This window comes from Oncorhynchus masou, chromosome 33 (assembly GCF_036934945.1).
Source record: "Oncorhynchus masou masou isolate Uvic2021 chromosome 33, UVic_Omas_1.1, whole genome shotgun sequence".
NCBI lineage: Eukaryota > Metazoa > Chordata > Actinopteri > Salmoniformes > Salmonidae > Oncorhynchus > Oncorhynchus masou.
Window position 1 is genome coordinate 8,109,854 of NC_088244.1, and position 144,179 is coordinate 8,254,032.

Here is a 144,179-nt window from a genome sequence, read left to right on the forward strand (position 1 = left end):
TCATTATGGGGTGTTTTGATGTCATTATGGAGTATTGTGATGTCATTATGGGGTATTGTGATGTCATTATGGAGTATTGTGTTTATTGTGTGTAGATTGATGAGCGGGGGGGACGGGACGATTTAATCCATTTTAGAATAAGGCTGTAACGTTTCAAATTGTGGAAAAAGTCCACCAGAGCTGTTTCCAGAGAATTGAATGTTCATTTGTCAACCATAAGCCGAGAATTTGTCAGTATGGCCAACCGGCCTCACAACCACAGACCGACCACAGGTAACCACGCCAGCCCAGGACCTCCACATCCGTCTTCTTCACCTGAGGGATCATCTGAGACCAGCGACCCTGACAGTTGATGAAACAAATTGTCAGAAACCATCTCAGGGAATCTCATCTGCGTGCTCATCGTCCTCACAAGGGTTTTAACCGGACTGCTGTTCCTCGTCGTAACCAACTGCGGAACCAACTTCAGTGGACAAATGCTCACCTTTGATGGCCACCGGCAAGCTGGAGAAGTGTGTTCATCACAGCCGAATCCTGGTTTAACTGTACCGGGCAGATGGTAGACGGTGTGTATGATGTCGTGTGTGCGAGCGGTTTGCTGATGTCAACGTTGTGAACAGAGTGCCTCATGGTGGCGGTGGGGTTGTGGTATGGGCAACAAACACAACTGCATTTTATCAATGGCAATTTGAATGCACAGAGATACCGTGATGAGATCCTGTGGCACAGTATCGTGCCATTCATGTAACGGCTTTCTTCTGTGGACGAAGGAGAGGACCAAAGCGCAGCGTGGTTAGACAATAAAGACCATAAACGTGAACACTACGAAATACCAAAATAACAAATGTGAAAAACCCAAAACAGTCCTATCTGGTGCATAGACACAAAGACAGAATCACCCACAAAATACCCAAAGAACATGGCTGCCTAAATATGGTTCCCAATCAGAGACAACGATTAAGCACCTTCCTCTAATTGAGAACCAATCTAGGCAACCATAGACTTACATAAACACCTAGAAAGGATACAGCCCCATAAACATACAAAACCCCTAGACAAGACAAGACACATACATCACCCATGTCACACCCTGACCTAACCAAAATAACAAGGAAAACAAAGAACACTAAGGTCAGGGTCTGACAATTGATCCGTTGCCAACACCTCATGTTTCAGCATGATAATGCACAGACCCATGTCGCACGGATCTGTACACAATTCCTGGAAGCTGAAAAAGTCCCAGTTCTTCCATGGACTTCATACTCACCAGACATGTCACCCGTTGAGAATGTTTAGGGTGCTCTGGATTGACATGTACAACAGCGTGTTCCAGTTCCTGCCAATATCCAGCAACTTCACACAGCCATTGCAGAGGATTGGGAGAACATTCCACAGGCCACAATCAGCAGCCTGATCAACACTATGTGAAGAAGATGTGTCGCACTGTATGAGGCAAATAGTAGTCACACCAAATACTGACGGATTTTCTGATCCAGGTCCCTACTTGTTTTTTTTTTAAACGTATCTGTGACCAACAGAAACATATCTATATTCCCAGTCATGTGAAATCCATAGATTAGTGCCTAATGAATACTTAAATTGACTGATTTCCTATGATCTGTAAACTCAGTAAACTCGCATGTTGCATTTATATTTTTGTTCAGTGTATGTTACAGAGTGATTTAACTTGGTTGGAGATATGAATTTGGGCTGTCCTCAACTCGTTACACAGTGAACTGTGGGTAACATTACACTTGTTGTGGTTACAATGTATAATTACAAAAGTATATTCATTCATTTTCATGAATCGTAGGATGTTCTTCAAGGTTTTCTTTTTTTAAATGATTCAGTAATATTATATAACACCCTAATTCCAATGCAATAGGTCACAACTGATTTCCCCTCTAGTTTGGTCACATTTATCACCAGTCAGGTGTTTGTCACAAGTTAATGTGTAAGAGAATGTGAAACTCCCATTACTGAGTCCACAGCTATGCCCGTGGCTCCCCTGCTCCAGGTTTACAGACCATTACTGAGTCCACAGCTATGCCCGTGGCTCCCCTGCTCCAGGATTACAGAGCATCCACCCTGGAGGTCATCGTCACGTTCCCCTGGGTCCTTATCCCACACCTGGAGCTCCAGAGAGGACTGGGTGTTTACATAGTTAAAGTTGAAATGTGTATGCCAAAGTGGATCATAGGTAGTGATCCAGCGGGTCTGCCTGTGCTGACCTGAACACCACAGTTTGACGTAACCCTCTGGTTCGGCCATCCCATCACCCCTCAGACTAAACCCACGGTCCACAAAGACTGTTAGTTTGCCTCTCCCTGCCAACAGGGGGCAGCAATCAGCAGAGAGGTCAGGTGAATCCCTGCATGCTTGATTCTCTGTCTTTATTCTCTTAATCCCGTTGTCGATCACATACTGACTAATAGCTGTTTGTAGATCAGCGCTCGTCTGTTTGTCATCAACCAGTTGATATAGAGGCTGCAGGGAGAAGGATACCATTTCCGGAAACTCATTTAGGCTTTTTATCCATTTTAAGAAACTATCTATATTAGCTTTTCTCATAGAAGCAACTCCATTTAAGGTTCTCCCACCGTTCACTTCCGTGTGGTGACTTAAGAAGCCCATGCTGTACCCTGTTGCACTGTCAGAGTTGGTAGCGACCTTCGAACATTGTCCACCCAAAAGGTTTAGCCCTAAGTCTACGGGCAGTCCGACAGGTATGTCCAAGTCCAACCCCATACTCAGACATGTTTCTACGTCGGACACAAAAACCTTGTTTAGAGCTGCCAAACAGGTGCGAATGCTAGTCACCCTCTTCATCATCCCGCCGAGGTCTCCATCACTGATGTAGTGGGTTCCGTAGGTATCAATGATGTCCTTGTACGCCTCACTGTTGGATGTGTAGTGGTGTGGCAGAGAAGCTATGCGTCGCTGGAAATCCAGGCTAAGTGGGGGTTTACTGGGTACACTGAAACTAAAAGAGGGTTAGAGTGGGGGTTAACTGGGCACACTGAAACTAAAAGAGGGTTAGAGTGGGGGTTAACTGGGCACACTGAAACTAAAAGAGGGTTAGAGTGGGGGTTAACTGGGCACACTGAAACTAAAAGAGGGTTAGAGTGGGGGTTTACTGGGCAGTTATAAGAAATGTACAAATCTCCTATATATCAGGGGGCACAATTCAGGCCCTACAGTTTCACAGTCCTGCTGGTTTTCATTTCGCCCTGGTATGTAATTGATCAATTAATATTACTGATTGGCTGGAGAGCAAGTCTGGTCCCTCCCTGGAAATGATGTCTCTGCTTAGTAAAAGGTTGTGCTGAAAATCTGCATGACTGTGACCCTCAGAGCTGAAAACGCTTAGAAGTTGCCAAGTGAATACTAAAAAAGGACTTTCAAAAGAATATTGAACTTGTTGATGGGATCAATTAATCCAAGGAGGAACTATATATACATTATTTCTCTCTATGAAACAGCAAACTAGATGGTTACATTTTTTTAAAAGTGTTTCAAAAGCCATTATATATTATTATTATTATATTATTATATTTATTTTATAAGTTTGCTGAAAGCGCTGAGACAATTGCTTCAAGCACTTAGAATTTAAATATACATGACCTCACAAACATCATGATACATGGCCTGACCTGTAGACAGAGCAGGTAAATTGTTGAAATGAGAAGGAAGACTTGTCTGCATTTGAGTGTGCGGATGCAAAGCCGTACACCTTGGACTTGCTGCCTGCTAACTGCAGGTCTACATTCTCCAGCTTTAGCCCGGCCTTCCAGTCATTCTCTATAAAGAAGGCTATATCATCCACCAGAGAGCTGACAGAGTAGTAATAGGAACTCAGAGTCTTCCTCTTGCAGTCACTTTCGGCCCGCCAGTCCTTCATATGCAAGGGGAGTTTCTGAAGCTCACCTCCCATTAGTGGGTTCACACATACCATGCAGGAGTTAGCCACGTAACTGTTGACATCAAACACAGAGGCCCGTTTTTGTCTCAGTGTTACAACATCATAGCCCATCCCAGCCAGTTTGTAGCCAGGCACAAAGGAACAATTGGCGCATTCTTCTGGGGTCCCTAGACGACAGGTGAACACTCCCTCCAAGCTCGACAGAGCCAGGAAACCCATGAACACCGGGTGAAACACGGGAGAGCGGACGACTGACGCTGTCATCGTTGTCACTCCTGATTGGTCAATCTAGAAGAGGGGATTTAAATAACGAAGGTTGTCACTCTCCTTTTTTATATTTTATTCTACAAGTGAGAAAAAAGGTTCCGCTGAGGAAGGTGATCATTTTGATTCCACTGTCTTCTACTATACTTCCCACAACACAACTATTACTTTAGTCTTTTAAACCCAAACACCTAGTTTAAAAAAAGAAAGTAGATCATTTTAGACAGTACATTTTTCATCAAATACTCAAACGTTTAGATCTATTATTAATCAGATTTGATAAATGTTCCTTCTCTCCCCGGTTGTCTTATGGCTGTCAATACTTACAATGTAAAATCCACTGCAGGTCTCTCTGTCCTCTCATGTCCACATGAAATGATCTCTGTACCCACCAGCTCTCAGAGTAAACAAAGACTGGCTCCTTATCGTGTTAAAAACTGCATGGTGGGAAACGGGGTTTATGCATTGATTCTACATATCTGGCAAACCAGCAGGAAAAAATACAGTTAATAATTATTAACCGTAGTGTAGAGCAATTACAGACATCATAAAGCAAAAACTGCTACATTTTCACCAACAAAACTATCAGCAGTCACATACAGAGCTGAATACTTTTTTGTTGTTGTGTGTAAATCTCCTGTTGAAAATGTATTTTATTTTATCTTTATTTAACTAGGCAAGTCAGTTAAGAACAAATTCTTATTTTCAATGATGGCCTAGGAACAGTGGGTTAACTGCCTGTTCAGGGGCAAAATGACAGATTTGTACCTTGTCAGCTCAGGGGTTTGAACTTGCAATCTTCTGGTTACTAGTCCAATGCTCTAACCCTGCCATCCCATGCTTTCTGTACATGACCCAATCTCTATCCACTTGTATCCAGTTTGAATTATTCCCACAGTGGTAAGATCTCATCAAATCTCTTCTTATTGATTCAACAGAGGATACAATATTATCTGTTTTCATATTGTTTGTAATCTAACTAGGGTCAATGATACACATCTGGGGCTTCAAAATAAATATCCAGACGCCTGCTGTAAACAGTGGAATTTTTGTTCAAAATAAATAAATAATCACAAAAGTGGGACATAGACATTGATGTCTAATTTGCAATTATTTTTTTTATTTTTTTTTTTATTCCCAAAGATGTTGTTATAACTTACAGAGACTTTACTGACCATTTTCCGGACCATCCTCATGTGCATTGTGTTTTTCATGGGCATAGCAAATGTGGTTTTTCAAGATAACATGTTTTTCATGGGCATAGCAAATCAAACTCTCCGAGGGCATTGGCCTGCAGGGAATCTCCATGTCAAAAGCAACCCTGAGTAGGTCAGTTGGAGAATTCATTCTACCTTATTCGCATATTACCCAGAGTGCCTTTCGAGTGAATGGTAGTTAACACCCGTGACTGTATTTGTTAGTGGCAGAGATATGATTGTTGTATTCAATGATTTTCAGTACTGTAGCCTTCACCAAGTGAGTGTTTAAGTGAGCATGTCATCTTTCAAATGAACCTCTTTATGGTAATACATTACACGTGTCATAAGGCCATTATTTGAGGGGCTAGTTATCATAAGGCCATTATTTGAGGGTGTATCATAAGGCCATTATTTGAGGGGCTAGTTATCAAAAGGCCATTATTTGAGGGGCTAGTTACACCCTAACGCAGTCACATTATGCTGGCTTGCAAGGTGATGTGTTATTTCTATCGGAATCCAGCACAAAGTGAGGATATCCAACCATTTGAACTTCTAATTCACCTGCAACCGGTATTCAGAATGACTGCCAGGGAAGATTGTTTACTGACCACAGGAGGCTACTGAGGGGAGGATGGCTCATAATAAATGGCTGGAATGGAGTGAATGGAATGGTATTGAAAACATGGACACGTGTCCGATGCCATTCCATGTATGCCGCTCCAGCCATTACCATGAGCCCTTCCTCCCCAATTAAGGTGCCACCAGCCTCCTGTGTTATTGAGACTAGGTAATTGGTTTAGACTGGAACAGCCATCCCAGTAACGGGTGCAATAAGTCCATCTACTAACAGACTGGATTTGCTTTGATAAAGGTATGCTATTTATTGTGTAGCATGATTAATCAACCAATCAAAGTAAATGTAAAAACACAGGTATTGAAACAAACAATTCTGCTGGTTAAGTAGGACAATGAAAATGCTGTTTTGAATAAACAGGAATATTTTTTTCTGAACAAACTTGTTGAAATTCAACTGACTTTGAGCAGAGTTTGTTGAGTAAACACACATTAGCTCAGCGTCTGTCCTTTTGAAGCCCCCTCAACTCAGAATAACGCTGATTAAGCAATGTGTGTGTGTGTGTGTGTGTGTGTGGGGGGGGGTGAGTGGGGGGTGCGTGCGTGCGTGGGTGGGTTGGGTACGTGCGTGGGTGCGTGCGTGGGTGGGTGGGTTGGGTACGTGCGTGGGTGCGTGCGTGCGTGGGTGCGTGGGTGGGTTGGGTACGTGCGTGGGTGCGTGCGTGGGTGCGTGGGTGGGTTGGGTACGTGCGTGGGTGCGTGCGTGGGTGCGTGGGTGGGTTGGGTACGTGCGTGGGTGCGTGCCTTTGACAAACAAGGTGGAAACTACAGACATGATGAGATATTCATCTTATGTTATATCTGACACGAAGATGTTACAGGACAGGAGAAAGATGTATAGATTTTAACATAAAGCAGGGAAATCCTGAACAGGTTAGCCTAGTGGATAGAGTGGTTAGAGTGTTGGACTAGTAACCGAAAGGTTGCAAGTTCAAATCCCCGAGCTGACAAGGTACAAATCTGTCGTTCTGCCCCTGAACAGGCAGTTAACCCACTGTTCCTAGGCCGTCATTGAAAATAAGAATTTGTTCTTAACTGACTTGCCTGGTAAAATAAAGGTAACACGCACATATATAATGTAAGTTTATAAAATAGTTAAACAAAAAGTTAAAAGGCATGGACTACATACCAGCGGTTAAAATTGACAATTGTGTCAAGTTCATTCATAAAAACGTTAAACAGAATGCAGACACCTGTACGTTGTAAAGAATCTAATGGAACCATTGAGAAGGACAAAAAAATATATATATAAAAATATACTTTTGGAAATATGACTCATAACTGAGATTAGGTTCCTCCTCAAAGGATAAAATAACACTGGTTGTCAGTTCACCGTAATCCGCCTGTCGATTGATTCCCCTCTAGTTTGGGAAGGGGACACAACGGTCACACTTAGGAGCAGTCAGGTGAGGGAGAAGGAGAAAGTACCATGGTTCAGTCCACAGTGATGATAATGGTTCCCGTGCTGTGTGTTTATATATCAATGACCTGGGGGGTTGTGTTTATATAGGGACTTATACCACACCTGGAGTGTTAGATGGTGATGATAATGGTTCCCGTGCTGTGTGTTTATATATCAATGACCTGGGGGGTTGTGTTTATATAGGGACTTATACCACACCTGGAGCATTAGACGGTGATGATAATGGTTCCCGTGCTGTGTGTTTATATAACGGCTTACTACACACCTGGAGCGCTGGAGTGGACTGGGTGTTTACATTGCCAAAGTCAAAATGTCAATGTCAAAATGGATCACAGGTGTTTTTAACAATGTGGGTTTCCCTGTACTGACCTGCACCCATCACCCTCAGACCATACCCATGGTGCTCTCATCACCCCTCAGACCATACCCATGGTGCTCTCATCACCCCTCAGACCATACCCATGGTGCTCTCATCACCCCTCAGACCATACCCATGGTGCTCTCATCACCCCTCAGACCATACCCATGGTGCACTCATCACCCCTCAGACCATACCCATGGTGCACTCATCACCCCTCAGACCATACCCATGGTGCTCTCATCACCCCTCAGACCATACCCATGGTGCTCTCATCACCCCTCAGACCATACCCATGGTGCTCTCATCACCCCTCAGACCATACCCATGGTGCTCTCATCACCCCTCAGACCATACCCATGGTACACTCATCACCCCTGAGACATTACCCATGGTGCTCTCATCACCCCTCAGACCATACCCATGGTGCTCTCATCACCCCTCAGACCATACCCATGGTGCACTCATCACCCCTGAGACATTACCCATGGTGCTCTCATCACCCCTCAGACCATACCCATGGTGCACTCATCACCCCTCAGACCATACCCATGGTGCACCCATCACCCCTTATACTGAACCCACGGTCCAAAAGGACAGTCAGTCTGCCTCTCCCTACCAACAGAGGGCAGCGATCAGGAGACAGGTTGGGAGAACTCACCCCACAAGGACAGTCAGTCTGCCTCTCCCTACCAACAGAGGGCAGCGATCAGGAGACAGGTTGGGAGAACTCACCCCACAAGGACAGTCAGTCTGCCTCTCCCTACCAGCAGAGGGCAGCGATCAGGAGACAGGTTGGGAGAACTCACCCCACAAGGACAGTCAGTCTGCCTCTCCCTACCAGCAGAGGGCAGCGATCAGGAGACAGGTTGGGAGAACTCACCCCACAAGGACAGTCAGTCTGCCTCTCCCTACCAACAGAGGGGAGCGATCAGGAGACAGGTTGGGAGAACTCACCCCACAAGGACAGTCAGTCTGCCTCTCCCTACCAACAGAGGGCAGCGATCAGGAGACAGGTTGGGAGAACTCACCCCACAAGGACAGTCAGTCTGCCTCTCCCTACCAACAGAGGGCAGCGATCAGGAGACAGGTTGGGAGAACTCACCCCACAAGGTGTCTGTTCTGTCTTGTTTCTCTCAATCTCATTGTCTGTCACATTCTGACCAATAGCCGCTTGTAGATTATCCCTCACCTTGGTGTCATGAACCAAGTCACACAGAGGGAGACCAGTGAAGGACAGGATGTCTGGGATCCTTTCTAGACTATTCAGACATTTTTTTGAAGCCTTCAGAGTCTGGTTTGGTCAAATCAAATTAAATTAAATCACTTGAATCAAATATATGTTTAGCAGATGTTATTGTGGGTGAAGCAAAACATCCAGCTCCAACAGTGCAATAAATATCTGACAATACACAACAATACACACAAATCTAAAAGTAAAATAATGGCATTTTGAAATATAGAAATATATGGACGAGCACGGAAAACTATAGTTTGTTATTAACAAGAAATGTGTGGAGTGGTTGAAAAACTAGTTTTAATAACTCCAACCTAAAAGTAAACTTCCCAACTTCAACTATATATTTTATGTCCCCCCCCCCACTTCTAAAACCAAAGTGACGCCCCTGGCTGTAGATGTCCTAAAGTGTGCCCAAGGTGATGCGCTGGGCTGACCGCACCTCCTCTGAAGAGCCCTGCGGTAACAGACGGCGACGTTGCCGTACCAGGTGGGGATACAGCCTTATGCTCTCAGTGGTGCATCTGTAAAAGTTAGTGTGGGTCTTAGGGACCAAGCCGAATTTATTCTGCCTTCTGTGGTTAAAGAGGTGCTGTTGTGCACTCTTCACCGTGCTGTCTGTGTGTGGGTGGATTTTCAGCTTCTCCACCGCGGTCCCGTTGATGTGGATAGGGGCGTGCTCCCTCTGATGTCTCCTGAAGTCGATGATCAGCTCCTTTGTTTTGTTGATGTTGATGGAGAGGTTATTGCCTGGCACTACTCCGCCAGGGCCCTCACCTCCTCCCTGTAGGCTGTCTCGTCGTCGTTGCTAATCAGGCCTACCACTGTTGTGTCGACTGCAAACTTCATGATTGAGTTGGAGGCGTGCGTGACCACACATTCACGGTTGAACAGGGAGTACAGGAGGGGGCTGAGCACGCACCCTTGTGAGGCCCCAGGAGGGGGCTGAGCACGCACCCTTGTGAGGCCCCAGGAGGGGGCTGAGCACGCACCCTTGTGAGGCCCCAGTGTTGAGGATCATTGTCGTGGAGGTGTTGTTGCCTACCTTCACCAGCTGGGGGCAGTCCGTCAGGAAGTCCAGGGTTCAGACCCAGGGCCCCGAGCTTAATGAAGAGCTTGGAGGGTACTATGGTGTTGAAAGCTGAACTATAGTCAATGAACAGAGATCTTACATAGGTATTCCTCTTGTCCAGATGGGATAGGGCAGTGTGCAGTGTGATGGCTGATTGCATCATCCATGGATCTATTGGCACAGTATGCAAATTGCAGTGGGTCAGTCATCCCCACCTCAGTGCTGTGACTCAGGAAACCCTTGTCATAACCTGTAATACTGTCTTCATTATTAAAGACCTTTGAACCCTGCCCACTCAACACATTTAACAACCCCATGCCATCAGACAACCCCATACTAAGACATGTCTGCACCTGGGACACAGACACCTGGTTCAGGGTGGCCAAGCAGGTGCGGATTCCAGTCACCCTCTTCATCCTCCCCCCAAGGTCCACCGGGTGAATGTAGTGGGTTCCATAAGTGTCAATGAACTGCTGGTACGGGTCACTGCTGTTGGACTTGTACTCCTTTGGGAGAGAAGCTATGTTGAACTCCTTTGGGAGAGAAGCTATGTTGAACTCCTTTGGGAGAGAAGCTATGTTGAACTCCTTTGGGAGAGAAGCTATGTTGAACTCCTTTGGGAGAGAAGCTATGTTGAACTGCTTTGGGAGAGAAGCTATGTTGAACTCCTTTGGGAGAGAAGCTATGTTGAACTCCTTTGGGAGAGAAGCTATGTTGAACTCCTTTGGGAGAGAAGCTATGTTGAACTCCTTTGGGAGAGAAGCTATGTTGAACTCCTTTGGGAGAGAAGCTATGTTGAACTCCTTTGGGAGAGAAGCTATGTTGAACTCCTTTGGGAGAGAAGCTATGTTGAACTCCTTTGGGAGAGAAGCTATGTTGAACTCCTTTGGGAGAGAAGCTATGTTGAACTCCTTTGGGAGAGAAGCTATGTTGAACTCCTTTGGGAGAGAAGCTATGTTGAACTCCTTTGGGAGAGAAGCTATGTTGAACTCCTTTGGGAGAGAAGCTATGTTGAACTCCTTTGGGAGAGAAGCTATGTTGAACTCCTTTGGGAGAGAAGCTATGTTGAACTTCTTTGGGAGAGAAGCTATGTTGAACTCCTTTGGGAGAGAAGCTATGTTGAACTGCTGGTACGGGTCACTGATGTTGGACGTATACTCCTTTGGGAGAGAAGCTATGTCCCACTGGGCCTCTACTGGAGGCCCTGAATCTAGGAGATGGAAAGAGCAAGGTTACTGTGAGGGTGGGTGGTGTTGACAGGGTACTGTGAGGGTGGGTGTTGTTGACATGGTACTGTGAGGGTGGGTGGTGTTGACATGGTACTGTGAGGGTGGGTGGTGTTGACAGGGTACTGTGAGGGTGGGTGGTGTTGACAGGGTACTGTGAGGGTGGGTAGTGTTGACAGGGTACTGTGAGGGTGGGTGGTGTTGACATGGTACTGTGAGGGTGGGTGGTGTTGACAGGGTACTGTGAGGGTGGGTGGTGTTGACAGGGTACTGTGAGGGTGGGTAGTGTTGACATGGTACTGTGAGGGTGAGTGGTGTTGACATGGTACTGTGAGGGTGGGTGGTGTTGACATGGTACTGTGAGGGTGAGTGGTGTTGACATGGTACTGTGAGGGTGGGTAGTGTTGACATGGTACTGTGAGGGTGAGTGGTGTTGACATGGTACTGTGAGGGTGGGTGGTGTTGACATGGTACTGTGAGGGTGAGTGGTGTTGACATGGTACTGTGAGGGTGGGTGGTGTTGACATGGTACTGTGAGGGTGGGTGGTGTTGACATGGTACTGTGAGGGTGGGTGGTGTTGACATGGTACTGTGAGGGTGGGTGGTGTTGACATGGTACTGTGAGGGTGGGTGGTGTTGACAGGTTACTGTGAGGGTGGGTGGTGTTGACAGGGTACTGTGAGGGTGGGTGGTGTTGACATGGTACTGTCAGGGTGGGTGTTGTTGACAGGGTACTGTGAGGGTGGGTGTTGTTGACAGGGTACTGTGAGGGTGGGTAGTGTTGACATGGTACTGTGAGGGTGGGTGGTGTTGACAGGGTACTGTGAGGGTGGGTGGTGTTGACAGGGTACTGTGAGGGTGGGTAGTGTTGACATGGTACTGTGAGGGTGGGTGGTGTTGACATGGTACTGTGAGGGTGGGTGGTGTTGACAGGGTACTGTGAGGGTGGGTGGTGTTGACAGGGTACTGTGAGGGTGGGTAGTGTTGACAGGGTACTGTGAGGGTGGGTGGTGTTGACATGGTACTGTGAGGGTGGGTGGTGTTGACAGGGTACTGTGAGGGTGGGTGGTGTTGACAGGGTACTGTGAGGGTGGGTAGTGTTGACATGGTACTGTGAGGGTGAGTGGTGTTGACATGGTACTGTGAGGGTGGGTGGTGTTGACATGGTATTGTGAGGGTGAGTGGTGTTGACATGGTACTGTGAGGGTGGGTAGTGTTGACATGGTACTGTGAGGGTGAGTGGTGTTGACATGGTACTGTGAGGGTGGGTGGTGTTGACATGGTACTGTGAGGGTGAGTGGTGTTGACATGGTACTGTGAGGGTGGGTGGTGTTGACATGGTACTGTGAGGGTGGGTGGTGTTGACATGGTACTGTGAGGGTGGGTGGTGTTGACATGGTACTGTGAGGGTGGGTGGTGTTGACATGGTACTGTGAGGGTGGGTGGTGTTGACAGGTTACTGTGAGGGTGGGTGGTGTTGACAGGGTACTGTGAGGGTGGGTGGTGTTGACATGGTACTGTCAGGGTGGGTGTTGTTGACAGGGTACTGTGAGGGTGGGTGGTGTTGACAGGGTACTGTGAGGGTGGGTAGTGTTGACATGGTACTGTGAGGGTGGGTGGTGTTGACAGGGTACTGTGAGGGTGGGTGGTGTTGACAGGGTACTGTGAGGGTGGGTAGTGTTGACATGGTACTGTGAGGGTGAGTGGTGTTGACATGGTACTGTGAGGGTGGGTGGTGTTGACATGGTACTGTGAGGGTGAGTGGTGTTGACATGGTACTGTGAGGGTGGGTAGTGTTGACATGGTACTGTGAGGGTGAGTGGTGTTGACATGGTACTGTGAGGGTGGGTGGTGTTGACATGGTACTGTGAGGGTGAGTGGTGTTGACATGGTACTGTGAGGGTGGGTGGTGTTGACATGGTACTGTGAGGGTGGGTGGTGTTGACATGGTACTGTGAGGGTGGGTGGTGTTGACATGGTACTGTGAGGGTGGGTGGTGTTGACATGGTACTGTGAGGGTGGGTGGTGTTGACAGGTTACTGTGAGGGTGGGTGGTGTTGACAGGGTACTGTGAGGGTGGGTGGTGTTGACATGGTACTGTCAGGGTGGGTGTTGTTGACATGGTACTGTGAGGGTGGGTGGTGTTGACAGGGTACTGTCAGGATAGGTGGTGTTGACAGGGTACTGTGAGTGTGGGTGTTGTTGACATGGTACTGTGAGGGTGGGTGGTGTTGACATGGTACTGTGAGGGTGGGTGGTGTTGACATGGTACTGTGATGGTGGGTGAGGTTGACATGGTATTGTGAGGGTGGGTGGTGTTGACAGGGTACTGTCAGGGTGGGTGTTGTTGACATGGTACTGTGAGGGTGGGTGGTGTTGACAGGGTACTGTGAGTGTGGGTGTTGTTGACAGGGTACTGTGAGTGTGGGTGTTGTTGACATGGTACTGTGAGGGTGGGTGGTGTTGACATGGTACTGTGATGGTGGGTGTTGTTGACATGGTATTGTGAGGGTGGGTGTTGTTGACAGGGTACTGTCAGGGTGGGTGTTGTTGACATGGTACTGTGAGGGTGGGTGTTGTTGACAGGTACTGTGAAGGTGGGTGGTGTTGGCAGTGTTTGTTGTTATTGTTTGCTATGAAGAAATGTCTCAATGTAATAAATTGCATCAGTTACCAAATTAGTCTGCATATAATATCTCTGTTCTCTCTGCTATCCATACACAGAGATCTGTGTCCTCCTCAAAGTAGTCACCATAGAATATCTCTGTTCTCTCAGTGATCTCTGTGTCTTCCTCAAAGTAGTCACCATATAATATCTCTGTCTTCTCTTCTATCCATACACAGAGATCTCTGTGTCCTCCTCCCCTCTTTTTTTTAAGAAAGGAACAAAAGCACTAAACTTAGTGTTATCCTCCTTCTCAAGATAGCAAATGTTTGACTTATAATTTGATCTCAATACAATGTGCAGATGAGAATGACAGCGTTGTTTTTACTCCTTTCAGATTATTAATAGGATAGTGTGTAAAGACCGACGCCAGACAGGAGAAGCAGGTACGGGGAGTCAAACATTTAATAGGGAACAGACATAGAACACGACAGGAACAGTATCAGCACACGGGTGAACAAGGACATATGACAAACATCAGTCCCGAAGCAGGGAACAGAACTTAGAGAACAGACAGATACAAGGAAGGCAATAACACAAGTAATAGAGTTCAGCTGAGTCCAATGAGCGCAGATGCGCGTGACGGGGAGAGGCAGGTGTGCGTACTGATGGTGTTCATTTGTCAAACATAAGCCGAGAATTTGTCAGTATGTCCAACCGGCCTCACAACCACAGACCACAGGTAACCACGCCAGCCCAGGACCTCCAAATCCGTCTTCTTCACCTAAGGGATCATCTGAGACCAGCGACCCAGACAGTTGATGAAACAAATTGTCAGAAACCATCTCAGGGAATCTCATCTGCGTGCTCGTCGTCCTCACAAGGGTTTTAACCAGACTGCTGTTCCTCGTCGTAACCAACTGCGGAACCAACTTCAGTGGACAAATGCTCACCTTTGATGGCCACCGGCAAGCTGGAGAAGTGTGCTCATCACAGCCGAATCCTGGTTTAACTGTACCGGGCAGATGGTAGACGGTGTGTATGATGTCGTGTGTGCGAGCGGTTTGCTGATGTCAACGTTGTGAACAGAGTGCCTCATGGTGGCGGTGGGGTTGTGGTATGGGCAGGCATAAGCTACGGACAACAAACACAACTGCATTTTATCAATGGCAATTTGAATGCACAGAGATACCGTGATGAGATCCTGTGGCACAGTATCGTGCCATTCATGTAACGGCTTTCTTCTGTGGACGAAGGAGAGGACCAAAGCGCAGCGTGGTTAGACAATAAAGACCATAAACGTGAACACTACGAAATACCAAAATAACAAATGTGAAAAACCCAAAACAGTCCTATCTGGTGCATAGACACAAAGACAGAATCACCCACAAAATACCCAAAGAACATGGCTGCCTAAATATGGTTCCCAATCAGAGACAACGATTAAGCACCTTCCTCTAATTGAGAACCAATCTAGGCAACCATAGACTTACATAAACACCTAGAAAAAATACAGCCCCATAAACATACAAAACCCCTAGACAAGAGAAGACACATACATCACCCATGTCACACCCTGACCTAACCAAAATAACAAGGAAAACAAAGAACACTAAGGTCAGGGTCTGACAATTGATCCGTTGCCAACACCTCATGTTTCAGCATGATAATGCACAGTCCCATGTCGCACGGATCTGTACACAATTCCTGGAAGCTGAAAAAGTCCCAGTTCTTCCATGGACTTCATACTCACCAGACATGTCACCCGTTGAGAATGTTTAGGGTGCTCTGGATTGACATGTGCAACAGTGTGTTCCAGTTCCCGCCAATATCCAGCAACTTCACACAGCCATTGAAGAGGATTGGGACAACATTCCACAGGCCACAATCAGCAGCCTAATCAAAACTATGTGAAGAAGATGTGTCGCACTGTATGAGGCAAATAGTAGTCACACCAAATACTGACTGATTTTCTGATCCAGGTCCTTACTTGTTTTTTTTAAAACATATCTGTGACCAACAGAAACATATCTATATTCCCAGTCATGTGAAATCCATAGATTAGGGCCTAATGAATACTTAAATTGACTGATTTCCTATGATCTGTAAACTCAGTAAACTCGCATGTTGCATTTATATTTTTGTTCAGTGTATGTTACAGAGTGATTTAACTTGGTTGGAGATATGAATTTGGGCTGTCCTCAACTCGTTACACAGTGAACTGTGGGTAACATTACACTTGTTGTGGTTACAATGTATAATTACAAAAGTATATTCATTCATTTTCATGAATCGTAGGATGTTCTTCAAGGTTTTCTTTTTTTAAATGATTCAGTAATATTATATAACACCCTAATTCCAATGCAATAGGTCACAACTGATTTCCCCTCTAGTTTGGTCACATTTATCACCAGTCAGGTGTTTGTCACAAGTTAATGTGTAAGAGAATGTGAAACTCCCATTACTGAGTCCACAGCTATGCCCGTGGCTCCCCTGCTCCAGGTTTACAGAACATTACTGAGTCCACAGCTATGCCCGTGGCTCCCCTGCTCCAGGTTTACAGACCATTACTGAGTCCACAGCTATGCCCGTGGCTCCCCTGCTCCAGGTTTACAGACCATTACTGAGTCCACAGCTATGCCCGTGGCTCTCCTGCTCCAGGTTTACAGACCATTACTGAGTCCACAGCTATGCCCGTGGCTCCCCTGCTCCAGGATTACAGAGCATCCACCCTGGAGGTCATCGTCACGTTCCCCTGGGTCCTTATCCCACACCTGGAGCTCCAGAGAGGACTGGGTGTTTACATAGTTAAAGTTGAAATGTGTATGCCAAAGTGGATCATAGGTAGTGATCCAGCGGGTCTGCCTGTGCTGACCTGAACACCACAGTCTGACGTAACCCTCTGGTTCGGCCATCCCATCACCCCTCAGACTAAACCCACGGTCCACATTCAGTCGACTGTTAGTTGCCTCTTCCTGTCTGCAGGGGGCAGCAATCAGCAGAGAGGTTGGGTGAACTCACGACACAGGTTGGGTGAACTCACTACACAGGTTGGGTGAACTCACTACACAGGTTGGGTGAACTCACGACACAGGTTGGGTGAACTCACTACACAGGTTGGGTGAACTCACTACACAGGTTGGGTGAACTCACTACACAGGTTGGGTGAGCTCACGACACAGAGTGTCTGTACTATTTCGTTTTTCTCAATCCCGCTGTCTATCACATAACTAAATAACGTCTCTGTGATTATCACTCCGCTTATTGTCATTAACTGACCCATACAGAGGATACAGAGAGAAGGACATGATGTCTGGAAACCTTTTAAAGACTGTTCCGACTTTTAATTTGCAAAACAATTATAAATATTAGGCTGTTTAAAAATGTGGTATGCTTTATTATGTAGTCTATTACCGTTTGTGAAAAATAACATTTACAGTAAAAAATGTATATATATATATATATATATATATATTATTACATTTGTTCTCCCTCTCCCCATCGTTAAATTACTTTTAATACTCACAGATCTTCAATATCTCGGTGCTCTCTGTCTCTCTCTGTCTCTCTCTGTCTCTCTCTCTCTCTCTGTCTCTCTCTCTCTCTCTCTCTCTCTGTCTCTCTCTCTCTCTGTCTCTCTCTCTCTCTCTCTCTGTCTCTCTCTCTCTCTGTCTCTCTCTCTGTCTCTCTCTGTCTCTCTCTGTCTGTCTCTCTCTCTCTCTCTCTCTCTCTCTGTCTCTCTCTCTCTCTCTCTCTGTCTCTCTCTCTCTCTGTCTCTCTCTCTGTCTCTCTCTGTCTCTCTCTGTCTCTCTCTCTCTCTCTCTCTGTCTCTCTCTGTCTCTCTCTCTCTCTCTCTGTCTCTCTCTCTCTCTCTCTGTCTCTCTCTGTCTCTCTCTCTCTCTCTCTGTCTCTCTCTCTCTCTCTCTCTCTCTCTCTCTCTCTCTCTCTCTGTCTCTCTCTGTCTGTCTCTCTCTCTCTCTCTCTCTCTCTCATTTCTCGCCACAAAATGATCTGTGCTCTTTGTCTATCTCATAAAGAGTGCAGAGACTCTAAACAACTGTAGGTAGTTATCCATCTTATCAGGATATAAGCTACATGAGACCAAAGGTCACATAATCACATTTCTAACTACAGAATACCTCAACATCAAAAGCACAAATGTACACCATGAAAAGATACAATGTTTAACCCAATGCATGAAGCCTAATGGGGGTGGGACTGTTGATGGTATAGATCTACAGAATGCCACTTCAGGGAGGAGAAAAGGATGTACTGAGCAGTCTGCATGGTGAGAGGTTAGAAGCTGGTATCAGTAATAGCAGTCTGCATGGTGACAGGTTAGAAGCTGGTATCAGTAATAGCAGTCTGCATGGTGACAGGTTAGAAGCTGGTATCAGTAATAGTAGTCTGCATGGGGAGAGGATAGAAGCTGGTATCAGTAATAGCAGTCTGCATGGTGAGAGGATAGACGCTGGTATCAGTAATAGCAGTCTGCATGGTGAGAGGATAGAAGCTGGTATCATTAATAGCAGTCTGCATGGTGAGAGGATAGACGCTGGTATCAGTAATAGCAGTCTGCATGGTGACAGGTTAGAAGCTGGTATCAGTAATAGTAGTCTGCATGGGGAGAGGATAGAAGCTGGTATCAGTAATAGCAGTCTGCATGGTGAGAGGATAGACGCTGGTATCAGTAATAGCAGTCTGCATGGTGAGAGGATAGAAGCTGGTATCATTAATAGCAGTCTGCATGGTGAGAGGATAGACGCTGGTATCAGTAATAGCAGTCTGCATGGTGAGAGGATAGACGCTGGTATCAGTAATAGTAGTCTGCATGGTGAGAGGATAGACGCTGGTATCAGTAATAGTAGTCTGCATGGTGAGAGGATAGACGCTGGTATCAGTAATAGCAGTCTGCATGGTGAGAGGATAGACGCTGGTATCAGTAATAGCAGTCTGCATGGTGAGAGGATAGACGCTGGTATCAGTAATAGTAGTCTGCATGGTGAGAGGATAGACGCTGGTATCAGTAATAGTAGTCTGCATGGTGAGAGGATAGACGCTGGTATCAGTAATAGTAGTCTGCATGGTGAGAGGATAGAAGCTGGTATCAGTAATAGTAGTCTGCATGGTGAGAGGATAGAAGCTGGTATCAGTAATAGTAGTCTGCATGGTGACAGGATAGAAGCTGGTATCAGTAATAGTAGTCTGCATGGTGAGAGGATAGAAGCTGGTATCAGTAATAGTAGTCTGCATGGTGAGAGGATAGAAGCTGGTATCAGTAATAGTAGTCTGCATGGTGAGAGGATAGAAGCTGGTATCAGTAATAGTAGTCTGCCTACTAGATTACAAATTATGAGTTACACCCCCTAGCTTGGATAGTGGCTGGTTATTATATTATATTATGAGTTACACCCCCTAGCTAGGATAGTGGCTGGTTATTATATTATATTATGAGTTACACCCCCTAGCTAGGATAGTGGCTGGTTATTATATTATATTATGAGTTACACCCCTTAGCTAGGATAGTGGCTGGTTATTATATTATATTATTAGTTACACCCCTTAGCTTGGATAGTGGCTGGTTATTATATTATATTATGAGTTACACCCCCTAGCTAGGACAGTGGCTGGTTATTATATTATATTAAGAGTTACACCCCCTAGCTAGGATAGTGGCTGGTTATTATATTATATTATGAGTTACACCCCCTAGCTAGGATAGGTGCTGGTCATTATATTATATGTTACACCCCCTAGCTAGGACAGTGGCTGGTTATTATATTATATTATGAGTTACACCCCCTAGCTAGGATAGTGGCTGGTTATTATATTATATTATGAGTTACACCCCCTAGCTAGGATAGTGGCTGGTTATTATATTATATTATGAGTTACACCCCCTAGCTAGGATAGGGGCTGGTTATTATATTATATTATGAGTTACACCCCCTAGCTAGGATAGTGGCTGGTTTCTAACATACAATTCCATGTAGGTGTCCAGTCCTAAGTTATTATTATAGGGGAATATCAGAACAATCTTTTGGTATGTCAGTGATGATGTGGCTGGAGACATGTTGCTTCTTGAAAGTCCAAAATCTTGACAGCTTGACTGCTGACATGCAGTACATTTAGACACTGTGTTATTAACAGTGTCCAACCTGGCTACTGCAACTAGTTCACGGTAAATCAAATTGGCTTAAAGGCACATACACCAATTATGCAAAATCAGGGTAAAACAATAGACCATTTTATTTGTCAAGTTCTCTGCACACAAGCTATAATAAATATGTGAAGGTGAGGAAGATGATCAACCTTATGAAAAGCCTCACCCTAATCTAAAATAGACATTGTTCATTATAAAAACACAAGTCAACAAGTATGAAATAATTTGATATTTGTACAAAAATGCATATTTACAAGATAGTAAAGAGTTAAACCCAAAACACACACACTGTTTATATCACAGGGTTGTGTTGATGTAAAATCTCCTTAACTCAATGTAAAATCAGAATCCTCATCAAAACGTCTGCCCCCTAGTGTCATTCAGTAATTCCCTTAATGGATTTTTGAAAAGTTAAAGGTTTAAAAGTAAATGTACAGGTGGCATAAATAAAATGTGAGACACTATGATGTGTGTTTAACTAAAGCATTTAGAGAGGCATGTCAAAACTCCCTTTGATTCTGATCAATCCATGACCAATATCACATTTCTGCCACTTTGTGTATCAAAATTACTTGTAGATTGTTTTACTTTGATGTGACTGGATCTATGATAAGCAGATCAATACCAGACTGTCAGGGGGTCTATGATAAGCAGATCAATACCAGACTGTCAGGGGGTCTATGATAAGCAGATCAATACCAGACTGTCAGGGGGTCTATGATAAGCAGATCAATACCAGACTGTCAGGGGGTCTATGATAAGCAGATCAATACCAGCAGTCTGTCAGGGGGTCTATGATAAGCAGATCAATACCAGATAGTCAGGGGGTCTATGATAAGCAGATCAATACCAGTCTGTCAGGGGGTCTATGATAAGCAGATCAATACCAGACTGTCAGGGGGTCTATGATAAGCAGATCAATACCAGTCTGTCAGGGGGTCTATGATAAGCAGATCAATACCAGCAGTCTGTCAGGGGGTCTATGATAAGCAGATCAATACCAGTCTGTCAGGGGGTCTATGATAAGCAGATCAATACCAGTCTGTCAGGGGGTCTATGATAAGCAGATCAATACCAGATAGTCAGGGGGTCTATGATAAGCAGATCAATACCAGATAGTCAGGGGGTCTATGATAAGCAGATCAATACCAGCAGTCTGTCAGGGGGTCTATGATAAGCAGATCAATACCAGCAGACTGTCAGGGGGTCTATGATAAGCAGATCAATACCAGCAGTCTGTCAGGGGGTCTATGATAAGCAGATCAATACCAGCAGTCTGTCAGGGGGTCTATGATAAGCAGATCAATACCAGACTGTCAGGGGGTCTATGATAAGCAGATCAATACCAGACTGTCAGGGGGTCTATGATAAGCAGATCAATACCAGTCTGTCAGGGGGTCTATGATAAGCAGATCAATACCAGTCTGTCAGGGAGTCTATGTTAAGCAGATCAATACCAGCAGACTGTCAGGGGGTCAGAATCTACTCCATCACATTCACCAATGTTGAAATAGGCTGACACGTCTTCCCAATAACAGACTAGAGTACAGATAAGCGACATGTCATCTGCATTGTAGAAAGAGAGTTCCTTGGTTGCACAACTTAGGTATAGAGCTATCTTTCGAGGTGTATCTCTTAAAAGGATTTGTTTTTCGTTACCCATACCGTGAACAGTATATTTTTGATTTCTATACCTGAGACACATTGTTTTTGAACCAAAAAGTTTCAACCAAAAAACCCCTGAAGTTTTTTTAACTCCCAGTTCCCAGAAAGCCCCACTTCCCACTTCTATTTCCCAGCAGTGTTGTCCAGTGCTGAACTTACTGTTACTCAGTAATTTTGATTGTTGTGATTGATGTCGAGCTGAATGAGCTGATTCCGCATTTCTGGGAGTACAAAACACACTGCGTCTGTCATTGGAGATAGTCAGTTTCTGACTCACTGTTTGTAGTTTTAGTCTCTCTGGTAGAGGATTGATTACCTGCAGCATCTCCTTCCACACAAAGAACTGCAGGTGAGACTCATAGGGCCCCAGAGAGAGGGAGACAGGTGTCACCTTTAGGTCATCCACCCTGGACTTGTATGGACGCTCCTTGGTGGCTCCTTGCGTCTCAGTCGTGTTCTCCCCATGAAGTTCTGGTGGTGTCATGTCCCTGTTCTTTAGTGCCTCCACCTCAGACAAGCCCCGTTCATTCCACCACTGCAGGAAACCCTCACTGTCTGGGATGTCCTGAGCAGATTTCATCATCGCCTCCTTCTCTTTCCTCTCTGACAGAATCAACTCCATACTCTCTAAATTCCCTCTCATCTTCGTCAAGGTCTTCTCTTCTTTCTCCTGCAACTCATTCTTTATCTGATCTTCCCTCTTCTTCAGAAACTGGTGCATCTCTTCAAACTGGCTGCTGATTTGAGTCCTCAGCTGACAGGACTTAGTCTTGGTTTTTTTCATCTCTTTTTCCTGTTGTTTGGCCAGGTGCTCCACGGAGCTGTTGTCACTAGTGAGGAACTGAAGGGCCTCATCTAGTTCCCTCCTCCTAGCTAAGGCTGCCTCTTTGATAGGTTTAAACTTATGCCCGTCATGCTTCTCCCCGTCCCGGCATATGACGCAAATCAACTGTTGGTCTGTCTCACAGAATAGTTTCAGTTTCTCGTCATGGTCTCGACACGACCATTCAGTCCCCTTAGAAAAAATAAGCGGAATGAATTATTATTATTGTTTCCTCCATAACATCCCGGATAAAGCACACAAAACACAGGTAGTGAATGAAATGTGCAAAAATGCTGACTTGTAATATATTTTCCGTAAAGGTTGCTGGTTCGAATCCTCGGGCCGACTAGGTAAAAAGTATGTCCATGTGCCCTTAAGCAAGGCTTTTAACCCTAATTGCTCCTGTAAGTTTCTTTGGATAAAAGCATCTGCTAAAATGTGAAATTGTAAAAAACTCACCCTTGTCTTCTTGTTGCGTAGTGCTTCCTCTTTAGCTTTGTCAGCCAAGCTCTTCAGAATATGGTTGGTTGAGAGATTTCCCTCAGCTGTTGAGATTCTAGCCCGGCAATGAGGACACAGATTTTGTGTTCTCCGAAAGTTTGTAAAACATTGTCGACAAAATGAGTGACCACAGGAGAGGCTGACTGGATCAGTGAAGAGAGAGAGACACACAGAACAGGTCAGTTCCTCTACGTACGCTGCAGACGCCATCTCTCACACCGGATCCTTACCTAATCCTGTGTAAAAATGAGGAAACAGCTTTTAGTTTCACATCTATTCATCGTGGTTGTGAAACACTTTAACCACACCCTCTCTACGTGTACATTCAGCTCTACAGACACAGAGACTGACTAATCTACAAATCACCTTGCATCATAAATAACTACTCAATATTATTTGTAGATCAGTCAGTCGGTCACAATTTACCCATGGTACATCACGGCTTTGATGCACAGCCAGAAATTCTACAGGTACCTGAAAGTAGCAACAAAGTAAAGAAGTCCAACATCACACCCTACTGGTTAATCAGTGCAGAGATATGAGATTGTCTTCAGACCTTGGGGTTACTGTCCAGGCTTCAGACCCTACTGGTTAATCAGTGCAGAGATATGAGATTATCTTCAGACCCTGGGGTTACTGTCCAGGCTTCAGACCCTACTGGTTAATCAGTGCAGAGATATGAGATTGTCCTCAGACCCTGGGGTTACTGTCCAGGCTTCAGACCCTACTGGTTAATCAGTGCAGAGATATGAGATTGTCTTCAGACCCTGGGGTTACTGTCCAGGCTTCAGACCCTACTGGTTAATCAGTGCAGAGATATGAGATTATCTTCAGACCCTGGGGTTACTGTCCAGGCTTCAGACCCTACTGGTTAATCAGTGCAGAGATATGAGATTGTCTTCAGACCCTGGGGTTACTGTCCAGGCTTCAGACCCTGGGGTTACTGTCCAGGCTTCAGACCCTACTGGTTAATCAGTGCAGAGATATGAGATTGTCTTCACACCCTACTGGTTAATCAGTGCAGAGATATGAGATTGTCTTCACACCCTACTGGTTAATCAGTGCAGAGATATGAGATTGTCTTCACACCCTACTGGTTAATCAGTGCAGAGATATGAGATTGTCTTCAGACCTTGTTGTTACTGTCCAGGCTTCAGACCTTGGTGTTAATGTCCAGGCTTCAGACCTAGGTGTTACTGTCCAGGCTTCAGACCTAGGTGTTACTGTCCAGGCTTCAGACCTTGGGGTTACTGTCCAGGCTTCAGACCTTGGGGTTACTGTCCAGGCTTCAGACCTTGGGGTTACTGTCCAGGCTTCAGACCTTGGGGTTACTGTCCAGGCTTCAGACCTTGGGGTTAATGTCCAGGCTTCAGACCTTGGGGTTAATGTCCAGGCTTCAGACCTTGGGGTTAATGTCCAGGCTTCAGACCTTGGTGTTAATGTCCAGGCTTCAGACCTTGGGGTTAATGTCCAGGCTTCAGACCTTGGGGTTAATGTCCAGGCTTCAGACCTTGGGGTTAATGTCCAGGCTTCAGACCTTGGGGTTAATGTCCAGGCTTCAGACCTTGGGGTTACTGTCCAGGCTTCAGACCTTGGTGTTAATGTCCAGGCTTCAGACCTTGGGGTTAATGTCCAGGCTTCAGACCTTGGGGTTAATGTCCAGGCTTCAGACCTTGGGGATAATGTCCAGGCTTCAGACCTTGGTGTTAATGTCCAGGCTTCAGACCTTGGGGTTAATGTCTACACTTCAAACAGAGGCTGTGTTACACAGCACACATACAAGAGGACAAGCTAAGATGTTGTTTTGGCCCCAATATCCTTTATACCACTGTGTTCCTTTCATGTGTTAACATACTTAACTAACATGACAGTGATATGGGAGAGATAACTAACATGACAGTGATAAGGGAGAGGTAATTAACATGACAGTGATAAGGGAGAGATAACTAACATGACAGTGATAAGGGAGAGATAATTTACATGATGTCAAACCCTGACCTTAGTTATCTTTGTTTTCTTTATTATTTTGGTTAGGTGAGGGTGTGACGGGGGTGGTTTGTTTAGTTTTTGTATTGTCTAGGGGTTCTTCTATGTCTAGGTGTTTATATATCTATGGGTGATTAGATTGGTTCCCAATTCGATGCAGCTGTTTATCGTTGTCTCTGATTGGGGACCATATTTCCGTAGCCATACTCCTTGGATATTTCGTGGGTTATTGTCTATGTGTAGTTGCCTGTCAGTACTCGTGTCGCATAGCGTCACGGTCGTTTTGTTTAGTTTGTTCAGTGTTAATTCTTCATTAAAAGAAGTATGTATTCTTATCACACTGCGCCTTGATCTCCTCGTTATGACGAATGTGACAGAATAACCCACCAATCTAGAAGAAAAAGAAACGCACACCTATTAAGACGAGGTGCTGGCTATTAGAAACTTGAAAATAAAAGAGAGCCGCACAGATGCAAAAATGTAATACCAACGTTTCGACAGCCAAGCTGTCTTCATCAGGGTATAATCACAAACACTGCGGGATGACTCGTTTATATTGTGTCAAAAGATACAGGGGTCTGTAATCATGGCCAAGAGTGGCCTAACATCATTGGTTAATAATCAAATATTAAAATGTCATACAAAGAACAGCATACAAACAACAAATGGATAGCATATGATCATAGATTAATTTGACTACACAAGTTTACAAACAATTACAATGGGAAAGTCACAAGAATCACAAGAATGGCTTCAGATCAAAGTCTACATTGAGACCGAAGGGTGCAAGGGTCTTTACATTAAAGATCCAGGCAGCCTCTCGTTTTAACAATAAATTATCAAGGTCACCCCCTCTCCTAGGGAGGGTGACATGTTCAATGCCAATATAACACAGAGACGAGATCGAGTGGCCTGCCTCCAAGAAGTGGGCCGCAACTGGATAAGTCAAGTTTTTACACCTAATGGTGCTATGATGCTCTGAGATACGTACTTTTAATTCGCGCTTTGTTTTACCTACATAATTTTTACCACAAGGACAAGTTATAAGGTAAATAACTGCCTGAGTGGAGCACGTAATAACACCTTTTATTGGGATCGATTTCCCTGTTTGTGGTTGTTTGAAGGATCTATATTTATAAGTGCCATTGCATTGAGCATAGCCATTACATTTGTAATTTCCATCCAGTAGGGGCGCAAATAGACTTGGGGTGGTAAATATCTTGGGGTGGTAAATCAGAGTTTACCAATTGGTCTATGAGATTTCTGCCCCGCGGGAATACGACCGAGGGAAGGTCCGAAAACACATTACCGAGACTATCATTGGATTTTAGGATGTGCCAATATTTGTGAACAATTCCCTTAATTTGTTCAGAGCACTTTGAATAGCGGGTAGTTAGAACGCAAGAATGTGTCTTTTTGCGAGACTGACTTTGAAAAAGGTCATGTCTCGTTTTGTTTTGAATTTTCTCAATGGCAATATGAATCTGATCATTCTTGTCTCCTTGAACTTTCTTTGCGTCTCAGCCATATTTCTGTCGAAATCGGATTGTTTTTTGCAAATTCTTTTGATTCGACAGAATTGGCTGTAGGGCAAACTATTTTTCAAGGGAAGTGGGTGACAACTATCAGCCCTCAACAAACTGTTACGATCAGTAGGTTTCCTGTAAAGATCAGTGTATAAAACATTATCTTCACACAAGATCAGAAGATCAAGAAAACTGATTTGACGTGTATCAGATTGCATAGTAAATCTGAGATGCTCAGAACAGGAGTTAAGAAAAGCATGGAACGCCTGGAGCTGTTTAGCATCACCCCTCCACAGAACAAAAATATCATCAATATACCGTTTCCAAGCAATGATGTGAGGCAAGAAAACGTTTTTGAGAGGCTTGAAAATAGACTGTTTCTCCATGTAACCCACATACACATAAGCATAGTTAGGAGCCATGGGGGATCCCATAGTTAGGAGCCATGGGGGATCCCATAGCAGTACCCATAGTTAGGAGCCATGGGGGATCCCATAGCAGTACCCATAGTTAGGAGCCATGGGGGATCCCATAGTAGTACCCATAGTTAGGAGCCATGGGGGATCCCATAGCAGTACCCATAGTTAGGAGCCATGGGGGATCCCATAGCAGTACCCATAGTTAGGAGCCATGGGGGATCCCATAGCAGTACCCATAGTTAGGAGCCATGGGGGATCCCATAGCAGTACCCATAGTTAGGAGCCATGGGGGATCCCATAGCAGTACCCATAGTTAGGAGCCATGGGGGATCCCATAGCAGTACCCTTCATCTGAATAAAGAAGTCATTTAGAAACATGAAGTAGTTGTGTGTGAGTACTATTTCAGCCAATGTTATAATGCAGGCACTGGAAGGTAGTTCATTAGGGTCACATTGCAGAAGAAAATGTTCCATAGCTTCAATACTGCCCTCGTGTGGAATATTTGTGTATAGCAACTCAACATCAAAAGTAACTAACAAAGTGTTATCAGCGAGAGGATCAAGAGATTCAATGATAGAGATCATACTGCTGGTGTCCTTCACAAAGGAGGGGAGCTGTTCTGCGATCATACTGCTGGTGTTCTTTACAAAGGAGGGGAGCTGTTCTGCGATCATACTGCTGGTGTTCTTTACAAAGGAGGGGAGCTGTTCTGAGATCATACTGCTGGTGTCCTTCACAAAGGAGGGGAGCTGTTCTGAGATCATACTGCTGGTGTTCTTTACAAAGGAGGGGAGCTGTTCTGAGATCATACTGCTGGTGTTCTTTACAAAGGAGGGGAGCTGTTCTGAGATCATACTGCTGGTGTCCTTCACAAAGGAGGGGAGCTGTTCTGAGATCATACTGCTGGTGTTCTTTACAAAGGAGGGGAGCTGTTCTGCGAGTGGTCTAATAAAAAAGTCAACAAAAGTAGATAGAGGGGCCGTTACTGCATCAATGCCCGCTACAATAGGGTGCCCTGGAGGTTGTGTAACATTCTTGCGTAATTTCGGCAAAGTACAGAAAGTGGCAATTTTAGGGTGTTGAATAGCCAAAAAAAGCATGTTATTTTTTGGTTATCTGACCAGAACTTAAATACCCATCTAGGACAGTCAAGATAGCATTCTGAAATTGGGAAGTGGGGTCACTTCTGAGTTTCTTGTAAAGGTGTTGTCAAGCAGCTGTCTATGACCCTCATGTACATAAGCTGTCCTGTCCATGAGTACAACCGACCCACCCTTATCAGCGGGACCAATAAGGACTGGCGTATCAGATTCTAAATCAAGCAAAGCTTGTTTTTCATTCTTGGGTAAATTATGGAAAGATTTGGATCCCTGTTTATTTTTAAGGAGAAGTCCAACATCATTTTCCACAAGTCTGCAATATGTCTCGATAGAGTGATTGCGATTGGCTGGAGGTATAAAATAACTCTTGCTTCTAAAAGGAGTCGGAGTATGTGCAGGAGAGCAACCTACTGGTTCAATAGAAGTGTCAGAATTAGGGGAGCTAAAGTATTCCCTTAAACGGATGTTTCTAAAAAACTTAAACATGTCTACCTTAACATCAAAATCGTTGCACTGGTGTAACGGCTTTCGTCTGGTGACGGAGAAGCGGACCAAAATGCAGCGTGGTATCTTTGAGACATGTTTAATGAAGATGAAAAACGAACAATACAAAAACAACAAACGGAACGTGAAAACCTATACAGCCTATCTGGTGACAACAAACACAGAGACAGGAACAATCACCCACGAAATACTCAAAGAATATGGCTGCCTAAATATGGTTCCCAATCAGAGACAACGATAATCACCTGACTCTGATTGATAACCGCCTCAGGCAGCCATAGACTATGCTATACACCCCCAAGACAAAACACACCACAATAAACCCATGTCACACCCTGGCCTGACCAAATAAATGCAGACAAACACAATATACTTCGACCAGGGCGTGACAGAACCCCCCCCCCCCCCCTAAGGTGCGGACTCCCGGATGAACATCAAAACAATAGGGAAGGGTCCGAGTGGGCGTCTGTCCATGGTGGCGGCTCCGGCGCGGGACGTGGACCCAACTCTATCAATGTCTTAGTCCCTCCTCCTCGCGTCCTAAGATAGTCCACCCTCGACACCGACCATGGCATGGTAGTCCTCACCCAGAAACCCACTGGACCGAGGGGCAGCTCGGGACTGAGGCAGCTCGGGACTGAGGGGTAGCTCGGGACTGAGGGGTAGCTCGGGACTGAGGGGTAGCTCGGGACGGAGGGGAAGCTCGGGACGGAGGGGAAGCTCGGGACTGAGGGGAAGCTCAGCACTGAGAGGAAGCTCAGCACTGAGAGGAAGCCCAGCACTGAGAGGAAGCTCAGCACTGAGAGGAAGCTCAGGCAGGTAGTTGGATCCGGCAGATCCTGGCTGACTGGCGGTTCAGGCAGATCCTGGCTGACTGGCGGATCTGGAAGAGTCTGGCTGACTGGCATATCTGGAAGAGTCTGGCTGACTGGCGGATCTGGAAGAGTCTGGCTGACTGGCGGATCTGGAAGAGTCTGGCTGACTGGCAGATCTGGAAGAGTCTGGCTGACTGGCAGATCTGGAAGAGTCTGGCTGACTGGCAGATCTGGAAGAGTCGGGCTGACTGGCAGATATGGAAGAGTCTGGCTGAATGGCAGATCTGGAAGGGTCTGGCTGACTGGCGGATCTTGGCAGACTGACGGATCTGGCTGCTCCATGCTGACTGGCGGCTCTGGCTGCTCCATGCAGACTGGCAGCTCTGGCTGCTCCATGCAGACTGACAGCCCTGGCTGCTCCATGCAGACTGGCAGCTCTGGCTGCTCCATGCAGACTGACAGCTCAGGCTGTTCCATGCAGGCTGACAGCTCTGGCTGCTCCATGCAGGCTGGCAGCTCTGGCTGCACTGAACAGGCAGGAGACTCCAGCAGCGCGGGAGAGGAGGAAGGCTCCGGCAGTGCTGGAGAGGCGAGGCGCACTGTTGGTCTGATGCGTGGTGCTGGCACTGGTGGTACTGGGCCGAGGACATGCACAGGAAGCCTGGTGCGGGGGGCTGCCACCGGAGGGCTGGTGTGTGAAGGTGGCACAGGATGGGCTAGACGTGAAGGCGTACTGGAGATCTTGAGAGCAGTGCTGGTACAGGACGTGTAAGGCTAGGAAGGTGCACAGGAGGCCTGGTGTGTGAGGCTGGCACCATCTTAACCAGCCGACTAACACGCACCTCAGGACGAGTATGGAGTGCTGACCCAGGTGCCATCAAATCCCCGACACGCTCCGTCGGGCGAATTCCATGCTCCAACACCGACTCTGGTTCTGGTCTCCTCCTTGGCTCCTCACGATAAACAGGGAGAGTTGGCTCAGGTCTGACTCCTGACTCTGCCACACTCTCCCTGAGCTCCCACAAGAAATTCTCGGGCTTCCTTCCGAGCCGCCGTGCTTGCTTCGCCAACCTCATTCTCTCGTACCCTCTGCACACTGCTCCATCGAATCCCAGGCGGGCTCCGGCACTCTCCCTGGGTCGACTGCGCACCTGTCTATCTCCTCCCAAGTTGTGTAGTCCAGATATTGTTGCTCCTGCTGCCTCTGTTGCTTCTCCTCATACCAGCGCCTCTCAGCTCTCCCCGCCTCCAGTTCTTCTTTGGGGCGGCAATATTCTCCAGACTGAGCCCAGGGTCCTTCTCTGTTTAGGATTTCCTCCCAAGTCCAGAAATCCTTAGTATGTTTCTCCTGCTGTTGCTGTTGCCTGTTACCACGCCGCTTGGTCCCGTTGTGGTGGGTGATTCTGTAACGGCTTTCGTCTGGTGAAAGAGAAGCGGACCAAAATGCAGCGTGGTATCTTTGAGACATGTTTAATGAAGATGAAAAACGAACAATACAAAAACAACAAACGGAACGTGAAAACCTATACAGCCTATCTGGTGACAACAAACACAGAGACAGGAACAATCACCCACGAAATACTCAAAGAATATGGCTGCCTAAATATGGTTCCCAGTCAGAGACAACGATAATCACCTGACTCTGATTGATAACAGCCTCAGGCAGCCATGGACTATGCTATACACCCCCAAGACAAAACACACCACAAAAAACCCATGTCACACCCTGGCCTGACCAAATAAATGCAGACAAACACAATATACTTCGACCAGGGTGTGACAACTGGGTTGTAGGCACAAATGATAACCCTTTATTAAGCAAAGAGACATGGCTCAATATCTTGCTTGATAAATTAAAGACACTCAGTCCCGTGTGTTCTGGGACCGTGTGAACGGTCTCCTCTGCCTCTGATAGTCGTTTCTTCTTACCCAGTCGGGTGCGACATCTCGTAGACACGCGTGCCTGCGACCACCTCCGCCCAGAATAACCCACCAAACCAGGACCAAGCAGCGTGAAAAGGAGGAACAGCGCTTAATGGGGAAATGGACCTGGGAGGAGGTATTAGATGGAGCAGGACCCTGGACACAACCGGGAGAGTATCGCCATCCTGAGGGGATAGAGGCAGTGAAAGTGGAACGGCGATACTACCGGAGACTAGAGGAACGGCGACGATATGAAGGTACACGGCTAGCACTGAAGCCTGAGAGGCAGCCCCAAGATTTTTTTTGGGGGGGCACACGAGGAGATTGGCTGAGTCAGGTAGGTGACCTGAGCCAACTCCTCGTGCTTACTGTGGGGAGCGTGTTACTGGTCAGGCACCGTGATATACGGTAGAGCGCACGGTGTCTCCTGTTAGGTCAGGGTGTGACGAGGGTGGTTTGTGTAGTTGTTGTATTGTCTAGGGGTTTTTCTATGTCTAGGTGTTTATACGTCTATGGTTGCCTAGATTGGTTCCCAATCAGAGGCAGCTGTTTATCGTTGTCTCTGATTGGGGACCATATTTAGATAGCCGTATTTCGTGGGTTATTGTCTATGTGTAGCCTGTCAGTACTCGTGTCTCATAGCTTCACGTTCGTTTTGTTTTGTACAGTTTGTTCAGTGTTTATTCTTCATTAAAATAAGTATGTATTCTTATCACGCTGCGCCTTGGTCTCCTCGTTATGACGAACGTGACCGTGATAAGGGAAGAGATAATTTACATGACAGTGATAAAAGTAGAGAAGTGTCACGCCCTGGCCATAGAGTTTTTTATTCTCTATTTTGGTTAGGCCTGTCAGGAGTTGGCCAGGGTTGTTCCGGTTTTTGGTCACTAGATGCCCCCATTGTGCTTTTTGACCTTTTGCTTTCCCTTGATCCCCATTATTATTTGCACCTGTGCCTCGTTTCCCCTGATTGTATTTAAACCCTTAGTTTCCCTCAGTTCTTTGCTCTATGTTTGTATGTTAGCACCCAGCCCTAGTATTCTGTGAACTCTTGTTGATCCCGGTGGACGCTCTTGTGGAATTCTGTTTTTTGTTCTTGTTTATTTATTTTTGAGTATCTTTTGAGGCTTTTTATGCTATACCTACCACCTTGTGGATTTACCTTTTTTGTCTTGGAGGATTACCTTGTGGATTACCTTGTTCTTGTGGAATTCCTTTTGAGGTTGTGGAGTTACATGTTTTCCTGAAGGACTTCACTTTTTACTTTATTAAATACACCATCTCAAGTACTGCTGTGTCTGCCTCATCTTCTGGGTTCTGCTGACTATTCGTGGCTCAGTTGGTTAAGTGACTGTTTCTCACTCCGGAGACCCGGGTTTGTAACCGGGTCCTGACAAGGCCAGGGAGTGACTTTGGTGGGCATTCTAGTTTCTTTATTTCTAGGTTTTGTATTTCTTTGTTTTGGCCAGGTATGGTTCTCAATCAGGGACAGCTGTCTATCGTTGTCTCTGATTGGGAGCCATACTTAGGTTTGCCTTTTCCCACCTACGTTTTGTGGGTAGTTTTCTGTTTAGTTTGTTTACCTTACAGAACTGTTGGTTTGTCTCTTTGTTATTTTTGTTCAAAGTGTTCTGAGCTAATAAAAAATCATGAACGCATACCACGCTGCGCTTTGGTCCACTCCTCACTCTTCATCAGACGAGCGTTACAATAAGTAACATGACTGATAAGGGAGAGATAATTAACATGACAGTGATAAGGGAGAGATAATTAACATGACAGTGAGAGAGAGACTCTGCACACTAACTGCACACATATTTTAATTGCATCAACAGCAGAAACTTTAAATGCATTGCTTGTGAACTCAACTAAAGCAGAAAACAAAACTTCTCATCTGACCACAAAAACAGACAAACCTCTGACACGGAACCCAAACCGGCTGTGCGGGTGCGACATCATGCATAGATGTATTTTGTCCCCCTACACTAAACGCGATCATGACACGCAGGTTAAAATATCAAAACAAACTCTGAACCAATGACATTAATTTGGGGACAATTTAGCTAGTTAGCTTACACTTGCTAGCTAATTTGCCCCATTTAGCTAGCTTGCTGTTGCTAGCTAATTTGTCCTGAGATATAAACATTAGGATGTTATTTTACCTGAAATGCACAAGGTCCTCTACTCCGACAATAAATCCACACATAAAAACGGTCAACCGACTCGTTTGTAGTCATCTATCCTTCCAGGCTTTTTCATCTTTTAGCTTATATGGTGATTGGCATCTAAACTTTCATAGTATTACCATGACAACCGGCATTCGTCTTTCAATCAACAATGTGGGTATAACCAGTGAGGAGATGGCACGTGGGCACCTGCTTCTATAAACCAATGAGGAGATGGGGAGATGTCAGAAATAGGAATGACTTCTATTTTTTAGCCCTTGGCAATGCAGACGCTCGTTGGCGTGCGCGAGCAGTGTTGGTGCAATAATTGAATAACATGGATTTCTAAATTTATTTTGCAATGCTCGTGCACGTGACTCGAGCGGTATGAGACTGGGATGCACTTGCTCTGCCTCTGACACACACCCTACAGCCACTAAGGAGAGCCTAACATCCGGGGGAACATCACTTCCTGAAGAAGAAGGTGCTACTGCAAACTGTAACCCTCAGATGGCCTCAACATGACAACCCAAACGTGACATGGATTTAATTACACCCAGACAGGGTTGCAGACTAGCCTACAACACAACAGCAGTGAAAGAAAAATGTCAACTTGTAAATATGGAAAACCATAAACATATTGGTAGGCTACAGTAGAAGCTTCTCCAAAATCATTCTCATTATTCTAGTCTACACGTTCTCCCATTTAACATTGCATCATGTACACTGTTGAAATGAACGACATCTCCATGTAGCCTTGACTCATAATTCGACATAATATTGTAAAAAAAAAAAAAAAAAAAAGTCACCGTGAAGCCACAACTCACTCATATCGACACCTCTCATTCGCGAGATCCTGCATCACGCCAATTGGTCCAGACGCGATAGCGCCATAGGGGGGCGAATATCATTGGGCGACATCAGCCTCTTTGAATGTGCGGATCAAGCAGCGTTTAGCGGCCACACGACGCTGCCGCCATAGACCTAGAATAACTGCGAGGACCAACAAATTACGAACGACGTTCCATATCATTGTACATTTCCGTAGAAATTTGAATCATGACTTCATCCACCCGAAGGCATCAAGGTCGAGAGACAACGGTTGGGTACCTAAAAGAACATTAACATGTAAGTATCTTACATTTTGTATCTGACACATCAGTGTTTCAATTTCCGTATATGGATGCTCGGTATTTATGGTTTATGGATGCTCTCAGGGAGTTCTGTATCCCGATGACCAGCATCATCAGCATGCTCGCGGTCTATGGCTGTCACTACTGTAGCCTAATGGCAACGTGGATGCCGTGGCGTTACCCAGCCGAGCACATGTTTTACACCCAGACATGAATGAAATATTCACTCTCAGCTCTACACAGTTTACATCTTTATCACGAATGATAAACTCCTTAAATCACTGTTGTTAATCAGTCATATCTGGCTCAATGACGGTTGATAGATAGACAAAAGCGTCGTTGTGCTGCATCAACATCTGTCTGTAGTCTATTTAATCCCGTACAAACCTGCTCTCTTTAATCCATCGGCTGCAATACAAAGGCATTATGTGTATAGTTAGTTATTACAGCAGGGTCCCCCAATTACATTACAACCTTTGGACTATGTTTCCTTGAAAGGATGGTCGGGGGACTGGAACATAGTTAAACCAGAGAATAATTTCGAACCTTGATTACATGCGGATAAAATCACATACTATACGTCTCTCTATGCGTGGGAATACTTGGGAACAGATTTCCTAAATTAAAATCACTTTGAGTTGATTTCCTGGGTTTTTTATGTCAATAGTCCTAATAAAAAAAACATTTAAAAAACGGTTTGATCATTATTATTATTATTATTATTAATGCTATTGACCGTTATACCATTAGATGGATCTGGCCAGCTGGGTGTTCAACCGGTCTTTGCTGGGAACACTGACATGCAACACTGTTACTATGTACGAGAGGATTTACTCTCATGATGTCTTGGTTATCAGCGCATGGATTTGCCCATCGTGAGGGTGTGTTGAGGCGTCACACCGAGGAATACAATGGAGGAAAACGAAACGGAAATGTATATAGGACAATACTTAACAACCTGATGGCTTAATTTATCTACCTCGTTTTACAAACGAACGTGTAGGTTATTATTAGTCCGTTCTAATAGTGCCACTGCCGCGGGGATTATTTGGTCTCACTGTCAGTTTATAGTAGGCTACATATCTGCTATTTGAGCGCACAATATGTAGGCTATTTATATATATATAAGGCTAAACGTTTTTGATACATAGGCTACTATATTTTCGTTTCTGTTCGCCTCATTTGTCTACGCATTCGCGCAAAGAACCTATTTCCCGCGCGCAACATAGTTTCACGCATGTTATTGCATTAACTCCGATTAAACACGGTCAAACAGTGACTGACACCTGCGTCTCTTGTGTGGCTTCATTTGATGTAGATCAACATGAAAGTATTATAACATTACATGCATGCAGTCGCTAAACGTCACTGTGTGTGGAGGCACTGTGCACCTGTTCTAAGCTATTCCAAAAACATGTGATATAGGCCTAGATAGACTATGAGTCATAATACCTATAAGTACTCATAAGGCAATTGTTTTCCAATCGTTTTTCCACCATTCATTTTTCCCATAGGGGATTTTAGAAACACTTAAAATAAGGGCTGTGTTTCATGTAGGTTTACCCTGGCATGACTTTTTGATAATCATGTAAATCTCTCTCGGACAAGGTGACTTTTATCAACATATTCCCTCATAATTACATAGTGGGAAAATGATTGCAACCATTTCTCAGTTTGACCACTAGGTTTTATGGGTGTTATGGCACCTTCACTGTGGGGCTCTATAAGGCGGGCCCGATGAATAATAGCCTGTATACCAACCCTCTTAAAATATCAACCTCATACTTACTCGTGGAAGGTGAGTCATACACCATGCACCACTATCTAACTCAACACATATCTGTGATACAAAGTTGTAGCCTAGGTTCTGTAGCCTAGGTTCTGTAGCCTAAGGTCTATATCCTATGGTCTGTAGCCTAGGGTCTGTATCCTATGGTCTGTAGCCTAGGGTCTGTAGCCTAGGGTCTGTATCCTATGGTCTGTAGCCTAGGGTCTGTATCCTATGGTCTGTAGCCTAGGGTCTGTATCCTACGGTCTGTAGCCTAGGGTCTGTAGCCTAGGGTCTGTATCCTATGGTCTGTATCCTATGGTCTGTAGCCTAGGGTCTGTATCCTATGGTCTGTATCCTATGGTCTGTAGCCTAGGGTCTGTATCCTATGGTCTGTATCCTATGGTCTGTAGCCTAGGGTCTGTATCCTATAGTCTGTAGCCTAGGGTCTGTATCCTATGGTCTGTAGCCTAGGGTCTGTAGCCTAGGTTCTGTAGCCTAGGTTCTGTAGCCTAGGTTCAGTATCCTAGGGTCTGTATCCTATGGTCTGTAGCCTAGGTTCTGTATCCTATGGTTGGAAACCTATGGTCTGTATCCTATCGTCTGTAGTCTAGGGTCTGTATTAGAGGTCAAGTGATTATGATTTTTCAGTACCGATACCGATTATTGGAGGACCAAAAAAGCTGATACCGATTAATCGGCCAATTTTTATTTTATTTTATTTGTAATAATGACAATTACAACAATACTGAATTAACACTTATGTTAACTTAATATAAAACATCAATAAAATCAATTTAGCCTCAAATAAATAATGAAACATGTTCCATTTGGTTTAAATAATGCAAAAACAAAGTGTTGGAGAAGAAAGTAATATGTGCCATGTAAAAAAGCTAACGTTGAAGTTCCTTGCTCAGAACATGAGAACATATGAAAGTTGGTGGTTCCTTTTAACATGAGACTTCAATATTCCAAGGTAAGAAGTTTTTGGTTGTAGTTAATATAGTATTTATAGGACTATTTCTCTCTATACCATTTGTATTTCATATACCTTTGACTATTGGATGTTCTTATAGGCACTATAGTATTGCCAGTGTAACAGTATAGCTTCCGTCCCCCTCCTTGCCCCTAACCAGGAACACATTGACAACAGCCACACTTGAAGCATCGTTACCCATCGCTCCACAAAAGCCGCGGCCCTTGCAGCGCAAGCGGAATAACTACTCCAAATCTAAAAGCGAGTGACGTTTGAAACAGTATTAGCGCACACCCAGCTAACTAGCTAGACATTTCACATTGGTTACACCAGCCATTAGACTGATAGGCTTGAAGTCATAAACAGTGCTGTGCTTGTGAAGAGCTGCTGGCAAAACGCACAAAAGTGCTGTTTGAATGAATGATTACGGGCCTGCTGCTGCTCAGTCAGACTGTTCTATCAAATCAGACTTAATTATAACATAATAACACACAGAAATACGAGCCTTTGGTCATTAATATGATCGAATCCGGAAACTATCATTTCGAAAACAAAACGTTTATTATTTCAGTGAAATACGGAACCGTTCGGTATTTTATCTAACGGGTGGCATCCCTAAGTCTAAATATTCTTGTTACATTGCACAACCTTCAATGTGTGTCATAATTACATAAAATTCTGGCAAATTAGTTCACAATGAGCCAGGCAGCCCAAACTGTTGCATATACCCTGACTCTGCGTGCAATGAACGCAAGAGAAATGACACAATTTCACCTGGTTAATATTGCCTGCTAAACTGGATCAGTAGTTATAACTAGTGATTATGATTGATTGTTTTTTATAAGATAAGTTTAATGCTAGCTAGCAATTTACCTTGGCTTCTACTACATTCGCGTAACAGGCAGGCTACTCGTGGAGTGCAATGGTTAGAGCGTTGGACTAGTTAACTGTGCGGTTGCAAGATTGGAACCCCTGAGCTGACAAGGTGAAAATCTGTCGTTCTGCCGCTGAACAAGGCAGTTAACCCACAGTTCCTAGACAATCATTGAAAATAAGAATGTGTTCTTAACTGACTTGCCTAGTTAAATAAAAGGTATAAAAAAAGTTTGTTTAAATAAAAAAATAATCGGAAATCGGCACCCAAAAACACCGATTTCCGATTGTTATGAAAACTTGAAATCGGACCTAATTAATCGAGTCTGTATCATATTGTCTGTAGCCTATGGTTCCCATCATTTGTATATTTAAGTAATAAGGCCATGGTATATTACCCATAGGTCTTAGCCGTGGTATATTACCCGTAGCCCTTAGCCGTGGTATATTACCCATATCCCTTAGCCATGGTATATTACCCATATCCCTTAGCCATGGTATATTACCCGTAGCTCTAGCCGTGGTATATTACCCATAGCCCTTAGCCATGGTATATTACCCGTAGCCCTTAGCCGTGGTATATTACCCGTAGCCCTTAGCCATGGTATATTACCCGTAGCCCTTAGCCATGGTATATTACCCGTAGCCCTTAGCCATGGTATATTACCCGTAGCCCTTAGCCGTGGTATATTACCCATAGCCCTTAGCCGTGGTATATTACCCGTAGCCCTTAGCCGTGGTATATTACCCGTAGCCCTTAGCCGTGGTATATTACCCGTAGCCCTTAGCCATGGTATATTACCCGTAGCCCTTAGCCATGGTATATTACCCGTAGCCCTTAGCCGTGGTATATTACCCGTAGCCCTTAGCCGTGGTATATTACCCGTAGCCCTTAGCGTGGTATATTACCCGTAGCCCTTAGCGTGGTATATTACCCGTAGCCCTTAGCCGTGGTATATTACCCGTAGCCCTTAGCCGTGGTATATTACCCGTAGCCCTTAGCCATGGTATATTACCCGTAGCCCTTAGCCGTGGTATATTACCCGTAGCTCTTAGCCGTGGCAATATACCACAAACCCCCAAGGGGCTTTATTGCTATTATGAACTGGTTACCAATGTAATTAGAACTGTAAAAATACATGTTTTGCCATACCCGTGGTATACGGTCTGATATACCGGCTGCCAGCCAATCAGCATTCAGGCCTCGAACCACCCAGTGTATAATTGCCTATACAGCATATTGAAATAAACTAAAATGTCCCTATACCTTGAAAGTATACCTGGGGATATATTGTCACATATTACGCTCTACCTGCCAGGCCTGGTTTGGCACACAGCTGTTATCCTAGCAACACATAGTCCTAATTGACAGGGGTCTCCCATGTGAGCTTGTCCACTGTTAAGTTCCCACTGACCGTGGTCTAAACCCCCCATCCCACAGGAGACCACTACTCACTGTAAAAACCACATGAATCAGTCATCCTGTTGACCGAGTGACTGCATGGGTTGTAAGCAAAGTGTGTTGAAGCAGTCAAACCAATCACATCCCCGGACCCCCCCAGGACCCCCCATGTCACTCATACTAGGTTTGGTTTTCTCCCAGCAGAACTCCGATTGGCCGAAGTGAGCGTCTGTGCCTGGCATACTAATTTTAGAATTTTGTTATCATGTTCATAAACTTCAATTAATCTATTCAGTCTGCAACCCAGCGTTTGTAAGATTCTGGTTTAAAAGAAACAGACAGATTTCTCAGTTTACAATAGTCAAAATGTTTATTCACGAGGACGTCCTAGTCCGTTGTACAAAAACATCAATTTTATACTGGCTCCTTACGCACATACCTTCACACACAAACAGTAGGTATCCTACGCACATACATACAAGTTCAAATCTTAAGCTACGCCTTGCTCAGACAGTCTGTGTTTTTTTCCACTATACAGATACATTGTTTAATCTGCAATATGTTTCATAATTTTCTGCATGCCTAACAGTTTCTCCCCTCCACGGGGGGAGACAGAATGTCCTGTAAGGAACACAGTAGTACAACTTGTCTGTTGATAGCTCCTCTTATCATTTGTTTCACACTTGCACCCTGCTTACATGCTAAAAAGGAACAAAAGGTCCTTGTTCTAATTCGGACAAAAACTACACACACCATCAGATTATAGTTTTATGATTCATACATTTCATAGAATTATATGGTTTCAGAGTGGAATTATTTAATCATTATCTTTAGACATATAAATTATTTTTATCACATACTCACTTAATAAATATTTGCTTGAAAAACAAACAAAAAAAGCATCAAATTTGACTGTTTGTCCCTCTCGAGACGCCGTGGGAAAAAATACACTTCCTCAAAATAGTCTGAATTAATCTTAGATAAATCAAGAAATCTACAATTAATTTAAGACATTTTTGCAGAGGAGGTCTTTGTCCCACAATTTAACGCCTAACTAAGATATTTGGTGCAGTATTTCTCAAGTGAAAAAATGTGCACGCAAACTAGTCGTCTGTCATCTAATTAAAGAAGCCCTACTGTTGACCAATCACTGACAAAGGGGCGTAGACTTCGGCTACCAAACATCGACAAGCCTCAAGAAAAAAAACACTGCTGAACACCAAAACAAACTAAAATGTCACAAAATTTTGGCATAATGTACTGGGAAGCACAAGGTAAGGTTTACTGTATGCCACTGTGTGGATGGAGAGGTTATCCTCTGTGTGTCAGGGTGTAATGGAGAGGGTATCCTCTGTGTGTCAGGGTGTAATGGAGAGGGTATCCTCTGTGTGTCAGGGTGTAATGGAGAGGGTATCCTCTGTGTGTCAGGGTGCAATGGAGAGGGTATCCTCTGTGTGTCAGGGTGTAATGGAGAGGGTATCCTCTGTGTGTCAGGGTGTAATGGAGAGGTTATCCTCTGTGTGTCAGGGTGTAATGGAGAGGGTATCCTCTGTGTCAGGGTGTAATGGAGAGGCTATCCTCTGTGTGTCAGGGTGTAATGGAGAGGGTATCCTCTGTGTGTCAGGGTGTAATGGAGAGGGTATCCTCTGTGTGTCAGGGTGCAATGGAGAGGGTATCCTCTGTGTGTCAGGGTGCAATGGAGAGGGTATCCTCTGTGTGTCAGGGTGTAATGGAGAGGGTATCCTCTGTGTCAGGGTGTAATGGAGAGGCTATCCTCTGTGTGTCAGGGTGTAATGGAGAGGGTATCCTCTGTGTGTCAGGGTGTAATGGAGAGGGTATCCTCTGTGTGTCAGGGTGTAATGGAGAGGCTATCCTCTGTGTGTCAGGGTGTAATGGAGAGGGTATCCTCTGTGTCAGGGTGTAATGGAGAGGGTATCCTCTGTGTGTCAGGGTGTAATGGAGAGGGTATCCTCTGTGTGTCAGGGTGTAATGGAGAGGGAATCATCTCTGTGTCAGGGTGTTATGTCAGGGTGTTATGGACACACATCCTCTGTGTGTCAGGGTGTTGTCAGGCTGTAATGTCAGGGTGTAATGTCAGGTGGTTATGTCAGGGGGTTATGTCAGGGTGTAATGTCAGGGTGTTATGTCAGGGTGTTATGTCAGGGGGTTATGTCAGGGGGTAATGTCAGGGGGTTATGTCAGGGTGTTATGTCAGGGAGTTATGTCAGGGTGTAATGTCAGGGTGTTATGTCAGGGGGTTATGTCAGGGTGTTATCAGTGTGTTATGTCAGGGTGTTATGGGTGTTATGGACACACATCCTCTGTGTGTCAGGGTGTTGTCAGGGTGTAATGTCAGGGTGTAATGTCAGGTGGTTATGTCAGGGGGTTATGTCAGGGTGTAATGTCAGGGTGTTATGTCAGGGTGTTATGTCAGGGGGTTATGTCAGGGGGTAATGTCAGGTGGTTATGTCAGGTGGTTATGTCAGGGGGTTATGTCAGGGGGTTATGTCAGGGTGTAATGTCAGGGTGTTATGTCAGGGTGTTATGTCAGGTGGTCATGTCAGGTGGTTATGTCAGGGTGTAATGTCAGGGGGTTATGTCAGGGTGTTATGTCAGGGTGTTATGTCAGGTGGTCATGTCAGGTGGTTTTGTCAGGGTGTAATGTCAGGGGGTTATGTCAGGGTGTAATGTCAGCGTGTAATGTCAGGGGGTTATGTCAGGGTGTTATGTCAGGTGGTTATGTCAGGGGGTTATGTCAGGTGGTTATGTCAGGTGGTTATGTCAGGGGGTTATGTCAGGGTGTTATGTCAGGGGGTTATGTCAGGTGGTTATGTCAGGGGGTTATGTCAGGGTGTAACGTCTGGGTGTAACATCAGGGTGTAATGTCAGGGGGTTATGTCAGGGTGTTATGTCAGGGTGTTATGTCAGGTGGTTATGTCAGGGGGTAATGTCAGGGGGTTATGACAGGTGGTTATGTCAGGGTGTTATGTCAGGGTGTAATGTCAGGGTGTTAAGTCTGGGTGTAATGTCAGGGTGTAATGTCAGGGGGTTATATCAGGGTGTAATGTGAGGGTGTAACGTCAGGGGGTTTTGTCAGGGTGTAATGTCAGGGGGTTATGTCAGGTGGTTATGTCAGGGTGTAATGTCAGGGTGTAATGTCAGGGTGTTATGTCAGGGGTTTTTGTCAGGGGGTTATGTCAAGGTGTTATGTCAGGGGGTTATGTCAGGTGGTTATGTCAGGGGTTTTTGTCAGGGGGTTATGTCAAGGTGTTATGTCAGGGTGTTATGTCAGGTGGTTATGTCAGGGTGTTATGTCAGGGGGTTATGTCAGGTGGTTATGTCAGGGGTTATGTCAGGGTGTTATGTCAGGGAGTTATGTCAGGGTGTTATGTCAGGGTGTTATGTCAGGGAGTTATGTCAGGGTGTTATGTCAGGGTGTTATGTCAGGGTGTTAAGTCAGGGTGTTATGTCAGGGAGTTATGTCAGGGTGTTATGTCAGGGTGTTATGTCAGGTGGTTATGTCAGGGGGTTATGTCAGGGTGTTATGTCAGGGAGTTATGTCAGGGTGTTATGTCAGGGTGTTATGTCAGGGTGTTATGTCAAGGTGTTATGTCAGGGTGTTATGTCAGGTGGTTATGTCAGGGGGTTATGTCAGGGGGTTATGTCAGGTGGTTATGTCAGGGGTTATGTCAGGGTGTTATGTCAGGGAGTTATGTCAGGGTGTTATGTCAGGGTGTTATGTCAGGGTGTAATGTCAGGGTGTAATGTCAGGGTGTTATGTCAGGGTGTAATGTCAGAATGTCATTGCAATAAATGAGATGGTCCAAAGATCATCTATTTTAGAGAAATTGTGGGTATCAACAGTCATACAGCGTAATGCTTATCTAATATGTGTGTGTTTGTGTGTGTGTGTTTTTGTGTGTGTGCATATGCTACGATTGCATGATTGTGTGTGTGTGTATTTTATCCCTTCTGCACAATGTCTCCAGAAGGCCTGGTTGAGGAATTGACAGGACAGGATAATGCCTACGGTCTGCAGGTCCCTGCTATAAGCCCATGCAATAGAAACCGCAGCCGCTGACACTCTGTTTCTGGTTAGGGACGTTCCGCCTCCTTCCTCTTCCTGCCACATGCTCCCTATTTGGGCCTGGCAAGCGGATATTGCCTGAGTGAGCAGAATTCTTTCACAATAAGGAGAAGTAGCCATCAAAACTGACCACTTATCAGTCATATCAGTCATATGCTGTGTGTTTGTGGATCGCAGGTCAGCTGTTTGTTAACCCGTTGGTGATCGTTAATAACTCACCAGCACCTGCCTGACTATATGTGATAAAGTGAAAACTTCAATTGCGCTGCTTTCGTGTGTCCCGTTAACAGTTTGCAGCAGATAGAAAGTGTACAGACACAGGTGCCAAAGGTCCTAGATATGCTACTAAAATGTTGCAGTCTGGCTTCATTTTTTTTTTTAAAGCTTGACATTTAAATACCCCCCAAAAAAAAAACCTGCAACAAAATAGAAACATGTGGACCAATTACAATGCACCATTTGAGCTGTAGCCTAAGATGGCGACTCAACTACAATAGCTACATTTTGAGTGCACCATACAGCAATGCACCATTCAACCGTGAAAACATGGTTTAATTGGGGCGGCATGGTATCCTAGTGGTTAGAGTGTTGGGCAACCAACTGGTAGGTCACAAGTTCAAATCCCCAAGCTGACAAGGTACAAATCTGTTGTTCTGCCCCTGAACAGGCAGTTAACCCACTGTTCCTAGGTCATCATTGTAAATAAGAATTTGTTCTTAACTGACTTGCCTAGTTAAATAAAAATAAAATTTCACATGCTAATGAAAAGAGAACCATCACGTTCTCCCAGAAGCTTGGCTGGTGTGTAAAACCTGCCAATTCAGACAAACTAAAAAGCTCCAACTTTACAACAACCTATAGCTCTGTTTTTGTTGTTGTTATTCGTAGTTATTAAATACTCTTTGATTAGGGTGTTTGCAACATATTATGCACATCTGCAAGCATAGCAGCAAATGACAAGTATTATATATCTATTTTGTCAAAATATGTTAAAAAGCTAATATGTTAAAATGCAAATTCGTTGTTTTTTTCCCGATATGGTTCGTGCTCTGATTGAGTTTGACACCCCTGCCTGGGCTAGCGTATCTATTTATGTAGCTAGCTAATTATTATAAGGTAAAAACATGGAGCCTGACATTAGCGAGGCTAGCTACTGGGAGAATGTCATGTCATTGGAGGAGTAGGTGAATGAATGACCAACTTTTTCCCCTCATTTCGTTTTTCAGTTTTGTGGCTTTTGGTGAATGTGTTCAAATTATCTAAAGTCACGCTGTTGCTACTGCTAATGATGGCAGGCCCTACTGCCTGTAAACACACAGTCCAGTTCATAGTGAATGATAACAGGCCCTACTGCCTGTAAACACACAGTCCAGTTCATAGTGAATGATAACAGGCCCTACTGCCTGTAAACACACAGTCCAGTTCATAGTGAATGATAACAGGCCCTACTGCCTGTAAACACACAGTCCAGTTCATAGTGAATGATAACAGGCCCTACTGCCTGTAAACACACAGTCCAGTTCATAGTGAATGATAACAGGCCCTACTGCCTGTAAACACACAGTCCAGTTCATAGTGAATGATAACAGGCCCTACTGCCTGTAAACACACAGTCCAGTTCATAGTGAATGATAACAGGCCCTACTGCCTGTAAACACACAGTCCAGTTCATAGTGAATGATAACAGGCCCTAGTGCCTGTAAACACACAGTCCAGTTCATAGTGATTGATGACAGGCCCTACTGCCTGTAAACACACAGTCCAGATCATAGTGAATGATAACAGGCCCTACTGCCTGTAAACACACAGTCCAGTTCATAGTGAATGATAACAGGCCCTACTGCCTGTAAACACACAGTCCAGTTCATAGTGAATGATAACAGGCCCTACTGCCTGTAAACACACAGTCCAGTTCATAGTGAATGATAACAGGCCCTACTGCCTGTAAACACACAGTCCAGTTCATAGTGAATGATAACAGGCCCTACTGCCTGTAAACACACAGTCCAGTTCATAGTGAATGATGGCAGGCCCTACTGCCTGTAAACACACAGTCCAGTTCATAGTGAATGATGGCAGGCCCTACTGCCTGTAAACACACAGTTCAGTTCATAGTGAATGATAACAGGCCCTACTGCCTGTAAACACACAGTCCAGTTCATAGTGAATGATAACAGGCCCTACTGCCTGTAAACACACAGTCCAGTTCATAGTGAATGATAACAGGCCCTACTGCCTGTAAACACACAGTCCAGTTCATAGTGAATGATAACAGGCCCTACTGCCTGTAAACACACAGTCCAGTTCATAGTGAATGATAACAGGCCCTACTGCCTGTAAACACACAGTCCAGTTCAAAGTGATTGATGACAGGCCCTACTGCCTGTAAACACACAGTCCAGTTCAAAGTGATTGATGACAGGCCCTACTGACCTGTAAACACACAGTCCAGTTCATAGTGAATGATGGCAGGCCCTACTGCCTGTAAACACACAGTCCAGTTCATAGTGAATGATGGCAGGCCCTACTGCCTGTAAACACACAGTCCAGTTCAAAGTGATTGATGACAGGCCCTACTGCCTGTAAACACACAGTCCAGTTCATAGTGAATGATAACAGGCCCTACTGACCTGTAAACACACAGTCCAGTTCATAGTGAATGATAACAGGCCCTACTGCCTGTAAACACACAGTCCAGTTCATAGTGAATGTTGGCAGGCCCTACTGCCTGTAAACACACAGTCCAGTTCATAGTGAATGTTGGCAGGCCCTACTGCCTGTAAACACACAGTCCAGTTCATAGTGAATGATGACAGGCCCTACTGCCTGTAAACACACAGTCCAGTTCATAGTGAATGATAACAGGCCCTACTGCCTGTAAACACACAGTCCAGTTCATAGTGAATGTTGGCAGGCCCTACTGCCTGTAAACACACAGTCCAGTTCATAGTGAATGATAACAGGCCCTACTGCCTGTAAACACACAGTCCAGTTCATAGTGAATGATAACAGGCCCTACTGCCTGTAAACACACAGTCCAGTTCATAGTGAATGATGACAGGCCCTACTGCCTGTAAACACACAGTCCAGTTCATAGTGAATGATAACAGGCCCTACTGCCTGTAAACACACAGTCCAGTTCATAGTGAATGTTGGCAGGCCCTACTGCCTGTAAACACACAGTCCAGTTCATAGTGAATGATAACAGGCCCTACTGCCTGTAAACACACAGTCCAGTTCATAGTGAATGATAACAGGCCCTACTGCCTGTAAACACACAGTCCAGTTCATAGTGAATGTTGGCAGGCCCTACTGCCTGTAAACACATAGTCCAGTTCATAGTGAATGATAACAGGCCCTACTGCCTGTAAACACACAGTCCAGTTCATAGTGAATGATAACAGGCCCTACTGCCTGTAAACACACAGTCCAGTTCATAGTGAATGATAACAGGCCCTACTGCCTGTAAACACACAGTCCAGTTCATAGTGAATGATAACAGGCCCTACTGCCTGTAAACACACAGTCCAGTTCATAGTGAATGATAACAGGCCCTACTGCCTGTAAACACACAGTCCAGTTCATAGTGAATGATGACAGGCCCTACTGCCTGTAAACACACAGTCCAGTTCATAGTGAATGATAACAGGCCCTACTGCCTGTAAACACACAGTCCAGTTCATAGTGAATGATAACAGGCCCTACTGCCTGTAAACACACAGTCCAGTTCATAGTGAATGATGACAGGCCCTACTGCCTGTAAACACACAGTCCAGTTCATAGTGAATGATAACAGGCCCTACTGCCTGTAAACACACAGTCCAGTTCATAGTGAATGTTGGCAGGCCCTACTGCCTGTAAACACACAGTCCAGTTCATAGTGAATGATAACAGGCCCTACTGCCTGTAAACACACAGTCCAGTTCATAGTGAATGATAACAGGCCCTACTGCCTGTAAACACACAGTCCAGTTCATAGTGAATGATGACAGGCCCTACTGCCTGTAAACACACAGTCCAGTTCATAGTGAATGATAACAGGCCCTACTGCCTGTAAACACACAGTCCAGTTCATAGTGAATGTTGGCAGGCCCTACTGCCTGTAAACACACAGTCCAGTTCATAGTGATTGATGACAGGCCCTACTGACCTGTAAACACACAGTCCAGTTCATAGTGAATGATGGCAGGCCCTACTGCCTGTAAACACACAGTCCAGTTCATAGTGAATGATAACAGGCCCTACTGCCTGTAAACACACAGTCCAGTTCATAGTGAATGATAACAGGCCCTACTGCCTGTAAACACACAGTCCAGTTCATAGTGAATGATAACAGGCCCTACTGCCTGTAAACACACAGTCCAGTTCATAGTGAATGATGACAGGCCCTACTGCCTGTAAACACACAGTCCAGTTCATAGTGAATGATGACAGGCCCTACTGCCTGTAAACACACAGTCCAGTTCATAGTGAATGATAACAGGCCCTACTGCCTGTAAACACACAGTCCAGTTCATAGTGAATGTTGGCAGGCCCTACTGCCTGTAAACACACAGTCCAGTTCATAGTGAATGATAACAGGCCCTACTGCCTGTAAACACACAGTCCAGTTCATAGTGAATGATAACAGGCCCTACTGCCTGTAAACACACAGTCCAGTTCATAGTGAATGATGACAGGCCCTACTGCCTGTAAACACACAGTCCAGTTCATAGTGAATGATAACAGGCCCTACTGCCTGTAAACACACAGTCCAGTTCATAGTGAATGTTGGCAGGCCCTACTGCCTGTAAACACACAGTCCAGTTCATAGTGAATGATAACAGGCCCTACTGCCTGTAAACACACAGTCCAGTTCATAGTGAATGATAACAGGCCCTACTGCCTGTAAACACACAGTCCAGTTCATAGTGAATGATGACAGGCCCTACTGCCTGTAAACACACAGTCCAGTTCATAGTGAATGATAACAGGCCCTACTGCCTGTAAACACACAGTCCAGTTCATAGTGAATGATGACAGGCCCTACTGCCTGTAAACACACAGTCCAGTTCATAGTGAATGATAACAGGCCCTACTGCCTGTAAACACACAGTCCAGTTCATAGTGATTGATGACAGGCCCTACTGACCTGTAAACACACAGTCCAGTTCATAGTGAATGATGGCAGGCCCTACTGCCTGTAAACACACAGTCCAGTTCATAGTGAATGATAACAGGCCCTACTGCCTGTAAACACACAGTCCAGTTCATAGTGAATGATAACAGGCCCTACTGCCTGTAAACACACAGTCCAGTTCAAAGTGATTGATGACAGGCCCTACTGACCTGTAAACACACAGTACAGTTTTTTTTACATATAGGCCTACTGTGACTCTGATTGGCTATGGCGCACCGTTTTGTGTAGACTCCAGTCCTGGACAGGACAGATGTTTTTATTCAGTTTTACTTCCTGCAGTATTAATTGACCCACTCTATATTGCTATAGAATTTTCACAAATGCCTTACTATATGTCATTCTCAAACATTCATGAAAATTAAAAAAAACGCGAAGTAAAAGAAAATCGACATCCATATTATATCGGTGTCCAGGGAGCAGTGGGTTAACTGCCTTGCTCAGGGAAACAGTGGGTTAACTGCCTTGCTCAGGGGAACAGTGGGTTAACTGCCTTGCTCAGGGGAACAGTGGGTTAACTGCCTTGCTCAGGGGAACAGTGGGTTAACTGCCTTGCTCAGGGGAACAGTGGGTTAACTGCCTTGTTTGGGGGAATAGTGGGTTAACTGCCTTGCTCAGGGGAACAGTGGGTTAACTTCCTTGCTCAGGGGAACAGTGGGTTAACTGCCTTGTTTGGAGGAACAGTGGGTTAACTGCCTTGTTCAGGGGAACAGTGGGTTGACTGCCTTGCTCAGGGGAACAGTGGGTTAACTGCCTTGTTCAGGAGAACAGTGGGTTAACTGGCTTGTTCAGGGGAACAGTGGGTTAACTGCCTTGTTCAGGGGAACAGTGGGTTAACTTCCTTGCTCGGGGGAACAGTGGGTTAACTGCCTTGTTTGGGGGAACAGTGGGTTAACTGCCTTGTTCAGGGGAACAGTGGGTTGACTGCCTTGCTCAGGGGAACAGTGGGTTAACTGCCTTGTTCAGGAGAACAGTGGGTTAACTGCCTTGTTCAGGGGAACAGTGGGTTAACTGCCTTGTTCAGGGGAACAGTGGGTTAACTGGCTTGTTCAGGGGAACAGTGGGTTAACTGCCTTGTTCAGGGGAACAGTGGGTTAACTGCCTTGTTCAGGGGATCAACATAACACTGCTATCATCCTCTTTAAACCACTTCACCACATCTTTCCCAAACATGACCTTTCTGTCCCTTCCTTCTCTTTATTCTTAACTCTCCATTTCACAGCTTTCCTCTTGTTCAATTAAACTCATATTTTTTTTGCCTCTGTGGTTCAACCTCAACTTTCTCTGCCCGTTTCCCCAAAAGTATTTGGCGATTGGTGTGTTTGTTGTTTGGCGTGCCTACAGTTAGGCCCTGAAGCTTAGGCTTACTGGCTAATACCAGAGAGCCTCAAATAATGAAAGAAAACCTCAGTGTAGCTCACAGATAGAAATTGCACTAGAAAGATACATTGCTAGACTGTTTAAGGCAGTGTTTTCGCTTTATTCAATCCACCCGCCAAGAACACGCCCTTCATACACACAATATTTCATTACCTTAAAGACGCCGCGGGCAATAACCACGAGGACTGTAGTTATGAGTCGACCCGGACATCATAAATGTGTGCGTGTGTGCGAGAGAGAAAGAGAGAGTTATGTGTGTAATATGTACTTCAAATCTAAATTAAAATATAAGTAAATGACTGGGTGAACTCTACCTGACTGGGTGAACTACATGACTGGGTGAACTCTACCTGACTGGGTGAACTACATGACTGGGTGAACTCTACCTGACTGGGTGAACTACATGACTGGGTGAACTCTACATGACTGGGTGAACTCTACCTGACTGGGTGAACTCTACCTGACTGGGTGAACTACATGACTGGGTGAACTACATGACTGGGTGAACTACATGACTGGGTGAACTACATGACTGGGTGAACTCTACATGACTGGGTGAACTACCTGACTGGGTGAACTCTACCTGACTGGGTGAACTCTACCTGACTGGGTGAACTACATGACTGGGTGAACTACATGACTGGGTGAACTACATGACTGGGTGAACTCTACATGACTGGGTGAACTACATGACTGGGTGAACTCTACCTGACTGGTTGAACTCTACCTGACTGGGTGAACTACATGACTGGGTGAACTACCTGACTGGGTGAACTACATGACTGGGTGAACTACCTGACTGGGTGAACTACCTGACTGGGTGAACTCTACCTGACTGGGTGAACTACATGACTGGGTGAACTACATGACTGGGTGAACTCTACCTGACTGGGTGAACTACATGACTGGGTGAACTCTACCTGACTGGGTGAACTACATGACTGGGTGAACTCTACCTGACTGGGTGAACTCTACCTGACTGGGTGAACTACATGACTGGGTGAACTACATGACTGGGTGAACTACATGACTGGGTGAGCTACATGACTGGGTGAACTACCTGACTGGGTGAACTCTACCTGACTGGGTGAACTCTACCTGACTGAGTGAACTACATGACTGGGTGAACTACATGACTGGGTGAACTACATGACTGGGTGAACTACATGACTGTTTGAACTCTACCTGACTGGGTGAACTACATGACTGGGTGAACTACATGACTGGTTGAACTCTACCTGACTGGGTGAACTACATGACTGGGTGAACTCTACCTGACTGGGTGAACTCTACCTGACTGGGTGAACTACCTGACTGGGTGAACTACATGACTGTTTGAACTCTACCTGACTGGGTGAACTACATGACTGTTTGAACTCTACCTGACTGGGTGAACTACATGACTGGGTGAACTACCTGACTGGGTGAACTACCTGACTGGGTGAACTCTACCTGACTGGGTGAACTACATGACTGGGTGAACTCTACCTGACTGGGTGAACTACCTGACTGGGTGAACTACATGACTGGGTGAACTCTACCTGACTGGGTGAACTCTACCTGACTGAGTGAACTACATGACTGGGTGAACTACATGACTGGGTGAACTACATGACTGGGTGAACTACCTGACTGGGTGAACTACATGACTGGGTGAACTACCTGACTGGGTGAACTACCTGACTGGGTGAACTACATGACTGGGTGAACTACATGACTGGGTGAACTCTACCTGACTGGGTGAACTCTACCTGACTGGGTGAACTCTACCTGACTGGGTGAACTCTACCTGACTGGGTGAACTACCTGACTGGGTGAACTACATGACTGTTTGAACTCTACCTGACTGGGTGAACTACATGACTGTTTGAACTCTACCTGACTGGGTGAACTACATGACTGTTTGAACTCTACCTGACTGGGTGAACTACATGACTGTTTGAACTCTACCTGACTGGGTGAACTACCTGACTGGGTGAACTACATGACTGTTTGAACTCTACCTGACTGGGTGAACTACCTGACTGGGTGAACTACATGACTGTTTGAACTCTACCTGACTGGGTGAACTACCTGACTGGGTGAACTACATGACTGTTTGAACTCTACCTGACTGGGTGAACTCTACCTGACTGGGTGAACTACATGACTGGGTGAACTCTACATGACTGGGTGAACTACATGACTGGGTGAACTCTACATGACTGGGTGAACTACATGACTGGGTGAACTCTACATGACTGGGTGAACTACATGACTGGGTGAACTACATGACTGGGTGAACTACATGACTGGGTGAACTCTACATGACTGGGTGAACTACATGACTGGGTGAACTACATGACTGGTTGAACCCTACCTGACTGGGTGAACTACATGACTGGGTGAACTACATGACTGGGTGAACTCTACATGACTGGGTGAACTACATGACTGGGTGAACTACATGACTGGTTGAACCCTACCTGACTGGGTGAACTACATGACTGGGTGAACTACATGACTGGGTGAACTCTACCTGACTGGGTGAACTACATGACTGGGTGAACTCTACCTGACTGGGTGAACTACATGACTGGGTGAACTACATGACTGGGTGAACTACATGACTGGGTGAACTACATGACTGTTTGAACTCTACCTGACTGGGTGAACTACATGACTGGGTGAACTACATGACTGGGTGAACTACATGACTGGGTGAACTACATGACTGTTTGAACTCTACCTGACTGGGTGAACTACATGACTGGGTGAACTACATGACTGGGTGAACTACCTGACTGGGTGAACTACATGACTGGGTGAACTACATGACTGGGTGAACTACATGACTGGGTGAACTACATGACTGTTTGAACTCTACCTGACTGGGTGAACTCTACCTGACTGGGTGAACTACATGACTGGGTGAACTACATGACTGGGTGAACTCTACATGACTGGGTGAACTACATGACTGGGTGAACTACATGACTGGGTGAACTACCTGACTGGGTGAACTACCTGACTGGGTGAACTCTACCTGACTGGGTGAACTACATGACTGGGTGAACTACATGACTGGGTGTACTACATGACTGTTTGAACTCTACCTGACTGGGTGAACTCTACCTGACTGGGTGAACTCTACATGACTGTTTGAACTCTACCTGACTGGGTGAACTACATGACTGGGTGAACTACCTGACTGGGTGAACTACATGACTGGGTGAACTACATGACTGGGTGAACTCTACCTGTCTGTTTGAACTCTAGCTGACTGGGTGAACTCTACCTGACTGGGTGAACTCTACATGACTGTTTGAACTCTACCTGACTGGGTGAACTCTAGCTGACTGGGTGAACTACATGACTGGGTGAACTCTACAAGAATAGAGATAGTGTCTAGTTTGGTTATCAGACAAGAAGTTGTGCATACATTCTTTATTAACATGTCAACGCTTTGTCAAATACTCTACTGCCGACACCACCCGAGTTCCATATCTTCATCTGCCTGAAATAAAATGGAAATAACTGACTTTAAATAGCTTGACAAAAAAAAGGCCACTGTCAATGTGCAAACAGTATGACATATTGTTACATTCGATCAGGATGCACATTACCTGTCGCCAATGGTGACAGCTAGTCTTACTGGGGTCCCGACACACGACGAGCAACACATTACAGACAAAATACGTAGATACATGTAAAAACATTAACATGCAGTATGTGTGTCTGTGTATCTATCAGTAACACTTACATGTCAGTAGATGCTCACATGTGCTATGTTAGATACTGTACTAGTTTTTGTGTGTTTGCATGTTCACTTGTTTTGTCTGTGTTTATTCCCTTGAAGGTCGTACCATACAACCTCTCTCACTGTGTGATGTATGGTAAGCCGCTGGTAATGGCAACTGTGTGTGTGTGTGTGTGCGTGCGTGTGTGTGTGTGTGTGTGTGTGTGTGTGTGTGTGTGTGTGTGTGTGTGTGTGTGTGTGTGGGTGTCTGTGTGTGTTTGTGTGTGTGTGTGTCTGTGTGTGTTTGTGTGTGAGTGTGAGTGTGTATGAGCGTGTGTGTGTATGAGTGTGTGTGTGTGTATGAGTGTGCGTATGAGTGTGTGTATGAGTGTGTGTATGAGTGTGTGTGTGTGTGGGAGTGTGCTGTAGTGACCCAGCATCTCTTCTATCTGTTTTTAATCATTGACATTAACAACCTTTTATTTCAAATCAACTTCCTGTCGACCTCGTTCATTTCCTCATGTAGGCTACTGTAGCTATTTTAATGACATCTGCAATAGTACCGTGATATTCACTGAGGCCTATGGTCATGTTGTTGTCTAAAGTACACTGCACTAGAGGTCGACCGATTATGATTTTTCAACGCCGATACCGATTATTGGAGGACCAAAAAAAAGCCGATACCAATTAATCAGACGATTTTTATGTGTATATTTGTAAAATTGACAATTTCTACAATACTGAATGAACAATTAACACTTTTATTTTAACTTAATATAATACATCAATAAAATCAATTTAGCCTCAAATAAATAATGAAACATGTTCAGTTTGGTTTAAATAATGCAAACACAAAGTGTTGGAGAAGAAAGTAAAAGTGCAATATGTGCCATGTAAGAAAGCTAACGTTTAAGTTCCTTGCTCAGTACATGAGAACATATGAAAGCTGGTGGTTCCTTTTAACATGAGTCTTCAAAATTCCCAGGTAGGAAGTTTTAAGTTGTAGTTATTATAGGACTATTTCTCTCTATACCATTTGTATTTCATATACCTTTGACTATTGGATGTTCTAATAGGTACTTTAGTATTGCCATTCTAATCCTGGGAGTTAATAGGCTTGAAGTCATAAACAGCGCAATGCTTGAAGCATTGCGAAGAGCTGCTGGCAAACGCAGTAAAGTGCTGTTTGAATGAATGCTTACAAGCCTGCTGCTGCTGCCTACCACCGCTCAGTCAGACTGCTCTATCAAATCATAGACTTCATTATAATATAATAACACACAGAAATACGAGCCTTAGGTCATTAATATGGTCAAATCCGGAAACTATAATTTCAAAAACAAAACGATTATTCTTTTAGTGAAATACAGAACCATTACGTATTTTATCTAACAGGTGGCATCCATAAGTCTAAATATTACTGTTACATTGCACAACCTTCAATGTTATGCCATAATTACATAAAATTCTGGCAAATTAGTTCGCAACGAGCCAGGCGGCCCAAACTGTTGCATATACCCTGAATCTGCGTGCAATGAACGCAAGAGAAGTGACACAATTTCCCTAGTTTAATATTGCCTGCTAGCATGAATTTCTTTTAGCTAAATATGCAGGTTTAATTTTTTTTACTTCTGTGTATTGATTTTAAGAAAGGCATTGATGTTTATGGTTAGGTACATTCGTGCAACGATTGTGCTTTTTTTTCCGCAAATGCGCTTTTGTTAAATCATCCCCCGTATGGCGAAGTTGGCTGTCTTTGTTAGCAAGAAATAGTCTTCACACAGTTCGCAACGAGCCAGGCGGCCCAAACTGCTGCATATAACCTGACTCTGTTGCACAGAACGCAAGAGAACTGACACAATTTCTACACTGCACAATTAATTTTAGTCCCAAGATGGCGTAGCAGTAAGACGTCCTGTCGTATCGTGTCCTGTGTATATATCGTTTATATCGTTTTATTTTTCGTTTTGACATATTTTTCTTCTAGTTTTCTTTTGCATATCTTTTAAAACATTTTGCTAAACCTCAGCTTCCAAATACTCTCCTGCAACCCGCCTCACCCAATGTAGCTGTTTTTCCTAAAGTATTTATATTTACTTCGGAACCGGAACCCCTCAACTGAAGCTAGCCAACTAACTACCAGCTATGCTAGCGGTCTTCAGCTAACCGGTCATCAGCTAACCCTTAGCTCGGAAAGCTCTCGCCAGTTCGAACAACGCGACTCTAACCTCTAACCAGAGCATAACGGACCTATTTTTTTTATCCCCGGATTCCCACCGCAAACTGAACATTTCTCAGCTGGATCTTCACAACTAGCTATCTAGCTAAACCACAACCCCGGACGATTACCCCTGGCTAGCGTTTCCACCCACTTAGCTTGAAGCTAGCCCGGCCAGAACCCCTGTGCTACCACCGTAGTATACTCCTGGGCTACAATACCCGGACCCACGACCGGTCTATCGATGTCACCGCATGAAGAGGAATAAACAGACTCACCCCATCGCGACGTCCCCAAAGGTTAACTCTCTAGCCCTTGCTATCTCCTTGCCTGCTAATTCGGCCTGCAAACTGCTAGCTTGTTTAGCCCCGGTCCGCTAACTGCTACCTTGTTTAGCCCCGGCCTACTAATCTGTTAGCTTGTTAGCACAGGCCTGCTAACCGTCTGAATCGCCGCGTCCCAAACACTCACTGGACCCATATTTACTTTCTATCTCTTTTTGATTTTTAATTTGTTTATACCTTCCGGTAACCTGCCTCACCCAATGTGATACGGAATCACTATTATTTTTTATTTTTAGAACACACTCAAGAACCTCCAGAAGCTAACCAGCTAACTAGCTACAAGCTATTTAGTCATTGTTAGTTTTTTTTTTTTTAGTTTTTTAACCTGGATAACACTCGCCAGTCCAGCTTCCCTGCCCCATCCACCGCTGCCCCCTGGACACTGATCACTTGGCTACATAGCTGATGCACACTGGACTATCCATTAATCATGGTACTCCATTCTGCTTGTTTATGTTTTATCTGTCGGCCCCGTTGCCTAGTCAACGCCATTTTACCTGCTGCTGTTGTGCTAGCTGATTAGCTGTTGTTGTCTCACCTACTGTTTTAGCTAGCTTTCCCAATTCAACACCTGTGATCACTGTATGCCTCGCTGTATGTCTCTCTCAAATGTCAATATGCCTTGTATACTGTTGTTCAGGTTAGCTATCATTGTTTTAGTTCACAATGGAGCCCCTAGTTCCACTCTTCATACCCCTGATACCTCCTTTGTCCCATCTCCCACACATGCGGTGACCTCACCCATTACAACCAGCATGTCCAGAGATACAACCTCTCTCATCATCACCCAGTGCCTGGGCTTACCTCCGCTGTACCCGCACCCCACCATACCCCTGTCTGCGCATTATGCCCTGAATATATTCTACCATGCCCAGAAACCTGCTCCTCTCATTCTCTGTCCCCAATGCTCTAGGCGACCAGTTTTGATAGCCTTTAGCCACACCCTCATACTACTCCTTCTCTGTGCCGCGGGTGATGTGGAGGTAAACCCAGGCCCTGCATGTCCCCAGGCACCCTCATTTGTTGACTTCTGTGATCAAAAAAGCCTTGGTTTCATACATGTCAACATCAGAAGCCTCCTCCCTAAGTTTGTTTTACTCACTGCTTTAGCACACTCTGCTAACCCTGATGTCCTTGCCGTGTCTGAATCCTGGCTCAGGAAGGCCACCAAAAATTCTGAGATTTCCATACCCAACTATAACATCTTCCGTCAAGATAGAACTGCCAAAGGGGGAGGAGTTGCAGTCTACTGCAGAGATAGCCTGCAAAGTAATGTCATACTTCCCAGGTCCATACCCAAACAGTTCGAACTACTAATTTTGAAAATTACTCTCTCCAGAAATAAGTCTCTCACTGTTGCTGCCTGCTACCGACCCCCCTCAGCTCCCAGCTGTGCCCTGGATACCATTTGTGAATTGATCGCCCCCCATCTAGCTTCAGAGTTTGTTCTGTTAGTGACCTAAACTGGGATATGCTTAACACCCCGGCAGTCCTACAATCTAATCTAGATGCCCTCAATCTCACAAAAATCATCAATGAACCCACCAGGTACAACCCTAACTCTGTAAACAAGGGCACCCTCATAGACGTCATCCTGACCAACTGGCCCTCCAAATACACCTCCGCTGTCTTCAACCAGGATCTCAGTGATCACTGCCTCATTGCCTGTATCCGCTACGGAGCCGCAGTCAAACGACCACCCCTCATCACTGTCAAACGCTCCCTAAAACACTTCTGTGAGCAGGCCTTTCTAATCGACCTGGCCCGGGTATCCTGGAAGGACATTGACCTCATCCCGTCAGTTGAGGATGCCTGGTCATTCTTTAAAAGTAACTTCCTCACCATTTTAGATAAGCATGCTCCGTTCAAAAAATGCAGAACTAAGAACAGATACAGCCCTTGGTTCACTCCAGACCTGACTGCCCTCGACCAGCACAAAAACATCCTGTGGCGGACTGCAATAGCATCAAAGTCCCCGCGATATGCAACTGTTCAGGGAAGTCAGGAACCAATACACGCAGTCAGTCAGGAAAGCTAAGGCCAGCTTCTTCAGGCAGAAGTTTGCATCCTGTAGCTCTAACTCCAAAAAGTTCTGGGACACTGTGAAGTCCATGGAGAACAAGAGCACCTCCGCCAGCTGCCCACTGCACTGAGGCTAGGTAACACGGTCACCACCGATAAATCCATGATTATCGAAAACTTCAACAAGCATTTCTCAACGGCTGGCCATGCCTTCCGCCTGGCTACTCCAACCTCGGCCAACAGCCCCGCCCCCCCCCGCAGCTCCTCGCCCAAGCCTCTCCAGGTTCTCCTTTACCCAAATCCAGATAGCAGATGTTCTGAAAGAGCTGCAAAACCTGGACCCGTACAAATCAGCTGGGCTTGACAATCTGGACCCTCTATTTCTGAAACTATCCGCCGCCATTGTCGCAACCCCTATTACCAGCCTGTTCAACCTCTCTTTCATATCGTCTGAGATCCCCAAGGATTGGAAAGCTGCCGCAGTCATCCCCCTCTTCAAAGGGGGAGACATCCTGGACCCAAACTGTTACAGACCTATATCCATCCTGCCCTGCCTATCTAAGGTCTTCGAAAGCCAAGTCAACAAACAGGTCACTGACCATCTCGAATCCCACCGTACCTTCTCCGCTGTGCAATCTGGTTTCCGAGCCGGTCACGGGTGCACCTCAGCCACACTCAAGGTACTAAACGATATCATAACCGCCATCGATAAAAGACAGTACTGTGCAGCCGTCTTCATCGACCTGGCCAAGGCTTTCGACTCTGTCAATCACCATATTCATATCAGCAGACTCAGTAGCCTTGGTTTTTCGGATGACTGCCTTGCCTGGTTCACCAATTACTTTGCAGACAGAGTTTAGTGTGTCAAATCGGAAGGCATGCTGTCCGGTCTTCTGGCAGTCTCTATGGGGGTGCCACAGGGTTCAATTCTCTGGCCGACTCTTTTCTCTGTATATATCAATGATGTTTTTGCTGCGGGCGATTCCCTGGTCCACCTCTACGCAGACGACACCAATATATATATACCTCCGGCCCGTCCTTGGACACTGTGCTATCTAACCTCCAATTGAGCTTCAATGCCATACAACACTCCTTCCGTGTCCTCCAACTGCTCTTAAACGCTAGTAAAACCAAATGCATGCTTTTCAACCGATCGCTGCCTGCACCCACATGCCCGACTAGCATCACCACCCTGGATGGTTCCGACCTTGAATATGTGGACATCTATAAGTACCTAGGTGTCTGGCTAGACTGTAAACTCTCCTTCCAGACTCATATCAAACATCTCCAATTGAAAATCAAATCAAGAGTCGGCTTTCTATTCCGCAACAAAGCCTCCTTCACTCACGTCGCCAAACTTATCCTAGTAAAACTGACTATCCTACCGATCCTCGACTTCGGCGATGTCATCTACAAAATTGCCTCCAACACTCTACTCAGCAAACTGGATGCAGTTTATCACAGTGCCATCCGTTTTGTCACTAAAGCACCTTATACCACCCACCACTGCGACTTGTATGCTCTAGTCGGCTGGCCCTTGCTACATATTCACCGCCAGACCCACTGGCTCCAGGTCATCTACAAGTCCATGCTAGGTAAAGCTCCGCCTTATCTCAGTTCACTGGTCACGATGGCAACACCCATCCGTAGCACGCACTCCAGCAGGTGTATCTCACTGATCATCCCTAAAGCCAACACCTCATTTGGCCGCCTTTCGTTCCAATACTCTGCTGACTGTGACTGGACGAATTGCAAAAATCCCTGAAGTTGGAGACTTTTAACTCCCTCACCAATTTCACACATCTGCTATCTGAGCAGCTAACCGATCGCTGCAGCTGTACATAGTCTATTGGTAAATAGCCCACCCATTTTCACCTACCTCATCCCCATACTGTTTTTATTTATTTACTTTTTTGCTCTTTTGCACACCAATATCTCTACCTGTACATGACCATCTGATCATTTATCACCCCAGTGTTAATCTGCAAAATTGTAATTATTCGCCTACCTCCTCATGCCTTTTGCACACAATGTATATAGACTCCCCTTTTTTTTCTACTGTTATTGACTTGTTAATTGTTTACTCCATGTGTAACTCTGTGTTGTCTGTTCACACTGCTATGCTTTATCTTGGCCAGGTCGCAGTTGCAAATGAGAACTTGTTCTCAACTAGCCTACCTGGTTAAATAAAGGTGAAATAAAAATAAAAATAAATAAATAATTCAGAAGAATTTTCTGAAGAAAGGCCTGTCCCACATAACTTGACCAAGTGGGTGTATGTGAGGCCTAGTGGAATATCTTGGCAATGTCCTTCGTTTGAGAACTCACAATGTCCCACTGTCTGCTATTTGACTTTTTTCAAATCCATTTTCACTGGACAGTTCTTGTCCTTTCACATAACTACAGCAGGAAAATCAAAGTCTGGTTATTGAGTGGCCCCATACAAGTGCAACTAAAAGTTTTTTTCATTACCTTAGATTAATTTTACAGTACTTAACTGAGGTGAGACTTGTTAGCGCGTTAATATGTGTATTTGTTTGATAGGAACAACAAGAGGAAAACATTAGGACAGGTGACAACAAGATGAACACATTAGGACATGTTACAACAAGATGAACACATTAGGACATGTGCCAACAAAATGAACGCATTAGGACATGTGACAACAAGATGAACACATTAGGACATGTTACAACAAGATGAACACATTAGGACAGGTGACAACAAGATGAACACATTAGGACATGTGACAACAAGATGAACACATTAGGACATGTTACAACAAGATGAACACATTAGGACAGGTGACAACAAGATGAACACATTAGGACATGTTACAACAAGATGAACACATTAGGACATGTGCCAACAAAATGAACACATTAGGACATGTGACAACAAGATGAACACATTAGGACATGTTACAACAAGATGAACACATTAGGACATGTGACAACAAGATGAACACATTAGGACATGTTACAACACGATGAACACATTAGGACATGTTACAACAAGATGAACACATTAGGACATGTAAAAACATGATGAACACATTAGGACATGTTGCAACAAGATGAACACATTAGGACATGTCACAACAAGATGAACACATTAGGACATGTTACAACAAGATGAACACATTAGGACATGTTACAACAAGATGAACACATTAGGACATGTGACAACAAGATGAACACATTAGGACATGTTACAACAAGATGAACACAGACAACAGATGAACACATTAGGACATGTTACAACAAGATGAACACATTAGGACATGTTACAACAAGATGAACACATTAGGACATGTTACAACAAGATGAACACATCAGGACGTGGATGTGATAACAAGGTGAATGACATAAAGATAATGCTTCCCGTTCTCACATGCTTCCCGTTCTTACATTTGCAGATTTTCCCAGAAGTGTTGTCGGAGAGATGACTAATTCACAGAACCGTTTAGAAAAAGTGAAGTGTCGTTTCAGATAATGGAACAAATGTCTTCTTCTGATATGGAGTTCTTGGAAAAGGCCCTCGAGTGACAGGTTCATTGTCTCCGACCTCCCTCCATGATCGTTGAGATGGTTGACCTACATCCTGCTGTCTCTGACGGTACTTCACTGAGCGGTCTTGTTTGTTTTCTCTTACTTTCTTTTCATGCTGTCTGTGGTTGAGGCACGCTCGTCGACGTCAGCAGGCAAGGGCTCTTAATTAGCATCATCGTCATGGTGACCTCTCCTACCTCCTCACAAAGCTCATATAAGGGCAAGCCTGGCTTGGAGACGTCTGATTGGCTGACTCTCTAGGTCTTCTTCCAGTCGGTTTCACCTGCGATCCGACAGACCAACAGGAGGCAACGAGCTCTGGCAAGCCTGTCTGTCTGGAGAAGTAGGGCAGGAGAGTTTGATTTGTGTGTGTGTTTGTGTGTATGTGTATGTATGTGCGTGCGTGCGTGCATCATATTAGTAGCCTTTGTCTTCATGGGGACATAGGAAATGTCCCCACGAAAAAGAAGTCTCCTTGTTTTACTGTACTTGTGGGGACTTTATGGAATTTTAGGTCTCTACAATGATAGAAGAACCAACTAATACACACATACACACACGCACGCGCACACACACACACACACACACACACACACACACACACACACACACACACACACACACACACACATATACGCACGCGCACATAAGCACACACACACACACACATACATACACACGCACACACACACAGTAGAGGAGTCACACGTGTACACGATGAACTCTATAACAGTCTCTATATCTGAGGAAGGATTAATTGGTGTGTCCCCATTTCTGACTCTCAGCCTCCAAAAGACAAATAGCACAGGGGTGCAGACAGGGGAGGTGAGGGTTGACAGAGTGTGCCTGCGGGGTGATGTTTGCCCTGTGAGCAGCAGTGAAGCAGAAAGCCAGTATTGGGTTAGTTCCTGCCTTGCCGAGTTCCATTAGCTCCCATAGAGTGAGATGACCCCTGTGGGGTGTACTGTTACTGCGCTGAGCTGGAAGGCTGCAAGGCTGGGATGCTGGGACAGGGCGTATCCCACTGACACCTGTTTGTACAGGACGACATCCTACACTGGCTGGCATATATGGGTGTCAAAAGGATTCAATGAAATCCCGTCTATTAAGGATAGTATAGAATAACTTTAACCCCACTGGGACTGTATGTACCTGGAGCCTCCTGACACAGCCCAGCCACACCTGTCTGACTCATCTGCACTTCTGAGGAAGTACCAGGAAGTTCAAAGGTCAACTTTTTTTCAAAAGGATAGAAAGGTGTCATCGAAAAATACTGAACGTTTCAACCCTACGGCTTCTGAAACTACTGATGCTGCTGTTTTGGGGAGCAATTTGGTCGCTCTACTTTGAGGATTCCCCCACGAAGGGATTGTATTTTACCTGAATGTGGAGGCACCCAACGACTCACCTGAAACCTAATCTCGTCTGCTGTGTGGAGAACATAAAAACACAAAGAGGAAATGAAAAGCAGGAAAATAATCTAGAGGAGAAGGAAAGTACAACTGGAGGTCACTTACTCTGACTCGGTGTGTCATTTTTTTTTAAATAGCTCTTTTACTCACATACAACATCTCTGAATACAGTGTCACTTGACTGAATCAACTGTGGTAGTTTTACCCGAGCACAAATATGTAGGGGCATCTGGTTTTATGGCACACAGTTGTATTGCGTGTATATTTCATAATGAAGCAGTGAAGTGTTTTAACATCAATTTACTGGAAGTAGGATTCCAAAGGGCTCCCTGAACACAGTGTCACTACTGCTACTGTCACTGTTAAGCCACACGGCTTTCACGTGTTTACAATGTAACGTGTATGACCAGAGGACACTTGTGTAAATTGTAGCTAAGGAGATGCACGACAAGTTTGGAAATGGGGGCTGGGGACTATTTCCTAATTCGTGAAAAACTCAATCTGAATTTTTCTGGCCATGTTGATATTTCATTAAATCCAACCTGTAATCATGGGTAGACGTAACATAGTAATCCTATATCCGGGGCACTCCAATTAGTATCAGATGTTACGTTTTGTATGGTATGTATTCATCTGTGGATGTCCATTATCCATTTTATGTTGATATGTTATGAATTACAATTTGTTGTGGCTAACGTTAGCTAGGTTGGTAGGTGACTAACGGTAACATTAGCTAGGATAGGGGTTAAGGTTTGGGTTGGGGTTAAGGGAAGGGTTAGCTAACATGCTAAGTAGTTGCAAAATAGCCTAAATGCTAAAGTTGTCCGTGAAGAGATTCGAACATGCAATCTTTGGGTTGCTAGACGTTCCCGTTATGCCTTCACCCATCCATCCCGACCCAACCACTCTACTTTAGATTTTGTCTTAAGTAACCTCCTGTCTTATGTAACCATACCAAACATAACATATCATACTAATTTGGGTTGTCCGGATTTCCGTTTACTATGTTAAGTCCGGTCTATGAGACCAGGCTGTTAAATCATGCATTTCTGGTAGTTGTATACCTGCTGTGCCATGTCTGTCTGTCTGTCTGTCTGTCTCTCTGCCTGTCTGTCTGCCTGTCTGTCTGTCTGCCTGCCTGTCTGTCTGCCTGCCTGCCTGCCTGCCTGTCTGTCTGTCTGTCTGTCTGTCTGTCTGTCTGTCTGTCTGTCTGTCTGTCTGTACGTAACTTATTTTGTTGTGACTTATTTTGTAGTGTTTATCCATCTGTCCCTCCAGTGTGTGTGACTGTTTGGTGTGTGACTGTGTGACTGTGTGTTGTGTGACTGTGTGTTGTGTGACTGTGTGGTGTGTGACTGTGTTATATGTGACTGTGACTGTGTGACTGTGTGGTGTGTGCGTCAGATTGCTCTGTCAACTTCTGATTCGTTATCATGCTCTAGTCAGGATGCTGCTCCTCTATGAGTTACATACTGATGCTGCTCCTCTATGAGTTACATACTGGTACTGCTCCTCTATGAGTTACATACTGGTACTGCTCCTCTACGAGTTACATACTGGTACTGCTCCTCTATGAGTTACATACTGGTACTGCTCCTCTATGAGTTACATACTGGTACTGCTCCTCTATGAGTTACATACTGGTACTGCTCCTCTATGAGTTACATACTGGTACTGCTCCTCTACGAGTTACATACTGGTACTGCTCCTCTATGAGTTACATACTGGTACTGCTCCTCTATGAGTTACATACTGGTACTGCTCCTCTATGAGTTACATACTGGTACTGCTCCTCTATGAGTTACATACTGGTGCTGCTCCTCTATGAGTTACATACTGGTGCTGCTCCTCTATGAGTTACATACTGGTGCTGCTCCTCTACGAGTTACATACTGGTACTGCTCCTCTATGAGTTACATACTGGTACTGCTCCTCTATGAGTTACATACTGGTACTGCTCCTCTATGAGTTACATACTGGTACTGCTCCTCTACGAGTTACATACTGGTGCTGCTCCTCTATGAGTTACATACTGGTACTGCTCTTCTACGAGTTACATACTGGTGCTGCTCCTCTATGAGTTACATACTGGTGCTGCTCCTCTAAGAGTTACATACTGGTGCTGCTCCTCTATGAGTTACATACTGGTACTGCTCCTCTACGAGTTACATACTGGTACTGCTCCTCTATGAGTTACATACTGGTACTGCTCCTCTATGAGTTACATACTGGTGCTGCTCCTCTATGAGTTACATACTGGTACTGCTCCTCTACGAGTTACATACTGGTACTGCTCCTCTATGAGTTACATACTGATGCTGCTCCTCTATGAGTTACATACTGGTACTGCTCCTCTACGAGTTACATACTGGTACTGCTCCTCTATGAGATACATACTGGTACTGCTCCTCTATGAGTTACATACTAGTGCTGCTCCTCTATGAGATACATACAATTGTTTACAGACAGATTATTTCACTTATCAATCACTGTATCACAATTCCAGTTGGTCAGAAGTTTACATACACTAAGTTGACTGTGCCTTTTAAACAGCATGGAAAATTCCAGAAAATGAAGTCATGGCTTTAGAAGCGTACTGGTCAATTGAGTCAATTGGAGGTGTACCTGTGGATGATTTCAAGGCCTACCTTCAAACACAGTGCTCTTTGTGGGCAGAACTGAAAAAGTGTGTGTGAGCAAGGATCTTACAAACCTGACTCAGTTACACCAGCTGTCAGGAGGAATGGGCCAAAACACACCCAACTTATTGTGGGAAGCTTGTGGAAGGCCACCCAAAATGTTTGACACAAGTTAAACAATTTAAAGGCAATGCTACCAAATACTAGTTGAGTGAATGTAAAACGTGTGAAGAAAGAAATAAAAGCTGAAATAAATCATTCTCTCCACTATTATTCTGACATTTCACATTCTTAAGATAAAGTGGTGATCCTAACTGACCTAAAACAGGGATTTCTTACTGGGATTATATGTCAGGAAATGTGGAAAAACTGAGTTTAAATGTATTTAGCTAAGGTGTATGTAAACTTCCGACTTCAACTATATGTAAACACAGTGAGGATTGTCAGTCAGAACTTACTGTTTGTGATGAGGTTAGTCAGAATTGACTCTTATGTGCTCAATCTGGGTGGCAGTATACACAATGGATGTCATCCTCGGTAAACCATCCTTGTACTAATGTTTCTTGTGCGTACAGTAAGGATGTAACTGTATATAGATAAACAGTGAGAAGAAGAACACTTCCTCTGGGGCCACACAGAGATGAAGGAATCCCGGGGTATGAATAGCGTACTTTGTAGACAACACACAATGGGGAGATCACTATCAAGGCTTGATCTCGTGGAAATAGTAGGTTTGCTCTTCGCTGCCTTAATCTCCCAGGAAGCTGAAAGACAACAGTCTTAGAGGGCTGTACCCTAGTTAGTTTTGATTGGTTGATTTTTCTTTTTTTCCTCCTATGACGTTACCATTGGAACATACTCTTCTCCCAGAATCAAACATAGCACATGCTCGGGATATTCTTTCACAATACACTGTTTTTTTTTATCATACAGTACTTTCCCAAATTATTGATTTTAAAATATGTTTAGTTTGATATTTTCCTCTCAAAGTGTGTCCAGGGTCAGCGTCAAGTTGCTGTACCATATAACCAAACTTAAAACCTAAAAATGACAATGTCACCGACAGTGCAGTAAAGTCGTTTTTAGCCATTTTAGCTAACGAATGGTGTAGCTAACGAATGGTGTAGCTAACGAATGGTGTAGCTAACGAATGGTGTAGCTAACGAATGGTGTAGCTAACTACTGGTGAAAATAACTACTGGTGTAGCTAACTACTGATGTAGATAACTACTGGTGTACTGGTGTAGGTAACTACTCATGTAGCTAACTTCTGGTGTAGCTAACTACTGGTATAGTTAACTAATGGTGTAGCTAACTACTGGTACTGGTGTAGATAACTACTGATGTACTGGTGTAGTCAGACTACTGGTGTGGTAACTACTGGTGTAGGTAACTGCTGGTGTAGGTAACTACTGGTGTAGGTACCTACTGATTTTGATAACTACTGGTATACTGGTGTAGCTAACTACTGGTGTAGTCTAACTACTGGTGTAGGTAACTACTAGTGTATTTTACCACTGGTGTAGGTAACTACTGGTGGAGTCTAACTACTGGTGTAGGTAACTATTGGTGTAGTCTAACTACTGGTGTAGTCTAACTACTGGTGTAGGTAACTGCTGTTGTATTTTACTACTGGTGTAGTCTAACTACTGGTTTATTTTACTACTGGTGGAGTCTAACTGCAGCTGTAGTCTAACTACTGGTGTATTTTACTACTGGTGTAGTCTAACTACTGGTTTATTTTACAACTGGTGTATTTTACTGCTGGTGTATTTTACTGCTGGTGTAGTCTAACAGCTGGTGTATTCTAACTACTGGTATATTTTACTACTGGTGTAGTCTACCTGCTGGTGTAGTCTAACTACTGGTGTAGTCTAACTACTGGTGTATTTTACTAATGTTGTAGGTAACTACTGGTGTAGTCTAACTACTGGTGTATTTTACTACTGGTGTATTTTAGTACTGGTGTAGTCTAACTACCTGTGTATTTTACTACTGGTGTAGTCTAACTACTGGTAGAGGTAACTACTGGTGTATTTGACTACTGGTGTATTTTACTACTGGTGTAGTCTAACTACTGGTGTAGTCTAACTACTGGTGTATTTTACTACTGGTGTAGTCTACCTGCTGGTGTAGTCTAACTACTGGTGTGGCTAACTACTGGTGTGGCTAACTACTGGTGTGGCTAACTACTGGTGTAGTCGAACTACTGGTGCAGCTAACTACTGGTGTAGGTAACTACTGGTATAGGTAACTACTGGTGTAGTCTAACTGCTGGTGTAGGTAACTACTGGTGTAGTCAAACTACTTGTGTAGCTAACTACTGGTGTAGGTAACTACTGGTGTAGGTAACTACTGGTGTAGGTAACTACTGGTGTAGTCTAACTGCTGGTGTAGGTATCTACTGATGTAGGTAACTACTGGTATACTTGTGTATCTAACTACTGGTGTAGTCTAACTACTAGTGTATTTTACCACTGGTGTAGGTAACTACTGGTGTAGTCTAACTACTGGTGTAGTCTAACTACTGAATTAGGTAACTGCTGTTGTATTTTACTACTGGTGTAGCTAACTACTGGTGTAGTCTAACTACTGGTGTATTTTACTAACAGTGTAGTCTAACTACTGGTGTATTTTACTACTGGTGTATTTTACTACTGGTGTATTTTACTACTGGTGTAGTCTAAATACTGGTGTATTTTACTACTGGTGTAGTCTAACTACTGGTGATTTTACTACTGGTGTAGGTAACTACTGGTGTATTTGACTACTGGTGTATTTGACTACTGGTGTTCTGTACTACAGGTGTAGGTAACTACTGGTGTATTTTACTACTGGTGTAGTCTAACTACTGGTGTATTTTACTACTGGTGTAGTTGAACTACTGGTGTAGGTATCTACTGATGTAGGTAACTACTGGTGTAGGTAACTACTGGTATACTGGTGTATCTAACTACTGGTGTAGTCTAACTACTAGTGTATTTTACCACTGGTGTAGGTAACTACTGGTGTAGTCTAACTACTGATGTAGGTAACTGCTGTTGTATTTTACTACTGGTGTATTTTACTACTGGTGTAGTCTAACTACTGGTGTATTTTACTAACGGTGTAGTCTAACTACTGGTGTATTTTACTACTGGTGTATTTTACTACTGGTGTAGTCTAACTACTGGTGTAGTCTAACTACTGGTGTAGTCTAACTACTGGTGTATTTTACTACTGGTGTAGTCTAACTACTGGTGATTTTACTACTGGTGTATTTGACTACTGGTGTTTTGTACTACAGGTGTAGGTAACTACTGGTGTATTTTACTACTGGTGTAGTCTAACTACTGGTGTAGGTAACTACTGGTGTAGTCTAACTACTGGTGTAGGTAACTACTGGTGTATTTTACTACTGGTGTAGTCGAACTACTGGTGTAGGTATCTACTGATGTAGGTAACTACTGGTATACTGGTGTAGTCTAACTACTGGTGTAGTCTAACTACTAGTGTATTTTACCACTGGTGTAGGTAACTACTGGTGTAGTCTAAATACTGGTGTAGTCTAACTACTGATGTAGGTAACTGCTGTTGTATTTTACTACTGGTGTATTTTACTAACGGTGTAGTCTAACTACTGGTGTATTTTACTACTGGTGTATTTTACTACTGGTGTAGTCTAACTACTGGTGTATTTTACTACTGGTGTAGTCTAACGACTGGTGATTTTACTACTGGTGTAGGTAACTACTGGTGTATTTGACTACTGGTGTATTTGACTACTGGTGTTTTGTACTACAGGTGTAGGTAACTACTGGTGTATTTTACTACTGGTGTAGGTAACTACTGGTGTAGTCTAACTACTGGTGTAGGTAACTACTGGTGTATTTTACTACTGGTGTAGTCGAACTACTGGTGTATCTTACTACTGGTGTATCTTACTACTGGTGTATCTTACTACTGGTGTAGTCCAACTGCTGGTGTAGGTAACTACTGGTGTAGGTAACTACTGGTGTAGTCTAACTACTGGTGTAGTCCAACTACTGGTGTAGTCCAACTACTGGTGTAGTCCAACTACTGGTGTAGTCGAACTACTGGTGTAGGTAACTACTGGTGTAGGTAACTACTGGTGTAGCTAACTACTGGTGTAGTCGAACTACTGGTGTAGCTAAATACTGGTGTAGCTAACTACTGGTGTAGGTAACTACTGGTGTAGTCAAACTACTTGTGTAGCTAACTACTGGTGTAGGTAACTACTTGTGGAGTCTAACTACTGGTGTAGGTAACTACTGGTGGAGTCTATCTACTGGTGTAGGTAACTACTGGTGGAGTCTAACTAATGGAACTGCCCACTACTATCTTCCACAAGAAAACCCTTATTTATTACATTTAACACTTATTTATTGTTGTATATCTGACCATTGTGCGACGTAATTACTCTCTGGCTGTCACACAGATGTCACTACACTGTCACAAAATGCAGCGTAGTTGTGATTCATTTTATTTAATAATGAAACGATACACGATTAAACTAACAAAATAACAAACGTACGAAAACCGAAAACAGCCCTATCTGGTGTAAAACACAGAGACAGGAACAATCACCCACAAACACACAGTGAAACCCAGGCTACCTAAATATGGTTCCCAATCAGAGACAATGACTAACACCTGCCTCTGATTGAGAACCATATCAGGCCAGACATAGAAATAGACAAACAAGACATCCAACATAGAATGCCCACTCAGATCACACCCTGACCAACCAAAACATAGAAACATACAAAATAAACTATGGTCAGGGTGTGACAGTACCCCCCCCCAAAGTGCGGACTCCGGCCGCAAAACCTGAACCTATCGGGGAGGGTCTGGATGGGCATTTGTCCGCGGTGGCGGCTCCGGTGCTGGACGTGGCCCCCACTTCACCGTAGTCCTCCCCCACCTTGCCCGCTTCCGTGACCTCCTAGCCACGGCAACCCTACTAAATAACACGGGACAGAGGGGCAGCTCGGGACAGAGGGGCAGCTCGGGACAGAGGGGCAACTCGGGACAGAGGGGCTCCTCAGACTCCGGCAGGAGCGCCGTACAGGCGGGAGACTCAGGCAGCAGCGCCGGACAGGCGGGAGACTCCGGCAGCGGCGCCGGAAAGGCGGGAGACGCCGGCAGCGGCGCCGGACAGGCGGGAGACTCCGGCAGCAGCGCCGGACAGGCAGGAGACTCCGGCAGCAGCGGAGAGGAGGAAGGCTCTGGCAGATCCTGGCGGATCTGGAAGAGTCTGGTTGACTGGCAGATCAGGAAGAGTCTGGTTGACTGGCAGATCTGGAAGAGTCTGGTTGACTAGCGGATCTGGAAGAGTCTGGTTGACTGGCGGATCTGGAAGAGTCTGGCTGACTGGCGGATCTGGAAGAGTCTGGCTGACTGGCGGATCTGGAAGAGTCTGGTTTACTGGCAGATCTGGAAGAGTCTGGCTGACTGGCAGATCTGGAAGAGTCTGGCTGACTGGCAGATCTGGAAGAGTCTGGCTGACTGGCAGATCTGGAAGAGTCTGGCTGACTGGCAGATCTGGAAGAGTCTGGTGACTGGCAGATCTGGAAGATCTGCTCCATGCTGACTGGCGGCTCTGGCTGCTCCATGCTGACTGGCGGCTCTGGCTGCTCCATACAGACTGGCAGCTCTGGCGGCTTCTTGCAGACTGACAGCTCTGGCGGCTTCTTGCAGACTGGCAGCTCTGGCTGCTCCATGCAGACTGGCAGCTCTGGCAGCTCCTTGCAGACTGGCAGCTCCATGCAGACTGGCAGCTCTGGCAGCTCCTTGCAGACTGGTAGCTCCATGCAGACTGGCAGCTCTGGCAGCTCCTTGCAGACTGGAAGCTCCATGCAGACTGGCAGCTCTGGCAGCTCCTTGCAGACTGGTAGCTCCATGCAGACTGGCAGCTCTGGCAGCTCCTTGCAGACTGGCAGCTCCATGCAGACTGGCAGCTCTGGCAGCTCCTTGCAGACTGACAGTTCTATACCGGAGGAGTTGATGTCTCATTACGATGGCTTCTATACCGGAGGAGTTGATGTCTCATTATGATGGCTTCTATACAGGAGGAGTTGATGCCTCATTACGATGGCTTCTATACCGGAGGAGTTGATGTCTCATTACGATGGCTTCTATACTTGAGGAGTTGATGCCTCATTACGATGGCTTCTATACCGGAGGAGTTGATGTCTCATTACGATGGCTTCTATACCGGAGGAGTTGATGTCTCATTACGATGGCTTCTATACCGGAGGAGTTGATGTCTCATTACAATGGCTTCTATACTTGAGGAGTTGATGTCTCATTATGATGGGTTCTATACAGGAGGAGTTGATGCCTCATTACGATGGCTTCTATACTTGAGGAGTTGATGCCTCATTACGATGGCTTCTATACTTGAGGAGTTGATGTCTCATTATGATGGCTTCTATACAGGAGGAGTTGATGCCTCATTACGATGGCTTCTATACTTGAGGAGTTGATGCCTCATTACGATGGCTTCTATACTTGAGGAGTTGATGCCTCATTACGATGGCTTCTATACCTGAGGAGTTGATGTCTCATTACGATGGCTTCTATACAGGAGGAGTTGATGTCTCATTACGATGGCCAGCTTCTGAGCAGGCACTCACAGAAGTGGTTGTGGTTCTTGACTTGGCTCTAAAACGGATAATATTGAATATGTTCCCATCTGTCCTGTAGGTGATGTTTATGCCTATGGACAGTCTGCTCTCTGTAAGGTGACCCATTCCAGCCAGAAGAGGGTTGTTGCGAGGACCCAGCCTTGCTTTTCTTCGGTCCTTATCTTGATTGGCTCTGTGGTTTCACTACAAGAGAGAATGACACACCGGCATGCAGGAAGTGGAGGATGTTAACACATTGTGTAGGGCAGCCACATCAGGAGGATTCTCCACAGGGCCTCATGGTTAACCAAGGTCAAAGGTCATGTATAGCGGTAGTCTATCATGTCTGAAGACACACACACACACACACACACACACTATCCCTAAGCAGGTTACAACGGTGATAAATCACTTCAGAACAGCTCTAGTGCTATTCAGTTCTCTATTCACATTACAACATAACTCTTCTGCTCTAGTGAATATCTGTTCAGTTAATGAGGTTGCATTTACACTAGTTACCATTGTTTGCAATTCACCTTTTGACCTCTGATCCCTGAGATGTGTTAGCCGAAAATAGTATATGGTTATGTGGTTATTATATATGATATTATGTTATATATATACTGTATTATTCATCGGTTATTGATATATGATTTTATATTATACTGTATAATACAGTGGGGGGGGGGTCTGGGTCCAGTAAGGTGGTCAATGGGAGGTGGTAGTAAGCTCTAGCTAGTTCCACAGGATTAGCTCCTGTAGTGGTGGGCCGTTCCACTTGGGCCGTCATCAGCAGGATCCAACCGTTAGGGTTGGGCGTTGTGCCATCTCAGTGTGGGCCTTTATTTAAGAGGCTAGGAGAGACAGGCTTAGAACCTGGGGTAGCTCAGTCTTTATCTCTCTCCCTGACTCTGTTTCTATCATCAGCCTGGCTCTCTCGCTCTCTCTTCTGTAGGATATATTTGGGATTACCATGAGGAGGAGTGGAGGTAGGATGTTAATCGTGCTAAATATTGACTTTGTGTTTGCTGTCATGCTTCATGATTGGTATTGAAGAATAATTGAGAAAACATTGGAAAAAAAACAGTATGGTGAATCTAAGGAATTATTTTCCTCAATCTGATTATATTGTTAACTAAATGAAGTAAATGATGTTGTGTCGAGGAGAGGAGTATTAGGCTAATAGGTTATGTAAAGAAGAGGGGGGAATTCTGCGTAGCTCCCAAAACTAAGCAAGAAAAGAAGAGTTTCTTAAAACGAGTCCCTCAGAATAAAAGATAACAGCACCGTGCTCACTTTAATTATATGTTTAAAGTGGTTGTTAGCTTTTCTTTCGTAATACTTGCTCAACCAAACATTAAGAAGAGGAACCAATAAAATGATATGGGTCATTGTTTTAAAATGGATTTAATAAATGTTTTTCCTCTACACACAATAGCCCATAATGACAAAGTGAATACAGGCTTTTAGAAATGTTTGCAAAAAAACAAACAAACAAAAAATATATAACTTATTTACATAAGTAATCAAACCCTTCTCTATGAGACTCGAAATTGAGCTCTGGTGCATCCTGTTCCCATTGATCATCCTTGAGATGTTTCTACAACTTGATTGGATTCCAACCTGTGGTAAATTCAATTGATTGGACATGATTTGGAAAGGCACACACCTGTCTATATAAGGTCCCACAATTGACAGTGCATTTCAGAGCAAAAACCAAGCCATGAGGTCAAAGGACTTGTCTGTAGAGCTCTGAGACATGATTGTGTCGTGGCATAGATCTGGGGAAGGGTACCAAAACATGTCTGCATCATTGAAGGTCCCCAGGACCACTGGGGCGACAGGTAGCCTGGTGGTTAGAGCGTTGGACCAGTAACCGAAAGGTTGCTAGATCGAATCCCAGAACTGACAAGGTAAAGATCTGTCGTTCTGCCCCTGAACAAGGCAGTTAACCCACTGTTCCTAGGCCGTCATTGGAAATAAGAATTTGTTCTTAACTGACTTGCCTAGTTAATTAAAGGTAAAAAAATACAAAATAAATTTAAAAAAAGAACTCCATCATTCTTAAATGGAATACATTTGGAACCACCATGACTCTTCCTAGAGCTGGTCACCTGGCTAAACTGGGAAATCGGAGGAGAAGTCAGGGAGGTGACCAAGACTCAGATGGTCACTCTGACAGAGTACCTCTGTGGAGATGGGAGAACCTTCCAGAAGGACAACTATCTCTGCAGCACTCCACCAATCAGGCCTTTATGATAGAGTGGCCAAACGGAAGCCTCTCCTCAGTAAAATGCACATGACAGCCATCTTGGAGTTTGCCAAAAGGCACCTAAAGGACTCTCAGACCATGAGAAACAAAATTCTCTGGCCTGATTCTCTGGCCTGAATGCCAAGCGTCACTTCTAGAGGAAACCTGGCACCATCCCTACGGTGAAGCATGGTGGTGGCAGCATCATGCTGTGGGAATGTTTTTCAACGGTAGCGACTGGGAGACTACTCAGGATCAAGGGAAAGATTAACGTAGCAAAGTACAGAGAGATCCTTGATAAAAACCTGCTCCAGAGCGCTCAGGACCTCAAACTGGGGCGAAGGTTCACCTTGCAACAGGACAACGACCCTGAGCACACAGCCAAGACAATGTAGGAGTGGCTTCGAGACAAGTCTCTGAATGTCCTTGAGTGGCCCAGAGCCCGGACTTGGACCCAATCTAACATCTCTGGAGAGACCTGAAAATAGCTGCACAGCGAAGCTGCCCATCCAACCTGACAGAGCTTGAGAGGATCTGCAGAGAAGAATGTGGGAAACTCCCCAAATACAGGTGTTCCAAGCTTGCTTTTTTAAATCAACTGCCCAATGGAGCAACCTCCCAGCACAGTCAACTAGCATGACTACTCAGTTCACTTGCCCCAGGTAACCGGGCAACCCTTCATGTCAATCCCTGCTATGCCTATTGTATAAGGCCCCTGTGTTTCTATTTCAACTGTGGCCAGCTGTCTGTCTGAACCACACACACACACACACACACACACACACACACACACACACACACACACACACACACACACACACACACACACACACACACACACACACACACACACACACACACACACACACACACACACACACACACACACACACACACACAAGCAAAGCCATTTACAGAGTTAGCCAATCACCTCAGTACCCCTGCCTTACCATCCGTTTTCATTTATTTCTTCATTTTGGGGAATGAGAAGTGGAGGTGAGGTGGTGTGGGGTGAAGAGGGTGAGGTGGTGTGGGGTGAAGAGGTGTGGGGTGAAGAGGGGTGAGGTGGTGTGGGGTGAAGAGGGGTGAGGTGGTGTGGGGTGAAGAGGGGTGAGGTGGTGTGGGGTGAAGAGGGGTGAAGTGGTGTGGGGTGAAGAGGGGTGAGGTGGTGTGGGGTGAAGAGGGGTGAGGTGGTGTGGGGTGAAGATAGGTGAGGTGGTGTGGGGTGAAGAGGGGTGAGGTGGTGTGGGGTGAAGTGGTGTGGGGTGAAGAGGGGTGAGGTGGTGTGGGGTGAAGAGGGGTGAGGTGGTGTGGGGTGAAGAGGGGTGAAGTGGTGTGGGGTGAAGATAGGTGAGGTGGTGTGCGGTGAAGAGGTGTGAGGTGGTGTGGGGTGAAGAGGGGTGAGGTGAAGAGGGGTGAGGTGGTGTGGGGTGAAGAGGGGTGAGGTGGTGTGGGGTGAAGAGGGGTGTGGTGGTGTGGGGTGAAGAGGGGTGAGGTTGTGTGGGGTGAAGAGGGGTGGGGTGAAGAGGGGTGAGGCTGTGTTGGTTGAAGAGGGGTGAGGTGGTGTGGGGTGAAGAGGGGTGAGGTTGTGTGGGGTGAAGAGGGGTGAGGTGGTGTGGGGTGAAGAGGGGTGAGGTGGTGTGGGGTGCGGGGTGAAGAGAGGTGAGGTGGTGTGGGGTGAAGAGGGGTGAGGTGGTGTGGGGTGAAGAGGGGTGAGGTGGTGTGGGGTGAAGATAGGTGAGGTGGTGTGGGGTGAAGAGAGGTGGGGTGAAGAGGGGTGAGGTGGGGTGAAGAGGGGTGAGGTGGGGTGAAGAGGGGTGAGGTGGGGTGAAGAGGTGTAGGTTGAGGTAGTGTGGAGTGAAGAGGGGTGAGGTGGTGTGGGGTGAGGTGGTGTGGGGTGAAGAGGGGTGAGGTGGTGTGAGAGATCCAGGGGTCAGCTGATCACCATACTGTATGAATGACCTTTGGTTCACCAGCCTGTGTTCTACCTTCTGCTCCACAGCACCATGTGCGGTCACTGGGTTCGTTTGCATTTATCAGAGATGTTATTCAAAGTATTTCAACTGTCATTCATGGAGGACAATGTTCTTGAGAGCCAGTAAAGTATATAGGGAACATTCACTGAGTAGATACAGTATGTCTTTATGTAAAATGGTGAGGTGACTGCTGTGTTTGTCTGGGGGTGAACCTGTGGGTCTGGAGTCAGTGTCTTGGCCTGTCCTTGGACCAGCTCCCCCCATGCAGAACTAATCCCTTTAGTGTTTTGTTCTGGTCCTCTTGACCGCTCCATCTCCCTGGCATCATCACATGAAGGTAATAGGCTGTACAGTACCATGAGACCGGGCTAAACCAGACCAGACCAGAAACACATGCTCTCTGTCTGTCAGCAGGCACCTGACCGAAAGGAATTGGCTCAGATTTAAAGTTCACGTGTTTTATTAGAATCATCATTTTTTTAATCTCCACGTTTTCATATTTTCAAAAGAACACCTTGTGATAATGTCTGACAATCTTCTCCTCTCTCCTTTTTTAGGAGGACGTTTCCCAGAGGCCCCAGTAAAGCACATCCTGTCCATTTCACTGTGTAGTGGTCCCCTCTGACAGAGGATTGCTTTCTACTTGCAGACACTTTCACTGCTCGGTGGCATATCCATACCCTGGGAGAGATAGAGTACAGACACTAGCCCACAGGAGAAAATCAACCCTTTCTTACAGCGCACTCGCTCTCCCAGGCCTTTTATCCCTCTCAGAGATCCCCTCCCTGGGGTCATGCCTATCCTACTCACTGCCGGCGTCTCCTTCAGCTCCAAGCAGGAGCTGCTGGACCTCCAGGACGGCCCTATGTGCCCCTCCTTAGAGACACCCAGCCCTGTAGACTCTCAGGAGGACAGCCCAGTGGGTTCAGGCCTCGGCAGCACCACTGGAAACAGCCCCGCTCGCCACATCAACCTCACCCGGGCTGCGACCCCGCTGCCTGGACAGCTTTACACGGGCCAAGCACCCGCGGAGACCCCACTGGGCCTCACATTCATCCCCACACACTCAGAAGGCCTGTGTGGCTGGGGGGCTCTGACGCCCCGAGTCATCCAGACCTTCAACACCCCTCGCTGGGTACTGTTCTTCCTGTGTGTGGCCTCCTTCCTCCAGGGCATGATCATCAACGGCTTCATCAACACCGTGGTGACCTCCATAGAGAGACGTTTTGACCTGCGCAGCTACCAGACCGGTCTCATCGCCAGCTCCTACGACATCGCTGCCTGTGTGTGCCTGGCCTTCGTCAGTTACTTTGGTGGGATGGGGCACAAGCCTCGCTGGCTGGGCTGGGGGGTGCTGGTCATGGCGCTAGGATCTCTGGTGTTCGCCCTGCCTCACTTCACCCCTCCCCCGTACCAGGTAAGCATGCCTGAGCAGACAGGGGTGTGTATGGGGAACCATACCAGACGTTGCCATGATAACGAGGGTGGGGGCCTGTCCAGCTACCGCTTTGTCTTCATGCTGGGCCAGTTCCTGCATGGGGTGGGAGCCACACCCCTCTACACTCTGGGCGTCACCTACCTGGACGAGAGCGTCAAGTCCAGCTACGCTCCGGTGTACATCGGTGAGTCACTGAGCACAACATTTACATTTACATTTAAGTCATTTAGCAGACGCTCTTATCCAGAGCGACTTACAAACACTGTGAGCGTCGTTCTGACCTCTTTATGAGATGTTTTGTATTTCCTGTTCATATTCATTCATCTGGTGCATGTCTTTATCATCCCCTAGAGAAAAGTTTCCATTGTTTTTAATAATGATACAATGTTTCATTTAAACGGAAAACAAAAATACAAGTGTCAAAGGAGCTGTAAACTGCAGAGCACAGCTTACTGGATATGGTGTAGACTATAGTCTTACTACTCTTCTTCTCTCTGTGCTGCCGGTGTTTGTGGCGGCTGACTGATACCGAGTGTTAATTATATCCATGTGGTTTCATCTGCATTTAGGTAGTCAGAGACCACAGACTGACACAGCAGCCACCAGAATGCTGTGAGACAAGGGTAGAATGACAGGATTTATTATTTTGTTTTTTTTACCTTAATTTTAATTGGCAAGTCAGTTAAGAACAAATTCTTATTTTCAATGATGGCCTAGGAGCAGTGGGTTAACTGCCTGTTCAGGGGCAGAACAACAGATTTGTACCTTGTCAGCTCGGGGATTGGAACTTGCAACCTTTTGGTTACTAGTCCAACGCTCTAACCACTAGGCTACCCTGCCGCCCCAGGAAACAGGATGTGCAGATGAGAGCAGACTCTGATTCATTAGTATGAGGGTCATTAGGCTGACTCACTAAACACACGCTTTAGATGTGAAATCATGTGTGTAGAGAGGATTGTAATCTAATGGATCGGAATGGCCATTTTTAACAGTGACAGACTGTTTACACTCCAGTCGATTGGTTGTTGAATACGGTTGTTCAAATTGGATTGTGTGTAAACATTGTGTCAGTATGTCTCCAACTGAACTCCAACAGACAAGTCCCAGAAACCCCTGCTACATCTGTTCTCTATTGACCTGACATCAACCAGGATCAATGTCAGGTCCAGAATCAGGCAATTTGACCTTCCCTTAGACCTTCCCTTAGACCATCCCTTAGACCATCCCTTAGACCTTCCCTTAGACCTTCCCTTACACCTTCCCTTAGACCTTCCCTTACACCTTCCCTTAGACCTTCCCTTAGACCTTCCCTGTCTTCCAATCGGCAGTTTCCCCACAGATGCCAATAATATGCCTTTGAATTGTGCCTCTCCCCCCCCCCGCTATTTTCCTTTCAGAGGCAACAGAGGCAATAGAACACAATCACCATTTCAATGACCTCAGTGAGAACTCAGTGAATGGACTCAGTCTGTCTCTGTGAGCTTATTGATCAAAAATAAACAACTCATATGAAAACCAAACTTATCAAAGTAGGAACAATGAGGTCTTTTAGCCCGGTTGAAGCAGGAACAATTGTATGTTATGTATTAAGGATCTCTATTACCTGTTGCCAAGGCAGCAGCTACTCTTCCTGGAGCCCAGCAACATTCAGGCAGTTATAGACCGTTTAAAATGTTTCATACCACATCTCTACTACCACATATCTACAACACATTAAGTGTGTTCCCTCAGACCACTACTCTACTACCACATATCTACAACACATTAAGTGTGTTCCCTCAGGCCACATCTCTACAACACATTAAGTGTGTTCCCTCGGGCCACATCTCTACTACCACATATCTACAACACATTAAGTGTGTTCCCTCAGACCACTACTCTACTACCACATATCTACAACACATTAAGTGTGTTCCCTCAGACCACTACTCTACTACCACATATCTACAACACATTAAGTGTGTTCCCTCAGACCACTACTCTACTACCACATATCTACAACACATTAAGTGTGTTCCCTCAGGCCACATCTCTACACACATGTTTTTTATATTGATTCTACTGCTAGCATGAGTTACTTGATGTGGAATAGAGTTCCATGTAGTCATGGAACATGTAGTACTGGGCGCCTCCCATAGTCTGTTCTGGACTTGGGGACTGTGTAGAGACCTCTGGTGGCATGTCTTGTGGGGTATGCATTGGTGTCTGAGCTGTGTGCTAGTCATTTAAACAGACAGCTCAGTGCTTTCAACATGTCAATACCTCTCATAAATACAAGTAGTGATGAAGTCAATCTCTCCTCCACTTAGAGTCAAGAGAGATTGATATGCATATTAGTAATGTTAGCTCTCTGTGTACATCCAAGGGCCAGTCCTGCTGCTCTGTTCTGAGCCGGTTGTAATTTTCTGAGGTCCCTCTTAGTGGCACCAGACCACACGACTGAACACTAGTCCAGGTGTGACAAAACTAGGGCTTGTAGGACCTGCCTTGTTGCTGTTAAGAATGTAGAGTAGGGCCTCCCGGGTGGCGCAGTGGTTAAGGGCGCTGTACTATCAGAGACTCTGGGTTCGCACTCAGGCTCTGTCGTAACCGGCCACGACCAGGAGGTCAGTGGGGCAACGCGTTGGCCGGGTTCGGGAGGGATTGGTCGGTAGGGATGTCCTTGTCTCATCGTGCACCAGCAACTCCTGTGGCGGGCTGGGCGCAGTGCTCACTAAACAAAGGTTGCCAGGTGCACTGTGTTTCCTCCGACACATTGGTGCGGTTGGCTTCCGGGTTGGATGGCGCTGTGTTAAGAAGCAGTGCGGCTTGGCTGGGTTGTGTTTCAGAGGACGCATAACTTTCAACCTTCTCCCCCCTGAGCCCCTACAGGAGTTGTAGCGATGAGACAAGATAGTAGCTACTAAAACAATTGGATACCACGAAATTGGGGAGAAAAAGGGGTAAAAAAATAAAATAATAATAATGTAGAGTAGCACTTTATTATGGACAAACTTTTCCCCATCTTAGCTACTGGTGTATCAATATATGTTGACCATGACAGTTTACAATCCAGAGTTACTCCAAGCAGTTTAGTCACCTCATTAGTAATTACAGGATTTAGTTGAGGGTTTAGTGAATGTCCCAATTACAATGCTTTTAGTAACAATGAGGGGATGTAGAAAGACCCTAACTGACGCTCTTTTCTGGTCTCTGTCTGTGGCTCCTCAGGGATCTTCTATACTGCCGCCATCGTGGGCCCAGCTGCAGGGTATCTTCTAGGAGGATACTTCCTCAACATCCACACAGAGATCCACATGACGTGAGTACCTCGGTCTGTCTGCCTCCACCTACCTCTTGACTCAGCTCAGAGGAACAGCTTCTTAATGCGCCTTTATTTACCGTATCTGATTCTATTGGACCCGTAGACTATAAACATTATTTCACCTTAAAAGGGGAAATGTCTTCCTACAGATATACAATAGACTCCAGCCACCCTAGTCACAGACTGTTGTATTGGGCGCATGTGACAAATAACATTTGATTTGAGTGGCAATTCTACAGATATACAATACTACCCTCTAGTGGCCATTTATACAAATAGACAATACTGCCCTCTAGTGGCCATTCCATAGATATTCAATACTACCCTCTAGTGGCCATTCTACAAATATACAATACTACCCTCTAGTGGCCATTCTACAAATATACAATACTACCCTCTAGTGGCTATTCTACAGATATACAATACTACCCTCTAGTGGCCCTTCTACAAATATACAATACCTCCCTCTAGTGGCCATTCTACAGATATACAATACCTCCCTCTAGTGGCCATTCTACAGATATACAATACTACCCTCTAGTGGTCTTTCTACAGATATACAATACTACCCTCTAGTGGCCATTCTACAGATATACAATACTACCCTCTAGTGGTCCTTTGCAGTGTAACATTTACTCATAATTCTCAATAAATAAGCCAAAGCTCTCGACTTCATTTATTGTCCATGTCGCAACTTTTTGTCCTCTTCGTCATGTCTTCTTCTGTGCCCCTTCCCTGTGTGTAGGACGGAGCTGACTCCGGAGAACCCTCTGTGGGTGGGGGCCTGGTGGATTGGCTTCCTGGCAGGAGGCGCTGCAGCGCTGGTCGTCGCCCTGCCCATCCTGGGTTACCCACGCCAACTACCAGGTTACTGACCAACTTAATGTCACTTCACCAACACCACAGAACCCAACACATCCCAATGAGATCAGTCTTTGACATCAACATATATATCTGTATTTTTTTTCCCCCTTTCTCTGTCCAGGCTCTCAGAAGTATGTGGCCATGCGTGTGTCTGAGACCCACCAGCTAAAAGATGGCAGTCAGGCCAGTGCATCAGACCCTCAGTTTGGGAAGTCAGTGAAAGACATGCCCAGGTACAGTAGGTGACCCTACCCTCTACGATACAGAAGGAACCAGGCCTTCCACTCTCCTTCTCTATTTATTAACTCACACCATAACACTGACAGATGGATTCAATCTCACGTTTGTACATCGCGCTGGATTCGTACAATTGACCTTATTTTAGCGACCCCAAAAAAAACGTAATACTTCCAGATCAACTGTAATATCAATACCGTTGTAAAGCACAATTTCTCCCCTTTTCCAACATAACTTGGGCTCAGAAAGCAGACTGATTCTCCATGGCAACAGGGGATTAGTGAGAGGAAACAGGACAAAGACTACATTGTGTTATATAACATGGTAGTAAAGTGTCTCGGAGTAGGAGGGCTGATCTAGGATCTGTCTGAATCAGCTTACAGTACTACAAAAATTGTTCCAAAAGTTTTCTGTGGCTGTCCCCATAGGAGAACCCTTTTAAGTTCCAGGTACAACCCTTTTTGTTACCAGGTATAACTCTGTTGGGTTCTACCTGGAACCAAAAGGGTTTCTTCAAAGGGTTCTCCTATGGGGGAAGCAAAATAACCCTTTTTGGTTCTAGAAAGCACATTTTTTTCTAAGAGTGTATTCATTTTAGAGGCGAAAGTTATTGTGGATCAGCTCTCTGAGATGTTGTGGATACGGGCCCAGGTCACAGTGTTAGAGACTATGGATGAGCTTTACTTTAATTAAGGACTGCAGATCTTACTAAGGATATAACCCCACTCTCTCACTCTCCCCTCTCTCTCTCTCTCTCTTTCACTCTCCCTTCTCCCTCTCTTTCTCTCTCTCTCTTTCACTCTCACCCCTCTCTCTCTCTCTCTCTCTCACTCACCCCTCTCTTTCTCTCTCTTTCCCTCTCCCTTCTCTTTCTCTCTCTCTTTCACTCTCCCCTCTCTCTCTCTCTCTTTCTCTCTCTCTTTCACTCTCCCCTCACTCTCTCTCTCTCTCTTTCTATCTCCCTTCTCTCTCTCTCTTTCGCTCTCTCTCTTTCACTCTCCCTTCTCTCTCTTTCACTCTCCCTTCTCTCTCTCTCTCTCTCTCTTTCACTCTCTCTTCTCTCTCTCTCTTTCACTCTCTCTTCTCTCTCTCTCTTTCACTCTCTCTTCTCTCTCTCTTTCACTCTCTCTTCTCTCTCTCTCTCTCTCTCTCTCTCTCTCTCTCTCTCTTTCACTCTCCATTCCTCTCTCTCTCCTTCACTCTCCCTTCTCTCTCTCTCTCTCTCTCTCTCTCTCTCTCTCCCTCTCTAGGTCAGTGTTGCTCCTGCTGAAGAACCCTCCCTTCCTCTTCCTGTGTCTGGCGGGGGCCACAGAGGCCACCCTCATCGCTGGCATGTCCACCTTCGGCCCCAAGTTCCTAGAGTCTCAGTTCAGTCTGAGTGCATCTGAGGCAGCCACCTGGTTTGGTGAGAGAGCGTCAGAACACTAACTCCACCCCACACAAACTGTGATGTAAGACACGTTCTACATGACGTTAGCAAGCTTGTTTACAATGGGACTCTCGCTGCCATGTCACGGTACGTGGTGCTCTGCCATGTCACGATATGTGGTGCTCTGCCATGTCACGATATGTGGTGCTCTGCCATGTCACGATACGTAGCGCTCTGCCACGTCACAATACGTAGCGCTCTGCCACGGAACAATACTTGGTTCTCTGCCACGTCACAATACGTAGCGCTCTGCCACGTCACAATACGTAGCGCTCTGCCACGTCACAATAGGTAGCGCTCTGCCACGTCACAATAGGTAGCGCTCTGCCACGTCACAATACGTAGCGCTCTGCCACGTCACAATACGTAGCGCTCTGCCACGTCACAATACTTGGTGCTCTGCCACGTCACAATAAGTGGTTCTCTGCCACGTCACAATACATAGCGCTCTGCCACGTCACAATACTTGGTGCTCTGCCACGTCACGGTACGTGGTGCTCTGCCACGTGCGGTACGTGGTGCTCTGCCACATCACGATACGTGCTGCTCTGTCACGATACGTGCTGCTCTGCCACGTTATGATACGTGGTGCTCTGCACATCACGATACGTGTTGCTCTGCCACGTCACGATATGTGGTGCTCTGCCACGTCACGATAGATGATGCTCTGCCACGTCACGATACGTGGTGCTGCCACGTCACGATATGTGGTGCTCTGCCACGATACGTGGTTCTCTGCCACGTCACGATATGTGGTGCTCTGCCATGTCACAATACGTGGTGCTCTGCCATGTCACGATACGTGGTGCTCTGCCATGTCACAATACGTAGCGCTCTGCCACGTCACAATACGTAGCGCTCTGCCACGTCACAATACGTAGCGCTCTGCCACATCACAATACGTAGCGCTCTGCCACGTCACAATATGTAGCGCTCTGCCACGTCACAATACGTTGTGCTCTGCCACGTCACCATACTTGGTGCTCTGCCACGTCACCATACTTGGTTCTCTGCCACGTAACAATAGGTAGCGCTCTGCCACGTCACAATAGGTAGCGCTCTGCCACGTCACAATGCGTAGCGCTCTGCCACGTCACGTTACGTTACGTGGTGCTCTGCCACGTCACAATCCTTGGTGCTCTGCCACGTCACAATACGTAGTGCTCTGCCACGTCACAATACCTGGTGCTCTGCCACGTCACAATACGTAGTGCTCTGCCACGTCACAATACATAGTGCTCTGCCACGTCACAATACGTAGTGCTCTGCCACGTCACAATCCTTGGTGCTCTGCCACGTCACAATAAGTAGTGCTCTGCCACGTCACAATACGTAGTGCTCTGCCACGTCACAATACGTAGTGCTCTGCCACGTCACAATACATAGTGCTCTGCCACGTCACAATACGTAGTGCTCTGCCACGTCACAATCCTTGGTGCTCTGCCACGTCACAATACGTAGTGCTCTGCCACGTCACAATACGTAGTGCTCTGCCACGTCACAATACGTAGTGCTCTGCCACGTCACAATACGTAGTGCTCTGCCACGTCACAATCCTTGGTGCTCTGCCACGTCACAATCCTTGGTGCTCTGCCACGTCACAATACGTGGTGCTCTGCCACATCACAATCCTTGGTGCTCTGCCACGTGGATCTTGGGCCCCTTATTCACAGTACTACCATTTAACTAGTTATACCTCCATCCTTATCCCTCCTCATCCCTCACATACACATGGTACTAACCTTCCCTCCTCATCCCTCACATACACATGGTACTAACCTTCCCTCCTCATCCCTCACATACACATGGTACTAACCTTCCCTCCTCATCCCTCACATACACATGGTACTAACCTTCCCTCCTCATCCCTCACATACACATGGTACTAACCTTCCCTCCTCATCCCTCACATACACATGGTACTAACCTTCCCTCCTCATCCCTCACATACACATGGTACTAACCTTCCCTCCTCATCCCTCACATACACATGGTACTAACCTTCCCTCTCCTCCCACCAGGCTACATGGTACTAACCTTCCCTCTCCTCCCACCAGGCTACATGGTACTAACCTTCCCTCTCCTCCCACCAGGCTACATGGTATTAACCTTCCCTCTCCTCCCACCAGGCTACATGGTGGTACCCGCGGGTGGAGGGGGCACTTTCCTGGGTGGCTACATCGTGAAGAAGCTGAACCTCCGTTGCCGTGACATCATTAGGTTCTGCATGGTGTGTGCCGTCATCAGTCTTCTTGCCATCTTCATCTTCCTCATCCACTGTCCCAACATCCCAATGGCCGGGGTGACTTCCCCCTACCGCAGCAACCTGCCACTGGGTCATCAGTACAATGAACAGTACTATGAGCCAGCCCACAACCTCCACAACAGGTAAGCCCAGACCAGGCCCAGTGGAATATTTGACATTATTTTGTCTTACCCATTATACAGTATAATCATTATTTTGTCTTACCTATTATACAGTATAATCATTATTTTGTCTTACCTATTATACAGTATAATCATTATTTTGTCTTACCCATTATACAGTATAATCATTATTTTGTCTTACCTATTATACAGTATAATCATTATTTTGTCTTACCCATTATACAGTATAATCATTATTTTGTCTTACCTATTATACAGTATAATCATTATTTTTGTCTTACCCATTACACAGTATAATCATTATTTTGTCTTACCCATTATACAGTATAATCATTATTTTGTCTTACCCATTATACAGTATAATCATTATTTTGTCTTACCCATTATACAGTATAATCATTATTTTGTCTTACCTATTATACAGTATAATCATTATTTTGTCTTACCCATTATACAGTATAATCATTATTTTGTCTTACCTATTATACAGTATAATCATTATTTTGTCTTACCCATTATACAGTATAATCATTATTTTGTCTTACCCATTACACAGTATAATCATTATTTTGTCTTACCCATTACACAGTATAATCATTATTTTGTCTTACCTATTACACAGTATAATCATTATTTTGTCTTACCCATTACACAGTATAATCATTATTTTGAGTGCAAAGAAGTGGAATGTTAGCTAAACAGACTGGTAGGGTTGAGATCGTCATGGACTTGTGCATGAGGGGTAATTGGCAATCCACTTGGCCAAGGTCTCCGTGAGAACCTTTGGGACGGCAGATAGTGTTTAGAACGTTGGGCTAGTAACCAAATGATTGCAAGATCGAATCCCTGAGCTGACAAGGTGAAAATGTGTCTTTCTACCCCTGAACAAGGCAGTTAATCCACTCTTCACTCATTGTAAATACAAATTTGTTCTAAACCGACTTGCCTAGTTAAATAAAAGTTACATTTAAAAAATTTGCACCAAATAAATTCTAATTACATATATACTGTACCAGTCAAACATTTGGACACACCTACTCATTCAAGGATTTTTCTTTATTTTGACTATTTTATACATTGTAGAATAACAGTGAAGACATCAAAACTATGAAATAACACATATGGAACCATGTAGTGACCAAAAAAGTGTCACAGCATATGTTATATTTGAGATTCTTCAAAGTAGCCACCCTTTGCCTTCATGACAGCTTTGCACACTCTTGGCATTCTCTCAGCTTCACCTGGCATGCTCCCAGCTTCACCTGGAATTGCATGCTGAGCACTTGCTGGCTGCTTTTCCTTGGACTCTGTGGTCTAACTCATCCCAAACCATCTCAATTAAGTTGCGAGATGGTGATTGTGAAGGTCAGGTCATCTGATGCAGCCTATTCACAGCTCGGAGGTGTGCTGGTTCATTGTCCTGTTGAAAAACAAATGATAGTCCCACTAAGCGCAAACCAGATGGGATGGCTTATCGCTGCAGAATGCTGTGGTAGCCATGCTGGTTATGTGTGCCTTGAATTCTATATAAATCACAGACAGTGTGACCAGCAAAGCACTATCACACCTCCTCCTCCATGCTTCACGGTGGGAACCACACATGCATCTCACAAAGATGCCGCGGTGAGAACCAAAAATTGCATATTTGGACTCATCAGGCCAAAGGACAGATTTCCACCAGTCTAATATCCATTGCTCGTGTTTCTTGACCCAAGCAAGTCTCTTCTTATTATTGGTGTCCTTTAGTAGTGGTTGCTTTGCAGCAATTCGACCATGAAAGCCTAATTCACGCAGTCTCCTCTGAACAATTGATGTTGAGATGTGTCTCTTACTTGAACTCTGTGAAGCATTTATTTGGACTGCAATCTGATGGGCTGTATCTCTCTCTGTGGGTATCGGGGGTAGTGGGTATCGGCCCAATTCTGCTCTGCATGCATTATTTGGTGACTTAGACTTAGGTTATTTTTGCAGAATTCTGCATGCAGAGTCTCAATTTGGTGTTTGTCCCAAGTCTTGGTTGGTTAGCGGACCCCAGACCTCACAACCATAAAGGGCAATGGGCTCTATGACTGATTCAAGTATTTTTAGCCAGGTCCTAATTGGTAAGTTGAATGTTATGTTCCTTTTGATGGCATAGAATGCCCTTCTTGCCTTGTCTCTCAGATCGTTCATAGCTTTGTGAAAGTTACCTGTGGCGCTGATGTTTAGGCCAAGGTATATATAGTTTTTTTGTGTGCTCTAAGGTAATGGTGTCTAGATGGAATTTGTATTTGTGGTCCAGGCGACTGGACCTTTTTTGGCTCACCATTATTTTGGTCTTACTGAGATTTACTGTCATGGGCCAGGTCTGGCTTAATCTGTGCAGAATATCTAGGTGCTGCTGTAGGCCCTCCTTGGTTGGTGACAGGATCATCAGCAAACAGTAGACATTTCACTTCAGTCTAGTAGGGTGAGGCCGTGTGCTGCAGACTGTTCTAGTCCCCCCGCCAATTTGTTGATATATATATTGAAGAGGTTGGGGCTTAAGCTGCATCCCGGTCTCCCCCCACGGGCCTGTGGGAAGAAATTTGTGTTTTTTGCCCATTTTAACCGCACACTTGTTGTTTGTGTACATGGATTTTATAATGTTGTGCGTTTTACCCCCAACACCATTTTCCATCAATTTGTATAGCAGACCCTCATACCAAATTGAGTCAAAAGGCTTTTTTGAAATCAACAAAGCATGAGAAGACTTTGCCTTTGTTTTGGTTTGTTTGGTTGTCAATTAGGGTGTGCAGGGTGAATACATGGTCTGTTGTACTGTAATTTCTCTCATTCTCTCTCGGTCTCCCCTCTCTCTCTCTCTGTCTCATCTCTCTCTGTCTCCTCTCTCTCTCTGTCTCCTCTCTCTCTGTCTCATCTCTCTCTGTCTCATCTCTCTCTGTCTCCTCTCTCTCTGTCTGCTCTCTCTCTGTCTCCTCTCTCTCTGTCTGCTCTCTCTCTGTCTGCTCTCTCTCTGTCTCCTCTCTCTGTCTCTCTCTCTCTGTCTCATCTCTCTCTGTCTCCTCTCTCTCTCTGTCTCCTCTCTCTCTGTCTCCTCTCTCTCTGTCTCCTCTCTCTGTCTGCTCTCTCTCTGTCTGCTCTCTCTCTGTCTCCTCTCTCTCTGTCTCCTCTCTCTGTCTCCTCTCTCTGTCTCCTCTCTCTCTGTCTCCTCTCTCTCTGTCTGCTCTCTCTCTGTCTGCTCTCTCTGTCTCCTCTCTCTGTCTCCTCTCTCTCTGTCTCCTCTCTCTCTGTCTCCTCTCTATCTTTCTCAGTTCTTGGTTGGGGGACAACCTGATGGTGGGCTGTAATGCAGACTGTCACTGTTTACGAGAGCTCTATAACCCAGTCTGTGGATCCGATGGTGTGATGTATTACTCCCCTTGCCATGCAGGCTGCAGCACAGTCAACCACACGGAGGTCTCCACGGGTAGACAGGTAACCAACCAACTGTTCAGCAAAGATCTCACTTAAATTAGTTAATGAAGATGTACGGTAGTCTGTCAGTATACATGTTCACTCTGTGTGACTGTCCCTTCTGTGTGAATGTCCCTTCTGTCAAATCAAATCAAATTTTATTGGTCACATGCACATGGTTAGCAGTGTGTTAATGAAGAAAAATGTATTGCGGGTGTAGCGAAATGCTTGTGCTTCTAGTTCTGACAGTGCAGTAATATCTAACAAGTCATCGAACAATTCCACAACAACTATCTAATACACACAAATCTAAGTAAAGGAATGGAAAAAATAATACAGTGCCTTGCGAAAGTATTCGGCCCCCTTGAACTTTGCGACCTTTTGCCACATTTCAGGCTTCAAACATAAAGATATAAAACTGTATTTTTTTGTGAAGAATCAACAACAAGTGGGATACAATCATGAAGTGGAACGACATTTATTGGATATTTCAAACTTTTTTAACAAATCAAAAACTGAAAAATTGGGCTTGCAAAATTATTCAGCCCCTTTACTTTCAGTGCAGCAAACTCTCTCCAGAAGTTCAGTGAGGATCTCTGAATGATCCAATGTTGACCTAAATGACTAATGATGATAAATACAATCCACCTGTGTGTAATCAAGTCTCCGTATAAATGCGCCTGCACTGTGATTGTCTCAGAGGTCCGTTAAAAGCGCAGAGAGCATCATGAAGAACAAGGAACACACCAGGCAGGTCCGAGATACTGTTGTGAAGAAGTTTAAAGCCGGATTTGGATACAAAAAGATTTCCCAAGCTTTAAACATCCCAAGGAGCACTGTGCAAGCGATAATATTGAAATGGAAGGAGTATCAGACCACTGCAAATCTACCAAGACCTGGCCGTCCCTCTAAACTTTCAGCTCATACAAGGAGAAGACTGATCAGAGATGCAGCCAAGAGGCCCATGATCACTCTGGATGAACTGCAGAGATCTACAGCTGAGGTGGGAGACTGTCCATAGGACAACAATCAGTCGTATATTGCACAAATCTGGCCTTTATGGAAGAGTGGCAAGAAGAAAGCCATTTCTTAAAGATATCCATAAAAAGTGTCATTTAAAGTTTGCCACAAGCCACCTGGGAGTCACACCAAACATGTGGAAGAAGGTGCTCTGGTCAGATGAAACCAAAATTGAACTTTTTGGCAACAATGCAAAACGTTATGTTTGGCGTAAAAGCAACACAGCTCATCACCCTGAACACACCATACCCACTGTCAAACATGGTGGTGGCAGCATCATGGTTTGGGCCTGCTTTTCTTCAGCAGGGACAGGGAAGATGGTTAAAATTGATGGGAAGATGGATGGAGACAAATACAGGACCATTCTGGAAGAAAACCTGATGGAGTCTGCAAAAGACCTGAGACTGGGACGGAGATTTGTCTTCCAACAAGACAATGATCCAAAACATAAAGCAAAATCTACAATGGAATGGTTCAAAAATAAACATATCCAGGTGTTAGAATGGCCAAGTCGAAGTCCAGACCTGAATCCAATTGAGAATCTGTGGAAAGAACTGAAAACTGCTGTTCACAAATGCTCTCCATCCAACCTCACTAAGCTCGAGCTGTTTTGCAAGGAGGAATGGGAAACAATTTCAGTCTCTCGATGTGCAAAACTGATAGAGACATACCCCAAGTGACTTACAGCTGTAATCGCAGCAAAAGGTGGCACTACAAAGTATTAACTTAAGGGGGCTGAATAATTTTGCACGCCCAATTTTTCAGTTTTTGATTTGTTAAAAATGTTTGAAATATCCAATAGATGTCATTCCACTTCATGATTGTGTCCCACTTGTTGTTGATTATTCACAAAAAAATACAGTTTTATATCTTTATGTTTGAAGCCTGAAATGTGGCAAAAGGTCGCAAAGTTCAAGGGGGCCAAATACTTTCGCAAGGCACTGTATATACAGTGGAGAGAACAAGTATTTGAAACACTCAGGAAGTTAAAGCTTGGTTGCAAATGCGTCTTCCAAATGGACAATGACCCCAAGCATACTCCAAAAGTTGTGGCAAATTGGCTTAAGGACAACAAAGTCAAGGTATTGGAGTGGCCATCACAAAGCCCTGACCTCAATCCCATAGAAAATTTGTGGGCAGAACTGAAAAGGCGAATGCGAGCAAGGAGGCTTACAACCCTGACTCAGTAACACCAGCTCTGTCAGGAGGAATGGGCCAAAATTCACCCAACTTATTGTGGGAAGCTTGTGGAAGGCTACCCGAAACGTTTGACACAAGTTAAACAATTTCAAGGCAATGCTACCAAATGCAAATTGAGTGTATGTAAACTTCTGACCCACTGGGAATGTGATGAAAGAAATAAAAGCTGAAATAAATAATAATTGTATAAATAATAATAATAATAATTAATAATAATTATTCTAACATTTCACATTCTTAAAATAAAGTGGTGATCCAAACTGTCCTAAAACAGGGAATTTATACTAGGATTAAATGTCAGGAATTGTGACAAACTGAGTTTAAAAGTATTTGGCTAAGCTGTATGTAAACTTCCAACTTCAACTGTAGGTATTCCTCTTGTCCAGATGGGATAGTGCAGTGTGATGGTGATTGCATCATATGTGGATCTGTTGGTAAGCAAATTGGTGTGGGTCTAGGGTGTCAGGTAAGGTAGAAGTGATATGATCCTTGACTAGCCTCTCAAAGCACTTCATGATGACAGAAGTAAGTGCTACGGGGTGATAGTCATTTAGTTCAGTTACCGTTGCCTTCCTTCTTGGGTTCAGAAACAATGGTGGCCATCTTGAAGCGTGTGGGGACAGCAGACTGGGATAGGGAGAGATTGAATATGTCAGCTGCTCTGAGGACGTGGCTAGAGACGCCGTCTGGGCTGGCAGCAGGTGCGATGGTTCACACGTTTAAACGTCTTACTCACGCCGCCACCAGAGAAGGAGAGCGCACAGTCCTTGGTTGTGGGCCGTGTTGGTGGCACTGTGTTATCCTCAAAGCAGACAAAGAAGGTGTTTAGTTTGTCTGGAAGCAAGATGTCGGTGTCCGTCGAAGTTGCTGGTTTTCTTTCTGTAATCCGTGATTGTCTGTAGACCCTGCCACATACGTCTCGTGTCTGAGCCGTTGAATTGCGACTCCACTTTGTCTCTATACTAACATTTCACTTGTTTGATTGCCTTGCGGAGGGAATAACTACACTGTTTGTATTAGGCCATAATCCCCCCAAAAATATATCCTGCAAAGGACTAGATGCGAGGCAGCCCTCTGTCTGACTGTCCCTTCTGTCTGACTGTTCCTTCTGTCTGACTGTCCCTTCTGTCTGACTGTCCCTTCTGTCTGACTGTCCCTTCTGTCTGACTGACCCTTCTGTCTGACTGACCCTTCTCTCTCCCCTACTGTCCCTTCTGTCTGACTGACCCTTCTCTCTCCCCTACTGTCCCTTCTGTCTGACTGTCCCTTCTGTCTGACTGTCCCTTCTGTCTGACTGTCTCTTCTGTCTGACTGTCCCTTCTGTCTGATTGTTCCTTCTGTCTGGTGCCCCTGGTCAGGTGTACTCAGGCTACAGCTGTGTATGTTGACTCTGTCTGACTGTCTCCTTTGTCTGGTGCCCCTGGTCAGGTGTACTCGGGCTGCAGCTGTGTGGTGGGGGGGAACGTCACGTCGGGGCAGGAGGGTCTGGCTCTGGATGGGAAGTGCACCAGCTCCTGTAGTCACATGCCAGCCTTCCTCACCTTCCTCTTCATCATCATCTTCTTCACCTTTCTGTGTAGTATCCCTGCCCTCACTGCTACCCTCAGGTGGGTACAGACCCTAACTCTAAATCTCACTGCTACCCTCAGGTGGGTACACACCCTAACACTCACTGCTACCCTCAGGTGGGTACAGACCCTAGCCCTCACTGCTACCCTCAGCTGGGTACATACCCTAACCCTCACTGCTACCCTCAGGTGGGTACATACCCTAACCCTCACTGCTCCCCTCAGGTGGGTACATACCCTAACCCTCACTGCTACCCTCAGGTGGGTACATACCCTAACCCTCACTGCTACCCTCAGGTGGGTACATACCCTAACCCCCACTGCTACCCTCAGGTGGGTACAGACCCTAACCCTCCCTGCTACCCTCAGGTGCGTACAGACCTTAGCCCTCACTGCTACCCTCAGGTGCGTGCAGACCTTAGCCCTCACTGCTACCCTCAGGTGGGTACAGACCTTAGCCCTCACTGCTACCCTCAGGTGCGTACAGACCTTAGCCCTCACTGCTACCCTCAGGTGGGTACAGACCTTAGCCCTCACTGCTACCCTCAGGTGCGTACAGACCTTAGCCCTCACTGCTACCCTCAGGTGGGTACAGACCTTAGCCCTCACTGCTACCCTCAGGTGGGTACAGACCTTAGCCCTCACTGCTACCCTCAGGTGCGTACAGACCTTAGCCCTCACTGCTACCCTCAGGTGGGTACAGACCTTAGCCCTCACTGCTACCCTCAGGTGGGTACAGACCTTAGCCCTCACTGCTACCCTCAGGTGCGTACAGACCTTAGCCCTCACTGCTACCCTCAGGTGGGTACAGACCTTAGCCCTCACTGCTACCCTCAGGTGCGTACAGACCTTAGCCCTCACTGCTACCCTCAGGTGCGTACAGACCTTAGCCCTCACTGCTACCCTCAGGTGGGTACATACCCTCACTGCTACCCTCAGGTGGGTACGGCGCAGACAGACAAAAGAGAGTGTGTGAACTGTGGTATATTTCTGTTATAACAGTCTGATAGTATCCTCAGTGTGTGAACTGTGAATCTGAAGTGCTCTCTGTCGACCCCTACAGGTGTGTCCCAGACAGCCAGAGGTCCTTTGGACTGGGAATCCAGTGGATCGTGGTGAGAAGTCTAGGTATTTCATTTCTCTTGTTGAATTTGCTTTGATTTGATACATGTGTCCTTGTAGCTTGAGAGTCCCGACAACAAGCTCCCGAGTGGTGCAAGGGGTCTAGGACACTGCATCTCAGTGTTAGAGGCGTCAATACAAACCCTGGTTTGAATCCAGGCTGTATCACAACCAGCCGTGATTGGGAGTCCCATAGGACGGCGCACAATTGGCTCAGCGTTGTCCGGTTTAGCCCGTCGTTGTAAATAAGAATTTGTTCTTAACTGACTTGCCTAGTCAAATACAGTTTAAATTTAAAATCAAATAAAAAGTAAATAATGTGATGTTGTTCCTGAAGGTGGGATCCCAGGCCCGATAGCGTTTGGCTCTGTTATCGACATCTCATGCCTGCTGTGGCAGGAACAGTGTGGAGAGCAGGGCTCCTGCTACCTCTACCAGAACTCTGCCATGAGCCGCTATACACTCATCGCTGGCATCATCTACAAGGTAACTCGAGGCCTACATGTCTGTTATTTCATTCTGTTATAGGATTGTGTTCAAGGACTTTCTTCATTCTCACGACCATATCAAATGTTTGTTTAACTGAGAGAGAATTATATTCTCCCTCTAACCATAGTGCATGTCTTATTCTCTCTCTCTCTTCATCCGTCCCTCCCTCCGTCAGGTTCTCGGCATGATGTTCTTCCTGCTGGCCAGTGTTCTGTACAAGCCCCCTCCAGAGTCGCCCCAGAGCAGCTGTGAGAGCACCAACCACGGGGCAGGGGATAGCGGGGGAGAGACGGGGGACCTCTCCATCAAGGACCTTCCACCAAAAATCATCACCAAAGTACACGCCAGGTTATGATGACTTCAGACTCCACCCACATCTCACCGCGCGTGTGTGTGTGTGTGTCGTGCCACTGCATCCTCAATCACCACCAGCCCGCACCCGTCTCATGGCCACTCCCATCGCACAGACCCATCACCCCAGGGCAAGTCATATCTGATCCACCCACTGAGCCCAACTTCATCCCATGGGCTTGCCCTCCATCACCTCCCTGCCAGCCCACTGAACTTGGGGTTTGTGTGATGTGATGAAAGACTTAGACCAGGGTCACAGATAGGGTCAGAGGTTATTCTGAGAAGTAGGAAAGTCTCCTGATGGCTTTTGGGATATAAACCACTGAAAAGACACACTTTAAGGGATCTAGTAAATGTGGATAATGGAGACGTTACAGACGATAGAAATGTAAAGGTCATTTTCCATTGAGACGACATATTACAGAGTTTACCGTGAACGCAGTCTCTGCTAACACGGGAACATTGCCTTTAAATTTATATCACGTTGTAACAATAAACTTCTACAAAACGGATTGAAAAGAAGCTTTAAATGAGTATGATATGGGCCATTTTTTATTTTTTATTATTCTTTTTTTCCACCTTTATTTAACCAGGATGGTCCAGTTGAGAACACCTTTATTTAACCAGGTAGGCTAGTTGAGAACACCTTTATTTAACCAGGATGGTCCAGTTGAGAACACCTTTATTTAACCAGGTAGGCTAGTTGAGAACACCTTTATTTAACCAGGTAGGCTAGTTGAGAACACCTTTATTTAACCAGGTAGGCTAGTTGAGAACACCTTTATTTAATCAGGTAGACTAGTTGAGAACACCTTTATTTAACCAGGTAGACTAGTTGAGAACACCTTTATTTAACCAGGTAGGCCAGTTGAGAATACCTTTATTTAACCAGGTAGGCTAGTTGAGAACACCTTTATTTAACCAGGTAGGCTAGTTGAGAACACCTTTATTTAACCAGGTAGGCTAGTTGAACAAGTTCTCATTTGCAACTGCAACCTGGCCAAGATAAAGCATAGCAGTGTGAACAGACAACACAGAATTACACATGGAGTAAACAATTAACAAGTCAATAACACAGTAGAAAAAAGAGAGTCTATATACATTGTGTGCAAAAGGCATGAGGAGGTAGGCGAATAATTACAATTTTGCAGATTAACACTGGAGTGATAAATGATCAGATGGTCATGTGCTGGTAGAGATACTGGTGTGCAAAAGAGCAGAAAAGTAAATAAATATAAACAGTATGGGGATGAGGTAGGTAAATTGGGTGGGCTATTTACCGATGGACTATGTACAGCTGCAGCGATTGGTTAGCTGCTCAGATAGCAGATGTTTGAAGTTGGTGAGGGAGATAAAAGTCTCCAACTTCAGCCATTTTTGCAATTCGTTCTAGTCACAGGCAGCAGAGAACTGGAAGGAAAGGTGGCCAAATGAGGTGTTGGCTTTAGGGATGATCAGTGAGATACACCTGCTGGAGAGCGTGCTACGGGTGGGTGTTGCCATCGTGACCAGGGAACTGAGATAAGGCGGAGCTTTACCTAGCATGGACTTGTAGATGACCTGGAGCCAGTGGGTCTGGCGACGAATATGTAGCGAGGGCCAGCCGACTAGAGCATACAGGTCGCAGTGGTGGGTGGTATAAGGTGCTTTAGTAACAAAACGGATGGCACTGTGATAAACTGCATCCAGTTTGCTGAGTAGAGTATTGGAAGCTATTTTGTTGATGACATCGCCGAAGATCGTCGAGGATCGGTAGGATAATCAGTTTTAAAACAAATCAAATCACATTTTATTTGTCACATACACATGGTTAGCAGATGTTAATGCGAGTGTAGCGAAATGCTTGTGCTTCTAGTTCCGACAATGCAGTAATAACCATCAAGTAATCTAACTAACAATTCCAAAACTACTGTCTTATACACACAAGTGTAAGGGGATAAAGAATATGTATATAAAGATATATGAATGAGTGATGGTACAGAGCAGCATAGGCAAGATACAGTAGATGGTATCGAGTACAGTATATACATATGAGATGAGTATGTAAACAAAGTGGCATAGTTAAAGTGGCTAGTGATACATGTTTTACATAAAGATGCAGTAGATGATATAGAGTACAGTATATACGTATACATATGAGATGAATAATGTAGGGTATGTAAACATTATATTAGGTAGCATTGTTTCAAGTGGCTAGTGATATATTTTACATCATTTCCCATCAATTCCCATTATTAAAGTGGCTGGAGTTGAGTCAGTGTGTTGGCAGCAGCCACTCAATGTTAGTGGTGGCTGTTTAACAGTCTGATGGCCTTGAGATAGAAGCTGTTTTTCAGTCTCTCGGTCCCAGCTTTGATGCACCTGTACTGACCTCGCCTTCTGGATGATAGCGGGGTGAACAGGTAGTGGCTCGGGTGGTTGTTGTCCTTGATGATCTTTAACGCCTTCCTGTAACATCGGGTGGTGTAGGTGTCCTGGAGGGCAGGTAGTTTGCCCCCGGTGATGCGTTGTGCAGACCTCACTACCCTCTGGAGAGCCTTATGGTTGTGGGCGGAGCAGTTGCCGTACCAGGCGGTGATACAGCCCGCCAGGATGCTCTCGAATGTGCATCTGTAGAAGTTTGTGAGTGCTTTTGGTGACAAGCCAAATTTCTTTAGCCTCCTGAGGTTGAAGAGATGCTGCTGCGCCTTCTTCACGATGCTGTCTGTGTGTGTGGACCAATTCAGTTTGTCTGTGATGTGTATGCCGAGGAACTTAAAACTTACTACCCTCTCCACTACTGTTCCATCGATGTGGATAGGGGGGTGTTCCCTCTGCTGTTTCCTGAAGTCCACAATCATCTCCTTAGTTTTGTTGACATTGAGTGTGAGGTTATTTTCCTGACACCACACTCCGAGGACCCTCACCTCCTCCCTGTAGGCCGTCTCGTCGTTGTTTGTAATCAAGCCTACCACTGTTGTGTCGTCCGCAAACTTGATGATTGAGTTGGAGGCGTGCGTGGCCACGCAGTCGTGGGTGAACAGGGAGTACAGGAGAGGGCTCAGAACGCACCCTTGTGGGGCCCCAGTGTTGAGGATCAGCGGGGTGGAGATGTTGTTGCCTACCCTCACCACCTGGGGGCGGCCCGTCAGGAAGTCCAGTACCCAGTTGCACAGGGCGGGGTCGATACCCGGGGTCTCGAGCTTGATGACGAGCTTGGAAGGTACTATGGTGTTAAATGCAGAGCTGTAGTCGATGAACAGCATTCTTACATAGGTATCCTCTTGTCCAGATGGGTTAGGGCAGTGTGCAGTGTGGTTGAGATTGCATCATCTGTGGACCTATTTGGGCGGTAAGCAAATTGGAGTGGGTCTAGGGTGTCAGGTAGGGTGGAGGTGATATGGTCCTTGACTAGTCTCTCAAAGCACTTCATGATGATGGAAGTGAGTGCTACGGGGCGGAAGTCATTTAGCTCAGTTACCTTAGCTTTCTTGGGAACAGGAACAATGGTGGCCCTCTTGAAGCATGTGGGAACAGCAGACTGGGATAGGGATTGATTGAATATGTCCGTAAACACACCAGGGTAAGTTTGGCGGCGTGAGTGAAGGAGGCTTTGTTGAGTGAAGGAGGCTTTGTTGCGGAATAGAAAGCCGACTCTAGATTTGATTTTAGATTGGAGATGTTTGATATGAGTCTGGAAGGAGAGTTTACAGTCTAGCCAGACACCTAGGTACTTATAGATGTCCACATATTCTAGGTCGGAACCATCCAGGGTGGTGATGCTAGTTGGGCGTGCGGATGCAGGCAGCGAACGGTTGAAAAGCATGCATTTGGTTTTTACTAGCGTTTAAGAGCAGTTGGAGGCCACGGAAGGAGTGTTGTATGGCATTGAAGCTCGTTTGGAGGTTAGATAGCACAGTGTCCAAGGAAGGGCCAGAAGTATACAGAATGGTGTCGTCTGCGTAGAGGTGGATCAGGGAATCGCCCGCAGCAAGAGCAACATCATTGATATATACAGAGGAAAGAGTCGGCCCGAGAATTGAACCCTGTGGCACCCCCATAGAGACTGCCAGAGGACCGGACAACATGCCCTCCGATTTGACACACTGAACTCTGTCAAAGTAGTTGGTGAACCAGGCAAGGCAGTCATTAGAAAAACCGAGGCGACTGAGTCTGCCGATAAGAATATGGTGATTGACAGATTCGAAAGCCTTGGCCAGGTCAATGAAGACGGATGCACAGTACTGTCTTTTATCGATGGCAGTTATGATATCGTTTAGTACCTTGAGTGTGGCTGAGGTGCACCCGTGACCGGCTCAGAAACCAGATTGCACAGCGGAGAACGTACGGTGTGATTCGAGATGGTCAGTGACCTGTTTGTTGACTTGGCTTGCGAAGACCTTAGATAGGCAGGGCAGGATGGATATAGGTCTGTAACAGTTTGGGTCCAGGGTGTCTCCCCCTTTGAAAAGGGGGATGACTGCAGCAGCTTTCCAATCCTTGGGGATCTCAGACGATATGAAAGAGAGGTTGAACAGGCTGGTAATAGGGGTTGCGACAATGGCGGCGGATAGTTTCAGAAATATAGGGTCCAGACTGTCAAGCCCAGCTGATTTGTACAGGTCCAGGTTTTGCAGCTCTTTCAGAACATCTGCTATCTGGATTTGGGTAAAGGAGAACCTGGAGAGGCTTGGGCGAGTAGCTGCGGGGGGGGCAGAGCTGTTGGCCGAGGTTGGAGTAGCCAGGAGGAAGGCATGGCCAGCCGTTGAGAAATGCTTGTTGAAGTTTTCAATAATTATGGATTTATCGGTGGTGACCGTGTTACCTAGCCTCAGTGCAGTGGGCAGCTGGGAGGAGGTGCTCTTGTTCTCCATGGACTTTACAGTGTCCCAGAACTTTTTGGAGTTAGAGCTACAGGATGCAAATTTCTGCCTGAAGAAGCTGGCCTTTGCTTTCCTGAGTGACTGTGTGTATTGGTTCCTGACTTCCCTGAAGAGTTGCATATCGCGGGGACTATTCTATGCTATTGCAGTCCGCCACAGGATGTTTTTGTGCTGGTCGAGGGCAGTTAGGTCTGGAGTGAACCAAGGGCTGTATCTGTTCTTAGTTCTGCATTTTTTGAACGGAGCATGCTTATCTAAAATGGTGAGGAAGTTACTTTTAAAGAATGACCAGGCATCCTCGACTGACGGGATGAGGTCAATATCCTTCCAGGATACCCGGGCCAGGTCGATTAGAAAGGCCTGCTCACATGAGACAGTATCTATAGTATGAGACAGTATCTATAGTATGGGCCAGTATCTATAGTATGGAACAGTATCTATAGTATGGGACATGGGCCAGTATCTATAGTATGGGACAGTATCTATACTATGGGACAGCATCTATAGTATGGGACAGTATCTATACTATGGGACAGCATCTATAGTATGGGACATGGGATAGTATCTATAGTATGGGACAGTATTTATAGTATGGGACATGGGACAGTATCTATAGTATGGGACAGCATCTATAGTATGGGACATGTATTTATAGTATGGGACAGTATCTATACTATGGGACATGGGACAGTATCTATAGTATGGGACAGTATCTATAGTATGGGACAGTATCTATAGTATGGGACAGTATCTATAGTATGGGACAGTATCTATAGTATGGGACATGTATCTATAGTATGGGACAGTATCTATAGTATAGGACATATATTTATAGTATGGGACAGTATCTATAGTATGGGACAGTATCTATAGTATGGGACATGTATCTATAGTATGGGACAGTATTTATAGTATGGGACAGTATCTATAGTATGGGACAGTATCTATAGTATGGGACAGTATCTATAGTATGGGACATGGGACAGTATCTATAGTATAGGACATATATTTATAGTATGGGACATGGGACAGTATCTATAGTATGGGACATGTATCTATAGTATGGGACAGTATCTATAGTATAGGACATATATTTATAGTATGGGACATGGGACAGTATCTATAGTATGGGACATGTATTTATAATATGGGACAGTATCTATAGTATGGGACATGGGACAGTATCTATAGTATGGGACAGTATCTATAGTATGGGACAGTATCTATAGTATGGGACATGGGACAGTATCTATAGTATGGGACATGTATTTATAGTATGGGACATGGGACAGTATCTATAGTATGGGACAGTATCTATAGTATGGGACATGTATCTATAGTATGGGACAGTATCTATAGTATGGGACATGTATCTATAGTATGGGACAGTATCTATAGTATGGGACAGTATCTATACTATGGGACATGTATCTATAGTATGGGACAGTATCTATAGTATGGGACAGTATCTATAGTATGGGACATGGGACAGTATCTATAGTATGGGACAGTATCTATAGTATGGGACAGTATCTATAGTATGGGACAGTATCTATAGTATGGGACAGCATCTATAGTATGGGACATGGGACAGTATCTATAGTATGGGACAGTATCTATAGTATGGGACAGTATCTATAGTATGGGACAGTATCTATAGTATGGGACAGCATCTATAGTATGGGACATGGGACAGTATCTATAGTATGGGACAGTATCTATAGTATGGGACAGCATCTATAGTATGGGACATGGGACAGTATCTATAGTATGGGACAGTATCTATAGTATGGGACAGTATCTATAGTATGGGACAGCATCTATAGTATGGGACATGGGACAGTATCTATAGTATGGGACAGTATCTATAGTATGGGACATGGAGCAGTATCTATAGTGAATGTCATGCCATCAGTATGAAGCATTCCTTATATTGAGGGATGAAAGAAAGAGGTGTTTAACACTCGTAAAACAACCCTGTTGTCTTGCACTAACACAGTTACAGCACATCATTTTCATATCATAATATAAACTATAGACCACAAGTATTTAAAGGTACAGGACAGTAGATCTCCAGGATAGATTAGTTTAGTTCCTGAAAGCAGCTCCTGCCTATGTGAATACGTGGACTCACCTTCAATACTATCCTGATCAGCTTATTCTGGGGTATCTGAAGCTTCCCCTTCAGAGGTTTAGATAAGCCCCCCTGGCATTAACCTTTCTTAGCACCTCATTGGCCATGCTCACACCTCACAAGCTTCCATCAAGGATGCATCCAAAGTAGCTAACAGAGGTTTTAGTAGTCAGCAACTCACCCCCTAACTCCACTCTGATTTCAGAGAACCTACTCAATTTAGGTCTGGATCCCAAAATAATTGCTTCAGTTTTCCCTAAGTGCAGAGATAGCTTATTATCTCCAAGCCATTTGCTAATGCTAGTAAGCTCTGTGCTAAGTATGCTCTCCAATCTAGTTTTACTTTTGTGAGACACCAGAAGTGTAGAGTCATCCACATGAAGAAAAAGACGGCAAGAACAAGCATCTTTCATATCGCTAATATACAATAAAAACAGCAGAGGCCCAAGCACGCTCCCCTGTGGAATGCCACAACTCATTGGTTTTGCCTGAGACAGTGAACTATTAACCTCCACCACTTGGTTGGACTGAAAACCTACTGGACAGTAGATCTCCAGGCAAAGGGTTGGACTGAACCTACTGGACAGTAGATCTCCAGGAAGTGGGTTGGACTGAACCTACTGGACAGTAGATCTCCAGGAAGAGGGTTGGACAGCCCTGAAGTAGAGGATGTAGCTGATGATTCAGAATTAGTTTTCCCTGACCAAACAATCCTCCTCAAATTACCCTGTTTTAGAACACTTTACAGTATATTTTTTTGTCTTTATTGTTTACGTTACGATGACATGACACTTTAGAACTTGTGTTGGCAATGTACATTCCTCATGTTTTTTACATTTTAAATGTATTCATTTTTGATGGACCCAAATGCCACCAAATCTTCTCTTCTTCATTCTCCCACCTGATCCCACCATGGACTTTACCGCCACGTGATATTGTGTGTAACCTTAAACCTTCCTAGTCTTACTGTTGTGTCTCTTCACTCACTAGCCCTTCTGTAAATCTAGTCTTATGGGTTTTGTTTTGGTACTTTTGTAAATGAAATAGAAACGTATATGACTTTTATTGAAATGTTTCTTAAGAGTTTTTTTTTTTTAAACAACAGGTGAACAACGCTATCATTTGTTTTGTTTCATTTTTTAAAATTGGCATTTCAAATCATTGCATGTCTGCCCACTTCAAAATCACTTGCATGTATCACATGTACACACACATAACCAAGCAAATTACATGTCTTCTCTCACTCCCTGTATCTCTCTCTTCCTCAAACACACAGACACACACACACACACACACACAGACACACACACACACACAGACACACACGCGCACACACACACACACACACACACACACAGACAGACAGACAGACAGACAGACATGCACACACACACAGACACAGACATGCACACACAGACACAGACATGCACACAGACACAGACACGCACACAGACACACACACTCATCCTCTTACTCTCCCAGCAGAAACAACAAATATACTATAACTATCTCCATTAACCTTCTGACACTTCACTCAGAGCCTCAAATATTGAAGCTTCTTCAATTCCAGGGGATTGAATTCATGTGACTGAAACAAGGATTTTTCCCTCACTCACTCAAATCACAGAAACACTGACACAGAGACCATTGGACCAAACACATTGGTGCATGTTAATAGCCACCGGGTTCTTCATCAAGTGGCACTAAAGCAAGGCCACACAAGAAGAGACGGAAGTAACAGACAACCTATGTGGGAGATAGGATTGTGGGACAAAGGATCAGTTTCCATGGATACTGTTGAGTCATGACTCTTGTCGGGGTCTGTTTGCAGACATTACATTTATGACTCTTGGCAAATACACACAGGGACACATTACTGAACATTAAATACACCTACATGATCAAATACACACAGGGACACATTCATAAACATTAAATACACCAACATGATCAAATACACACAGGGACACATTAATGAACATTAAATACACCTACATGATCAAATACACACAGGGACACATTAATGAACATTAAATACACCTACATGATCAAATACACACAGGGACACATTACTGAACATTAAATACACCTACATGATCAAATACACACACGTTCTGAGAATCAAACACAGTATTTCAAACATTACCATACTTATTGGAACAATAGATATTTCACACATACTGTATGGAAACCCAACATACTGTACAGACAGCAGAGGCAAGGACCTTGCAAATGCAATACACACATTCATATATATATATATATATATATATATATATATATATATGAGAGAGAGAGAGAGAGAGAGAGAGACAGAGTGGAGATTGCATACATAAATATCATTGACCAGACAGAAACAACAATGGATGGTGTGACCATAATGATACATTAAGAAAATCACTTTACCCAGGTCATTCAAACTATACATTAGACTACACTTGTATTCCTCTCTCTTTTTTCCTCTCTTTCTTGGACTCGGGAATTAACAACTTGTCATCATCTTAAGTTGTCACACAGTCTGCTGTTCGGTTAGAATGATACTTTTTTTTTTTTTAATAGTTCCAGGTCGAGGAGATGAAAGGAGGGTTCAAACCGTAGCCCTCTTCTCCTGCAGCCTGTGAGGTCTACTGTCCAACGTCAGTCTGACAATGCTATTACCGTGGAGCGGTCTCCTAATGGCGAAGGAAGGTCGTTGGGCTGAAGTGTGCTGGGGCGCCAGTGAGAGTCATTGGCCAATGCCTCTCATTGGTTTCATCTAAGCCCCCCCCCCCCTTTCCAGTCAGGAGACTTTGATCTGAACACCGTGGACTATATGCTGCTCTGCTGCTATGGAGACGGACCACAACACAGTGCCTTCAAGAGCTGAGGGGGAGTCAAGACCGTTAGGTTTACTGTGTGTGTGTGTGTGTGTGTGTGTGTGTGTGTGTGTGCGTGTGTGTGTGTATTGTAAGTGTGGATGTGTTTCGATGAAACGAATGCATGAGGAGGCTCGGTATGTGACTGTGTTTTAACGTGCCTCCGTTATATTACGCTCCACTGTTGCTGTTGAATGAAGAAGAAGCATACAAGCTAAACAGCATAGTGGTGCTTTGTTGCATTGACATGGATTGAGTTTTCACTGCAAGATTTACCGTGTACGTTTCTGTAACTACGTATTATGTACCAACCATTTCAACCTTTACCAATCCAGTTACCTTATCCAGGTTTGTTGCACGTTAACTTCAATCGGCTTCGTGCTTACTGTGTGTGTCCTTGTGTACTGTGTACTGTGTACTGTGTACTGTATTACTTTCCGACCACACGTGTATTACAGTTTTTCCCAGTTGTATTTATTGAGACACGTTCTCTGAAACTACATCTCAGGTACTCAAAATTCTAAACACAAAAACGATTTCCCCCAAACCCCACAGACGTCTTGCAAAATGAAACACAGCGATCCAGATCATGTACTCCCGGCGCAAAGCGAAACTCTGAATACGAAAGGAGACACACATACATCAAATGAATCTAACTTAGTGACAACTGAGATCACACCGATGTGACATGTTCAAAACACTACTATCTATCGGGATAAAGGTAAGACCCAGACGCAGACCGTGTCGAAGTAACAATGTTAATTACAGCAACAGAGTCAAAGGTACAGGACGGCAGGCAGGCAGGCTCAGGTAGAGTGATCAGGTGGGATCAGGGTCAGGCAGAGTGATCAGGTGGGTTCAGGGTCAGGCAGAGTGATCAGGTGGGTTCAGGGTCAGGCAGAGTGATCAGGTGGGTTCAGGGTCAGGCAGAGTGATCAGGTGGGTTCAGGGTCAGGCAGAGTGATCAGGTGGGTTCAGGGTCAGGCAGAGTGATCAGGTGGGTTCCGGGTCAGGCAGAGTGATCAGGTGGGTTCAGGGACAGGCAGAGTGTTCAGGTGGGTTCAGGGTCAGGCAGAGTGATCAGGTGGGTTCAGGGTCAGGCAGAGTGATCAGGTGGGTTCAGGGTCAGGCAGAGTGATCAGGTGGGTTCAGGGTCAGGCAGAGTGATCAGGTGGGTTCAGGGTCAGGCAGAGTGATCAGGTGGGTTCAGGGTCAGGCAGAGTGATCAGGTGGGTTCAGGGTCAGGCAGAGTGATCAGGTGGGTTCAGGGTCAGGCAGAGTGATCAGGTGGGTTCAGGGTCAGGCAGAGTGATCAGGTGGGTTCAAGATCAGGTAGAGTGTTCAGGTGGGTTCAAGATCAGGCAGAGTGTTCAGGTGGGTTCAGGGTCAGGCAGAGTGATCAGGTGGGTTCCGGGTCAGGCAGAGTGATCAGGTGGGTTCAGGGTCAGGACAGTAAGCTTGACCAACAAGACGAACTTGCAATGGACAAACAGAAAACACAGCTCTAAGTACACAGGGGATAATGTGGAAGATGGGCGACACCTGGAGGGGGGTGGAGACAAGCACAGAGACAGGTGAAACAGATCAGGGGGAGTGACAGTATCAGAACCTATTTCAGTTTAAAGACTAAGATGTTGTTATATTGTATATTGTCTGTGTGTGACTCAATACATGTCAAACATTATACTGTAAGCACACAGTAAAATGCTAAAATACAGTAAATATATTTTGCATATGCAAAGGAAGAAAAATAAGCCTATACTCTACTATATATTAGATCAACTGTACGGTATAGATAAACTGTATAAAATCATAAGTCAAGAAACAAATACCACATTGCAAAAAACAATGTTTGTTGTTTTGGTCCAGCAACAGATTTTCATCAACATCACAGGTGATATTCTCCTTGGCCAGACAGCGGAGGAAATATCTTCTGGCATGACGCATCCACCCCTGACAGGACTCTGCTGGAATGTCACCACAGGCCATTGCCTGGAGAAGGGCCGTACGTTCACGGGGTTTGTGAACATACACCTTCCACCGCCATGCTGAAAGCAACTCATCAATGGGGTTGAGAAATGGGGAATATGGTGGGAGAATTGTAAACCTGGGATGGTCATGGAAGCAGTTGCGGACCTGAGCAGCCCGATGGAAACTTATATTTGCTGCTCAGGATCACCTGGCGTCTCTGCTCAGGGTCACCTGGTGTCTCTCTGCTCAGGGTCACCTGGTGTCTCTCTGCTCAGGGTCACCTGGTGTCTCTGTGCTCAGGATCACCTGGTGTCTCTGCTCAGGATCACCTGGTGTCTCTCTGCTCAGGGTCACCTGGTGTCTCTCTGCTCAGGGTCACCTGGTGTCTCTCTGCTCAGGGTCACCTGGTGTCTCTCTGCTCAGGGTCACCTGGTGTCTCTGCTCAGGATCACCTGGTGTCTCTCTGCTCAGGGTCACCTGGTGTCTCTCTGCTCAGGGTCACCTGGTGTCTCTCTGCTCAGGGTCACCTGGTGTCTCTCTGCTCAGGGTCACCTGGTGTCTCTCTGCTCAGGATCACCCGGCCCTCTCTGCTCTGGCTGAAAAACATTGTCATGTAAGGTGTTCAGGAAATGAAGGAGATGGGCAGTGTTGTAAGGCCCCTGGGGTGGCATGGCGGTGGAGGACCCCATTATGGCTCATGGCTGGGCATGTGGTGACATTTCCCCTGTGCTGGCCAGGCACCTTAATGATGGCGCGTTGACCAATGATGTCCCTTCCTCCCCTCCTCGACTTCACTAAATGGAATCCAGCCTCATCTATGAACGAGTTCCTGGGGGATGGGACTTGCGTCCATCTCCATGATTCTCTAAAATGACAGAAAATACTACAATTGCTGTATAGTAAAGTTCACTGGCAACACCAATGGGTCTCTGATGTTTCTAGAGTGTAATACTAGAACATTGCTTACTTGCACATATTCGTATTGTTTATCCTTCAATCTTTGGCCTTTCCTTTCAAATATGACTGTAGATGTGCTTCATCTGGAGATGGTGTTTGTTAAGGATGGGTTCTGTGGTTGATAAACTCACTCTGTTGTTATGGAAGATGGCAGGGCTCCTGTTTGTCTGTAAATAGACATGTTCTACCACCATGTACGTACGTGGTGGTCGTCTTTCAGTTCTATAACATCTAAATAGCATACAGTACAGTAAACACTACAGTAATACAGTATACAAGATAAACATGTTACAAAGTAGTATAGCTCCCAATGTCATACATACAGTAATACATGAACCATTTACTTTGTTTCCCTTTACAGTATGTATTGGAATCTACAGTCTTTACTGTGCTTTATGTTGTACTACTGTCAAGTAGTAAAGGTAGTACAGAGGTCCGATGTCTGCAGTACAAACCTCTTCTCATTTTGGATGTCCGGATGATGGAAGCTACGGTGAAGTGGCTCAGATTGGGCTGCACTCTCTGCCCAGCCTCTCTCAAGGTCAAGCCATGGTTGACCACATGGTCTGCTCAGCCTCTCAAGGTCAAGCCATGGATGACCACATGGTCTGCCCAGCCTCTCTCAAGGTCAAGCCATGGTTGACCACATGGTCTGCTCAGCCTCTCTCAAGGTCAAGCCATGGTTGACCACATGGTCTGCCCAGCCTCTCACAAGGTCAAGCCATGGTTGACCACATGGTCTGCTCAGCCTCTCTCAAGGTCAAGCCATGGTTGACCACATGGTCTGCCCAGCCTCTCAAGGTCAAGCCATGGTTGACCACATGGTCCACCACAGTCGCCGAGACTCTTCTCCTTGTTTTTCCTTATTCCTCACCTCTATCTCCAACTCTCCCTGCTAAGTTTGCTTCCATTGTTCTCCAAACACAGGAGTACTCACCTGTGGCCTTGTTGTCCATACCAAAGGTTTGATTGCAAAGTTGAACATTTATGCAAATAGTGTTTGAACATGTGAAGAGTGAAAATGATCAATTGGTAATTGAGCTTAGCTGGTTGAACAGTGTTGTTTTTAATTTGAACACAAGAGATTTTAGTTGTGAAGGTTCTGCCAAAATGTAGACAATTGTGTGTTCTGTTTTGCCAAATGTTTGTTATAGAATTTCAATCTGTGCCAGTAGTATTGCAGATTTGGTTTTCTGGTTCTGCTAAATGGGTAACATATTTGGGTCATTGTGCCTCATGGGCCAGTTTTAGTGTGTTAACAATTGGGAAAAACTGTCAGTTATTTTGCAAACCCTGTGACAATGTGAAAGAAAACTATTCAAACTCAAGCTCAATGGTTGGGAGTTGTTTCCCATAGTGACATTAAAGTAAAACTCCACACACAAACCATATTTTGGTATTTATTTAATTAGTCCATTGTTGATATAATCCCAAAATGTTTTGCACGTCAGCAATCAAGTTTTAAAGATATGTAACTTTCAAAATACAGAAATACAGCCGGTATGATGCAATTTGAATTATATATTGCAAAACGCTGCATCATGTAATTCAAAATGCATCACAACGGCTGTATTTCCAAAAGGCGTTTCGATGTAATTTTCCTTTAAGTGCTGAGGGGGAATGTATTTAATCATCATTCAGCTGTACTTATTGACAGTAGCCAGACACACAGATGTCCTGTATAACAAAATATTCATTAGGTCAACAGTTGACCCCAACGCAAAGGCAACAATTTCCTAAATGATAGATGATTGTGGCACTATTGTGAGACCAGACACTGATAGAGACCATCATCTGGAATAGAAACAGAGTTTTAAAGGGTTTCCACAGACAAACATACCCTTCCCCATTACAGACAGTATTCATCTACCCTTCCCCTTTAAAGACAGTAGTCATCTACCCTTCCCCTTTACAGACAGTAGTCATCTACCCTTCCCCTTTACAGACAGTAGTCATCTACCCTTCCCCATTACAGACAGTATTCATCTACCCTTCCCCTTTAAAGACAGTAGTCATCTACCCTTCCCCTTTAAAGACAGTAGTCATCTACCCTTCCCCTTTAAAGACAGTATTTATTGACCCTTTACAGACAGTATTCATTGACCCTTCCCCTTTACAGACAGTATTCATTGACCCTTCCCCTTTACAGACAGTATTCATTGACCCTTCCCCTTTACAGACAGTATTCATTGGCCCTTCCCCTTTACAGACAGTATTCATTGACCCTTCCCCTTAATAGACAGTATTCATTGACCCTTCCCCTTTACAGACAGTATTCATTGACCCTTCCCCTTTACAGACAGTATTCATTGACCCTTCCCCTTTACAGACAGTATTCATTGACCCTTCCCCTTAATAGACAGTATTCATTGACCCTTCCCCTTTACAGACAGTATTCATTGACCCTTCCCCTTTACAGACAGTATTCATTGACCCTTCCCCTTAATAGACAGTATTCATTGACCCTTCCCCTTTACAGCAGTATTCATTGACCCTTCCCCTTTACAGACAGTATTCATTGACCCTTCCCCTTTACAGACAGTATTCATTGACCCTTCCCCTTTACAGACAGTATTCATTGACCCTTCCCCTTAGACAGTATTCATTGACCCTTCCCCTTTACAGACAGTATTCATTGACCCTTCCCCTTTACAGACAGTATTCATTGACCCTTCCCCTTTACAGACAGTATTCATTGACCCTTCCCCTTTACAGACAGTATTCATTGACCCTTCCCCTTTGTTAGAGCCGATTTGGACATATTTGCGTAAAAGACTGAACATATGGAGCTCCATGTGTATTTGTGTAAATATATTAAATATTAATGTAAATGATGAAATATTAGGTACGTACCATTATGATTTATATTTACCTGATTTGAGATATATTCATTTGTTGTTAGTGTAACTCAGTTTTTGGCCCTCCCTCTTGCCTATTCATTGTATTGTGGTAAGTGTGTTAGGATAAAGGCAGGAAGTTGGGCCTTCGGGAGGGGGAGTCCTTGCTAGATGCGGGAGCGGTATAGTTTTTTGACCATACAGACATACATACATACAGACATACAAACATACATACAGGTCATAATATGTATTTTCCTTATCAAGTATTCTCTGCTTTAAGTTGATTGGAGAATAATTTATTTGTTAGATAAAAGAAGAATAAACATTTTTGTTGCACCATATCCCTGGATGTCATCGAATGTTTGGCCGTTTGGGAAACCTTGAGTGTGGACTGTATGCGTACCAAACAACCCCGCTTCAGGCTTGGGCAGTGGCTATGGTAAAGACGAAAGGAAGCCACTACAATCAAGTCAAAAAACTCCGTGAAGGATTACTATCCGAAGGAAATCTCCGGTTCGGACACACGCTGGATATTGTTGTATTTGTAATTGCATTCGGATCTCAAGGACAGCTCGCTTGGAAGGATTTGAACTCCTAGAATTCGCCAGCCGTGAGTAACCACTGCGAATGAATGAGCTGCCCTGTTCAATGCGATCGTTTGATCATGCATATTATGGAAGCGCAAACGTGCTTTTAATTGGAATGTTTGATCAACTTGGGAATGGAATTCAAAACACAGCGTTGTGAAAACAATTAAGAAGTTTAAGTTTGGGTAACACTGAGATCCTACGCACAATGTAGGTTAATCTTATGTCTAATATTTGGCCTCACGTGTAAATGCAATGCAACGAATGCAATCTAAGGATCTAAAACCAACTGTGTGTTTAAACTTCATTAAAGGGACAACTGATAATGGGATGAAATGTTTAAAACGCATATAAAATGCCGAACTTGCACATTCAAAATGGGTCAATATGCTGAAATGGAGGACTGTTTTAAAGCATTAAAGGAGGTCTAAAGGGGCATTACGTTTAACAATCAAAAACCAACAACTGTGTCATTGTAAATTGAGTTTACTAAAAGTGAATGATGGAGGATGAAATCCCAAATAAGACTCCACTGGAGAGGGCAGAGGAGCATCTAAATTCACTCTATGCAGCCCGGAGAGGCAAACTTGGAGTGTGTACACGTAAAATGAATGAAATAAAAGCCCTTCTTGTTGATGGAGGAAACATTGAAACTGTGGATGAGAGTCTTGAAGCATTTCATGCTGTTCTCAATGACTTTAAGAATGCTCATGATTCTGTGCTAGAGCTGGTCACAGAGGAGGAACACGAACAGGAGAGCATTAACTATTATCAACCAAGAATGAGAACTTATGAACATTTCCTGAAAGAGGTGGAAATATGGAAAAAAGCTGAAATTGAGCCACAAACGCTCATTGAACCACATGACAGCATTTCCAATGTGTCAAAAACATCAAGTAAAACAAAGTATTCTAAGACTGCTTCCTCAGTGTCCTCTGCACGCCTAAAAGCTGAAGCAGAACGAGCAGCTCTACTAGCTCGCCAAGCATCATTACAGGACAAGCATGCATTGGAACTGGAGAAAGCTCAACTGGAACAACAGAAAGCTCAACTGGAACAACAGAAAGCTCAACTGAATGTTAGGATGGAAAAAATGGCACTGGAAACGGACATAGCAGCATATAATGCCAAACTGAAGGTCCTGGAGAGTGACTCAACTTCTCAATCCCATGTTGTGGCAGCCCATTTTCTAAGCCAAGAAGATGGAATGAACTCTTATTTTGAGAACCAGGAACCCGAGGTCTATAAGGAACCTGAACCATCACCTGTTGAGTTTGCTGCATTAGGTGCAGTTCCAAAGACCCCGCTACAAAGAGTTTTACAACCGACCACAAAGCCATCAAAACCTATTCAGAAAACAGCCATAAACCACACCCTTCAGCAGCCAACATCAAGGTCTAGCAATCAACACGGAATCAACACTGCGGGTATCAGCCATGATAACCTCTCTACTGTCATGCAAAGGCAGAATGAAATTGCTGACCTCCTTGTACTACAGCACAAACAGGCCACACTCCCTGTTAGGGAGATACCTATGTTTGACGGTGATCCTCTAAACTTTAGGCCATTTATGCGTGCATTTGAGCATGGTATAGAAGATAAGACCAGCAGTCACCAGGATAGGCTCTATTACCTGGAACAGTACACCTCTGGTCAGCCCAAGGATCTGGTCCGTAGTTGTCTGCATATGGAAGCCAGAAGAGGCTATGAAGAGGCTAAGAGGTTGTTAAAGGAACACTTTGGCAATGAAATCAATGTCACCACTGCTTACATGGAAAAAGCTTGGAACTGGACAAACATCAAACCGGATGATGGAAAGGGACTGGGTGGCTATGCACTCTATCTTAGAGGATGCTGTCACGCTATGCAAGACTTACAGAACATGGAAGAGCTTAATCTTCCCTCCAACATAAAGTTGATCATGTCAAAACTTCCCTACAAACTAAGGGAAAAATGGAGGTCTACGGCATGTGATATTTTAGAGAGAAGCCACCTGAGGGCCCAGTTCAGTGACCTTGTGACATTCATGGAAAAACAGGCCAAAATACTGCAGGATCCTTTGTACGGAGATATCCAAGATCCACTGATCAACAAAAGGTTTTTTAAAACCAAAACAGAAGCTGACTTTAAGCAGCAGTTCAAGTCCAAGAGTAGGGGAAGCAGCTTTGCCACTGCAGTAGCTGTAGTGGCAGATTGTGACCCTGAAAAATCTCTAAAAGAACAAACATTCAAAGTCAAGAAACCAGGCACCTACCCTTCTGATTCTCCCAGTATCTCATGTGTATTTTGCGCTGGTGAGCATTTCCTGGTCGACTGCCAACAGGTGAAGGCACAGCCACACGAAGCCAAGGTTGAGTTTCTGAGATCAAAAGGCCTTTGTTTTGGCTGTTTGATGAGAGGACACTTAAGCAAAGAATGTAAAAGAAGGATGACCTGTCAGAAATGTCAAAGAAAGCACCCCACGATCCTGCACATTGAAGGAAGAGAGAGATTTAGATCTCTGAAGGCCGATACGAGGGTGTAGCAGTAAAGCGGGAGGAGACTGTCAGCAGTGCTCTTGTTTCACTGGAAGCTGGTGAAGATACCGGGGCCGGTACAGATTGTGCACTTGCGATTGTGCCAGTTCAAGTAAAGATGGCAAATGGAAGCAGGTCTACGTTAACCTATGCATTTCTCGATTCTGGTAGCTCAGCAACATTTTGTACAGAGAGACTCATGAGGCAGTTGCAAGCTAAAGGCAGTGAGACTGAAATTCTGCTACGCACAATGGGGCAGGAGAGTCCTACCAAGAGCTTTGAGATATCTGGATTAGAGATTGGCAATGTGGAAGGTGACACATTTCTTGCATTACCAAAGGTCTACACCCAAAATAAGATCCCAGTGACAAGAGAAAATATTCCCACTCAGAAAGATCTCAAAAGGTGGCCATACCTGAAAGAGGTTCAGTTGAAGGAAATTGACGCCGACGTCGAACTCCTGATTGGCGTAAATGCTCCAAAGGCAATGGAACCCTGGAAAATCATAAATAGTCAAGGCAACGGACCGTATGCAGTGAAAACCCTCTTTGGATGGGTGATGAACGGTCCTCTTAACAATTGTACCATGGCAGAAGAATCTGGGAATCCTACGGTGATGGCCAATCGTATCTCAATGGCCGACCTGGGGGTTCTTCTTGTAAATCAGTACAACCATGACTTCCCTGAGAGAGGGTATGAAGAGAAAAGTGAGATGTCAGCTGAGGATCGTAGGTTTATGGAGATCGTATCAAGCTCCATAACCCTCAAAGACCATCACTACTACTTACCGTTGCCCTTTCGCAAAAAAGATGTAGTCCTGCCAAACAATCGTGACATGGCAAAGCAGCGGGCTCTAAATATTATCAGGAAGTTCAAGAAGGACAAAGGTTACGCTGCAGAGTACAAAGGCTTCATGGAAGAGATGATAACAAAAGGTTACGCCGAGAAGGTACCACAAGAACAGCTCCTCAGAGAGAAAGGCAAGGTATGGTACATACCACACCACGCCGTTCACCATAAGCGCAAAGGAACGATACGAGTAGTGTTTGACTGTTCATCATCCTATAAAGGTACATCTCTTAACAGTGAACTCCTTCAAGGCCCTGACCTGGCAAACACGCTTATAGGAGTCTTGCTAAGATTTCGGCAAGAGCACATTGCCATGATGGCAGACATCGAAGGAATGTTCCATCAAGTACGTGTCCATGAAGATTACTTAGACTTCCTGCGATTCCTATGGTGGCCGGACGGTGATACTAACAAAAGATTGGAGGAGTACAGAATGAAGGTTCATCTTTTCGGTGCTATATCCTCTCCAAGTTGTGCAAACTTTGCACTGCAAAAGACTGCAGAAGACAACTGTGAGAGGTACAATGAAGAGGTGATTCAAACAGTCAAGTCCAACTTCTATGTTGATGACTGCCTCAAGTCAGTGGCCACAGAAGAACAAGCCATAGCCCTCACAAAAAACCTCAGGGTTTTGTGCTCTCAGGGTGGGTTCAAATTGACCAAGTGGGTCAGCAACAGCCAGACTGTGCTGGCTTCTATCCCTGATGAACACAAAGCCAAGCAGATAAAGGAACTGGACCTGGACAGAGAAAAGCTGCCTGTTGAAAGAGCACTTGGAATCCGATGGAACATTGAAAGTGATGCGTTTACCTTCAGAGTCACTGTCAAGAACAGACCCCTTACAAGAAGAGGTATTCTCTCAACTGTCAGCTCTATTTATGATCCATTAGGTTTCCTCGCCCCATTTGTATTAAAGGCAAAGCAAATTCTTCAAGTGCTCTGCAAGCTAAAGTGTGGATGGGACGAAGTCATCCCTGTAGAACACTCTATTTCATGGCAGAAATGGCTCTCAGAGCTGGACCAGCTCTCCAGATTCCAGATAGACAGGTGTATGAAGCCTGAGAACTTTGGTCAAGTCATGACGGCACAGCTGCATCACTTCGGTGATGCAAGTGAACAAGGTTATGGCACGGCAAGCTACCTCAGGTTCACAAACGGTATGGAAAAGGTTCACATTGCATTCATTCTGGGGAAATCAAGGGTGACTCCACTCAAGCAGATGACAATCCCCAGACTGGAACTTGCTGCAGCAACATTGGCAGTGCGAGTGGACAGGATGTTAAGGTTGGAGCTCCAGATTGAACTTGAGGAGTCAACTTTTTGGACGGACAGCCAGTCTGTGCTAAAATACATCCGCAATGATACCAAGAGATTCCATACCTTTGTGGCTAATAGGGTTGCTATGATCCGTGACCTATCGAAAGCAAAACAGTGGAGGTATTTGAACTCCAAACACAACCCAGCCGATGATGCCTCAAGAGGATTACATGTTGAAATGTTCCTGAACTCAAAGAGATGGCGCAATGGACCAGAATTCCTGGAGAAACCAGAAACTCAATGGCCGAAAGTCCCCGAGGAGCTTAACTCCATCCCTCCGGATGATCCAGAGGTGAGGGAAGACGTAATCGTAAACAGTACAAGTGTGGAAGAAAAGAGTCCAACCAGCAAACTGATTGAGTACTATTCAACATGGAACAGCTTGAAGAAAGCAGTTGCCTGGATGCTGAAACTGAAGAAACGTCTTCTACAGTTAGGCCAGAAAAGGAAAATTCTCTCTCAAACTGATCCAGATCAGAGTTTGACAAACTCACTGAAGGAACAAATTGACAAGTTCAAACTGACGTTTGGAAAAGAAAGTCTGTCTGTGGATGACCTAGATGAAGCAGAAAAGGTCATCATCCGATTTGAACAACGACAGCACTTTAAACAAGAAATTGCACTAGTTGTGAAAGGAAAACAATGTGCCAAGAGAAGTGGCTCAATCTGTAAGCTTGATCCAATTGTTGACAATGGCATTCTGAGAGTAGGAGGAAGGTTAAGCAAAGCTGCTATGCCTACGGAACTAAAGAATCCTATGATACTTCCAAAAGACTCCTACATCTCTAGACTGATCTTACTCCATATCCATGAGCAGGTTGGCCACTCTGGGAGAGGTCACATGCTTTCTAGACTTCGCCAGCGATATTGGATACCCTGTGCCAACTCTTTAGCAAGGAAGATCCTTAAGAGCTGTGTCTTTTGCAGGCGGATGCAAGCTAGAGCTGGAGAACAGAAGATGGCCGACCTTCCACAAGATCGGGTGTCACCTGATTTGCCGCCTTTCACCCATGTGGGCATAGATTACTTCGGCCCCATAGAGGTGAAGCGAGGCCGCGTTCATGTGAAGCGGTATGGTGTGATCTTTACTTGCCTTGTGAGTCGAGCTGTCCATCTAGAAGTTGCTAGTTATCTGGATACTGATTCCTGCATCAATGCCCTGCGCAGGTTCATCTGTCGAAGGGGCCCAGTAACAAGTATCAGAACAGACAATGGCACCAACTTTGTTGGAACACACAGAGAGCTAGAAGAAGCTATGAAAGAGCTGGATCACAGCAAGATTCAAAATGAATTACTGAAGGAAGGAGTGACATGGTCATTCAACCCTCCCTCTGGAGCCCACCATGGGGGGTATGGGAGAGGTTGATCCGACTGGTGAAAAAGATCCTCTATTCAGTCCTTAAAGAGCAAGTACTGGATGATGAGGCTTTGCAGACCGCCTTGTGTGAAGTTGAGGCGATTATGAACGACAGACCAATCACTACTGTAACAAATGACCCTAATGATCTAGAACCCCTGACTCCGAACCATCTGCTTCATCTGAAAGCTAAGCCAGTCCTGCCACCAGGACTATTCCAGAGAAGCGACCTATACACACGAAGGAGATGGAAGCAAGTACAATATATCACTGACCTCTTCTGGAAGAGATGGATCAGGGAGTATCTTCCACTTATGCAGGAGCGGAACAAGTGGAACAAAACTAAGAGAAACTTCAGTCCTGGTGACCTCGTGGTCATCGTCGATGACACCGCCCTAAGGAACTCCTGGCTAATGGGGCGTGTGGTGGAGGCCTTGCCAGGGGCCAAAGGTCTTGTCCGGAGCGTCATGGTTAAGACTAAGACCAATATCTTACAGAGACCTATCAATAAACTCTGTCTGCTCCTTGAGGCGACTGAGTGAAACACACACACACACACACACACACACACACACACACACACACACACACACACAGTGCTCCATCTTAGAATCACGTGCACCTCTGATTCTTGATGTCGTACTCTTACATTCTTTGATGTCATACATTTTTGGACGTCAAACTCTTGACATTTTTGGAAGTTGAACACCTTTACCCTTCAACTCAGACTGAGATCTATGGACTATTTTTCTATATGGCACCTTGTATACTTGTATATAGCTATCAACTGTAATAGTGCTCTGGTATAGAATGTTGTGTATTGGCTCTACGTCTGACTATTAAGTAATTGTTGTGCATTCAGTGCAGTCAACAATTAGGGGCCGGTATGTTAGAGCCGATTTGGACATATTTGCGTAAAAGACTGAACATATGGAGCTCCATGTGTATTTGTGTAAATATATTAAATATTAATGTAAATGATGAAATATTAGGTACGTACCATTATGATTTATATTTACCTGATTTGAGATATATTCATTTGTTGTTAGTGTAACTCAGTTTTTGGCCCTCCCTCTTGCCTATTCATTGTATTGTGGTAAGTGTGTTAGGATAAAGGCAGGAAGTTGGGCCTTCGGGAGGGGGAGTCCTTGCTAGATGCGGGAGCGGTATAGTTTTTTGACCATACAGACATACATACATACAGACATACAAACATACATACAGGTCATAATATGTATTTTCCTTATCAAGTATTCTCTGCTTTAAGTTGATTGGAGAATAATTTATTTGTTAGATATAAGAAGAATAAACATTTTTGTTGCACCATATCCCTGGATGTCATCGAATGTTTGGCCGTTTGGGAAACCTTGAGTGTGGACTGTATGCGTACCAAACAACGCCGCTTCAGGCTTGGGCAGTGGCTATGGTAAAGACGAAAGGAAGCCACTACACCCTTTACAGACAGTATTCATTGACCCTTCCCCTTAGACAGTATTCATTGACCCTTCCCCTTTAAAGAGAGTATTTATTGACCCTTTACAGACAGTATTCATTGACCCTTCCCCTTTACAGACAGTATTCATTGACCCTTAGACAGTATTCATTGACCCTTCCCCTTTACAGACAGTATTCATTGACCCTTCCCCTTAGACAGTATTCATTGACCCTTCCCCTTTACGGACAGTATTCATTGACCCTTCCCCTTAATAGACAGTATTCATTGACCCTTCCCCTTTACAGACAGTATTCATTGACCCTTCCCCTTTAAAGACAGTATTTATTGACCCTTTACAGACAGTATTCATTGACCCTTCCCCTTTACAGACAGTATTCATTGACCCTTAGACAGTATTCATTGACCCTTCCCCTTTACAGAGAGTATTCATTGACCCTTCCCCTTAGACAGTATTCATTGACCCTTCCCCTTTACAGACAGTATTCATAGACCCTTCCCCTTTACAGACAGAATTAATTGACCCTTCCCCTTTACAGACAGTATTCATTGACCCTTCCCCTTTACAGACAGTATTCATTGACCCTTCCCCTTTACAGACAGAATTAATTGACCCTTCCCCTTTACAGACAGTATTCATTGACCCTTCCCCTTTACAGACAGTATTCATTGACCCTTCCCCTTTAAAGAGAGTATTTATTGACCCTTCCCCTTAATAGACAGTATTCATTGACCCTTCCCCTTTACAGACAGTATTCATTGACCCTTCCCCTTAGACAGTATTCATTGACCCTTCCCCTTTAAAGACAGTATTTATTGACCCTTTACAGACAGTATTCATTGACCCTTCCCCTTTACAGACAGTATTCATTGACCCTTAGACAGTATTCATTGACCCTTCCCCTTTACAGACAGTATTCATTGACCCTTCCCCTTAGACAGTATTCATTGACCCTTCCCCTTTACAGACAGTATTCATAGACCCTTCCCCTTTACAGACAGAATTAATTGACCCTTCCCCTTTACAGACAGTATTCATTGACCCTTCCCCTTTACAGACAGTATTCATTGACCCTTCCCCTTTACAGACAGTATTCATTGACCCTTCCCCTTAATAGACAGTATTCATTGACCCTTCCCCTTTACAGACAGTATTCATTGACCCTTCCCCTTAGACAGTATTCATTGACCCTTCCCCTTTAAAGACAGTATTTATTGACCCTTCCCCTTTACAGACAGTATTCATTGACCCTTCCCCTTTACAGACAGTATTCATTGACCCTTCCCCTTAGACAGTATTCATTGACCCTTCCCCTTTACGGACAGTATTCATTGACCCTTCCCCTTTACAGACAGAATTAATTGACCCTTCCCCTTTACAGACAGTATTCATTGACCCTTCCCCTTTACAGACAGTATTCATTGACCCTTCCCCTTAATAGACAGTATTCATTGACCCTTCCCCTTTACAGACAGTATTCATTGACCCTTCCCCATAATTGACAGTATTCATTTACCCTTCCCCTTTACAGACAGTATTCATAGACCCTTCCCCTTAGACAGTATTCATTGACCCTTCCCCTTTAAAGACAGTATTTATTGACCCTTCCCCTTTACAGACAGTATTCATTGACCCTTCCCCTTAGACAGTATTCATTGACCCTTCCCCTTTACGGACAGTATTCATTGACCCTTCCCCTTTACAGACAGTATTCATTGACCCTTCCCCTTTACAGACAGTATTCATTGACCCTTCCCCTTAATAGACAGTATTCATTGACCCTTCCCCTTTACAGACAGTATTCATTGACCCTTCCCCATAATTGACAGTATTCATTTACCCTTCCCCTTTACAGACAGTATTCATAGACCCTTCCCCTTTACAGACAGTATTCATTGACCCTTCCCCTTTACAGACAGAATTAATTGACCCTTCCCCTTTACAGACAGTATTCATTGACCCTTCCCCTTTACAGACAGTATTCATTGACCCTTCCCCTTAATAGACAGTATTCATTGACCCTTCCCCTTTACAGACAGTATTCATTGACCCTTCCCCTTAGACAGTATTCATTGACCCTTCCCCTTTAAAGACAGTATTTATTGACCCTTCCCCTTTACAGACAGTATTCATTGACCCTTCCCCTTTACAGACAGTATTCATTGACCCTTCCCCTTAGACAGTATTCATTGACCCTTCCCCTTTACGGACAGTATTCATTGACCCTTCCCCTTTACAGACAGAATTAATTGACCCTTCCCCTTTACAGACAGTATTCATTGACCCTTCCCCTTTACAGACAGTATTCATTGACCCTTCCCCTTAATAGACAGTATTCATTGACCCTTCCCCTTTACAGACAGTATTCATTGACCCTTCCCCATAATTGACAGTATTCATTGACCCTTCCCCTTTACAGACAGTATTCATTGACCCTTCCCCTTTACAGACAGTATTCATTGACCCTTCCCCTTTACAGACAGTATTCATTGACCCTTCCCCTTTACAGACAGTATTCATTGACCCTTCCCCTTTACAGACAGTATTCATTGACCCTTCCCCTTTACAGACAGAATTCATTGACCCTTCCCCTTTACAGACAGTATTCATTGACCCTTCCCCTTTACAGACAGTATTCATTGACCCTTCCCCTTTACAGACAGTATTCATTGACCCTTCCCCTTTACAGACAGTATTCATTGACCCTTCCCCTTTACAGACAGTATTCATTGACCCTTCCCCTTTACAGACAGTATTCATTGACCCTTCCCTTTACAGACAGTATTCATTGACCCTTCCCCTTTACAGACAGTATTCATTGACCCTTCCCCTTTACAGACAGTATTCATTGACCCTTCCCCTTTACAGACAGTATTCATTGACCCTTCCCCTTTACAGACAGAATTAATTGACCCTTCCCCTTTACAGACAGTATTCATTGACCCTTCCCTTTACAGACAGAATTAATTGACCCTTCCCCATTACAGACAGTATTCATTGACCCTTCCCCATAATTGACAGTATTCATTTACCCTTCCCCTTTACAGACAGTATTCATTGACCCTTCCCCTTTACAGACAGTATTCATTGACCCTTCCCCTTTACAGACAGAATTAATTGACCCTTCCCCTTTACAGACAGTATTCATTGACCCTTCCCCTTTACAGACAGAATTAATTGACCCTTCCCCATTACAGACAGTATTCATTGACCCTTCCCCATAATTGACAGTATTCATTTACCCTTCCCCTTTACAGACAGTATTCATTGACCCTTCCCCTTTACAGACAGTTTTCATTGACCCTTCCCCTTTACAGACAGTATTCATTGACCCTTCCCCTTAATAGACAGTATTCATTGACCCTTCCCCTTTACAGACAGTATTCATTGACCCTTCCCCTTAATAGACAGTATTCATAGACCCTTCCCCTTTACAGACAGTATTCATTGACCCTTCCCCTTTACAGACAGTATTCATTGACCCTTCCCCTTTACAGACAGTATTCATTGACCCTTCCCCTTTACAGACAGTATTCATTGACCCTTTACAGACAGTATTCATTGACCCTTCCCCATTGCACCCTTCATTATGAGGGCATGCTGTTATCCCTCTAGTTTACCAACACCACTGAATGATGTGTCTACTGTGTGATTGATACCTAAGAATCCTTCAGCATCAATATACCATTTAACAAAACAATAGCCGTATATGAAGGACCCCCCCCCCCCCAATTCCATTTCATTTCAAGTTAATTCAGAAAGTAGACCAAATTCCAAATGGTCCTCGTTGAAAAACATTGAAGATAACTGGGATTTCAGTGCACATCCTTATATGACTGAAATTTAAATGGAATTGACCCCCGGCCGCCCTGTTTACCACTAGCAAGATCAAAACAGTGAGTAACTCCATTACTCAGCCACACAAACATCAGAGCACACAACCCATTCATACAAAACTGTACGTTTTAATAGGATTTGAGACTGTCAAATGTGACCCGTTACTGTGTGGAGGTATTCTGTTTCTTCTCATAGTTGGTGTTGTGGAGGATTTTCTGTGTATGTGAATCTGTTGTCATAAGGACCTTGCCTTGGTCCTCCTGATAGTGGTTCTGGATGGGGACAACAAGCACATTGTGAAGAAATGACTTCGCAATGCAATCTTACTATAAGACTGAAAATAGTTTTTATGGGCAGAATTTGAATGGAGCTGTTTTTAAACAAATAAAAGTTGTAAAAGGACATGCGATTGAGTGTACTACTTTTCATATGACAATTCAGTGGAAAATTACAGTTTGTTTTATGACCTCACATGTTTCTGACTGTTTTAACCACTAGGTGGCAATGGGTATCCATGACGACCCCAGCCTTCTGTAGCACCCAGTTCCCATCATCCTGCAATTGAAACCCTTAGGCCATAGCCGCAGGAAGTCGTTTGGGGGTGGGGGTTACTGCGATGTCTTTCTTAGACTGGAGGAGAATGGAAAAACATTTTTGCCCGCACTGCAGACGGCTATATCATAGTCACTTTAACTCTGCCTACTGTACATGTACATATTACCTACACTACCTCGACTAACCGGCACCCCCTGTATATAACCTCATTACTAACCTGCACCCCCTGTATATAACCTCATTACTAACCTGTACCCCTGTATATAACCTCATTACTAACCTGTACCCCCTGTATATAACCTCATTACTAACCTGCACCCCCTGTATAAAACCTCATTACTAACCTGTACCCCTGTATATAGCCTCATTACTAACCTGTACCCCTGTATATAACCTCATTACTAACCTGTACCCCTGTATATAACCTCATTACTAACCTGTACCCCTGTATATAACCTCATTACTAACCGGTACCCCCTGTATATAGCCTCCACATTGACTCTGTACCGGTACCCTCTGTATATAGCCTCCACATTGACTCTGTACCAGTACCCTCAGTATATAGCCTCCACACGGACTCTGTACCGGTACCCCCTGTATATAGCCTCCACATTGACTCTGTACCAGTACCCTCTGTATATAGCCTCCACATTGACTCTGTACCGGTACCCCCTGTATATATCCTCCACATTGACTCTGTACCGGTATCCCCTGTATATAGCCTCCACACTGACTCTGTACCGGTATCCCCTGTATATAGCCTCCACATTGACTCTGTACCGGTACCCCCTGTATATAGCCTCCATATTGACTCTGTACCGGTACCCCCTGTATATAGCCTCCACATTGACTCTGTACCGGTACCCCCTGTATATAGCCTCCACATTGACTCTGTACCGGTACCCCCTATATATAGCCTCCACATTGACTCTGTACCGGTACACCCTGTATAAAGCCTCCACATTGACTCTGTACCGGTACACCCTGTATATAGTCTCCACATTGACTCTGTACCGGTACCACCTGTATATAGCCTCCACATTGACTCAGTACCAGTACACCCTGTATATAGCCTCCACATTGACTCTGTACCGGTACCCCCTGTATATATCCTCCACATTGACTCTGTACCGGTATCCCCTGTATATAGCCTCCACACTGACTCTGTACCGGTATCCCCTGTATATAGCCTCCACATTGACTCTGTACCAGTACCCTCTGTATATAGCCTCCACATTGACTCTGTACCGGTACACCCTGTATAGTCTCCACATTGACTCTGTACCGGTACCACCTGTATATAGCCTCCACATTGACTCAGTACCAGTACACCCTGTATATAGCCTCCACATTGACTCTGTACCGGTACACCCTGTATATAGCCTCCACATTGACTCTGTACCGGTACCCCCTGTATATAGCCTCCACATTGACTCTGTACCGGTACACCCTGTATATAGTCTCCACATTGACTCTGTACCAGTACCCCCTGTATATAGCCTCCACATTGACTCTGTACCGGTACACCCTGTATATAGCCTCCACATTGACTCTGTACCGGTACACCCTGTATATAGCCTCCACATTGACTCTGTACCGGTACACCCTGTATATAGCCTCCACATTGACTCTGTACCGGTACACCCTGTATATAGCCTCCACATTGACTCTGTACCGGTACCACCTGTATATAGCCTCCACATTGACTCTGTACCGGTACACCCTGTATATAGCCTCCACATCGACTCTGTACCGGTACACCCTGTATATAGCCTCCACATTGACTCTGTACCGGTACACCCTGTATATAGCCTCCACATTGACTCTGTACCTAGCCTCATTACTAAACGGTACCCCCACACATAGCCTCCACATTGACTCTGTACCGGTACCACCTGTATATAAGCTTTGCTATTGTTATTTTACTGCTGCTGTTGAATTATTTGGTACTTTTATTTTCTATTTTTTACTTTTACTTTTTACTATTTTTTACACTTATTTTTCTTAAAACTTGTTCAAGCATTGTAAGTTAAGGGCTTGTAAGTATTTCACTGTTGTATTTGGCACATGCGACAAATCAAAGTTCGACACTCAGTTCGAATCAGCCCTGTTCTTCAGCTGCTGAAGTCACCGTGTTCCACCACAACATGGCCAGTCAGACACTAGTGACATGGCTGTTTATTTATTGCCTCCTATTTCTCTCTCTCTTTCTCTCATTCTCTCTCTCTCTGTTTATCTTTTGTTTATCTGTTGCTCTTGCTCTCAATCACTCTTTCCTTGTCTATTTGTCGAATGGTAATCAGTGCAGTTCTGTGAGTCATGGATGGAGAGTTGCCAGAGACTCAAACAGTAAGAGAGAGAGAAAGAGAGAGATACATGGTGTGAGCTCAACATGCTACCCCAAAGGCTGCCCTACGAGAATATGTGACCTTTTAAGGAACATACTTCGATCACCAGCCAAAACTCACAGCACTCATTGAGATTATGTGTGAAATGTAATTGTCACTCACTGTTACGAATCCCTTTTGGCCCGACAGTCTAGGGGGGATGGTAATGAGACTCGTAACATAACTCATGCAAATTATTATTGTGACAAAGGAAAAGTGTGAACGAAATAAGCACGACAACTGAAATCTACCGTCAAACTCTAGGTTTATTTATAAACACACGGTAATGGGGGGAGCAGGAAAAAGGGGCTGAGCTGGACCTAAGGAAAGAAACAATAAGTATTCAAAAACACCCCTAAGCTAGACTAGCCTACTTTAACAACAGCTAACTAACTAACCAAAAATACAGTGGGTGGTCCGCCCAGTTCTAACTAGTGTATTTAACAAAGTTCACCTACGGGTAGTGTATGCCCATGGGCGACTTGTCTTGGTTTCCCCCTTTTCCACCAGCAATCAAACACAAACACCATAACCAAAAACAATACTCACAGGTGATGACAAAGTGCTATGAGGTGCTTAAACAAAAGAGAGGTTAAGACATAAAGCGAGAGTGAAACACAGAGACCTACAGACATGGCATTTACAGAGAGATTGAGCTGAGCTGAGCTGGCTGAGCTCTAGAACAAACAAATGATGGGGTTTTTAAACCATGGGGAAAGAACTGTGATAGGTTTAGGAAATATGAGGAGGTGTGTCTTCTGATTGATGATTGATTGGGGAGTGATGATTTTCACCTGTGAGGGGAGAAGGAGAGAAAAGAAACACACACACAGGATACACACACACAGGATAACTGTATCCGTAACACTCCCACTTAAAAGAGCAACCCTAGGGGTTGCGACTACAGTATTTCAATTAATACTCCCAACAAAGCAACAACCTTGCAAAACATGCAGAAATCATTTTCACACACGAGACAAAGCATCTGCCAACACATTATCAGAACCCTTTTTGTGGCGGATCTCCAAATTATAATTTTGTACAATCAGCGCCCAACGCATAAGGCGCTGGTTCTGGTTGTACATTCGGTGGAGAAAAACTAAGGGGTTATGGTCAGTATATACAATCACGGGTAGGGCACTGGAACCAATATATACTTCAAAGTATTGCAGAGCCAACAACAAAGCAAGAGCTTCTTGTTCTATTGTCGCATAGTTTGTTTGACATTTATTAAATTTACGTGAAAAATAACAAACGGGATGATCCACTCCACTCTTGTCCTGCTGCAGTAGAACAGCACCAGCACCTCTGGCACTAGCATCTACCTCAAGTTTGAACTGTTGTTCAAAATCAGGAGCAGCAAGTACAGGTGTACTACATAAGAGTGCTTTCGCTGATTCAAAAGCTCTCTTACAATCAGGGGACCACACAAATGATCTAGCCGGACTAAGCAAATCGGTCAATGGAGCAACTACCGCAGAGAAATTTTTACAGAAGCTACGGTAGTAGCCAACCATCCCTAAAAAGCGGCGTAGCTCTCGTCTGGTGGTAGGTGCAGGGAATGCAGTTATAGCCAAGACCTTGGCATTAACAGGGCGCACCTGTCCATGCTTCTCAGAGGTATCACACAATCCATCCTCTTGATCAACCTCTTTGAACAGAACAGTGTTCGACAAATCTCTCTCATCACCCTCTTGTCGTGCCTGAGCATGAGTGACAGCACAAGCGGGGAACACATGTGGATAATTCTGTGCCAGCTCATTCGAGAGAGAGTGGTCACTTTTATCCAATACTTCCAATACGGGTACTACCTTTCCTCCGGCAATATCGTTACCCATTATGAAGGTCACACCTTTCACTGGCAACATAGGGCGTACCCCCACTCTGAATATTCCACTGATTAACTCAGAGTGTACTTTCACAAAGTGCAATGGCACTGGGACAAAACCCATTTCAATACCCTGCACTAACACACTGGAACCACAGTATGTATCATCAGATAAGGGCAACACATCAGACAATATAAACGACTGCGCCGCACCAGTATCTCTAAGGATTTTAACCGGTCGTTGAGACGCTTCGTCATTCGTTAGGGACACAAACCCCTCGAAAATGAATGGTTCATAACTGCGGTCGGGGACTGAGACTTTCAAACTACAGTTACCCTGAGGCACCTGTTTTGTTGCAGACCTCACAACCGTATGAATTAGAGCAACACCTGTTGGTGGCTTGGCACGAAGAGGCATCCCTTGTTTGCGTTTAAGCAGGAAGCAATCATTAATCATATGTCCTACTTTATGACAATAGAAACATGGACGCTCATTCTTCTGGCGTGCTTGACATACTACTGCTGGACGACTAGGGCTAAAGGTAGGAAACTCAGTGGCTCTACTCTCAGTTTGAGCCGAAAACACACTCTTGTGCGTCAACACAAACTCGTCTGCCAACACAGACGCTTCTGCCAGGGAGGATACTTTCTGTTCGTTTAGGTAAACTACAATGCGTTCGGGTAAGCAATTTTTAAACTCTTCCAACAAGATTAACTCCCGGAGAGAGTTGAAATCAGTTACCTTACTAGCAGCATGCCATTTATCAAACAGATTTCCCTTGTCTCTAGCAAATTCCACATAAGTCTTACTAGAAGACTTTCTATGAGACCTAAATCTCTGTCGGTATGCCTCAGGCACAAGCTCATAGGCACGAAGAACAGTAGCTTTGACCACTTCATAATTCAAACTGTCCTCCAGAGGTAGCGCTGACAAAACCTCTTGGGCTTTACCAGTTAATTTACACTGAAGTAATAGGCACCAAACCTCTTCAGGCCATTTCAATGCTACGGCTATACGCTCAAATACACAAAAATAGGAGTCAACCTCTGACTCTCTGAACAAAGGTACTAAGGCAATCTGCCTACTAATGTCAAACGTGTTTGAGGACACAGCAGGTGAGGACGGCTCACAAACAGGCACAGTAGGACCGGAGGCTAGCCTCGCTGTCTCTGCCTCAAGTTCCATCTGGCGCATTTTGAACTCCAACTGCCTTTGTTCTCTGTCTGCCTCAATTTTACACATCTCTAAATGCCGTTGTTCTCGTTCTTTTTCTGCCTCTATTTTACACATCTCCAACTGGAGAGTCTCTCGCCTAATTTGGGCTCTCTCTTCCACCTCCAGTTGGAACTGTGCTAAACAGACATCCCTCCTGGCATCACCATTTGACAGTGGGGAGAGCGGATCAAAATGGGACAATGTGGCTGGTGTTTTAGCCTCTCCCTCATTATCAGACACCAATGGTCTTACAGGAGCAGCAACATCCGCTACAGGGGTAGTAGGCTCAGGCAGCGGTAACACAAGCACCTGCTCTTCCAACAATACATTTAATACTATCCGTTTCACCTCCGCCTTAACTAAACTCTGCGGAATCGATACTGAATAATGGTCAGCCAAGGTCATTAAATCAACTCTACGACATTTGTCAAAAACCTCCCACGAAGGGTTATCCAAAAAAGATTTCAAATCAAAAGTAGTCATTTTTACACTACTTCACAAGTGCCAAAGGAAATAGCAAACACTAATGCTACTTCAGCTATGACGCTCAACACTGAACTATACCACTACAACAATCTACATGAGCGGCATGGGTGTCAGTTATGACATATCCCGGATGAGCCCCCACTTATGTTACGAATCCCTTTTGGCCCGACAGTCTAGGGGGGATGGTAATGAGACTCGTAACATAACTCATGCAAATTATTATTGTGACAAAGGAAAAGTGTGAACGAAATAAGCACGACAACTGAAATCTACCGTCAAACTCTAGGTTTATTTATAAACACACGGTAATGGGGGGAGCAGGAAAAAGGGGCTGAGCTGGACCTAAGGAAAGAAACAATAAGTATTCAAAAACACCCCTAAGCTAGACTAGCCTACTTTAACAACAGCTAACTAACTAACCAAAAATACAGTGGGTGGTCCGCCCAGTTCTAACTAGTGTATTTAACAAAGTTCACCTACGGGTAGTGTATGCCCATGGGCGACTTGTCTTGGTTTCCCCCTTTTCCACCAGCAATCAAACACAAACACCATAACCAAAAACAATACTCACAGGTGATGACAAAGTGCTATGAGGTGCTTAAACAAAAGAGAGGTTAAGACATAAAGCGAGAGTGAAACACAGAGACCTACAGACATGGCATTTACAGAGAGATTGAGCTGAGCTGAGCTGGCTGAGCTCTAGAACAAACAAATGATGGGGTTTTTAAACCATGGGGAAAGAACTGTGATAGGTTTAGGAAATATGAGGAGGTGTGTCTTCTGATTGATGATTGATTGGGGAGTGATGATTTTCACCTGTGAGGGGAGAAGGAGAGAAAAGAAACACACACACAGGATACACACACACAGGATAACTGTATCCGTAACACTCACTGATGATGTCAGCTAAATAAACCCCAAAAAGTGTCAGGTTTTACTAGATAGAAACACAAATCCAAACAGGTACTTGCATGTTTGTGTCCCATCCCCTACACTGGTCAGACAAAACTAATGCAGTTTGGTGTTTGGGCTGACACAACACACAACTAAACCAATTAGCTCAGCAAGCAACAACACAATGTGAGGCTCATTAATGTTGGTTTCTCATCTTTTATCACCCACTCCTTCAGTGGAAACAACTTGACCTGCTAAAAAAAATCATGATGTATATATTTCTTATTTCAAGCTGCTCTCACAGAACTATGTGAACTGGGTTGGACGCGGCCGGCACACAATACTGGAGCTTACAGATGGTAGGGGTTAAGATAAGTGCATCCGGTTTCTAAAGCCTGGTCTCATAGACTAGATATAACATAGTAAATGTAAATCCCAGTCACTCAAATCAGTATGATATGTTACATTTGCAGAGGTGGGTATTCATTGATGACAATGGAAGCCAAGCTTCACCCTTCAGGAATATATGTATTTCTGCATAAATTGGTCATCAAATTTGATCTGATCTTCATCTAGGTCACAACAATAACAAACAAACAATTATACGTGTTCATATCTTTAATGAACACACTGTGTAAATATTCACAGTGCAGGGTGGGAAAAGTATGTGAACCCTTGGATTTAGTAACTGGTTGACCTTCCTTTGGCAACAATAAACTCAACCAAACGTTTTCTGTAGTTGCGGATCAGACTTGCACAACGCTCAGGAGGAATGAATTTTAATTTCAGCAATATTCTTGGGATGTCTGGTATGAACTGTTCTCTTGAGGTCATGCCACAGCATCTCAATCAGGTTGAGGTCAGGACTCTGACTGGGTCACTCCAGAAGGCCTATTTTTTATTCTGTTGAAGCCATTCTGTTGTTGATTTACTTCTGTGTTTTGGGTCATTATCCTGTTGCATCACTCAACTTCTGTTGAGCTTCAATTGGTGGACATACAGCCTAACATTCTCCTGCAAAATGTCTTGATAAACTTGGGAATTCATTTTTCTGGTCGATGATAGCAAGCCGTCCAGGCCCTGAGGCAGCAAAGCAGCCCCAAACCATGAGGCTCCCTGCATCATTCTTTACAGTTAGGATGAGGTTTTGATGTTGGTGTGCTGTGCCTTTTTTCTCCACACATAGTGTTGTGTGTTCCTTCCAAACAACTCAACTGTAGTTTCATCTGTCCACGGAGTATTTTGCCAGTAGCTCTGTGGAACATCCAGGTGCACTTTTTTTAAACTTCAGATGTGCAGCAATGTTTTTTTTGGACAGCAGTGGCTTCTTCCGTGGTGTCCTCCCATGAACACTATTCTTGTTTAGTGCTTTACGTATCGTAGACTCGTCAACAGAGATGGTAGCATGTTCCAGAGATTTCTGTAAGTCTTTAGCTGACACTTTAGGATTCTTCTTAACCTCATTGAGCATTCTGAGCTGTGTTCTTGTCGTCATCATTGCAGGATGGCCACTCCTAGGGAGAGTAGCAACAGTGCTGAACTTTTTCCATTTATAGACAATTTGTCTTATCATGGACTGTTGAACATCAAGGCTTTTAGAGATAATTTTGTAACCCATTTCCTGCTTTATGCAAGTCAACAGTTCTTAATCTTAGGTCTTCTGAGTTCTCTTTTGCTTGAGCGTTGGCTCACATAAGGCAATGCTTCTTGTGAATAACAAACTCAAATTTTACAAGTGTTTTTTATAGGGCAATGCAGCTCTAACCACCATCTCCAATCTCGTCACATAATTTGGACTCCAGGTTAGCTGACTCCTGAATCCAATGAGCTTTTGGAGAAGTCATTAGCCTAGGGGTTCACATTTCCAACCTACACTGTGAATGTTTAAATACGTATTCAATATAGACAAGAAACATACAATAATTTGTGTGTTATTAGTTTAAGCACACTATGCTTGTCTATTGTTATGACTTCGATGAAGATGTGATGACCATTTATGCAGAACTCACTGTATATATTTCGTCTCTCTTTGTTTTCATAATTTCTCTTCAATTTGCAAGTGGCAGAATCTCACCACACCCACCTGTCTTGACCAATGAGAGAAGACTTGAAATAAACAAGATGGCGGCGTACACGTTGTTGGATGACTTCATGGAGCAATTTTATTTTAACAACGAAGCATTTTCTAAATTCAAACGGACCCTCTGCTACAAGACACAGACATGTTATGAAACACGAGGATGAAGACAATAATCGTCAAGTTAAGGTTGGTCAAAAAATGATCAGTGGTAGACTAAACAGTACCTAACCTATCCTGTGACTCCCAGTAATTGAAACCCAAAAACTTTGGTTAAATCACATTATCTGGGGTAACAATCTACAGCTCTCTGCACCTGAGACACACTGAACTGTACATACTGTATTTTTTGGTTTGTTGCTTTTAACATTTAACATTCTCTTTTATTTTACCTTAATTTAACTAGGCAACTCAGTTAAGAACAAATTCTTATTTTCAATGACGGCCTAGGAACAGTGGGTTAACTGCCTGTTCAGGGGCAGAATGACAGATTTGTACCTTGTCAGCTCTGGGGTTTGAACTTGCAACCTTCCGGTTACTAGTCCAACACTCTAAACACTAGGCTACCCAGCTCTCTATTTGAATAGTGTACACTCCCCTGTATTTGAAATTTTGACAAATAACATTCTTCGGATATATCTGAATGTCTAACATACGTTGGATGCTTCAGAGCCCTGTACAGCTTCTATAAATATTTTATGTGAATCCATAAAGGCGGACAACTTTTGAAGATTGATATGAAATATCCATATTGACAGTGTTTTATGGTGGTTCTACATGGTTTTACACTGAGCCGCAATGGCTACGTTTACACAGACAACCCAATTCTGATATTTTTTCCACTAATTGGTCTTTTGACTAATCACATCAGCCTCTTCAACCTCAGGAGGCTGAAGAAATTTGGCTTGTCACCAAAAGCACTCACAAAATTCTAAAGATGCACAATCGAGAGAATCCTGTCGCGCTGTATCACCGCCTGGTACGGCAACTGTTCCGCCCACAACCGTAAAGCTCTCCAGAGGGTAGTGAGGTCTGCACAACGCATCACCGGGGGCAAACTACCTGCCCTCCAGGACACCTACACCACCCGATGTCACAGGAAGGCCATAAAGATCATCAAGGACAACAACCACCCGAGCCACTGCCTGTTCACCCCGCTATCATCCAGAAGTCGAGGTCAGTACAGGTGCATCAAAGCAGGGACCGAGAGACTGAAAAACAGCTTCTAACTCAAGGCCATCAGACTGTTAAACAGCCCTCACTAACATTGAGTGGCTGCTGCCAACACACTGACTCAAATCCAGCCACATTAATAATGGGAATTGATGGAAATTGATGTAAAATATATCACTAGCCACTTTAAACAATGACACTTAATATAATGTTTACATATCCTACATTATTCATCTCATATGTATATGTATATACTGTACTCTATATTGTCTACTGCATCTTTATGTAATACATGTATCACTAGCCACTTTAAACTATGTCACTTTGTTTACATACTCATCTCATATGTATATACTGTACTCTATACCATCGACTGCATTTTGCCTATGCCGTTCTGTACCATCACTCATTCATATATCTTTATGTACATATTCTTTATCCCTTTACACCTGTGTGTATAATATAGTAGTTTTGGAATTGTTAGATTAGATTACTTGTTGGTTATTACTGCATTATCTGAACTAGAAGCACAAGCATTTCACTATACTCACATTCACATCTGCTAACCGTGTCTATGTGACAAATTTGATTTGATTTGATCTTTTTCAGAACAGATCTGTTTGGTCAAACACAACTGGCAATGGTGTTTGGCATGCTGGGTTGTGGAAGCTGAGACTCGTTGTGCTTGTGGTGAATGGTATTGACCTGTCTTCGGTGTACGGCCAGCTGGATAAGACTGCCGGAAGTAGTGTAAGGCTTGTAGACCTTCACCACCAACTTGTTTGACCTCTTGCAGCTGATTTGCTGGTACTGCACATCTCCTGGAAAGATGTGGTTGTGGTGTTACCATTTTACACTTGTTGTGGAAGGGACGTAGGGAAAGTCATAGGAGGGCAGTTCTTAAACAGTATGTATTGTTGCGTATGGAGGATTGAGGAGAAATGGCACCTTTCAATCGTTCTCATTCACAACAGTGCATTTACTGTCTCTAAGCACAACCAAAATCCCCTTCCTAATCTCAAACACCTGTCTGTAAACCTCCCTCAGCCCATTGACTTTGACAAATCGTTTGTGTCAATAGTAGCCCTTGGCAGGGGCTTATTGTAGACGTGTCTTTGTATGGTGCTTTAAGAATCTGCAGAGAAAATAATGAGATGGTTGTGTAGTTGTACTGTTGTTACTGTTGTAGTATTGAATTTATACCTTTCAGTGTCCCTTGCTGGTTTTTGTCCCGCAATCTTGTTGTGCTCCTCACGCTTGTTTACCCAAAATTCAGCTGCCTTGGGGGTATGTTTCAGCAGGGAACTGTGGAAGGACTCCAGATAACCTGAGTTTTACAAAGAGGAAAGGTAAATATTTAATAGGGGTGGGCTAAAATGATCACATGGTCAGGGAGATACTCTGTGGTACTCAGGCTACATGTAATCCCATAACACAAACACAAACCCATACAAACACTACCACATTCATGTTTATGCAATGCTAAATGTAGCTATTTCAGCTCTCAGCTGGTAAATATTTTTGCCAATTTACCTTCACCTTGTGCAAGGTTAAGGGTTGGAAGCACATGCTGGTGGAATCCGATGATGTACCACCTACAACAAAACACCCAACAATACACAATTTAATCACCCCACTAAATATATTGATCTATATTAGACTGGGTAGCTTAGCATACCTAACGTGGACATTTAATTATTGTCAGCTTACTGTTAGCTAGTGTCATTAAATTTGCCAGCAAGGTTGCTAGCCAGCTGAGAACCAACGAACCAACCATAGACAATTTAAACACGATCATCATTGCTACCAACACACAAACAGATTTTTAGTAACTAAGTGTTTTCCAGACAAGGATGGAATAAATGGTTACCAGATTATTTTGTGTTTGCGTTATTTTGTGTTTTTTTCGCATTGTTTGTAACTTGTTTTGTACATAATGTTGCTGCTACCGTCTCTTATTACCGAAAAGAGCTTCTGGACATCAGAACAGTGATTACTCACGTCGAACCGGATGAAGATTTTTTCCTTAAGGATTCCGAAGGATATACTGCTTCTCTGAGACCAGGCCCTAATCCCCATCATTCTCTGGGACCAGGCCCAAATCCCCATCATTCTCTGGGACCAGGCCCAAATCCCCATCATTCTCTGGGACCAGGCCCAAATCCCCATCATTCTCTGGGACCAGGCCCATATCCCCATCATTCTCTGGGACCAGGCCCAAATCCCCATCATTCTCTGGGACCAGACCCAAATCCCCATCATTCTCTGGGACCAGGCCCAAATCCCCATCATTCTCTGGGACCAGGCACAAATCCCCATCATTCTCTGGGACCAGGCACAAATCCCCATCATTCTCTGAGACCAGGCACAAATCCCCATCATTCTCTGGGACCAGGCCCAAATCCCCATCATTCGCTTGAAGAAAAGACGGATATACAAGGGGTGGAGATAGGGGTGCCTTTTGAGAATTAATTGGTGAGTGGGTAACCCGGCTCTACCATCTATTCTATTGGCAAACGTGCAATCACTGGAGAATAAACTGGATGATCTTCGCTCGATACTATCCTACCAAGTCTTGGCTGAATGACGACACAGATAATATTCAGTTGTGTTTTCTGTGCATCGGCAGGACAGAACAGGTACATCTGTTATGACGAGGGGTGGGGGTGTGTGTCTATTTGTCAATAACAGCTGGTGCGCAATGTGGATTCGAGCTATTGCTCGCCTGAGGTAGAGTTCCTCATGATAAACTGTAGACTACACTCTCTACTAAGAGAGTTTTCATCTATATTTTTCGTAGCCATCTATTTATCACCAAAACCGATGCTGGCACTAAAACTACTCTCAACGCCTGTATAAGGCCAAAAGCAAACAAGAAAATGCTCACCCAGACGCATTACTCCTAGTGGCCGGGACTTTCATGCAGGCAAACTTAAATACATTTTATCTAATTTCTACCAGCATGTCACATGTGCAACCAGAGGAAAAAAACACTCCAGACCACCTTTACTCCACACACAGAGACGCATATAAAGCCTACCCTCCATTTGGCAAATCTGACCATGATTTTATCCTCCTGATTTATGCTTACAAGCAAAAACTAAAGCAGGAAGTACCAGTGACTCACTCAATACGGAAGTGGTCAGATGACGCAGAAGGTACGCTACAAGACTGTTTTGTTAGCACAGATTGGAATATGTTCCGGGATTCATCCAATGGCACTAAGTGCATTGATGATGTCATGCCCACAGTGACCATACATACATATCCCAACCAGAAGCCATGGATTACAGGCAACATCCACACCAAGCCAAAGGCTAGAGCTGCTGCTTTCCAGGAGCGGGACACTAATCCAGGTGCTTATAAGAAATACCGCTATGCCCTCAGACGAACCATCAAACAGGCAAAGTGTCAATACAGGACTAAGATCAAATCCAACTACACCGGCTCAGATGCTTGTCGGATGTGGCAGAGCCTGCAAACTATTACGGACTACTTAGAGAAACCCAGCAGTGAGTTGCCTCGTTACGTGAGCCTACCAGACAAGCTAAATGCCTTTTATGATCGCTTCGAGGCAAGCAACACTGAATCATGCATGAAAGCACCAGCTGCTCCTCGCGGGTGGCATCGACATTCACTATAAATGCCAGACTTTGTGGTTCACTATAAGCAGACAATAAACAGAAAGTCAAAACTTCCGATTCTAGCAGTGAAATGGAAAAAGCGCTCATTCTAGCTTGTGGTTTGGATATTGTTTATGACGTAATTCTGTTGTCTTTGTGCTGATTTGGGGTAAGTCTGTAGTTCAAAATCAGTCATTTTTTTTGTAAACTGTTGAAAACATTATCTAACTTGACCATGCTGTAGGTAATTTTACATGCAATATTTCCTTTGTGGACTTCACCGGACATATGTTGCTGACGGGTTTTGTGATAAAATAAACGTACACCACATGACCAAAAGTATGTGGGCACCTGCTCGTCGAACATCTCATTCCAAAATCTTGAGCATTAATATGGAGTTGGTCCCCCCTTTGCTGCTATAACAGCCTCCACTATTCTTGGAAGGCTTTCCACTAAATGTTGGAACATTGCTGTGGGGACTTGCTTCCATTCAGCCACAAGGGCCTTAGTGATGTCGGGAACTGATGTTGAGTGATTAGGCCTGGCTTGCAGTCGGCATTCCAATTCATCCCAAAGGTGTTCGATGGGTTTGAGGTCAGGGCTCTGTGCAGGCCAGTCAAGTTCTTCCACACCGATCTCGACAAACTATTTCTGTATGGACCTCGCTTTTGCATGGAGGTATTGTTATGCTGAAACAGGTAAGGGCATTCCCCAAAGCTTTACACCACTCCAGATTGTGATCTTAGGCTTGTGTGCTGCTGCTCGGCCATGGAAACCCATTTCATGAAGCGCCCGACGAACAGTTATTGTGCTGACGTTGCTTCCAGAGGTCGTTTGGAACTCGGTAGTGATTGTTGCAACCGAGGACAGACAATTTTACACGCTACTAGCTGCAGCTTTGAAGGCAAAAACAAAAGTATCGCAAACGTCTAACAACTCAAAGGTTGTATGTTCGAATCACATCTCGGGCAGCTTTAGCATTTTAGCTAATTAACAACATTTGAACTACTTACTTCTTTTTAGCTACTTTGCAACTACTTAGCATGTTAGCTAACCCTAACCTTAACCCCTAGCCTAGCTAATGTTAGCCTCCTAGCGAGTGTTAGCAATAGCCACCTAACCACCTAGCTTTCGTTAGCCACAACAAATTGGAATTTGTTACATATCATCTGTTTTGCAAATTTGTAACATATCATACGAATTGTAATTCGTAACATATCATTCAAAATGGGTGATGGACACATAAATGAATACATACCATACGAAACGCAACACATCATACTAATTGGAATGTCTATTATTTAGGTTTACTATCCATTTTGTAATTTTTCTCTGGCATCCACTCCACATCATGCTGTTGGCTAGAGTTCACAGATAAGTTAACACGAGTAGAGAGATTAGAGTACCCTGTCTGCCTGTCTGTCTGTCTGTCTGCCTGCCTGTCTGCCTCTTCTGTCTGTCTGCCTGCCTGTATGTCTGTCTGGCTGGCTGCCTGCCTGCCTGTCCACTTGTCTGCCTGTCTATCTTCCTTTGTCTCTCTCACATTCACTCAATCTCTCTGCTCCCTCTTTCTTTCTTTCTTTTTTTCTTTTTCTTCCTCTTGCTTATCCCTTTACCTTTCTGAGTAAATTGAAGAGGGCTTCTCATTGTTCAAACGAAAAGCAATTCTCCATTTCAATCGTGTCCTGTGACAGCATGTGAAGGGGAGCACACTCCTGAGACTATGGTAACATATGCAGTGGGCTCAATTACAATCAAACAGGACAAGGGGCTCAGAGAGGGGCTTTCTGGCTCCTATCGAAGTTATACTCACTGGGTACAAAACCCTGTCACGTCACTTGTCACCCAACACCATGTCACGTCACTTGTCACCCAACACCATGTCACGTCACTTGTCACCCAACACCATGTTACGTCACTGTCACCCAACACCATGTTACGTCGCTGTCACCCAACACCATGTTACGACGCTGTCACCCAACACCATGTTACGACGCTGTCACCCAACACCATGTTACGTCGCTGTCACCCAACACCATGTTACGACCATGTTACGACGCGAGAGTGTGATTGTGTGAGCGTGTGATTGTGTGAGCGTGTGATTGTGTGAGCGTGTGATCGTGTGAGCGTGTGAGCGTGTGAGCGTGTGATCGTGTGAGCGTGTGATCGTGTGATTGTGTGAGCGTGTGATCGTGTGAGTGTGTGATTGTGTGAGTGTGTGATTGTCTGAGTGTGTGATTGTGTGATTGTGTGATTGTGTGAGTGTGATTGTCTGAGTGTGTGATTGTGTGATTGTCTGAGTGTGTGAGTGTGATTGTCTGAGTGTGTGAGTGTGTGATCGTGTGTGATCGTGTGAGCGTGTGATCGTGTGATCGTGTGATCGTGTGAGCGTGTGATCGTGTGAGTGTGTGATTGTGTGAGTGTGTGATTGTCTGAGTGTGTGATTGTGTGATTGTGTGAGTGTGATTGTCTGAGTGTGTGATTGTGTGATTGTCTGAGTGTGTGAGTGTGATTGTCTGAGTGTGTGATTGTGTGATTGTGATCGTGTGTGTGATGTGAGTGTGTGATCGTGTGAGTGTGTGATCGTGTGAGTGTGTGATCGTGTGAGTGTGTGATCGTGTGAGTGTGTGAGCGTGTGATGAGTGTGTGAGTGTGTGATTGTGTGATTGCTGAGTGTGTGATTGTGTGAGCGTGTGATGTGTGTGTGATTGTGTGAGTGTGTGATTGCGTGTGATTGTGTGAGTGTGTGATCGTGTGAGTGTGTGATCGTGAGTGATCGTGTGAGTGTGTGATCGTGTGAGTGTGTGATCGTGTGAGTGTGTGATTGTCTGAGTGTGTGATTGTCTGAGTGTGTGATTGTGTGAGTGTGTGATCGTGTGAGTGTGTGATCGTGTGAGTGTGTGAGCGTGTGAGCGTGTGAGTGTGTGATTGTGTGTGAGTGTGTGATTGTGTGAGTGTGTGTGTGTGATTGTGTGATTGTGATTGTCTGAGTGTGTGATTGTCTGAGTGTGTGATTGTGAGTGTGTGATTGTGTGAGTGTGTGATCGTGTGATGTGTCTGAGTGTGTGAGTGTGTGATTGTGTGTGAGTGTGTGATCGTCGTGTGAGTGTGTGATCGTGTGAGTGTGTGAGTGTGTGTGTGAGTGTGTGATTGTGTGAGTGTGTGAGTGTGTGAGTGAGTGTTGTGTGAGTGTGTGATTGTGTGAGTGTGTGATTGTGTGAGTGTGTGATGTGTGATTGTGTGTGATTGTGTGAGTGTGTGATTGTGTGATTGTGTGAGTGTGTGAGTGTGTGTGTGAGTGTGTGTGTGTGAGTGTGTGATCGTGTGTGATGTGTGAGTGTGTGATCGTGTGAGTGTGTGATCGTGTGAGTGTGTGATCGTGTGAGTGTGTGATCGTGTGAGTGTGTGATGTGTGAGTGTGTGATCGTGTGAGTGTGTGATCGTGTGATGTGTGTCGTGTGAGTGTGTGATCGTGTGTGTGATTGTGTGATCGTGTGATTGTGTGAGCGTGTGATTGTGTGTTGTGTGAGTGTGTGAGCGTGTGATTGTGTGATTGTGTGATTGTGTGATTGTGTGATTGTGTGAGTGTGATGTGATTGTGTGAGCGTGTGATTGTGTGAGTGTGATGTGTGAGTGTGTGATCGTGTGAGTGTGTGTGAGTGTGTGATTGTGTGAGTGTGTGATGTGTGTGAGTGTGTGAGTGTGTGATTGTGTGAGTGTGAGTGTGTGATTGTGTGAGTGTGTGATTGTGTGAGTGTGTGATTGTGTGAGTGTTGTGTGATGTGTGAGTGTGATTGTCTGAGTGTGTGAGTGTGTGATCGTGTGAGTGTGTGATCGTGTGTGATCGTGTGTGATCGTGTGAGTGTGTGATCGTGTGAGTGTGTGATTGTGTGAGTGTGTGAGTGTGTGTGAGTGTGTGTGTGTGTGAGTGTGTGATCGTGTGAGTGTGTGAGTGTGAGTGTGTGAGTGTGTGATTGTGTGAGTGTGTGATTGTGTGAGTGTGTGAGTGTGAGTGTGTGATTGTGTGAGATTGTGTGATTGTGTGAGTGTGTGATCGTGTGAGTGTGTGATCGTGTGAGTGTGTGATCGTGTGATCGTGTGAGTGTGTGAGTGTGTGATTGTGTGAGTGTGTGATTGTGTGAGTGTGTGATTGTGTGAGTGTGTGAGTGTGTGTGTGAGTGTGTGATTGTCTGAGTGTGTGATTGTGTGAGTGTGTGATTGTGTGAGTGTGTGATCGTGTGAGTGTGTGATCGTGTGAGTGTGTGATCGTTGTGTGATTGTGTGAGTGTGTGTGTGTGATTGTGTGATTGTCTGAGTGTGTGATTGTGTGAGTGTGTGATTGTGTGAGTGTGTGATTGTGTGAGTGTGTGATTGTCTGAGTGTGTGATTGTGTGAGTGTGATCGTGTGAGTGTGTGAGTCGTGTGATGTGTGAGTGTGTGATCGTGTGTGTGAGTGTGTGATCGTGTGAGTGTGTGATGTGTGTGAGTGTGTGATGTGTGTGTGATCGTGTGAGTGTGTGATTGTGTGTGTGATGTGTGATTGTGTGATTGTGTGAGTGTGTGAGTGTGTGATTGTGAGTGTGTGATTGTGTGATTGTCTGAGTGTGTGAGTGTGTGATTGTCTGAGTGTGTGATCGTGTGAGTGTGTGATGTGTGTGAGTGTGTGAGTGTGTGATCGTGTGAGTGTGTGATCGTGTGAGTGTGTGATGTGTGAGTGTGTGAGTGTGTGATCGTGTGAGTGTGTGATCGTGTGAGTGTGTGATCGTGTGATGAGTGTGTGATTGTGTGAGTGTGTGTGTTGTGTGATTGTCTGAGTGTGATTGTGTGATTGTCTGAGTGTGTGATTGTGTGAGTGTGTGATTGTGAGTGTGTGATTGTGTGTGTGAGTGTGTGATGTGTGAGTGTGTGATCGTGTGAGTGTGTGATGTGAGTGTGTGATCGTGTGAGTGTGTGATCGTGTGAGTGTGTGATCGTGTGAGTGTGATCGTGTGAGTGTGTGATCTGAGAGTGTGTGATTGTGAGTGTGTGATTGTGTGATTGTGTGATTGTGTGAGTGTGTGATTGTGTGAGTGTGTGATTGTGTGAGTGTGTGTGAGTGTGTGTGTGATTGTGTGAGTGTGTGTGTGAGTGTGTGAGTGTGTGATTGTGTGTGTGATTGTCTGAGTGTGAGTGTGTGAGTGTGTGATTGTGTGATTGTGTGAGTGTGATTGTCTGAGTGTGTGAGTGTGTGATCGTGTGTGAGTGTGTGATCGTGTGAGTGTGTGATCGTGTGAGTGTGTGATCGTGTGAGTGTGTGAGCGTGTGAGTGTGTGAGTGTGTGATCGTGAGAGTGTGTGATCGTGTGATTGTGTGATTGTGTGAGTGTGTGATGTGTGTGAGTGTGTGATCGTGAGTGTGTGAGTGTGTGATTGTGTGAGTGTGTGATTGTGTGATTGTGTGAGTGTGTGATTGTGTGAGTGTGTGATTGTGTGAGTGTGATTGTTGTGTGAGTGTGTGATTGTGTGATTGTCTGAGTGTGTGAGTGTGATTGTGAGTGTGTGATTGTGTGTGTGTGAGTGTGTGATGTGTGTGTGTGATTGTGTGAGTGTGTGATCGTGTGTGTGTGAGTGTGTGATCTGAGTGTGTGATTGTGTGAGTGTGTGATTGTGTGAGTGTGTGTGTGTGTGATCGTGTGAGTGTGTGAGTGTGTGATCGTGTGTGAGTGTGTGAGTGTGTGAGTGTGTGAGTGTGTGATTGTGTGTGTGATTGTGTGAGCGTGTGATTGTGTGTGTGATTGTGTGAGTGTGTGATTGTGTGAGCGTGTGATTGTGTTGTGTGAGTGTGTGATTGTGTGAGTGTGTGATGTGTGAGTGTGTGATTGTGTGAGTGTGTGATGTGTGAGTGTGTGATTGTGTGAGTGTGTGATTGTGAGTGTGTGATTGTCTGAGTGTGTGATTGTCTGAGTGTGTGATTGTGTGAGTGTGTGATCGTGTGAGTGTGTGATCGTGTGAGTGTGTGATCGTGTGAGTGTGTGATTGTGTGAGATTGTGTGAGTGTGTGATTGTGTTGTGTGAGTGTGTGTGTGTGAGTGTGTGAGTGTGTGATTGTGTGTGATTGTGTGATTGTGAGTGTGTGATTGTCTGAGTGTGTGATGAGTGTGTGTGTGAGTGTGTGATTGTGTGATTGTGTGAGTGAGTGTGATTGTCTGTGTGATTGTGTGTGAGTGTGTGAGTGTGTGATGTGTGATGTGTGTGTGATGTGAGTGTGTGATTGTGTGATGTGTGAGTGTGTGATTGTGTGATGTGTGTGAGTGTGTGATGTGTGTGAGTGTGTGATGTGATTGTGTGTGAGTGTGTGAGTGTGTGATGTGTGATTGTGTGAGTGTGTGATTGTGTGATTGTCTGAGTGTGTGTGTGATTGTGTGAGTGTGTGATTGTGTGAGTGTGTGATTGTGTGAGTGTGTGATGTGTGTGAGTGTGTGAGTGTGTGATTGTG

The 144,179-nt window shown here is 44.8% G+C and overlaps 3 protein-coding genes across 6 annotated transcripts in view; 1 reads left to right on the top strand and 2 right to left on the bottom strand.

Moving 5' to 3' along the window:
* LOC135527767 (perforin-1-like) overlaps positions 1-4,595 on the bottom strand; it is a 5,096-nt gene extending 501 nt beyond the window's left edge. Inside the window, exons 1-3 of the mRNA XM_064956315.1 lie at positions 4,514-4,595; positions 3,654-4,210; positions 1-2,983 (exon numbers count right to left, since the gene is read on the bottom strand). The exon at positions 1-2,983 is cut by the window's left edge and continues 501 nt beyond it. Coding sequence (XP_064812387.1) covers positions 2,020-2,983; positions 3,654-4,186 — 1,497 coding nt within the window. The 5' untranslated portion in view covers positions 4,187-4,210; positions 4,514-4,595 and the 3' untranslated portion in view covers positions 1-2,019. The remainder of the gene's footprint in view (positions 2,984-3,653; positions 4,211-4,513) is intronic.
* Positions 4,596-20,164: 15,569 nt separating this feature from the next.
* LOC135527769 (nuclear factor 7, brain-like) lies at positions 20,165-35,265 on the bottom strand. Of its 2 annotated transcripts, none has more exons than XM_064956319.1 (3): positions 34,672-35,265; positions 23,050-23,327; positions 20,165-22,782 (listed from the first exon to the last, which is right to left on the bottom strand). In XM_064956319.1, the coding sequence occupies exons 2-3, from the start codon at positions 23,299-23,301 to the stop codon at positions 21,553-21,555; spliced, it is 1,482 nt and encodes a 493-aa protein (XP_064812391.1). In that variant the 5' UTR covers positions 23,302-23,327; positions 34,672-35,265; the 3' UTR covers positions 20,165-21,552. The 2 variants fall into 2 exon arrangements, with proteins under 2 accessions (XP_064812391.1, XP_064812392.1); XM_064956320.1 differs by lacking the exon at positions 34,672-35,265 and adding an exon at positions 34,358-34,444.
* LOC135527768 (solute carrier organic anion transporter family member 4A1-like) lies at positions 34,430-96,442 on the top strand. 3 transcript variants are annotated; one of them, XM_064956316.1, is made up of 12 exons: positions 34,430-34,658; positions 77,643-78,707; positions 81,734-81,824; positions 82,573-82,694; positions 82,813-82,924; positions 84,179-84,333; positions 86,487-86,745; positions 90,039-90,201; positions 93,829-94,007; positions 95,032-95,096; positions 95,428-95,576; positions 95,755-96,442. In XM_064956316.1, the coding sequence occupies exons 2-12, from the start codon at positions 77,879-77,881 to the stop codon at positions 95,932-95,934; spliced, it is 2,304 nt and encodes a 767-aa protein (XP_064812388.1). In that variant the 5' UTR covers positions 34,430-34,658; positions 77,643-77,878; the 3' UTR covers positions 95,935-96,442. The 3 variants fall into 3 exon arrangements, with proteins under 3 accessions (XP_064812388.1, XP_064812390.1, XP_064812389.1); XM_064956318.1 differs by lacking the exon at positions 34,430-34,658 and adding an exon at positions 62,748-63,704; XM_064956317.1 differs by lacking the exon at positions 34,430-34,658 and adding an exon at positions 72,934-73,847.
* Positions 96,443-144,179: the final 47,737 nt, after the last annotated feature.

Excerpts from the sequence above, each read along its gene's own strand:
- LOC135527769 (XM_064956319.1), bottom strand. The coding sequence starts at position 23,301 with ATGGCGTCTGCAGCGTACGTAGAGGAACTGACCTGTTCTGTGTGTCTC. Across the intron at positions 22,783-23,049 it reads TACGCAACAAGAAGACAAGG|GGGACTGAATGGTCGTGTCG; the intron begins GTGAGTTTTTTA and ends ATTTTTTCTAAG.
- LOC135527768 (XM_064956316.1), top strand. The coding sequence starts at position 77,879 with ATGCCTATCCTACTCACTGCCGGCGTCTCCTTCAGCTCCAAGCAGGAG. Across the intron at positions 78,708-81,733 it reads CTACGCTCCGGTGTACATCG|GGATCTTCTATACTGCCGCC; the intron begins GTGAGTCACTGA and ends GTGGCTCCTCAG. Across the intron at positions 82,695-82,812 it reads TTACCCACGCCAACTACCAG|GCTCTCAGAAGTATGTGGCC; the intron begins GTTACTGACCAA and ends TTCTCTGTCCAG.